Source organism: Mixophyes fleayi, chromosome 3 (genome assembly GCF_038048845.1).
Source record: "Mixophyes fleayi isolate aMixFle1 chromosome 3, aMixFle1.hap1, whole genome shotgun sequence".
NCBI lineage: Eukaryota > Metazoa > Chordata > Amphibia > Anura > Limnodynastidae > Mixophyes > Mixophyes fleayi.
The window spans coordinates 315,081,176-315,225,354 of NC_134404.1; the positions used below are offsets into that span (position 1 = coordinate 315,081,176).

The 144,179-nt window shown below is 39.3% G+C and overlaps 2 protein-coding genes across 5 annotated transcripts; one reads left to right on the forward strand and one right to left on the reverse strand.

The window, feature by feature from the left end:
* Positions 1-659: 659 nt before the first annotated feature.
* On the reverse strand, positions 660-15,867 carry CHAC2 (ChaC glutathione specific gamma-glutamylcyclotransferase 2). Its single transcript, XM_075204058.1, has 3 exons — positions 15,569-15,867; positions 7,598-7,633; positions 660-3,097 (listed from the first exon to the last, which is right to left on the reverse strand). The coding sequence occupies exons 1-3, from the start codon at positions 15,785-15,787 to the stop codon at positions 2,714-2,716; spliced, it is 639 nt and encodes a 212-aa protein (XP_075060159.1). The 5' UTR covers positions 15,788-15,867; the 3' UTR covers positions 660-2,713.
* Positions 15,868-15,873: 6 nt separating this feature from the next.
* Positions 15,874-98,129, forward strand: ASB3 (ankyrin repeat and SOCS box containing 3). Of its 4 annotated transcripts, none has more exons than XM_075204057.1 (10): positions 15,874-15,896; positions 23,005-23,206; positions 25,879-26,037; positions 49,683-49,795; positions 50,182-50,314; positions 67,238-67,415; positions 70,115-70,312; positions 74,591-74,836; positions 92,588-92,721; positions 97,718-98,129. In XM_075204057.1, exons 2-10 carry the CDS (start codon positions 23,011-23,013, stop codon positions 97,933-97,935), a joined length of 1,575 nt encoding a protein of 524 aa, XP_075060158.1. In that variant the 5' UTR covers positions 15,874-15,896; positions 23,005-23,010; the 3' UTR covers positions 97,936-98,129. The 4 variants fall into 4 exon arrangements, with proteins under 4 accessions (XP_075060158.1, XP_075060155.1, XP_075060157.1 ...); XM_075204054.1 differs by lacking the exon at positions 15,874-15,896 and adding an exon at positions 15,903-16,141; XM_075204056.1 differs by lacking the exon at positions 15,874-15,896 and adding an exon at positions 15,903-16,036.
* The last annotated feature ends 46,050 nt before the right edge of the window (positions 98,130-144,179 follow it).

Sequence of the window (144,179 nt, forward strand, 5' to 3'; positions counted from 1 at the left end):
TCTTATTTTAAAGCATTTTATGATTGATCTGAAAGCCAAATTAAACGTGCTTTGACACTAGTGCGCTTATATTTTTGTAAGGAGATAGACCTATACCCACTTAATTTCTGACAAGTGTTCTTTTTAATTATGGGTACAAAAGTGTAAATGCTTGGTAAAATACAATAACGTTCTATGGAAACACTCAATAAAGTACATAGTGAATTATGCTGCAGGGAAGCTTGAGACCCCTCAATGAACACACTTTCAATGCTCTCTTAAGTGTAAGGTCAAATTAAACGGTTTTCAACAGACATTTCAATTTGGTAATTTATTTATCACTTGGATATGAATTCTACATTGAAAACCTGAATGGACATCTTTATATTTCTGGGTAGGTATTAGGACAATACACCTGGATTATTAACCTGAGCAGGATTGGTAAAACAGATTAGCTTCTCTGACCAGCCTGTGTGTGTGTAGGAAGAGTCAGAGGCAAGTAACAGCTTGTAACATCAAAAATGTGGACAGACCAACTCCCAACCATTATTTTCCAGCATGGCTGCAAAATGCAGAAAATCACCACACAAAACCCTCAGAAGCAAAATATATTCGCCACAAATATACTCCTTATTTTCAAAATAAATATCTGAGCAGAGAATCAAGGACAAATAAAGCTGTCCATTAAATAACAAATTTTATTAATCATTTTAGTATAACGGACATTAGAGAACAAATATTGTTGCAGTTGTTGAATTGCAGAGGTATTAATGCGAGAATGTGCTCTTTTCCCACAGGAGATTTTGTAAACACCTTGGGCTAGATTTACTAAGCTGCAGGTTTGTAAAAGTGGGGATGTTGCCTATAGCAACCAATCAGATTCTAGCTTTCATTTATTTAATACTTTCTACAAAATGACAGCTAGAATCGGATTGGTTGCTATAGGCAACATCCCCACTTTTTCAAACCCGCAGTTTAGTAAATCTAGCCCCTTGTTGTCAGTATTGCGACTCCTAAATTCCCTCATGAGGAATGCAGTTTGGTAATTTACTGACAAACAAAAATAAGTTTTTATCAACAGACAATGAAAGTGATTTGAAACTTAGTCCCAAGCATAGGTTCTGAGGTAAAATGTTACCACACAGTCATTGGAATTGTGCAAGTTGAAAGTAAAAGTTATTAATGACTTGAGAGAAACATGGAAGAGACTTAAGACTTTTTTTCATATAAAAAAAAAAACCTTTTAGATAAAAGCAATACACCTCAATAGCATTATCAGACTGGAGGAGGTATACATTGGGAAGGGAACTTGTTTTACCAACAAAGCACAATCATTTCCAAACATCTCATGTTCTGTATAAACATGGAGCCTTCAAAATATACTTGTGGGTGTTGTAAAGTGTATTTTGATAGGATAAATTCCTGTCATTTTCATTTACAGAGGGAAACAAATTTTGATTCAACAGGATTTTTGGAGTTCCCAGACGAAAGCTAGCTACTTTATTGCCTAATTTGGCCTATTTAGACCAAATATGGGTGAAATCGTCGCTTCTGGTGGGCCTCCATTGACCGCACAGGATGGTAAGGATTGAAATAAGTGCAGATTTCAATTACTCAAAGCCAAAAAATGCAGTTGGTCAGCGATTGCCATGTCTGTACAGTCATTGGTAGTCTGTACTAATGAGGTCCAATAGGATCTATCCAATTTGGCCTATGATCTAAATTAATTGGATCATTATAAGGCATGTCTTAGATAATGTAGATTTCACATGACCGCCTGTGTGTTGTCACTATCCAACTGTACTAACAAACCGCAGCCCTTATTCCATCGGACCATGGAACACCCTGATCAGATCTTGTGAGTGACAGGATAGGCCTGTGTACAGCTAGCTTAAGTCAACACTGAGATCTCATGTTCCTGGCATTGTAACAAACATTTCACTTTTTCTTTTAAAATGTCCTTAATTTCTCTAAACCTTAACGACAGCCACCATTTCTTGTTTTAAAATTGGTGCTGGAAGGCCTGAATGCCAGAAACATTAAACAAGGCTTTCAGCAAACCAGGGGAAATAGACAAGTGGAGAAGGTTAAACATCATTATGAAATATGCAAACCAGAACATTTCAAAGATAGTCAAAAGTTTATCCCATAGCACACAGTTATGTATGCTTTGTAATGACCAAGTGTGGTGGTTTATTTAACCAGTGAAGTCACTTTGATTAGTATGAAATGCTCTCAATTTATACTACAATTCAGTTTATATTTATATTGTTCAAGTAATTGTTTCCTAGAGTAGCAGGATTTGTGCAAAATATGACCATTCCTTGACGAAATCAATTTATACTTGCTGAAGAAGCAAACAATGTACCTAAAATATACTCCACCCTTTAATATGTGGCCTCTATAAATACTGTTGGGCATATTCAACCACGATGCACGACCGCACAGGTCCAGGTACCGCAACATCGTGGATTTATGGGGTGCGCACAGAAATCCGCGATATTGCGCTACCGTTATGACGCTTTATACGCGCATCCGCGACGCGTAATTGAATATACCCCTGTGTTTTAGAACCTTTGAAGTTGTAAAACCACAGAGAAAGCGCTAAACATTTGCAGATAAATTAAAATATTTCAATAACTCCCTAGCAAAGCATAAATAAGTTAGACATATTGTGCATATATCAGCATTTCTAAGGGTGCAAATTTATAGCAATAACACCTAGCCCTTGAAATTATATACAATTTATATTTTGGTATCTCTCTAAACGTTCCCTCACTAACTTTTCTAAAGAAAAAAGATGCTCGTCTGCATCTTCTGGTACGAGGTTCCTGAGGGAATTGGCAAGTTCAAACAGGTATTCTGTATTCTTTCCGCTGGGTCCAACGGCATTAAATATCTGTTCAGCGATGTCTTCTAGGGGAGCAGGGCCGAGGTAGTTGGGATTATCACATGTTCCGATATACAGGAGCACGTTGAATGGTTTAATTGAAGGATCTTTAGGGTAAAAGACAACGGCTGTAGTTCGGTAGCCCCCTTTCTCTCGAAAATCAAGGTATGCTTTTACTTCCTCTTCTTTCCCCTCTGGCAATCTGTAGGCAACACCCCATACGCAGCCCTGTTAAGAAGTAAACAGACCATTACATTTTGACACATGCACAAAATACTTGCCTAACTTGTGGTGGAGTAGTCAGTCAACTTTCTTGTGGCACAGTGGTTGGCATTGTGTTCTTGCAGTAAAAGCCCCGTGTTGGGTGCCTACTGAGCGTGCTATCTACATGGCAGCTTTATGTAAACACTGCGTGACTCAATTTTACCTGATGGTACGAAGACCGTGGCTTACAAATAAATTAGCTCCAGGGTGTGCGCTCATGTATGCCTGTGGTAGGAAAATTATATTGTAGGAGCCACTGGATCAGCTATGGATATGTCTGAATAAATGTATTTAAATTACTCAGCACTGTGGAACAGGTTGATGCCATATAAATAAGGGAAGATGTTGATAAAGGCCATAACATCCTTCATTTCTCTGGTTAGAATATCTGTGTAGCTCCCAATGAGAGGATGCAAAATAAAATATAGGTACAGGACAGCTAGACTCAAGTAAAGAAAAAAATATATACACACATGATCCCTTGCAAGATTGTGATGGATGGAGGGGTAGGTGTAAACTTGATTTCTTGCTAATTAATTGCCATTTAAGCTCTATGCTGTACAAAGTATAGATGTCAATAATATACTTCCTACTTTGTTGTGACAACACTGATTCTTCAAAAGAACGTAAATTTCAATTCTAAACACACATCTGTATAAAGCATTTATGTAAACTAATGACTTGTCTAGACGATATGTTTCTTGCATCGTATCCCAAAAAGATACTAATTTATATGCCTGCATATTTCATTTCTGTCTGACTAGACAGGACATGTGGGATGACATGGAAATCACTACCTAGGTGTTATACATACAAATCAATTAAACTCTTCATAGATGTCGTGAAGAAATATCTTGAGACGGATGTGTAGATAGTATATTTTATTAAGCATGTATGGTATAGATTTATTAGTATAAACATAGGTTAGCATTGTTATAACATTGCTTAAGTTAGTAGTGAGCATTGGACATTAAGGTTTAATTAAGGCAGGTATAGGTTAGATAAGTTAGCTTACAGTATAGTTTTTATAAGGGTTAGGGGAATGAGCTTGTTAACGTTGGATTTATAATACAATCTATTGTGTGCAACCCAATTTGAGATGTCAAATTATTATATATATATATATATATATCTCTATCTAATGACCGATTGTATTTTCTGTTGAATTTATGTATAACACTCTGAATACTTTATGTATCCTTTCCAAGTGTATTTTGTTAACTGATCTGAGTCTGACCTAGGCAAGTGTCAGTGGTCTTGTGTAAATAGCCAGACCAGGGAGAAATAGGATCATGGGGGAGTTTGAAGCCCAAAGTTGTAAACTACTTAAGCAGAAGACTAGAGGTGAGAATTCCAGGTCCTGTAAAAATGCTAGGTCTCAGGACATCCTTGATTTACTTCGAAGCCCTGTGGCATATTAGACATCGATCTAACTTTGGTGAAAACTGAAATACCTAAGGTGGGGGTGAAGAGCCTGTAAGAAGGGTTTAAAATATTCTGCCTTAGACAATAATTTTGTCTATTTCATGAGGGGGTCTATCAAGACTGAAATGTCCCATACTTTTCTTTGTGTTCCCTCGCGCACAGCAAGACTACCTCGTAAGTAGTACTCGGATTTTATTTCCTGAAACTTATATGCAACCTACCTATCCTATGTCTGTTTAGTATCTATTTGTAAATAAGCCTTGGAAATATTTTTCAGATTAAACATATTTAATCTAGTGTATGTCTCCGTGATTCTTTATGAACTTACGACGCCCAGGGAGGCTCATGCTACATATGTATGCGATTTAAGTGTGAACCATTAATAAATGGTTCTGGTGAATGTAAGGACACCATAAGAAATCCTTTGTTGTGGCAGAAAAGGTGTATTCATTGTTAATTAACTAAGGTAACACCAGTCACAGACAACTGTTCAGATTGCTGTATCTGAGCAAGGCTGGGCGTTTTGTTTTTGTCTTTTTTCTCGATAGATATAAAGAGAACTTACGATCTAATGGAAAAAGGGTACCAGAGAGAAGATGAGCGACTGTGGCTCAGAGAGTAGATTGGTACAGTTTTAAGGGTGTACCAGCTTCAGTAGTACAAGTGGGATTAGTAAAGTGAAAGCGTTTGATCATCTGAGAGTTGTATCAGGCATGGTGGGAATCCATAGGTTGGTAGCGGCTTGGGAGAAGTCTGTTGGTGGGAGTCTGTGCTGAATACCAGTGACTAAGTGAGATGCAGGTCAGAGGTAGCTCTAAGAGGACATGAGGGAGAGTGTTTTCAGATATATGAAGGGGCGGAGTTGCTGAAGCTCGAGTAATCTAAATTAGATTCTGGAGGACACGGGAGACAGTGGAGGGATTTGCAGAGTGGTGCAGTACATGTGGAGCAGTGCAGAGGAAAATCACTGAAGAATCTAATACAGATTGAAGTTGATTGCTTCAGAAAAATGCTTTTTCATTTGCAGTTCTAGACCCCATGAGGGTTATGTCACAATTTCAACTTCTTTCTTAATCTATTTAGGATTTTGGCAATAGGAATCAATAAAATTTCATTTAATGGGCATATTATAGGGTAAAGGTAGAAATAGGAAAAAAAAACCAAAAAAAAAAAAACCAGCTTTGTATAATTTGTTTCTCTAATACAAGTTAGAGAAAACAGATATTTAATACAAAAACAAATTTTAAAGCTAGTTCTCACGAATACAAACAGATATGTTTAAAAGTATGAATGAATTATAGAGTACAAAATATATCCTCCCCCCTCTCCTAACAGGTTTAGGTTGGTTTTAAGAAGGTAAAACATATGAGTTTGCAAAGATTCTTAGTTTGAATGGAGTTGGACAACAAATGCTGAAAAGTCAGCACCATTTGGAGAACTTTGTGACATTTCACACTTTCACACCCAATGAGTGACTAGGTCTTGTTTTGCCGGTCAGGTAATTCAGCAAACTTGAGTTTGATTTTGTTTTTTATATTTTCTTACTATACATTTTTAACAGGATTCAATTCTTAATTGGTTTCTTAACCTAAAGAATGGCTGGCACTATACCCCAAGAACTGCATAGTGAAGCAGTATGTCACACAGCTGCAGCATTCTGGAGATAGAGCCCTGGTACGCTGAATACAGCAGTGCTCACCAATTTGCATTTACTTTTTGGTTCCTTTCCCTGTTCCGGGACACTTGGACATGCACCAGCAGGTACAATTGATCTCAGTCTGCTCTGATGTCACACCTCACAGGTTTAGCAGACCAGGAACAGGTAAAAGAGAAACAGTTATGGCCACATTTTAAATATAAATAAAGGTCCCTATTTACAAGTAGAGTCAATTTTTTATTGTACAAAGCATATAATACGACCTATAATCTCTCCTCGTCTATAGAATAGCTCTAGCAGACATCATTGGAATTCCTTTGACGATCCAGAAGCACTCCGGAGTGGTACAAATAGCATTCAGTTATGAATACTCTCTATACACATTGCTGAACCATGAAACGCTTCCTGGTCCAGTTCCTGTACTTGAGCACTATTACAACTCAATCCCCCTATCAGCTTTATGACATTTAAAAGAAGAAACATCAACTGTGAATTTGGCCACGTTTCTAAATGTAATTTTACATGCAAGTTTTGCTGAATAAAAATGAGAAAAATAAATTTAGGTATTATTAGTGGCGCTATATAAATAGCTGATGATGAAGTCTGACCATACAGCTGTAAGGCGCTGGAGGCCACCACTGCATTAATCTGGTTAGTGCCTTCCTACATGTGGTGACTACATAATGTGTTTTACGCTTGCTATGGCAGAATATGTTTTATAGGCTTGTACTAATTTCTTCATTTGTATTTTAACTATTTCAAAACAAAATAGGTTATTTGAACTAATAAATATAAGCGGAATGAGTGATTATGTATGTAGCATCACTGCAAAGCAAAAACAAAAATAGCATAATACAAAATGAAAGGAAGGTGCTGCCCAACCCAACTCTGACAATTGAGGCTTAATATCTGAATAAACAAATACACAGACAAACACACTGGACATGGGAGTGGGATAATGGTGTGATAAGGACAACTTTAATGAACTGTAAAGCACACAGAAAGTGACAGAACAATCAGTGAAAACAACAATTAACCAGCCCTGCATGCGTTTACCAACTACTAGGCAGATTGTGACAGCATTCCATTCCATCTGCTATTAGCAGCCGTCATTGGGAGACATATAGTTTCATGACTGAAATTGCACTAGTTCAGTAAATGTGCCTGTACAACAGCCTGCATCAATACAACAAAAGGTCCCTGTTATTCAGTTTAGAACAGCGACTGTAAAGAAGCTGTACAGACATCACATACACCAGGTTTGTATGGAGCAGTAAAAAAAAAAAAAAAAAAAAAAAAAAAAAAATCACTTTTATTCTCTAAACTGTACAAGACAAATGTCAGACCTAATCAGATTGGTTGCACATGAGCATAATATTTACCTCTGGATCTTCCACAAGTGTAACAACTCTTCCGGGCTGTAGGAGAGGGGAAAGAAAATGAGAAAAAATAAAAGTGACAGTTAGTTGAGTATATCAGACCACCAACAGTATGATAAATGTGCACTGGGTATCTACACACAATGGAGGGAGACATTGTGTAGGGTGAACATTATACAGCCATGGGAATATAGACCTGGAACCATTGAAATATATATGGGATAATGAAATCCCTAGTGTAAATTATAAGGATATTATAAACGCACGGAGGAGTTATTTGACCAAATAAAAGCACATGGCTGTAGTCAGAGTACTTGTATACAAGTCTCAGTAATTAAGGAGACTTCTAATCATCATCATCACCATTTATTTATATAGCGCCACTGATTCCGCAGCGCTGTACAGAGAACTCATTCACATCAGTCCCTGCCCCATTGGAGCTTACAGTCTAAATTCCCTAACATACACACACACAGATATAGAGAGACACACAGAGACACACACACACAGACACACACACACACACACTAGGGTCAATTTTAATAGGAGCCAATTAACCTACCAGTATGTTTTTGGAGTGTGGGAGGAAACCGGAGCACCCGGAGGAAACCCACGCAAACACGGGGAGAACATACAAACTCCACACAGATAAAGCCATGGTCGGGAATTGAACTCATGACCCCAGTGCTGTGAGGCAGAAGTGCTAACCACTTAGCCACCATGCTGTCCTTCTAAGATTCGTAATAATTTATAGTAGGACGTGCATTATCACTTATAACACACAAGTTTATCTAATGAAAACTGAAAGGACATCATCATACCCTAACTTTTTATACAGATATTTACAGGAGTTTATACATCTAAACCTCACTTGTGTATTATTTACACTGTCTTTAAAACAGCCATCAGGGGTGTTTCTTTCACTCCTTTTACCAGGCTCTCAAATGACGCCATTTCAATCGTAAATAGTAAAAAATATTGGATAAAGAATAGTGGATTTATGTGTACATGCTGCTGCTGCTGCTTTCTTCCATATAGCATTGTGCAAAGAAAACTTGGTATGACCAACAATTTATTAATGTTATTACCAACCTTATGCAATACCCCAAGTGTGCTTTGTTTTTTTTAAAAGAAAAACAACAAAAACCAACTACAAAGCCCACAAATACACATTGTTTGAAGTGTTTATATGCACTTTGAAAGATTATTTAATTTAATGTGCTCTTATAGTGCATTTTAAAAGAATGAAAATGTAACAAGAACACAGTACTTGCGTTCAGCCGCATCCTGCTAACTGTAGGGTAACAGTGGTATACTGTAATGTATATGTGTGGATGAAGCTTATGTGAATGAATATATATAATTTTTTCAAACAAGTCTTTTTATTGATTTTCTTTTTCAAACTTAAACAAAACATACAATTTTTTTTTAAACAGAATATGTGTAAACATAGCCACATTAACAATGACTAAGCAAAATTATTTAAACGTAAATATGTTATGATTGTATAAAGGTAAAGGCAAGGGGAAAAAAAAACCACCACAAAACCCCAGCGTCAGAAAAAAAATAAAATAACTAAAAACACAAACATACTGCGACACTCATTAAGAGATTAACATTTGACACACGTGTTGCTGGTAGTTTCTGTGAGCTATTGTCTGTGCATAGCATTTCTATCACTGATGCTCAGTCAGTTCAGGGTAAACATCTGTAAAACACATTTGGTATTTTTGCTGGAGAGTTTGAGGGTCTAAAACTGAATTGCAAAACCACTGAAAGATGTGAAACTACTGCTTGGAAATAGTAAAATAAAGCTTTGGCAAGAAAAGAAAAAGTATCAGGTTGAAGCACAGACCCTGTTGAGGCCAATAGTGACTTCTGCTCAGTTTACATTCACACTGCACTAAGGTAATATAACCACCATGCTCCAACCATATATGACATTTAACAGAGAAGTGTGTATACTGTATGTATATATAAAAAAGGCAGCCATTTTGTAGGAAGAACCAACATTTAAATGAATGTATCCAATCAAATCACTGGGAACTAGAGCGTTGAATATTGATTCAGCCTACAAGATGGCTACCTCCAGTTGGTGTAGGCGTCTGATGCCATTTCAAAAGAGATTTTAAAAAAGGTTATATATGGAAAACCAAACATAAATGCGTTTTAGAATCATAAAAGCAGCGAGATCTGTAGGGCAGTGGAATTGTATGTTCTCTCATGGAAGGAACTGGACAGGTTGGGGCATTCTATGATAAATGTGGGCTATATAATTCAACAATGAAATTCCACATCAAACGTAAGGGGTAGAGAATGTGCATTTTGGGATGTGTTCCCCATACAACAGGCTCAAACAGAACCTTTTCAGGCACAAAACTAGATTTTTATACATGCTCGGTGATGGCAAACAAATGGATCATTGCTTTCAATAGGATGGTAATCTCTGTCAGCTAATACTGTAATACATGTATGCATATAAATGCACTTTTCTGTTTAAACTGTACAAATGTGACACATAATAGACAGTCCTGCTGTCTACCTAACGGTCAGAAGACTTCAATAAGCAGAATTATAGGATCAACAATAAAGTGTTTAATTAGTTAAGGGATGGTCAAACACTGATAGTAGGCAGAACTTTAAAGTGACCTCTTTATTTTGGCTGACATGCAGGTTCCATATGACGGACTGGAAACAGTTTCTAATTGTCATCATCATCATCAATTTATATAGCGCCACTGATTCCGCAGCGCTGTACAGAGAACTCATTCACATCTGTCCGTGCCCCATTGGAGCTTACAGTCTAAATTCCCTAATATAGACACACACATACAGACAGACTTAGTTTCTTTATCATTAGTGAGTTTAGTTTTTACTAGTAAGAGATACCTGGTTGCTAACTGGGGTTTTATTTAGTGGGGTGATGAATCATTGGCACAATGCATAGAAACCCTATTAGAAGTCAGACCGTAAGCCATCTGCCAGAGATCCAGCCACACTGGTTATTACACAACGCAGGCAGCCCCAATGTGTTTCTACCTGTGTGCGTGGGCTGGGATAGTGAGCATATAATGCTTGCTTGCGAGTAGATGAAGACTAATATCAATATTCACCCCCCCCCCCACCAGATCCACATATGCCAGCACTGTCTGTAGTGCCAGGGGAGGTTCTAAACTAAAAGCGGTATTACTCTCCCTGTCTCTCTATGGTATATAATTAGGATGGGCAAACTTTTGGGGCTAGATTTACTAAGATGCGGGTTTGAAAAAGTGGGGATGTTGCCTATAGCAACCAATCAGATTCTAGCTTACATTTATTTAGAACATTCTACAAAATGATAGCTAGAATCTGATTGGTTGCTATAGGCAACATCCCCACTTTTTCAAACCCACAGCTTAGTAAATCTAGCCCTTGGACTCTGATCTACTCTAAAAACCGAAAATATTTTGTGCTCTGCCGATCTAACGTAAGAAACATGGTCTGGTTACATATAATGCTGTAGCAGCAGTGTTGGCGTAACTTTTGCATAGTAGAAGGAACACTTTGTTACCAAATTATTTGCTTAAAAATATATAAATACAATTTTCAATTAACATTCCAGTTTCCTACTTTACTGCCAGTTGGGATCAAAAGGGTCCCTTTAATAGTTAATCTAAATAGTTCCAAGGTTCCCTTGGTGCAGGTGACAATGGGAAAAAGAAAGCATCAATAGTGTGTACTGTTTTAACAAGGGCTAATACCAAACAATAGGGAGGGTACAAGTGCGTTGATGGACAAGTCAGAGGAGGACAGAAGAGCGTGGGTGTGCAAATCAGAGGAATGCACTGGTTAAAAGCTCACGTTTCTGCACGACCAGTGTAGTACAGTTCACCAGTGGCAGACTGCCACCCAAATTTAGATACCAATAACTGGTGCATTGTGAGCTCCAAAAAGAGGTGCCGCTATTCTGTCTGAAGAGCTCAAAAGGGCAGCTCAACTTGGTAATTGCTGGGCAACACCTCACAACTCGGGTGCAAGCCAATATGGGGGTAAATGTATCAAGCTGAGAGTTTTCCGGTGGGTTTGAAAAGTGGAGATGTTGCCTATAGCAACCAATCAGATTCTAGCTTTCATTTTGTAGACTGTACTAAATAAATGATAGCTAGAATCTGATTGGGTTTTCAAGCCCGCCGGAAAACTCTCAGCTCGATACATTTACCCCCTGGTGTTTAGTATATGTTGCAGTTGGCAGGAGGTGCGGGCTTATAGCCCTGTAGTGTCAGCAACCAGGGGCCTGGGGATGCAGAGGGGTGTTTTAGATGAAGTGGGAGCCTATGTATTGTTACGAGAGCATTTACTTGAAGAGACTTCCCCATGCATGATGATCCAGAAGCTGCACAGCCAGTAAAGCCTCCATGCTCAGAGGGAAGGTTCAGGTCCGGGGAAGCTGCTCATCGGATAGTCCTTGTGTCAACATGCAGCACCACTTCCCTTCGCTAGTTGTTACCCACCGGGAGGAAGACTTAGAAGATGTATGGAGGCAGCAAGAACCCATGAGCTGTTCTAGTATGGACGTGCAGTGCCTCACTGCCAATACAGTTATTGCGGGGGAGAGAAGGCCATGCCCTGCGCATCTCTGGCAGACAGCAGCTGGGACACAAATTAGGCATGAAACGCTCCAGAGGGAGGGAGCCAATTCTGCCATGAATGAGATTAGCTCACCGATACAGGAGGATAAGACTTACTCCGCAGGCAGAACATAGGCTCTACATGTCTGCTACAAATGAACAGGGTGAACGGGGGAAGTGCATGACATCACTTTCATTGCACATTTTCATCTCAGCAAATTATTTTTACCCCCTCATTATATTATTAGCTTGCGACACCAGCTAACGTTTTCATTATAAACCAGGGGGTATATAAAAAGAGAATAGCACACAGTTAAACGGATTTTTACACGGCTGCACAAAAGTATAAAGAGTGTGCTATAGCCTACCTACATAAATCATGACAAAGTTGTTGTATGCATTGTAAGTGTATGATTCCTTAGTAAGCTTAGAAATGAGTGACAGAGGAAACACATACTCCTAACACTTTAACCACATTGGGAGAGCCATTAATTGGTTTCATTATAACCAAGGGCTGGTTATATATGGGAACCCTAATGGTGAGGTCACTATGGTTTCTGGATGCACATATCTAAAGATATCACAGTACTTCAGCAATTTAATGACTAGAAACCAATTCAAACAACTATTTGCCATTGCAGTAGAGCCATGCTGGACAAGTCTGAGCAGCCAGGCAGCTTATCTGCCCAAAGAATGGTGCTATAGCCCAAATTTTGATTGAGATCAATGTATGTAACTATTCCTTGGCTCCTTAAAGAATACCACATTTATTTAAACCTGTTGGTAATTAAATATGCCACATTATGTAGAGCAAATAGCCCTCTCCTAACTCTTGGCGATGGAGGACTAAAGTCCATTCAGTGGGTTCCTTTTTCATGTAGTCAGCGACCATCAAAACCACATTCTGCTTACTTTTATTATAGTGCTCTAATAAAGGTACCGAAAAGCATCAATGATCTCTATCACAAGATGCTGCATCCTTGACATGTATACCACTTGTAGAAATGCTTGTGGCTACAGTTCCTGCACTTGTCACGACAGGACCAGTGATCAGTTGTTCCGCACACATAAGTGGCCGAACTGAACACAGATATGTATGGTTGGCTCTTGGGCTGAGCAGATGGATCTCTTTCTGTGTCACTGTTATTGTGGTTGGAAATGTCAACACACAGGTCAATAATGGTAGTATTCCAAATTGTATTTACCAATTTATTCCAATCACACTATATTGGGGATCGTTTGGAGGACACACGCCCTGTCTATATTGTGGCCTGACCTTCAATCTCAATAGCTTGGCACCTTCCCCTGTGCTGCAAACAATAGGTACTTGGTAATCTTATTAATTCACAAAGTGCATTATCTACAGCAGCCTTATTATTGCTACATAACTTGCACACAGTAAAAATAAAACAAAAAACATTAAAGTTAAAAAGTAACTGTTGAGAAACTGGTAACAGACATTACCCTATAAATTACTTCCATGCACAGTCAATCTCAGAGACTTCTAGCATTTGATTACAGTTAAGCGTAGCAAGTTTTTATTTCTTTGGGCAGGTGTTGCCTTTAATAAAATTGGTGGTTTAAATCCAGTCGGCAAAAATGATGAAAATCTGCGATTTTACAAAACAGACGTATGATACATTTACCACTTCATCTCTACACATGCTATAGAGATCTTTAAAATGTCAATGTATTTTGTAAGGTCACCATTACTTTGCCAACTACTTGAGAAAAGGCTGCATCTAGTTTAGGTAATCTTACATAGTGTAAGGTACCACTGTAAGACATGGTTTGAGCCCCCTCTCAACAAACAGAAAGAAAGTGCACCTGTCAAGTACTGTAATCAATTTATAGGATATCTGCACCTAATGTGCGGAAATGTTTAATCTGACAACATTTTGAGGATTTATTACTATTTGCATTATACTTGATGGTTCATATACATGAGCCATCAACAAGGCATTAGTTGAGTGACCTTCTAGTGACAAAATAGTGCCCCATCCTTAATGCACCATTCTAGACATTGGTAACCTCATTGCTACATTGCATACAGCCGTACTTGGGGGTGCAACATGCTACCAAGTGACTTTATGATGAAGTATACATTTTTTCTTCACTTTATGTAGGGCTGGACAATACACAGGTAGCCTATGCACCTACAAAAAATACTGCTAGTGCTTAACTTTTGGGAGTCAATGGAAATCAATTGATACACATATACCATGGCTTCTTAGCGGACCAATTAACCTTTAATGGAGCTATTAAATATAGCACCATGAACAGCAAAACAAAGCAGGTTCCCCATGACACCACATTAAGTCCACTGATAGGTATGACTGACTGGCCTCTGAATTCTACATTTATATTTTGTGTGCCCTAACTAATGAACAACTTACATTTCATGAGGTTTAATCTACACTAACATTTTTTTACTTGTTCAGTTCTGTGAAATTAATTGCACGAGTCACATTACATAATCCGTAATAAATGGATTCCTAGGTAGATGGTCTCATCGATTAAAGGTTATGTGATATGGCTCATTACATTAGGCACAATTTGCCAAATAATCAAAAACACGCAAGTGTGCATAATATAAAAAAGGAGTGCCTTCCATAGACCAGTGAGGGCAGCATGACTCCCGGCTCCTTCCTGCTGTCAGATTTGTTTGTTATAGCTTGCAACACTTGTTTAAAATGGCTGCAGATGTTATTACAGATAGGCGTCTCTTTCTTTGATTAAACACATTTTATAATTTAAACAAGCATTTTATACCTGTTTTATTTGTTTGTTTTTAATATCACAAAGAAGTCTATTGAACCAACCAGATTAAATATTTTATTAACACAACATGGTAAAATTAAATCTCTGTCATGGTACACCCCCATAGCCCAAAATACAAAATCTGAGGATCACTCAATCTATAAAAAAAAAAAAAAAAAGATAAAACAAATTACTGGTTGCTCATAAATCTTCCATATTGGTGTTTTCTTCAGACTTACTGTACTACCCAAACTGGAAAGACCTGCTTAATTCACTAGTGTGACATTTGCTGTATATTTAAATGAAGTGTACTATCAATTCTGACTTTAGGAACAAACACTATATTGTAAAATGTTGAAGGTTCTATGTTAGGAACTCTCTGGTCACACAATTTAGGGAGCCCCTTAGCTATCTTACTCAATGATCTCCAAACTGACAGAGCAGAGATCTTAAACACATTAGGAATATGGAGCCAGGAAGCCTATGAGACAGCAGAGAGCAGACATGATGGTCAATGTGACAATGTCCCTTTTGACCCTGCTGACTAGGGAAGCAGTGACAGTCCCCAGTGACTATACAGACATAACACACAGCATATGGCTCTCACCTTGCCCGGGACCCCCCGGTGGTCAGTACTACCTTGCCAGAACCTCCTGCTGTAGCACGTTATGTATCCCACCAGCTTCTCCTCGTAGGGGAAGTCCACCTTCCAGATCAGGGAGCCATAGCCAAACACCCACATGATCCCAGGAGCCAGGACAGCTGCACGTTTGTTTGCCGGCCACAAGGGGCCGCAGTGGGCAGGCGCTCCCAGGTCACCTGTCATAAATCCCCGCCTTAAACCTCTAATGACAACCGCAAAGCATGGTGGGAAACGAAGTACAACGTCACTGTTGCGCTCCCCACGACTATATTTGAACGAACTTTATTCAGCTGTGACAAATGTCCGCATGAGAGCTGCGTTTGAAACGGTTGTCAAGGGGCGTGTCATACGTAACGGGTCGTTAAACCGGTGAAGGAACCCCGGCATGGCAGACAGACCAGGGAGAGCAGTTTTAGTGGGGTTTTGATATTGGTGAGCGGGTGGGCGTGGTCTGTAGTCAGACGTCACGTGACGCAAGGTGCTGCGAAGCAGCGCGGGAGTGTGGATGAGCCGGTTCTGCTGGACAGCGGCACACAGGTGACGTCATAGCTGCAGGTCTCTATAGATGTCTGCCTGCTGGGTAGTGCTGGGGGGGGTCCGACACTGGAAAGAGTTTCCTTGTAATAAGATACATGCAAATTCATTCCAGTGCACAGAGTACTGCAAAGGAAGGCATTGGCATGATATTTATAGGGTGTCCTGGTTTTTAAATGGTAGACTGGCAAAGCTACTCCATAGGACTTTGTCACACTATTGTCTTTTTTTAACCTACAGGACATGCTGTTGACATATACTGGTGCAAGTGGTGTACTGTACTGCTTGAAATTTGCACACCTGGCTAGGGGTACATTTTTGCTAAATATCTTGTTTGGTTCCATTTTGCACATATAGATTTACCAGTTTACTTTGACAGATCGTTCACAGATGTGCTATAAGCACAACCTTAAGCTGGGTACACACTACAGACTTTCCCACCAACTTTTTATGCAGAGCGATTTTACATGTGATCGATGTTCCGACCGCTCGGTCCAAGGACTGCATACACACTAGCCTTGTTTAGGACGATAAAGGGAGCGGATGTCCCTTTAGCGACTTTTTACAGGCATGTTGTCGTAAGCAATGACTGTAATTTCGTACTCACTGTTGTGGATCGGTCAGAAGATTATACACACTACACAACGGAAACGAGATTGGAATGAAAATATTAAACGGTACGACCAACCAAATGAGGCGACAATCATCCATTTGGGCAGACTTTTGACCATTGTGTCAATGTACACACTGACCCGACTTTTGAACGAGCGGTTGTATGTCGGCTGATTGAGCCGATTATTGGACGAAAACCGTGTAGTGTGTACCCAGCTTAAGGTACAGAATTTGCTGAAGGTGGATGTAAAGTAGATATTTCTTGTTAAAAGTATATCTGTTTTCTTAGGAAGATCTAGGATACTGATGAATAAGCTGATATATTTCAAGGTCTACACATACTGCCCTTCAACCACTTATCACTAAATACCCCTTACATTTTGTTACAAAATGCACCCACTCAGTAGGACTAGTAGTAATCATTCAAAGATAATCTAGTAACCTAACTAATTAAATCATTCATTTTATTAATGGCAGCCTAAACATTGTTTACCTTTAGTCCAGAGCCTGCAGAGGAAGGATGGAGACAACCTGCTTCAGAACACACTGCACTCCTGCCTCAGATTACATGTCCTGTGTTGTAGAGCATTCATATGATGCTTAAGCCATGTGCTCCTGATCAGTCTTATTCTGTTTTAAGGGAACAAGCTGTGGGTTGCAGGTTAGAGCTCGATGGGCCGTCTTTCGCCCATCGTTGTTCTAGGGCAGGGGTAGGCAACCTGCGGCTCTCCAGGTGTTGTGAAACTACAAATCCCAGTATGCCCTGCCACCTATCTGCTGGTTATCTACTGGCAAAGCATGCTGGGACTTGTAGTTTCACAACACCTGGAGAGCCGCAGGTTGCCTACTCCTGTTCTAGGGCAATGCAGGGTAACTGATGAGCAGTTTAACTGTGCTTTCTTCAGTGTTGGGGTCATATCACACTGCAGTACTGTTAAAAAGTGAAACACTCCATTTGGCAACTTAAGCCTCTTTAAGCCAGTGCTCTGATATAGGTCAAAAAGCTAAAACTGCAGTCCTTATAACTGTTATCATCATTGCCCCTAAGTAAGAATCAAGCAATACATACAGTGCATTTCTGCTCAGCTGTCAATCTCCTGTGTTAGAGAAGCATCCTAACCTGCAGCCTGTTGCTGAGGGGTAAATGAGAATGGTGGATACAGATCAGTAATACACTGCCTTTGCCCTATTTACTTGTCCAATAGTGATGTTACCTTGCTCTTGAACTTTCATCATCATCATCATCATCATTTATTTATATAGCGCCAACATATTCTGTAGCGCTTTACAATTGGGAACAAACATAGTAAACTAATAAACAAACTGGGTAAAACAGACAAAGAGGTGAGAAGGCCCTGCTCGCAAGCTTACAATCTATGGGAACTTTAGAGTCATTTACTAAAACGCTATACAATGCAATAACTGTAGCAGGTTTGGATATGTCCTGGGATCTCTGATGATCCTCTCCAAATCTTATGATAAAGCTGTAAACATCTATGTTTACATATTGGATTAATTAGTGTAGTTGAGTAGTGGGACTAATTTATAGCTCCCATCTTTCCAGGACAATCCCCTTTTTCTCATACACAATTTTTAACTTACTATTCTTATTCCCCCTTATCCAGACTCCTGATAAACCACAATTATATTTTCCTATAACTATTTTATTTACTTTAAAATAAAGTAAGAGGTGGTTTTATGCCTTGTACTTATACTAATACAATCTATTTAGCTGGTAGTGCTCGTTATTGCATACAAAATAACCTGTTCTGCATTATATTATTTTAGATCTTGATGTTAAAATCTTATTACACTGCAGTGGAAACCGCATAATTTGACTCTAGTTTGACTTATGCTTAATGTAAAAAGCAGATCAATCTATACAAACTTTAAATATATAATTGCATTGATTATGATTTCCTGGTCAAAGAAAGTATTAAATCCACAAATAATAAATTAAAAAATACAATGTTGAACAAATCACCTGTCAGACGCTACCCTTATTCTGTGGCACGTTCCTGGCATTGTGCACTAAATTGTATGCTGGTTATGGCTCCATAATATTTCTGCATTAGACATTGGCTAACTTATTTTAACAATGTGAGGATGTTAATTGGCTTATGTTCAAATCTACTCTTTTTGTCTGGGTAATACCAGGATGTGCACAAAATTTTTTTTTTATGGAAATGTAAATTATCAGAATTTTTTCTCTGCCTAACCACAGGAAACTCCACCTTCTCTGGAGAAGTCCGTGCCCAATCCCACCTATAATTCCTCCATAGCAGTTTTGCCAATTAGAGCAAAGTAAATGACTTCTTGACAGACTTGCTTTGCAGAAATATACTGCTTCATTAGCTTTTTTTTATCTACTGCAGATCTAATCTGGATACTGTTTTAAAGATATTAGAGAAACGACAGCTGTCTTAGTGGGGTGGGTAGGTGACACTTTATACAGAGTTACAATATAGTCATAAAGGCTTTTTAATCATATTTATTTCTGGTGCCGGTCATTCATTTGCTATTTTAAATGGTTGGTCCTAGGTGTTGAAAGGGAACCTTTCATTCTGGCTGCCAAAACTGTTTCGAATGCTACATATAACATTCAATATAGTTACATTGGGGAGGGCACCTAAACACTGCTATAATCTGATCGGGGAAGGTGATATTAGAAATAAGAGAATGATCAGAAACCTAATGCATGAGATTGTCCCTCATTTGTGATACAGTCTAGTAGAAGGGCATTGACTCATGCTCTTGCTTAATTAAGGAACGTGATAGCCTACAAAAGGCAGCAAGGCTGCTTACCAGCAGATATCTGTGAAACTTGGTAGCAAATAATTTAGATAAACCTATCATACTTTGAGATGCACAGAAACACTTATGCTCCGAACATTTGAAATATAATTACCCCACTGCCCGCCCCCCCCCCCCTCCCACACACATTGTGATTACTAACAAGCGCCATCCAATATCTCTCTTCTCTTCTCCTTTGCAGAAATTTGTCTTTTCATTCAATAACTGACATGTATAGTTGCACCCACCATGGGATGTGTCATATGGAGACTCTGCTGTGTACGTGAAATAGAAACGTATTGAATGTTATCACATCCATTAAATGAATAGACAGCATTAAGGGAAAGGAGGAGCAGGGAGATCTGTTTATTTAATAGATGTGCCACAGTAGCATACCGCTGCACCCATATATAACGTGCCTTATACAAGGATCAGCAGCACATTGGTCACTCAATTGGATAGTACCATATTGGGCAGCCTAATGGTTACCACTTCTGCATCACAGCACTGTGGTCATGAGTTCAATTCCCCCAGCTGTGAGGAGTTTGTATGTTCTCCCCGCTTTTGCATGGGTTTCCTCCGGGTGCTCCGGTTTCCCTTCACAATCCCAAAAAAAAACCATACTAGTAGGTTAATTGGCTGCTATCAAATTGACCCTAGTCTGTCTATCTCTGTCTATCTATGTATGTGTGTATGTTAGGGAATTTAGATTGTAAGCTCCAATGGGGCAGGGACTGATGTGAGTGAGTTCTCTGTACAGTGCTGCGGAATTAGTGCAGCTATATAAATAGCTATCGGTGATGATATCTGTCAAATCAGGTAGGCAGGGAGTGTGAGGGATGCAAGTTTAAGCCATGGGCCCCCACTTGACAATAATTTCCCCTGTGCTGTGGCAACCTTTTTCATATTTTGAAGGCAGGGAATTCCATATGTATTAAGATTAAATTTAACAGTCTTATCAATTAAAAAGATACTCTCTTGATATGACATTAGCATCACACTGGACACATCAACATTTACTTATGCTTGCCTAATCTGTGAATTATCTTTATATCATTTTATGACACTGAATTGGTCACTTATACCTGATTATTTAAGGAGCTTTGGACTGCTTACTCTTTTTATTCATATTGAGCTTTGTATTATTCTTTGCTTAATTTATTCTTGAAGACAGTTTCGCTCTGCAAAAGTCAAATCAATACATTTCCAGCTCTCAATTGTCAGTAAGAGCGTGTCTAAAGATAAATGATTGTAAACAGGTTGAGGTACAGTAGGCAAGCAGGACAGAGGTGACTTGGATAGTTGGACTTGAATGGATGGGTGGACCAGAGGTGGGAAATTGGTTCTTTTTAGGAAGGTAGGAAGTGTTGGTTGTGAGTACAGATGGCTGCGATGGAGTAGGGTGAGTGTTGAGACTAAGAAAAAGCTGTGATTGGTGTAGGCGAAGCTCGAGGGAGGAGCATGTATAATGCCCAATTTGTGTCCATGATGGTCCTTTCCTTGGAATGCAATTTTGCTTAATGGTATGATCTAACGAACAAAACACAACCATACAAATAACTAAGTAATTAAAGGGGGGATTTGGCAACCCTGGTATTGTTGTGATCCATAAGGGACTGGATCAGGTTTTGATGTGTGGCTTGTAACGCAAATATTCACAAAAATGTCCTTTTGCCCCATCCTGTGAGATTGTTGTAAATTACAGATACATGGCAGCCAAATGTCACTCTCCGTCCAGATAATTAAGTTTGTGCATATGGCTGGGGGCTCTGTCTGTATCTTGAAGCTGGTAGGTAAATGTAGTCTGGTGATGACAACATCCATTCTGGTGGCATTGTAGAAAAGTAGACTTGCCCTCTTTAATGTTGCTCAATGGTCAATTGGTAGGTCACCTTCTAGATTATGACATGCTGGACATTAACTTGTTGGTTGTTTCTCCTATCTTCTCGGTTATCCAGCAATACCCATGACTGAAGGGCAACAGTATAAAAGGGATCTGTTGTATTTGGGAGTCTGTGCTAACATGAGGACCAGACTGCAACATTGATGAAGAGGGGAGTGTTCATCACAGGATTCTGCAGAATATGAATTGACCTCCTCTTTCAATGGTTCGATGGAAGAAAGACTTCCACATTAGAGTGTTGCAGTGGCTGTTTAGACCTTAGTCACTTTATGTCATGTTATTGCATCTCTGCCATAGGAGAGCCATATGCTAGTTAATAACATTTTCCTTTATTTTTATTAGAGCTAAACCTGTATAGAGCACTGGCATCCAAGAATGGATGACATGCCTTTGAGAGACTAGCGTCCAAACTGAGATGTAGAGGGAGTGGGGGACGTGGTTCCCGCTACCGGTGATGGCCTGCTGTTTCTGATGTTGAACTGCACAGAGCAAATAGGTGGTAAAACAGGATGGAAGTTTTTTTATGGACTTGGCCGTTGCGTCGTAATTGGGGCCGGTAGCTCCTCAGATGCTATATTTGCCCGGCAACCCCTTCACCCGGGTGCCAGATTGTGTGTGAATCCTTAGCACCAGTGTCTCGCCGTGGTATGTGTTTACGGATTCACAGTGTACCAAAACCTTGGCTATACTCTGACTGCGGCCTTTGCTCTCTCCTTGTATTCACCTGTACAGACATCTGGGGATTAACTCCTGCTTTGCTTAATCACTTATTTGACTTTCATGCTAACTATGGCTTCTGATATTATCCTGATCCTCCAGTGTACCAGACCCTTGATTGTGACCTTGACTACGAATTACATTAATCCCTGTCTGTACATATTAATCAGTCTGTCCTATGTATAGAGGGAGATTCAATTAGCCGCAAGGTGTTTCCGGAACGTTCGCGAGACAGCTCACGGTGAAGATTTTATGGTACTAGTGCTGTACCCTGTATAATGAGCACTCGTATTGGTGGAGTCTTCCAGCCTCTACGGTGAGATTAGTGATTGAGCGCTGTGCACTGTTTTCTCTGTATCTGTGGTCTAAGGGAGTTGGATTGTCCCTCATCAGCTGCTCTCACTGAGTATTAGTCGGTTTGTGCATGAGCGCTTCTAGAACCCTTTGATATATACATGACTGTATACTGAAATGGCCAAACAAACTCCGTAATTAGAAGGGGTGTCCACATACTTTAGTTATATAGCACTATATAAATAAATGATGGTGAAATATATATTGTAGTTCGTGTGTGTTTTACATTGTATATATGACGTTCATTGCCCTAAAGTGACTGTTTTTCCCACTGATGTGATCATGTATTTCTCAGTTGGCAATAGACAAACCACGTCCCTCCATACAAATAAGATGCCTGTTTCCTCAAGTAAGCAGAAACTGACAGCTGTTATCCTCTTGTTCCTTCCTATTCTACCTATTACAGGTTACTTTTAAGAGCTAATAAAAGTTTACTGGCTCTTCTTCTTTAACATTTTTGGCTATTGAATTTCTGTCTTGTGTACAGGTAGAAATGGATTTCTCAGAGGCGTATACTGATAGATGCTCTTCTGTCGGACATGCATCTCGGAGTGGTGATATAAAATCCTTGAGGAAACTAATTAAAAAAGGATGCAGTGTGGATGTGGCCGATAACAGAGGATGGATGCCAATTCACGAAGCAGCGTTTTCTAACTCGGCTCAATGTTTACAGCTGTTAATTAGTTCAGGTATAGGAATTATTAAAGGCCTATTGATATGTTTTGTTACATGCACTTCTAAGAGTTTTTATACTGTTCCCTTTGTGAGCGCCGTTTAATTAAACATTATTTTCTTGAATAGACATAATCACATCTTGAGCTTGTTTTGCTGTTTTGAAACATCAAATACAAATGTGTCTATGTTGCTGTGTGCTAAATGCATCAAGGCACTTTTATAATTGCCTCTTTCATTAATTTCCCTGACGCTACAGTGACAGGGGCTTTATTGTCTTATTCCCTCCCCTAAATTCTCTGTATTTAGTAGGGTCATGGCATGCAGTGTTGCCAGGACCCCTGACCATCACCTGCCAGGCTCCTCTGCTCTCCATAGTAGACCAGATCAGAGACTTTCAATAAGGACCGCTCAGTCGGCTCTCACCTGCTACTTGGAAAGTTGGCCAGCGCTAAAGTTGAGCCACAGAGATGTTGAGGCCCTGCTAAATAAAGCAAATGGAAGGGTTCAACAAGATCCTTTCTTAAGTTGGGAAACTTTAAATTATATAGAAGACCATGGGGTAAATGTATCAAGCTGAGAGTTTTCCGGCAGGTTTGAAAAGTGGAGATGTTGCATATAGCAACCAATCAGATTCTAGCTCTCGTTTTGCAGAATGTATTAAATAAATGATAGCTGCAATCTGATTGGTTTTTGAAACCCGCCAGAAAACTCTCAGCTTGATACATTTACCCCCATGTATGTAATATGAGCTACAAGGCTGTTATCTATTATTTTTCCAATAGCGTCAGCATCTATTTGTTAGTTAATTAAAATCTTTTCTTAAATTCAACATGTAATGGTGCTGGGAAAAGTTGTATTCAGCAGTGTGCTCATATAATCTTCACAAGCTAGTATGATTTACTTTGTATTGTGTAATTGAAGAAGTTTAGGGATATAAACTGAACAATACACTGTATTAAGGTGCAAACTCACAATAAAGTGTGAAGCTTATAATGTGTGACGCAGATAAATTAATAGGAAGTGTGGAAAGCAGGATCTTTAGATGTTGGTGTGACACAGCTGATATTGCAAGATTAAAGAGATATATTTGTCCGCAGTGAATGAGCCCAAAATTCACCCAGGAAACAAGTTTGAATTAGATGTCCTACTGATTTATTTATCTGATTTAAGACAGATTGAGTAAAGTGGGAATTGTATATGGTATGGTAATTACTGATTATTCTGATGCCACACACCAATTAAAGAAAAAACTAATGTAATAGATGCACACACTAATTAAAACCTTTTTTTTTTAAATTAATAAGACTGGGAAATACTGTTATTAGAAGTGTGTTGATGTAACCATTAGAAGATGGCATGGTACACCTCACATTGTGGAATCTACTACTTATACATGCCTGTAATGAATAAACCCTGAATCATATGCCATACTAGGTCATCTTTCTGGTACAACAAGCATGCAATTAGAAGTAGTATTCTCGGTTCCAGAAATCTATGAATAAAAACTGGACTCACTTCAAGATAATTTTCTTACACATTTTGAAGATAAAATAAGGGAATTCTCACTTTCTTTTACATGTTTTTTTTTTAATGATATATTTCTTTCTACTTCTTTCTTTATGCACAAAACTAATTAAAAGTTTGATATAGAAAAATGTGAGTCTTGAGAGATATAGCATGCTGATATTTTAACAAATAATAACAAAACATAAATATTGAATTAGCAGTATGCTAGAATCAGGTTCGCACCACTTGGACCATGCCAACAGATTCCCATCCCTCTGTTTTTTCAAAAATACTCAGCAAACTATGTGGGCATTAGTATAGCTATTGTATATTTTGATTTTATTAAAATTATTTCCATAGATTGCTCCTTCTTTTATACATCTCCCATCACACCGACACCTTTGCCTTCCACCACATGTTGTCTCATAGCCTATATTAAAAAGACAAAAGATTTTTTTTCTCCCATTAAACCAGAGGTGTAAGTCATACAGCACATGGGCCGAGGTTAGCTTCCCATAACAAGATTACTGGCCTGCTGGACCACATCGAAAGTACTCATGGTTTGGTGCACTGTGGGCAAACCTTCCGTCCCCTGTTCCTGGCATTCCCTCTATATAGAGTCTTATAATAAAAACATTATACTACACACATTTCTACATTTACCATTAGGCAAAATCAAAGGTAAAATTAAAATAGGGTGAGAGTGCCTTTAACATAGCAATACATAGACATCACGTGACTGCTTCTATCCGAGAGATGCAGGATAAGCGTCTGGAGAAGTGAGATTTCCAGACATCTCCACATGCTGGAGGAGAGTGCGAGGAAGATAAATCCTGAGCAGTTAATCATTGTGATATTGTCACATCAAGTCTTTCTTAGTTATTGCTATTATCTCAAAGCACACTCTGCTGCACTGTTAGACTGCAATTATAGTTTCCAATGCACTTCAGCTGTCTCTCTGGGGATCAGCAAACATTTCATTGTCTTTTCTTGAGATTGGCCAACTCAGTGCGTTTTTGTTGTTATCTCCATACTTAAAGATAAATTCTTCAATCCTTAACTTATGAAATTGTTAGTAGCCGCTAGTGTTGGAAAATAGCACTTCTTTCTGTTTGAGTTCACTGCACGTTTATTTTTTATACCTTACTGCAATAATATTTTTTTTTTTCCATTCTAACAGCAAAGTCCAGGTCATACATAAGGTCAAAAACATTTGAAGGTGAATCTGCTCTGCATCTTGCTGCTAAATGTGGCAGCGTGCGGTGTTCACAGCTGCTTCTGCAAGCCGGCGCCAATCCCAACGAGGTCACCAATGACCTAACAACGCCGCTTTTCTTAGGTAAGGAATTTAGAACATATAGGATTTATAAATTGTAATTGTTTACTTTAGTCTTTTGTAAAAAAAATAAATCAGTATACCAGAACGAGAAAATGTACAGTGTTCGGTCAATAAGGGGTTAAATGCACATCTAGAACAGCATGAGCAAGTAATTTATTAGTAGGACCTCACCCCCCTTTTTTTTTATTTTAAATAGACAATCAGGACATCCGGTGACAGGGAAGAGTTCATAAATCCACTCCTTGTTTAACTGGGTGCCAAATGCATATAGAATTAACAAGCTCTGGGACATTTATCAAACCCAGTGCGCAGAAAACTGTACTTTTGCCAATAGCAACCAATCCGATTTTATAGCCTTATTTGTAGTTAAGTTTAGAAAATGACGGCAACACATTGGATTGGAAGTTTTGGGTAATAAGTTACCCTGTACAATAGTTTTCATAAATATCTCCCACTGTGCCCAGAATGGATGAAAGCATACACTAGATTAGACTGATTGTGTCATGTCCCACTACTGGCCATGCCACATTGATGTTGTATCCTGCCCTCTGTCATACCTACCCCTTGCCAGTACACCACACTCCCTAAATAATTCCTTATGAGGATTATCACACATGAAAAAGATTGATTAAATGGCTCTCTGTGGACATTAGAAGTTAAGGATACAAATGTGTGTCCACTAATCTGAGTTATTTGCAAGCAGACTAGGTAACCTTTAAATAATTATATTAATTAGAAACGTATAAAACAAAATTTAGAAAATTGTTAGTGTCGAGGAAACTTGTCAGTTTTTCGGCAGATATATTTCTTACATTTTTGAACTGCGTATGTGAAACGAAACAACAAAACGCTGGTTCAGAGCTCATTTGCTGGCAGCGGGTGTGTGTTGTATGCAGATGCATTGACTTGGCTTCAGAAATGGACTGTATATGATTTATTCTCTCTTCGGGCAGCTTCCTTCCTACATCACAGCTCCTCTGTCTTACGAGTGCTCATGGGGAAGAGGAACAGAATGATAGAAGCTGCCTGGAAGTGAGAAGAGATCAGATTCTCAGAATTAGTTCATGCATTAAGATTCTAAAAACCTTGAAAAACCAGCAATCCCAGCTACAAGTTACAAGAGGAATAAATTGAGACTATGCTGGGAAAACTGACATGTGAGCCCTAAGCTATTGATATAATTATGAATGTGTGATAAGCACACAGTGTTTATAAACACATTATATTATTCGGCACAAAATAAGTCATTTATGTGTTGTTTTTGTCTTCTTTTTGCTTTCTTAAACATGCGTCTTCCTCCATGGAAAACATGTCCTAGTCTCTCAGCCCTAAATCAGCATTTTCACAATTTATCCACAGTCACTGCAAAAAACATTGACAATAAAAACAGGGCCCGTGGGCAGTATATTGTTATTTTTTAAATTTTTTGGTTGGAGAAATCCTTTAACTAACTGACCCACTGCTGTTTTGAAATTAAATAATTTTTTCCATGTTGAAAATCTGTGAGATCCATATTTCTATGTGTTATCCCCACTGCACCATACTTTAGATTTACTTAGTTGCTGTATCTGAACGCCTCCATCTGACTCTGCAGGAACCAGACTCCACAGAGACCTCAGAACATTATGATTTGTTAAACTGATTAAAGATTACTGTGTTTACATATTCTATTCTAGATTAATAAACCTATTTAGTCATTGTAATATTGTTTTGACTTCTGAACCAAATTGCACAATGCTGTTTTGGAAGTGTGAATGATTTATATTAAAAGAAACCCCCCAAAAAAAAAACCGCCAACCCAGAGTTAATTTATTTTTCCTGTTGTAATGCACCTAGCGTCATCTCCTATAATGTAATTTGTAAGTGTGAAGTTCTGCTGATCTCTTAGAGTATATCTTTTATTAAAAATGGGATTCTTTTGTTTGCCGTTTCAAATAATCTGCAGGAGCTCTCCTTGGGCCTTAAACATGTTCAAATCCGAAACCGCCCTTAAGTTTAAAGATTGCAGCAATATTCCACACCACAAACAGCCAAGATGTACAACGGCTGCAGTTGTTGATCCAAATTGCAGTCTTGGTATAAAAGTGTGTTCAGATTTAATCGATGATCTGGTAAACTAAGCAGTACTTTTAAAAGAGTGTGACCTTTTACGGGTTTATAGAGTGTTGCTCACGAAACACAAATCTTCATTATTGATTATTTCCACCATGTTCTACTTTCTCTCTGTGACTGCACTGAGGCTGGCACAGATATATATTTAATGTACAGGCTATAATGTTAGTAATGTCTGTGACTTGGTCTTTCTATTACTGCACGATTTGTACCAATAACCTAAAAGTCTCCAGTTGTAAATATGCTGTTAAGACTAATGCACTTTATATTATATTCATGGGACAAAGAGCGTCCGGCATATGGCATTATTATTGCTGTTATTGTTATTATGTATATATTTTTTTTACTTTTCCCTGCTTGTCCTTTGAGAAGTATAATCATATTTCAAGTATTATTATTATGTTTTCTTTATAAGAAGCCACATGGGTTCCGCGGCACCGTTAGAACAGGCAACAAAATAACATAAGTACAAAAGTGATACAATTCTTTAAATACAAACAAATGTCCACAATTGCGTAATTCCAGCCTGCAAAATGATTTAATTAGGTAAGGAAAACACCAGTAATGACACACTGTTACTAGTGGAGGTAAATAAATGTTTTACTTGGCTTGGAGCATGCGCTAGGTTCTTCCACCAAAGCGGTAAGTCAGACAGTCTCAGAGGAGCCCCCATCCCAGTATTATGATACTACTTAACCAGAGAACACTGTATGTCCGGCACTCTGGAGTGTAGGCCTAGGAGAAACGCTGAGGGATACAGAACTCTCTTGTTTTTATATATACCACAGTTTAGAATCCGCCCCCCCAATCTTGGGCATTTGAATACCAATTAAAGTCCTTCCTTAATAAGGCCTCAATACAATAATAAGAAAACATGGGGGCATTTTACATCTGTGTCTTTTTGCCATTACATATAGTTTGTGAAAGGGATAGGTAATAATTGACCAAACCATAGTCTCAGGGATGGAATAGACATACATATGAGGATCCGGGCTTAGACATTTCAGGCAGGCCATCAAAAATAAAACCCTTTTGCCATCAAAATAAAATGAGGGGAGTATCAGAAAATATAGAAAAATAATATAAGCTGGGAAAGTGGGAGACTTGTGTCTGGACTCTCTGAATAGGACAAAGCCTGCCAGTCCAGGTTGGTCCAACTGGTTTGAGATGTTTTAATCTGTTGAAATGTTTTATACTTAATGTCCACATTTAGCAAGGAAATTGGTTGATAGCATGATGCCAGAAGTTCTTCCCAGCCCCAGCTGGTGCGATATGTAGCTGTGTTATAATAATGCCAGCTCTGCCTCTTTGTCTGGGTGGGGTCTTACCACACCCACCTGATGGGATGTGTAGCTTGGATATGCCGTTCAGTGCTTTAGTAGTCCCTTTAATCAAGGTTCCTGTACAGGTCTAATCTGGATGTATTAGACGAAGATTCAGATGTAGATATAAATGTAATTGAAGCTGACCTCTCCTTTTTGTCTTTCTTTCTCATTTGCGATTTTTTTTTTTTTATTTGTGATCCTGCACAGCTTTTGTTTGTTTTTCCACCAAAATAAGTGACCAAATCTTGATTGTGTCCTGATAAATACCCATTTGTGGCATTTTGATCAGATAAGGCAAAACAGCTAGTGTAACAAATCCTATATATCACACAGCGAGAATCAAACTAACCAAAAAAATATGGTCAATTATATTATTTAACGCTGCAGAAAAATATCTATAGATTTCCTTTAAAGGAGACCTGTCATTTCCTATTTTAATAAATTTGCTACATAAATTAATATTTTATTGAAATAGATTGCAATGACCCTAGAATTTTGCAGCTCCCCTTCTGGGGGTCCATGAATGTTCTGGAGTGTGGGGATCTTATGGAGAGAATCGCTTCTTAACACAGCTTGGGGAGTGGGGGAGCAGTGGCTGCAAATAAATGATCTAGGATGATGTTTATAACCCCCCTTTAAGCTCTGTGTTGCGGTGGGCAGCAGAGGAGGTTTGAGTTCAGTATTTTCTATTAGATTATAGAGAGTTTGCTTCTTTGATGCATAAAGTGTCTACTGTGCAGTTAGTATACCTCCACTGTTTATCTGTTCACAGCTTAATGGTAATTTACATTTGTCTCGGTGGGTGATGTGTCCTTTGAGGAGTCGCTGCCTTCACAAATTAAGCCACGCACTACATTCTGTGTTATAATTAAAAGGTTTCATCTCTTGGATTTTGCCAGGTGTTTGTCGCATACTGAAGAGCATTGTTCTTGTTAAATGAGCATATAGTGAACACCTATTATTAGAGATACATTACCTTAACATTTGTGTCATTAATGGAATTACATTTTCTAAAGGTGTCTTAGCTAAGCAAGGTTGCTAAGTGACTACCCACGGTATGTAATTGAAATATCGTCTCCCTTCCAAATTGTTGGGGGCAATCCAGAATTCTAAAACTTTCACAAACTTTATTTCCACCCTTTGTTATTCTCTTGCAACTGTTACGCGTTGGATATTGGTTTGAGCTGCTGCATTTTTCCAGTGAAAGGTAAATTATAATACATATTATATAATACCGTCAGTTGAAGGTTTATTATCTTAGGGGGAGGTGTAATGCTCTTTATAAGTCAGGTCTGAGAAAGAAAAAGCTCTAGGTGAGTGTAAAACACGCAGGAGAGACTGCGCACACAGATCTAGAGTCCAGGGTATGTTGAAGCAAGTGGCTCTCTTACACTTGTACAGTAGCGAAATATACATGGCTCAAAGCTTTGCAGTCAGCATTAGGTAGAAAACCAGAGTCAAGTTCAAGAAAAAATTTATATCCCTTCACTTGGCTTGAAAAGGACAAAAACAGACAGCCCTAAAGCGAGATAAAGTTTTTTGCAATTTCCTCTGGTTTACTGCCTAATGCTGAGTGCGCAGCTTTATTGCGCATACCGTTCAGCTACAACATTAAAACCACCTGCACAATATTGTGTAGGTCCCCCTTGTACCACCAAAACCGCTCTGACCTATCGAGGCATAGATTCAAGACCTCTGAAGGTGTCCCGTGGTACCTGGCACCAAGACGTTAGCACTAGATCAGGGGTCGGCAACCCCCGGCACGCGTGCCAGACGTGGCACGCTGACCACTTTTGTCTGGCACGCCGACGCTGAAGCTGCTTCAGTAAAGCAGCCGATGATGGCCGAAACGGAGCTTCTGCGCATGCGCAGAAGCTCCGTTTCGGCCATCACCGGCTGCTTAACTGAAGCTGTTTCATTAACGAAGTATGCCACAGTGAAGCTGCTTCATTCAGCAAAGCAGCCAGTAATGGCCGAAACGGCTGCTTTACTGAAGCAGCTCCCACCCAGGTTTCAGGAGAAAGACGAGTCTACAAAGGTAAGTAAGAGCAGCAAAGTGAGGGGCACATATACTTGCCATACTTTGTATTTCTGAGGGCAACTGTGGCATATTATATATTTCTGGTGGCAACTGTGGCATATTATATATTTCTGGTGGCAACTGTGGCATATTATATATTTCTGGTGGCAACTGTGGCATATTATATATTTCTGGTGGCAACTGTGGCATATTATATATTTCTGGTGGCAACTGTGGCATATTATGTATTTGTGGGGGCAACTGTGGCATATTATGTATTTGTGGGGGCACCTGTGGCATACTATGAGTTTGTGGGGGCAACTGTGGCATATTATATATTTCTGGTGGCAACTGTGGCATATTATATATTTCTGGTGGCAACTGTGGCATACTATATATTTCTGGGGGCAACTGTGGCATATTATGTATTTGTGGGGGCAACTGTGGCATACTATGTATTTGTGGGGGCACCTGTGGCATACTATGAGTTTCTGGGGGCAACTGTGGCAAAGTATGAATTGTGGGCACAACTATGAGGCATAAGATGAATTGGGGACACAATTATGAGGCATGATGTGAACTGGGGCACTACTGTGCGGCATAACGTTTTTTTGCTGGTCCCTTACTGTTAATATGATATTAGCCTCATAAAATGAGACATATATATATATATGGGAGGGGAGGGTGCGGCTACAAATTGCCCGGGCCTGCTTGGTGGCCCGAGTCCCCACTGGAGACCTATCTTTGAAAATAATTTTAAAGGTCATGTAACTGCAGTGGTCACATGGTACTCGGCGGGCTGCTGGATATCTTCCCATGCTGTGCAGTTGAGAATAAGGTAAGAAGAAGGTGTGCTGGAGAGGGGGCATTTGTGACTAAAGGTGTTGGAGAGGGGCATGTGTGACTAAAAGTGCTGGGCAGAGGGGGGGCAAGTGTGATTAAAGCATGTGGGCAGAGGGGACATATGTGAGCAAAGCTGCTGAGCAAAGGGGCATGTGTGAGTAATGCATTTTTCTGTAAGAGGGTGGCCTGGTGCTTTTCACCTGCTAGACATGCCCCCAATGATGTACTGTCACACCCCCAATTGTACGACCACTTGGTAAAAATAAAAATGTTGCGCCACCGCAGAGCGGCGGCACAGCATTTTTTTTTTTACCATACTTGACTATAAGGGGACACACATGAAGTTGCTGTACTGGGGCCATGAATTTCTCTAGGCAGCCATGTATGTATGTATGTATGTATGTATGTATGTATATATATATATATATATATATAATATATATATATATATATATATATATATATTTCACACCCAACTGGCACACCTGGGCTTCACTAGATTTTAGCCGGCACTCTGATAGAAAAAGGTTGCCAACCCCTGCACTAGATCCTTTAAGTCCTGTAAGTTGTGAGGTGGGGCCTCCATGGCTCAGGCTTGTTTTTCCAGCACATCCCACAGATGCTCGATCAGATTGATATCTGGTGAATTTGAAGGCAGGGTCAACACCTTGAACCCTTTGTCATGTTCCTAAAACCATTTTTGAACAATTTTTGCAGTGTGGCGGGGCGCTTTATCCTGCTGAAAGGGCTACTGCTATCGGGGTATATCGTTGCCATGAAGGGTGTACTTGGTCTGCAAGCAATTTTTTTGTAGGTGGTACGTGTCAAAGTAACATTCACATGATTGCCAGGACCCAAGGTTTCCCAGCAGAACATTGCCCAGATCATCACACTCCCTCCGCTGGCTGCCTTTTTCGCATAGTGCATCCTGGTACCCTCTCTGCAAACACCTGTCCCATCATATGATGTAAAAGAAAACGTGATTCATCAGACCAGGTCACCTTCTTCCATTGCTCCATGGTCCAGTTCGGCAGCCACGTGCCCATTGTAGGCGCTTTTGGTGATAGACAGTGTTCAGCATATGGGCTCCCTGACCGGTCTGTGGCTACGCAGCCCCATATGCAGCAAGCTGTGATGCACTGTGTGTTCTGACACTCATAGCCAGCATTAACTTTTTGAGCAGATTTTGCTACAATAGCTCTTCTGTGGGATTGGACCAGACGGGCTAGACTTCGCTCTCTGAGCCTTGGGCGCCCATGACCCTATCGCCGGTTCACTGGTTGTCCTTCCTTGGACCACTTTTGGCAGATACTAACCCCTGTATACCATCAGTGACCGTGTCACTGGTTCACTGATTGTCCTTCCCTGGATCCTTATTTGTACATACTAACCACTGATTACCGGGAACACCCCACAAGGCCTGTTGTTTTGGAGATGCTCTGACCCAGTCGTCCAGCCATCACAATTTTGCCCTTGTCAAAGTTGCTCAGATCCTTACACATTTCTCCTGCTTCCAACACATAAACTTCAAGAACTGACTGCTAACTTGCTGCCTAATATATCCCCACCCCTTAACAGGTGTAACGAGATAATCAATGTTATTCACTGCAGTATACGTCCAATACATTTGGGCAGCACAGTGGCCTAGTGGTTAGCACTTCTGCCTCACAGCGCTGGGGTCATGAGTTCAATTCCCGACCATGGCCTTATCTGTGTGGTGTTTGTATGTTCTCCCTGTGTTTGCGTGGGTTTCCTCCGGGTGCTCCGGTTTCCTCCCACACTCCCAAAAAAAAAAACCATACTAGTAGGTTAATTGGCTGCTATAAAAAAAAAAAAAATTGACCCTAATCAGTGGCGCTATATAAATAAATGGTGATGACGATGATGTGCAATATAAAGGCACAAAAGAACGCACATAAAAAAACAAAAAAATATTCAATTAATGTCATCTGTTAATAGTATAGACATTAATGACAAAATATCAAAAGTTTTTCTTCTTTAAAATACATTTATTAGGATATTCTTAATGTCTACTGCACATAAAGTAAATGTTTACAGTAGCAGACATGTTGTGGCATGCATACACAGCTGTCAATCGGCATCTACACCAGACCTGTAGCTGGTGCAAGTGATATGACTGAAAGCATGTACCTTTGAGATGCCCAAAGCTTAAATCTGATGCCGCTGTCTGCATTTGAGTTTGGCACGCCCTTACTGTACATTCAGTATGTGCATATGCCCATTCCCCTCCCTGTGATCTATTATCCAGCGTGTGATTTTGTTTGTGCCCCGCCCCCGAAATCGTAAGCTGTCGTTCGTGTCCTTTGTGCTCGGAGATGAATTGGATGCTGCTGTGTTCTGTGGTGTATAGTCTGATTCTGGGCATGTACAGAGTAGCAGTAGTGCACATTATACGCAGCGTATGGCCATTTACGCTCTTTAATAAGTCAGGCCCTGAGTGTGTGTTATTCCTGAACCGCTAATGTATCTTTTATATAAAGATGTTTGTTTTACCCATGACCTTTTAAGTCTAGCACAAATGGGCATTGTATCGTGGTGGCTTTGTAGATGATCACTTTTCTCTCCTTGTCTGACACTAACATCAGGGTTTATTTTAGAATTCAGTTCCGTAGTCTGAATGGTTGTTGTTGAAGCTGATGAGGCATGCTGCAGCAGACATCTATTTTGATCCATCAACAAACAGGCAATGCCCTCAGTCAACATTTAAGGTTTTAACTGGCTGTTAGACTGGCAGAAGTGCCAGTGCCAGTCTTTCATGAAGAGCTGAGGGTCTGGAATGGGTTGCCTCCAGTCCTATTTGTTCGGTAATGGCAAGTTTATTGGAGAAAGATATTTTCTGTATGTGACCTGTGTAAAGCTCTTTCAAATTGCTGATCATACCTCATCATTAGGGAATAGGGCGTATATTTACTAAACTGCGGGTTCAAAAAAGTGGAGATGTTGCCCATAGCAGCCAATCAGATTTTTACTTAGTGCATTCTACATAATGGCAGGTAAAATCTGATTGGTTGCTATAGGCAACATCTCCACTCTTTCAAACCCACAGTTTAGTAAATATACCCCTTAGACAAAGTTTCCAAATCACTGCTATTACTAACTTTTCATGTGCAACTATGAGCATGTTCTATTTCTGTTTAAGAATATTTAACATTGCTTTAGTCCAACTCTTTTAAGGACGCAGAAATATGTTTTGATCCTCCGTCTGCGGGACTCCATTATATTGTGCTTTAAAATATATTGCAAGGTAGATAGGCATGCATTAGTATATGCTTTATTTGTATTTCTTAATTAACTACCTCAGTGTTTCGAGACTAAATCTAATGCAGTGATGTGCAATCTTCAAAAGTGGTGCACATGGTGCACATGCGGGCATACCCACATGCCTGTCAGACCTCCCCAACTTACTGTTACAGCCTGCTGCTTCTCTCTCTTCTACCCATAGAGTATGGAGAGATATCACATTGCACATCCTCCTCCATTAGACAGCGTGAGTTGTGACCTCCCTGTGATTTGCAGAGGAAGTCATGTGACGCAGAAGTCTGCTGCTCCCTGTTAGTCTTATTCTCTGCTTGGTAACCATGTCTGATCAGGAACAGCCAACTGGGGGGAGGAGTCACAGATGAAGGCTCGCCGGGCCATTGGCTGCCCGTTGCTTTCCACTAATCTTATGTATCTGACACAGCAGCATTGTTGCAATCACTAAAAACAACTTCTAGACTGATCCTCAGCTGCATCCTCATCTGATCTGTGCTAAAAGTCATGAAAAATGTACTTAAAGGTATGTGTGTATTGAGCAACTGTTTTAATTGGGGCAGCACGGTGGCTTAGTGGTTAGCACTTCTGCATCACAGCGCTGGGGTCATGAGTTCAATTCCTGACCATTGCCTTATCTGTGTGGAGTTTGTATGTTCTCCCCGTGTTTGTGTGTGTTTTCTCTGGGTGCTCCGGTTTCCTCCCACACTCCAAAAACATACTGGTAGGTTAATTGGCTGCTATCAAAATTGACCCTAGTCTGTGTGTGTGTGTCTGTCTGTGTGTGTATGTTAGGGAATTTAGACAGTAAGCTCCAATGGGGCAGGGACTGATGTGAATGTGTTCTCTGTACAGCGCTGCGGAATCAGTGGCGCTATATAAATAAATGATGATGATGAATGCACGTTTACAGGTTGAATTCTATTGTACTATTCTTTCCAAACTTTAGTTTTTCCTTAACCTCATTTTTATTAAAAGCTCCATCTTTTTTGATTTTGCATTGGCATTCTTGTATGAATTAGGATAGGAGTTAGTGTAATTTTAAACGTGTGAGAGACATGTGATGAGTGCTGGACTAATTAAGAGAGGAAAGTGACCCCTTATGATATGCATTGCTGATGTTATTACCTTACACTAAAGTATATTCACCACTAGGTGTCACTGTAACCCAGTCCCTGAGCCACTCAGGAAAAAAATAAAGTCTCACCATTTTATAATCAAATGATCCGCAACTGAGCGCTTCAAAAGGAAGAATAATAAATGAATTGCTGGGGAAATGTAAATAGAGCCTAATTTCATTTCATTTTTGTATTCATCATGTTCACATTTGCTAATGGATTTCTGCATTTTGACATTTCTTTCTGCCTCAGATTTCTTATTTCCTGTTGTGTATATGAAAGTATAAGTCCCCTATTAACACTGTCTGCAGTCTATCCCTGCTTATTCATGTAACCACCATAGACTGGCAAAAGGTTTGATATAAATTGTTATTGCATCTATGATTACTAATTATTGATATGGTTCATTTTGTTTCAAAACCACCAGGTGGCACTGTAATGAAGCGTCAAGTGCGTTTCAAAAATATTGATTATTCAATCATCAGTTAAAAATTCATAAACCAATAAGTTGGAGATATACTATAGCAAGGATTTAGTGTGTGCTTCTGTCTGTGTTCTGTAATGAGTAAATTAATTTTCAGCTTTTCTTTTCCCCTTATGAAATCCTCATTCTCTATTTTTAAATTGTATCTGAAATTGATTATGTGTGGAGCTGTTAACAATGTTATATCTCCCCCACTCTATTCTAGCAAAATTCATAATATCACCTTTCCCCAAATCTAAAATGATTCTGTCTAAGCAATTAGCAGAACAGAAAATGCATCTTAATATAACCCAGTATTAAACATTATAAAATTCCTGGTTATCTACAGATTATTTACACAGATATATATTTGATTCTGTAAACATTTGTGTTAATTAAGGAGCTGCAATGGCTTGTCCTAAGGGTGACGCTTGGAATGACATTTAGCATGTGCCTTAGTGCTTTGATTTAAAGCTTCTCACACAGACGAGGTGTTTTGCAGTGATCAAGAAGAAAAATGAGATACTGGTAATATTATGAGATGAACACAAGACACCACCTTATTGTTTAGCATTTGTTTCCTAAATGAATATTATTGTTACTATCAGAGGCAATAAATTGTCTCGTGTTTAGTTTTCAAATTTCTTGCAATTATGCAACCAGTGGCTCAGCAAATACAAGGGCCAAGTGTAGCAATTCAGTGCAGGCGGGCTAATACGTTTTTTTTGAAAAGTGCCCTATTGTGAAAATAGCAATGTTGTAAAAAAAATATATTAAATTGTTATTTTTGTCTCTGCTTCATGTGCAATCTTAAAGAAAATCTTTTAAAAATGATAAATAAAAGATGTATTTCTGTATATTGCATATCTTAATGTTACCCCAATCCTACTCAAAGGAGAGCAAGGGAGTCACAGTGTAATTAATGAAAATATGTTTTTGGGTTGTAGCAAAACAAACACATCTTGAAACCAAATTGTGCTTCGTTGTCAAAGTAAATGGTTTCACAGCTTAGTAAGGGGAAATTGTAGACAGGGACAGATTTTTTTTTTTTTTTTTTTTTAATTAGGAGCCAAGGGCAAATGTGTCAACAACTTTCAAAGGGAAATATTGCAAGCGGCTGCTTTTTTAGGCATGGTTTAAGCTACATTATGGATGAAGCTAAAATTTGGTGCAAGTAATAACGTAGCATATTGTACTTTTACATTAGGTTTTTTCTCAAAATATTACAAATTATGAAAGAAACATTATATATGTGTCACCAAGAGGACTGAACGAAAGGAATCATTTTATCAGAATAGGCTTTATACTTTATAGAGCCAGAAAATTCCCCATCTGAAAAGTCAATTCCTGGTCAATTCACCAAAGGTATTACAGTCAGTGCTACCCATAATAAATAGAGAACATTGTTGTCCAAAGTAGTCTGGTGAAAGGTTAATCTAATCAAATAATAGACCCTTAGATCAAGCTGCTCTGTCACAATTAGAAACAAGGATCAGTGCCACTCGCTTGAATATGCTGTAGTATTAAAATGTAGGTCTAGGCGCTAGGAGGGAACCTCAAACAAAGCCTTAACACTTCTAATGCATATATTTTATAGATCCAAATCCTTCTTGCATTTCCAGTTGTGCAGACTTTGGGCACTTTGGCAGTCTCTTCAGTAGCAGCCCCCCCACCTGCTTCCAGATAGTCTGTGCAGATGTATGCAGCCCGTGCTATACTTCTTCCTCAATCATCAGACACCTGGTAAAACAACCACTTTATCTGTGATTATAGATTAGTAGAGGACACATTTTCCATTGAGAAAATTGCCTTTCTTATTAATGTCTGTTTCTCTGCTTTATTCCTCTCATCCAGTCTCTCCAAATCCTGTCGCCTCCACCGTCAAAATATTACTAGAACACTCCCGTTTCTTACCCAAGATGCAAACAGAGCTCTTATGTTTTCTCTGGTTTCATGTCTTGACTACTGCGTCCTTCTCCTATCTGGCATTGCCCTGTCATGGGAAGAGTGATCTTACTTTTTCCGCACCAATCTGCAAATACCTTTACTGGCTCTGTGTGTCCTCCAGAATTCAATTCAAAGGAATATTCCTCACCTGTACAACCCTGAAAACCACCACCCACCACCCCTACATACATCTCATATCTAATCTCGAAATTCTCTCCCTCATGTCCTCTTAGATCTACCTCTGACTTCCGTCTCACCTAGACTCTGATAACCACCTCCCTCCCACCAACAAGACTGCTTCCATGCCGCTACCATCTTATGGAATTCCCTGCCGCACCAAATTAGACACTTGACAGCCTTCAAACGTTTAAACATTCTCTGAAAATCCATCTCTTTATTAGAGCCTGTATTACTCACATTGTTACACCCTCACAACTGTCCCAAACTCCATGCTGAGCCACACTCGTTTCAGTTGTTCAAATAGTTAAAAACTGCTATAACCTCCTCCCCTTTCTCTTCTGTGAGGTTTCTTGGTCTTTACCTGAAGTTTCACCATTTGGACTGTTCTATGGCAGGAAGCCTCTTGTATGTTTTGAATATGTGCAATCTCCTAGATTTGGTTCTGTTGACAAACAGGAGTTTGCACCACACATAATAACTGTTTTATGACCATGACATATGCTCTTGTGTTTTATCCCCATAGATCAAGTCCTTAATTCTCTTACCACACAGGATAGCAAACCGTTTGTTAAATGGCAAGGGCCTTTTGAGGTGCTACGTAGTGTGAATGAAGTAGACTATGGGTGATGATTATGGGTCCCACTCTGCCTTTGCACTGAAAGGATTAATATCCTAAATATTTGTCTTTCACAGGCTAGAGCAACTATGAGTATACGTCCGATGTAAAACTGCTACAAAACTTTCTATGTAGAAAATGTAGTCTTGTCTAATGCAGTAAAAAATATATAAGTAAACAGTTAATTTGAAGAGGCAGAGCAACAAGCAATAATTGTAAACCATAGAGGGTGTTTTTGAAAGTTCTCAGAGATGAGATATACTATATGTGGAAGCAGAATGGTAATTGGCAGTAGACTTTTGCTTCGAGGGTGAAGACAACAATTGAAGTTGCCCTCTGCATTCCTCCAATGTTGTTTTAATGTCTTCCTGTCTCATTTAAAACACACAATTTATAGGTCTCCAAATGGCACTAATTTGATGTGAAATAACGTAATTGAAGCCAAGTGATTACAAAGCAGCTGTCACTGAGGGAGTTTGCCTCTCCCTATATTGTAACCAATTAGGAAACAAAAAACCCCACAAGAAAAGATAGCATTGTGTTCAGAATATCACCTTAAGTCTCTTACCATTAGACACAATTACCATAAGAAGATGGTGAAATACACACACTCTTGGAATTGGTTTGAATATTATAAAAAAATTATTATAAATAAAGTAACAAAATATATTTTAAAACAATGATGGCCTGATTCATTAAGGAAAGTTAAGTAAAAAATTGAGTAAGTAGGCTCCTGGACAAAACCATATTACAATGAAGGGGTGCAAATTAGTATTCTATTTTGCACATAAGTTAAATACTGGCTGTTTTTTCATGTAGCACACAAATACTTGATAGTTTATTTGTACACTGAAATTTAAAGTTGATATTTGTGTGCTACATGAAAAACAGACAGTATTTAACTTATGTGAGAAATAGAATACTAATTTGCACCCCTTGCATTGTAATATGGTTTTGTCCAGGAGCCTACTTACTCAATTTTTTTACTTATCTTTCCTTAATGAATCAGGCCCATTGTTTTTAAATATATTTTGTTACTTTATTTATAATAATTTTTTTATAATATTCAAACCAATTCCAAAAGTGTGTTTATTTCACCATCTTCTTATGGTAATTGTGTTTAATGGTAAGAGACTTAAGGTGATATTCTGAACACAATTCTATCTTTTCTTGTGTTTTTTTTTTATTCCTAATTTGCACCCCTTGCACTGTTGCACTGTACCATGTTACAGTGCACCCCTTGCACTGTAACATGGTATTGTCCAGGAGACTACTTTAATTTTTTTACTAAACTTTCCTTAATGAATCAGGCCCAATATTCTTCAGTTTCAGCAGGATAGAAAACCAATTTATATGGTGATCCACTACTTCATTAACACCACAAAACCACAACTACATTATCTGCTTTGTAAAATGCCACACTCCATTTAGGATCTGTTTTAGCCCCATGTAAAAAGATATGAACATTGTGTGTCTTTCTTAATGATGAGAAACTCCCTTTAGTGGCCAGCGTTGCAGTATGTGTGTAGTTTCTCTTAACAGGTATACTGTGCTGATTATGCGTACAACACAGTATAATCTAATCATATACTAATAGATATGTATTCCTATCTACACCTTCCATATATTGTCACCAGACTGAGCAATGGTATACATATTAATTTATTGGTAAAATATGCTTGTGTGTTACCAAACAAATCACTCAACCCACTATGGGTATGTTCATTGTGGGCTTTATAACCAAGCCTGTGCTCCACCCTCTCTGTTGGTTACTGGTTATGCTCCGATATCTGGGTTGAATAGATGAATCTAGCGGCGCTATTAATACCACTTTAATGTATGGAGAGGGTAATAATAGCAACCAATCAGATTCTAGATTTCATTTAGTACATTCTACAAAATAACAGCTAAAATCTGATTGGTTGCTATAGGCAACATCTCCAGTTTTTCAAACCTGCAGTTTAGTAAATATACCCCCAGGACTTTTACAAAAAGTATTGGGTGGAAATACAAGAAAAGGAATGACCTGGGGATAGAACAGATGGATTTGATATATACCTATCAAATAGGACATATTGAGCAGGAGAGATAGTTATAGTACCTCAACATTAAAAGGTGAGAGATGAATTATGACACACAACAACATGTGGTTGTTTAGTAAGCAAAAGAACAGGAAAGGTTTTGTGTCGCATTGTTTTAGGTGGGGGTCAGGTTATGGCTTTACAATCATGAAATTGATACTAACAAGAAATAACAACAGACACAACGGTATAATTAATAGTTTTGTTTACCTAACTTCGATTAGATGTTGGCATATAGGTAAGGAATCTGAATCCATGCAGGAAATCCCAGTCTTTAAGATAAAAGGCTCAGTAATGCATGTCACTTTAAAGTCCACTGGAAAGGTTTACCAGGAATTTCTACACAATCTGCTTGTATGGACATAGAAATCATACATTAGATGGCAGCATTACCATATCTAAGCATACAATATGTGGTTATTATGTATGTAGATGGCAGTAGCACTACATCTAACTTACATTACCACATTTATTTTACTGAAGGTCAGAACCTTAAACACGTTCTCCTTCAAAATATCCCAATTATCCAGTTTTAATTGTATCCTGGCTTGGTATGTAAGGTCTTGGTAAGGTCTTATGGTTGTTTTGTGTAAGCTTTTTCATAAAAAATCATGTGTACAGACTAAATTTGTAAAAGAGGGAAATGAAAGTAGAGTAGTAAGCGGCTGGGCTTGGTATATCAGTGGTATATCCGTATCATAGTCCATGTAGAACACAATGGTAATAAATATAGGTCTGAGTGGAGAACAGCTATTAAAATGAACCAGAGCTATGGTATTGTACTGTGATTGATGATGATTGCTGACTGAACAAGTGAACTCCTAGCTTTTAGAAGCCATTGAGAGGTCATGATATATATGTAATTATTTTTCTTGTTTATTTGTAAATTAGTTTTTCAAATTCCTTTTAGTACCTGTTTTACACAGTCTTGGGTTTCTTGATGGAAGTTTATTAATAGTATGCATATGTGTAATAACCACAAATGCATTGCTTGCATCTATCAGTCTATTTATTTTACAAACATGACAGGTTTACAGAGTACTTAGAGGGATGTACAACAGGAGGATGTTTTCATATCTGCAGGCTAATTAAAGAGCTTTCCTGTACAAGTGAGTGATGTCAGTGGACATGACTACAGCGTGGGCATGATAAACCTCATAAGAAGGATGAAATGTAAAATCAATGTAAATTAATGTAAATAAAATTGAATGCTGGCAATGGGAATCTTTGCATTCCCTTGTTTGCATTCGCTTAAGGAGGAATAGATAGAAAGAAGAGCGTTGGCAATGTAAATACACAGGAGTGATGGCAGTACAGTGTATAGGAGCCAGATAATTTAGAGAGAAAATGGCTATCTACAAGAGTCATCATTAGCTATTTATATAGCGCCACTTATTCAGCAGCGCTGTACAGAGAGCTCACTCACATCAGTCCCTGCCTCATTGGAGCTTACAGTCTAATTTTCCTAACACACATACACAGAACGAGAGAGACAAAGGTCAATTTAAATTACCAGTATGTTTTTGGAGTGTGGGTGGAAACCGGAGCACCCGGAGGAAACCCACACAAACACGGGGAGAACATACAAATTCCACACTGATAAGGCCATGGTCTGGAATAAAACTCATGACCCCAGTGCTGTGAGGCAGAAGTGCTAACCACTAAGCCACCAGGCTCCCCCAAGAGTCTGTATGTTAGACACACAAGGAACAACGTGGAAGGTAAGATTGACTTGGATTTAGGTATGGCTCATGACATTGAAGTTGTATATATATTCTAATTTGTAGATTCTCACTGGTCTGTTGAATGTAACCATTATACATTGTTTCCCAGTGTGGAAGTTGGAGCTGCTGTGGAAAGCCAAGGAAACACCAGGGCTTGTCTTAGCTTAGCCTGCTAGGACAGGAAGGCTATGTGATCCCTGTACCCCCTGCACTTTAAGGGGTACACCCATTTGACCCTCTTGGTAGGAAAAACAAACAGAAAAGAGCTCCCTTGCTCCTACACCAGCCAAAATGACAGTCACCCCCTCTGCATGACAAGGATTGGCACGGTTGTCACTCAGTTGCGCAAAATTGTTTGTGAATGGCTGACACCGCATACACAAAGAATACTGTCCTCTCTCCAATTTTTATCTTCCAATTCTCCACTTACTCCCACTTAAAGAATGTATACACAGATGTGCTTTACTTTTGTGCGCTAGATCATCAAGGGAGAGAAAAATCATCCTCTGGCTCTTATAATCTTATCAGTCCTCGAGCAAACTACACATATTTCATATCATAAACATTAGTAGTCAAGATCTGTTATGAACTATGAACTGCATTGTTGTTTGTTTTATTTTTTATTATTGTATTTAGGCCAACTTTTCATATATAGGATAAACAAATATAGAGCTCACGTCTTGTACAACTATCTTACAGCACATGAAAAGTGATTCGTTATGTTTGTGTTTAATCTCTACAGTACCAGTCACAACAGTAACCGTTGCTTTGAGACATGTGCCTCTCATCTATCACTGTGCATTTGTAGTCTGTATACCAGTGACTGGTATTGGAAAACAATGCATGCTGGACTGTGTAATTTCCATCATGCAGATTATCAGAGATTTTCAATTTAAATAGATGAAAGTACTAAGAACATAGGAAAGAACCTGAAATACCACATTTACTGCCAGGGGAAATATTAGAAAAAGGATTTAAGAGTCACTAGTAAACCCATTAGGCTGTCTTGAGTTTATTTTTTTCAGTTGCTTAGACATTTTAATATTTAAGATATTTTGGCTTTAATGCTTCTTAAATCCAAATATAAAAGTTGTGCATGTTACAGTTCTGATGGAGTTCTGTTAACTTTTCCTGGTTGCTTAATTTTAGGAAATGAAATGCAATCGACTATATAAAAATGAATGCAATCAGCCAAATGCCAGTGAAATGAAGAGCATTGTTTGGTAAATTGCTAGAAATAATGCATCTGGCAAAGCTATTGCAATGCTGCTTCATGCAAAATGTTATTAATTGTCATAATGTAAACTAGGAATCTTCATCTATCCCTCCAAAATTGGGATGGAAATGAAAATACATTGCTCTTTATGCTGTCAATCAATAATTTAAAGAGATTTTAGGATTTTGTTGAGCATTTTGTGATTCTGAAATATCATTGATATGATTTTAATGTATGTAAAACATTTATTTTATTATTTAAAGTTTACCAGTTATTTGCAAAGAACTGCAGACATTTCTGTCGCTATATATAAATTGATAATGAATTGCACATAGTGGATTATTTCAGATTATCAAACTTGTTGCTTTTTATGCTTTTCTCAAATGTGTATACTTTGATTCAGGAAACTTACAATATGTTCCTTCTTTATTTAACAAACTGGGTAAAGAGATACACCAAATAGCCAAGGTAAGTCAAATACATCGAAATCCAGAGTAGGTTTTTTTCTTCCCCATTTTAATAAAAAAAAAAACATAAGATGTAACTGGGGAAGAATCAGAAAAGAAGAAAAAAGGGGAAATGGGAGGACAATCAGACAACCAAATAAATAGGGAAACTGCGATGACCCAGAGGTGCCATATGACTGTTAAAAATTACATGGTAATATAGTGTTAGGGGTAAGAGGGCGGGGGATCGGTATGTGGGCAGCACGGTGGCTTAGTGGTTAGCACTTCTGCCTCACAGCACTGGGGTTATGAGTTCAATTCCCGACCATGGCCTTATCTCTGTGGAGTTTGTATGTGCTCCCCGTGTTTGTGTGGGTTTCCTCCTGGTGCTCCGGTTTCCTCCCACACCCCAAAAACATACTGGTAGGTTAATTGGCTGCTATTGAATTGCCCTTGGGATACAGATTCCATTTCATTGTTTCCAAGATAAGCACTTTACCACTCCCAGTCTTCTCTAGGACTTCAGATATTGTATTACTGATATATTCTACAGTACGTCTGTACTCTCCAGCTTCTATGCGTCTGTAAACATGGTCTGAGGTTACCACAAAGTTTGTGACCCCTTCTACCCTCAAATTTGTCTGTCCATCTATAAGTAGTGCAACGCACAATACTTTGTTGGTTTTAATTGGACAGATTGCTTTAAAGGTCAATATTCTGATTCTAAAAGAAACTTGCTCATAGATTATCTGCTGGGCAATTCGTATAATGGTCTTAGTATTTAAAAGAAAAGCTTCCTGCAGTATGTATTGGCAGTTATTGACAATGTCGTCCAGAAGAATATATTGCTTTAGCAAAACCTTGGACGTTTTTTTCTTCCTGATCTTCAGGAGTCATCCTGTCTACAAATGAAGATGTAGTGTTTTCTATACAGTTGGTTACATTGTGTCGTAACTAGAGCATTTTAATTGGGCAGTTCTTTGTGTTTCTGGTGTTCTAGAAGAAGCAACAGGACTTCTGGATCTAGATATAAATTGAAAATGATTTGCCCTTTCATCATCATGATTTATATTAGGTCTTCCTAATAGCATTTTGAAAATGTATAGTTTATTTGACAGCATCTGTAAATTACATGTTTTTTTCCCCTCATAACTGAGGAAGGGCTTCAGTATTTAGAACATGATTGCATTTCTGAAGGTAAATAAAGGAAAATATTCATTGGCTATCTTGCATATGTAAACACGAAGATACAATATGCAATGCAGTGAGGGGTAACATGAAAAAGGTGGAGGATCGCACAGAGGAATAAGGGGGAGAGCACAGAGCATGCTCACCTCTAGGTATGCCAAGTGACCTCCCTGCACTGTGCAGAGGAGGTCATGTGACGTGGAACTCGACTGTCCCCATTCTGATAAGATCGGGAGCATACAGCTGGGGGAGAAGGTGCAGATTAAGACTCTGGGCCACTAGCGGCCCACCGCTGCTGTAATGGATACAGGCAAGGATCTTCCTCTCAGTTAGTTGTGAATAACTTCATTTCACCTTACTGCTATGTTTGGATCATTTTCCACAAAGTATTAGATTTACAGAAATTAAGTTATGAATTATATATAGTTAATTATACTGAATTAAAAGGAAATCTATTGCCTATTAAATATACAAGCTTCTTTTGTGCTGCTTCTGCAACTTTACAATCTCAAGTTTACTGGACTCGGGCAGATGTGATCTCTCTCCTGAGGGTTTTGAACAAGCAGGGCAGTAAGTGCCTTGTTTGTAATCTCTACGGGAACTAATGGCTGCCAGACAAAACATAACAATAGAGCAAGTACTTGAATATGGAAGATACAAAATACTTCTTTCTCTTCTGTAAAAGTGGCAGTGCCCCCTGGTGACAGAGTGGCTTTTACTCCTTAAGAGTTGTGCTGTACTACCCATCATCTGTGTACACAAATGTAATCATTGTCTGAACCAATATTGTAGATAGTCTTGCTTTTTTTCCCCCCAAACTCCCAGGTTTTATTCACATCTGTAGTAATGACCAGACTTTCTCCGCTGAGCTTTGGGGGTGGTCTTGTTTCAGCACTGTTAAGTTTTCTGTAGCCCTGTCTAAGGCTATATTTTATATGTTGACAAAGTCTGGAGTCTTTTCATTTACTTTGGTATCATTGAAAATAAATTTACTGTTGGATATTGATTTGAGATTGACTGTGTCTTGTTTGGTCAGAATATATTTATTGGGCCGTTCAAAAGATCTTGTAACATCTCATAAAAATGGCTTGCAAATAATATGTTCAATCTTGTTTATTTTCATTGTTAAGAAATGGTTAAACAATCTTGTATTATCATTATTTTACCAAATTTAATCATAGTGTTCAACATGTTATGAATCACAACCTTAATTCAACCAAAGCATGTGCTTGCCATCCAAATATCATCTAACATAGCCTACATGTATCTGATTAATTCTCTGTTTTGTCTGCTACTAAAGAAGATTTCCTCTCTAATTATCTTTAGAGGACTATAAATCTTGTCATGCACATTCCTATGGAACACATATTGTACCTCAGACCTCCATGGCATATTTGTAGCAAATAAAACTGTAAGCATTATTTAGGGACTGGTGTTATATATACCGTGCCATCACAGTGGGAGTGTTTTTTTTTAGCCGTTTTAGATTACTTTGCAGAGGTCGCCTTTACGGCATGCAATTCGTTCTAGCGTTACAAGGAGATTAATATTCTTCAAGTTTGGGATATTTGGGGTTAGTACTTACAAATCACAACAATTCCCTGCAATTGTAGTAATTAGAGGACAAATTTTACTTCTTTTTAGACCAGGGGTCCTCATATTTCCTTAAGTTATTGCTACTATCAACTAACCTGGCTTTTTATTTACCCAGTAAGTGTGCACACTGCAATTCTGTGTGCAGCAAATGGCCTTTCGCCTATGTATTTATGATGGCTGTATAGGTGTCCCTGTTATTATGCAGGTTTAAAGCCTGTTAATAGGTCATATTTTACCCTTTTTTAGATATTATTATATGTTTGCATCACTAACAACAAAAACAAAATAAAACAAAACAGTTTGACTTGGGATATTTCACATTCTGAGTAGATCAAATTTCACTAGCTTCTAAAAATGCAAGAGTGACAGGCATTGAGTTTCTGTTGTTCTATTGTTGACACCTATTCATTTTGTTTTCCATTTCAAAGTTTCCTGCAGAAGTATCTTTAAAACCTTAAAGGGATTTTCCACTTGAAATATAAACTGCACTAAATCCCTTCCTAATAATAGTACTTTGGGGTTCATCTCTGGGACTTTCAATGTCCTGGCACTTATATATAGCCAGGGTCTCTGTCCGTGCTGCTGGACTCTCCCTATAGCAGGAGAGAGAAAGTGTCTTTATTTGAAAGCTTAAGAGCAGTTGTCTTGGTCTTCACCTTCGAGCAATGCCGACGGTGAACGTAAGAGGTCCCAGTTATATATAAGAGCAAGATCCTGCTAAATACAGCAGATAGTGGGTACTCGAGGGAAGAGACCAAATTACCATTATTGTGAAGGGAAGGCATTAAGTAGAATTCACATTTAGAGTGAAATAAAAGGAATTCATTAGATTCCATTAAAGGAATCTTATCTGAAATACATATTGTACCCACGTAGTAACATTAAAAAATGTATATATTTCTACAATTATAGACTATATAAAAGTGACACTGTCTTCTGCAGCCAGTGGAGGCAGCCATATTTGTGGGATAAGAGTGGAGCCTAAAAATAGGACCTAGAGACAAAGGGGTATATTTACTAAACTGTGGGTTTGAAAAATTGGAGATGTTGCCTATAGCAACCAATCAGATTCTAGCTATCATTTGTAGAATGTACTAAATAAATGATAACTAGAATCTGATTGGTTGCTATAGGCAACATCTCCACTTTTTCAAACCCGCAGTTTAGTAAATATACCCCAAAATGTGCAAATTGCCTCATGCCTCAATAATAATGTTTCTAGCAAATTGTGCAGCCCACATAATGACCTCTTGTTTAAAACTGCTTTCAGCGTTGTTGGGTGTCAATTTCCCCTTTTATTTATTGTGCATATATTCCTTTCAAAACTATTTTTTCTTTTCTTTTGGCTCATATGGTAAAGTAAAAAATGTGGACGATTTTGGGTTTGTGAGAATTTCACTCCAGAATGCAAAATAAATGAAAAATGAAAGAGCTTTAATTTATATGTACCAAGATCTTATTACGTAATGCAGTCTTTCTTCTTTTTTTGTACTCCAGCTGTAGAAAATGGATGTGAGGATGTTGTCAGACTGCTGCTGAAATTTAAAGCAAATATTAATGGCCCACATTCTTGTTCAGGATGGAATCCCTTACATCAAGCTTCACTTATGGTAAGCTGCAGATCGCAGTGACTGGATGCATGTTAGCAGCTAATAGACAACATTCACAAACAACGTCTGTTGTAATATATAAATATAATAGCATGTATACTTTGCCAGTCCATTATACGTTTACTACGAAGCCATTCTCTGATAGGAAGGCTGCTGTGTCCTTCAATGGAATTATTGACAAGAAGTCTGTAGAAATAAATTTCCCGCAGATCATAACCTTATCTAAAATATTTTCCAACTGATAAACTGATATATGTGAATGGTATTTGTATAAACCAACTTGTGTTTTAGGTCTTAGGTGTTATGTTATCTTTATAATTTTCTACATGCAGTTGTGATTTTTTTTTATATGCTGCTATAAGTTTGAACTGGCCCTCTGTTCCCAGGAACGCACTGACCTCATACAATTGCTTCTCGAAAATGGCGTGGACCAGGAGTGTGAAGATGACTTTGGCATTACACCTTTATTTATTGCAGCACAGTATGGAAAGTATGAGAGTTTGAGCATGTTATCTCGCGGTGAGTATATTGTGTAAAAGGCTCTATGTGCATATTTTCATCTTTATATTGAACGCTTTAGGAGGAATCTGCAATGTTAGTACATTTTATTTTATAGAAGTGAAATAGGTTAATTACAAATTTAGAACAAAGGGTTGTGCTGAAGTATCAGTGGTTAGCTGTGAATGTGATACACATTTCCTTTGTATATGTTGTGTTTTTAGACCATTTAATTGTCTTTAAACTTACATTGCCCTCAACTTTGTGTTCACTTTATTTTTATGTGTAAACTTTATACATTAATGAGGACATAGTTGTCATTGGGTAGAAAACATTTTGTAGTATATTACAGAGATTATACTAAGTTATTGTTTGTTTGTTTTTTGAGCTGCAGGTGTTATCACTGTAGCTTTTCCCCCTGTAGTCTCAATGTGTGGTCACTAAACATAGGTGGTGTACTGTGCTCTCATTCATTGGCTTATTGTGTTACTGTTGCTTAGTTAAATTGAGCTAGACCTACTGCTGGTCTCACATGTTGATCTGTGAGTAATTTGCCATACACACAGATGGTCATATTGTACAGACCATATCAGATGTTCCAGTAGGGTTTGAATGCAATTGGCTGCACATGCAGCTGTACTATTTTAGTGTAGACACATTACCTCATGCACGTGCCCATGAGAGTCAAGAGAGCCAGTGTGTGGCCTAAATGTTGCTTATTTAGGCCACACACTGGAGAATGTATAATACAATTGACCAATTAAAATGTATTGTATGTTTGTAGCTTACATGCAATAATGAATCACGATGCATCAAGGACAGACGTGACTGCTGGGGAAGGCACTTGCAGGGACACAGTTGAGCTGCTCACACAACAGTTCCATGGTCATAAAATACAACAATTCTATGGCCATAAAATAGAGGGAAAGATGTTTTGCATTTTCATTATAGTTTCCCCTTAAATATCATCTTTGGTTTAGGAACCATTTTCCATTTTATCCACTGTATATCTCCCCAACCCATAACCACCCGAACAACTCATTTAGTTTCAATTGTTCACTTACATTATTTTTAATTCAATATAAAGAACTAAGAGAATATCACTTCTTGACTAGGTTATCAAACATGTAATCCCAATGTCACTTTTTTTCTTGTGTTCTACTCCTGAGCTGCTCGTGTAAGTGACTTCTGCCCTGGCCACACTACTTGGCTTTTTAGTGAATACATCTTAATAGTAGAACTCAAATCGGCATGTTAATTTTAATAACATCCATAGATAAAAACAATACAAATGATTAAAATATACACTGGTGTTGAATAATAATCATTAATTTGTGAAGGGAGATTGCATCACATAACAAGTCAAATGACGCAACCACTCTGACAGCATCACATAATCGCAAGAATTTAATACTAATAAAGATGTCATACAATAGAGTGTATGGAGTTTATCCGAAAGCTTGGAGGGCCATATGTTGAACATCACTGGCATTTATGAGAGAGCAGCATCAATTTACTGGTAGCTAATGGCAATAACAAGGCAATAAGTATCCCCAGTGATGTCACTAGTTCCTAGCAAGTGAACTTAAAGGGCGCACCCCTCCAAATGTGCCATGTGCCTCATGGATATCGCTGCTTTGTAGTGACCTGCAAAATGTATCACATTTCTGAGTGTTTTGCGGTGCACTTGTGCCATGGAGAAAACAACGGCTTACCTCAGCAGCATAAAAGAGCCTCATACCTGTTTGGCATTTTAAGCATGCTATACAATATAATCTTTATAACAGATTATAACAAATTCTTATGCATCAATGTGCTTAGTTTTATGTCGGTAGCAGGATATTGCAGTGACACAAGTGTCCCTATTTGAGAAGTTTCCTTAGCCCATCATAGCTATTTACCACACGCCCCCCAGTATGAATATTTCAGGCTCTGTCATGCATCATTAATGTACCTCTTCTTCCACACAAATGGCTTGCTTGTTTTCACAGCTGCTAGCTGCTTGCTGCCATTTATCTTTTATGGCTTTGATTAAATACATAGATCCACTGTAAGCATCATATTTAAAGTTTCTTTATTTTTGTTTTCATTTATTCCGAACCTTTGCACCACCACTATTGTTTGCCTGTACAGGTTGTCTTTTTGCTGTCTATTGCGTGTCATATTGTGCCATCATGCTAGGTTATAACTTACATTATCAGACAAGGCAAAGAAAGGGAAATGGCTATTTTATATGTAATGTTCACTTTATTTTTCTGTAAAAATCCAATTAATTATATGGACAGAGAGCCTTATTTTATATATATATTTTTAATTTATTAAATACTCAGTTTTTTTAAAGCCTGATATTGCTGTTAAAAGGTTCCCAGAACTTGATCTCAAACAAGTCTTTGCTGCCTTCAGAAAAGCCAGAACAATGGTCTGTGCCTGCCCCTTGATAGTTGCCTGCTTGAGCTGGCGGAGCAGAGAAGCTGCATTCAGTGGAGTAAAGCATAATGGGACAAGTATTTCTTTGAGTGAAGGCATCCTGCAGATCCCAGTGATGAAACCAGCTTCAAATGAATGTTCCTTAAGCTCAGATTTAAAAGACTCAAAATGTTTCTTCTTGATGCATAAACCTTCAACCCCAATCTTATCTTGCTAGGAAAACCTTGTGTAAGAAAAGATGTGCATCTCTTGAAGCAGCCGTCTGATGGCGGAATGAAAAGTTATTTGTTGCACAACTATATTACAAACAGTGTTATTATTGAAGAAGCCCTCCATGCCTCACCAGGAGCCTAGTGTCCTCCTCCAGTCTCCCTCATGGCTGACAATATCATTATTTGCCCCATTTCCCAAGCCCCCTGCCTTGGTGTCAACCTTGATGCAACCCTCAGCGTCACTCCACACATCCAGTCCCTTGCACTGTCTTGTCGCTTCATCCTTCAAAACATTGCCAGAACACTCCACTGTCTTGCTCAGGACGTTATTAAAACCTTTATTCATTCTCTCATTATCTCACGTTTTGACTACTGCAACCTCCTACTATCTGGCCTTCCTCTTATCTGTCTTTGCTCTCTATAATCTGTCCTAAATGTTACTGTGAGACTAATCTTCCACTCTCTCGCTCCACATCCGCTACACTACTCTGCTAATCCCTGGACACTGACTCCCTGTTTTCTACAGAATTAAATTCAAACTTTTCATCCTCTATCTCTGACCACAAGATAAATTCACTCTCACTCTGCAATCTGCCACTGACCTAAGCCTCTGGTCCTGTCTGGTAATCACCTCTTGTTCCTGCCTTTCCTATGCTAGACCCCAGTTATGAACTCCCTACTCTGCCAGACTTAAACCTTCAATCTTTTTAAGTGCTCTCTCAAGACCCACCTCTGCACTGTAGCCTATCCTATCCCCACCTCATACTACTCCTTCTTCATGATTTACCAGCTTCAGTCCCATGGTCACTCCTGTTCCAGTAGCTTCTATTGCTTCTGCATTGCCCTCACCCTTGTGAGCAAGGCTCTCTCTACCCTTTGCCTCATGTCCGCACCTCCTTTGTCAACCTAATCTCTATTTGTTTTCTCTTTATGTGCAAAGTAATTTTTTCATGCCTTGTAACTATGACTGGCCGACGCCATAGAGTTTTGTGGTGCGTTACACGTAAACGGTTGATGTTCTTACCAGCAGTTCCCAGCACTATGTATGGTTTCATGGGAAGCAGTGCCATTGTTCCAAGCATAACATCATGGTGTAGTCAAATGAAGCAGTAAACAAGGCTGTCAGCCATTGTTGTGTGTAACAGTTTATTTAACTTTATAGTGAGAATGATGGTAAGGATAGCAGTCAGCACATTACCTCTTGCGCTTTATCTGAGCTTTTGTCTTCCCCCACAGGGGAGAGGCATAACCAAACTACTAGAGGGGCTGTGGCAAGCCCACGAAGCACAGCTAGCACCATAGTGTAGTATATAAGAATGCAGTGTGTATATAAAGATTACACAGTCTTGGCCTGCCCCTTAGATTGGCCAGAACAGTCACCAAAAATCGGGATTGTCCCACTAGAATCAGAACAGTTGGCAGACTGTCCTGATCTCTCCTACCTGTTCTTGTCGCTTTCACCACCTGTGGCTGCTGATTTCTTTAATGCGGCTTGTCTGGATCCTGGAATGTTGGGGACCCTAATTGGAAAAAGAAATGGGCACATTTAGAAAATACCAACCAGCCCCAGGGTTAAATCAATAACAACTGTGATTAATAATTTGGCCTTCCACAAGCCCAAACATTAAAATAATAGTATTCCCATTTAATAAATAGATCTATATCTCTCCAGCCAAACCCAACATTAAAGTAATAGTTTTCCCATTTAATAAATAAACTTTCCCTCCCTCCAAACAGCCCCAGCAATAAATTAATAGTATTTACATTTAATAAATATACCTATTTCCCGCAATCATTACTTGCCATTAAATATATCATATTCACATTTAATAAATAGACCTCATTCTCCCCAAACTCACCCCCACATTTGAATTAATAGCCCCTAAACCACCCCATCTTAAATTAATAATCCCCACTATTAAATTAAATTGCTCTACCATCACCCAACAAACAAAAGAGCACCCATTGATTAGCCACCACCTACCACACACACATTACATTGCCACCTGTGCCATGACACACACACTACATTGCCACAAGCCCCATGTGCCATCACACACGCATTACTGTGCCCCTTCATCATCACCATGCTGTGCCCCCTTATGATCACCACACTGTGCCTCCTTATGATCACACTGCACCCTCCATGCTGCTTTTCCCCCTTCACCTGACCCCCTTCACACTGTGCATTGCTGCTCTCCCCTTCCTTCATCACTGTGTGCCTATCTGCCCCCCCTCTTCATCAAACCGTGCCTTCCCCCCTTCTTCATCACTATGGGCCTTTTGCCCCCCCCCCCCCGTCTTCATCACTATGTGCACTTTGGCCCTCCCATCTTCGTCACTATGTGCCTTTCTGCCCCCCCTTCTTCATCACTATGTGCCTTTCTGCCCCCCTTTCTTCATCACTATGTGCCTTTCTGCCCCCCCCCCTTTTCATCACTATGTGCCTTTCTGGTGTCCCCCCCCCCCCTTTTTCATCACTATGTGCCTTTCTGCCCCCCCCTTTTTCATCACTATGTGCCTTTCTGCCCCCCCCCTTTTTCATCACTATGTGCCTTTCTGTCCCCCCCTTTTTCATCACTGTGTGTCTTTCTGCCCCACCCCTCTTCATCACTCTGCCCCCCCTTCTTCATCACTGTGGGCCTTTCTGCCCTCCTTCATCACTATGTGCCTTTCTGTCCCCCTTCTTCATCATTCTGTGCCCCCCCCCACCCGATGATGTCACGCCCGACATTCAATGCGAACGGAACAGGAAGGAGGTAAGTATTTTTTATATTTATTTTTTAAAAGTACCTGCATCCCCACCAACAAAGGGGGCAGAGTTATCAGGCGTTGGGGCCTACCGGGGAATACCTCCCCGGCAGGCCAGTCTGACCCTGGGCACAAGGGATACCCAGGTGGGATTCTTTGCCTCTCTAGCTAACCTCTGCTCACAGGATAAAACTCATAACAATCAACACTCAGAACTCAGTAAAAAGTCTACAGGCAAAATTTCTCTTGTGTTCATTCTAACCAATGAGATCTCCTAATAAGCCAACAATTGTACATCTCTGGAAACATCCTTGGATGAAACAGAACACTGAGGGTGCTGACTCCCCTGTAAGATAACTTTGTAGAACTAACAGCCTTGTCTGCCATGCATTATTTTATAACCGGTAAATTACCTTTAAATGGAATATGTGCAATATATCACTTAAGTGTCCTCGTATAGCTATTTCAAATCTTTTATATTATGAAGTTATAGTTTTTGAACACAGCTTTTCTTTTTACCCTTATTTCTTTCAGCCAGGAAAGTCTTACAAGGCCCTGTTAATTACGTGGCACAATGTCCGTTTTCATGCAGATTAACTATTCCAATGACTCGTCTGGTGACCTGTTGATGATACCGAGCTGCTGAGGGTGTTTTGCTAGTCAGATGGTGTCTCCACCATGTAGTGTTATTTATGCATAAGATGTCTCCTGAGGTTTTGCAGCTACTATATACTTGTGACAGAGCAGCATTAATAACAGCACGGCTATGACTGCATGACTATGCTTGCGGCGGGAGCTAGGCTTTGTTAGTGTGTCTTCACATCGACTTCTGGGTCTCTGTCATGTCAGCCCTATATATCATTCATGGATAGATTTGTTACTTCAAAAGATTGAATTTCCAACAAAGATTTATATATTTTTTTGTCTGGATAAGAAAAAAAAAAAGAAATTGCTAACAATTCATTTTCTTTATGTATTTATAGACCCGTGTAGCATCTCAAACAATTATTTTACATTTTTATGTCTTGCAATGATCGCTTCAATTTTTAGCTTCATTTGCATTCCAGTAATCTAGAGCATTATAATCTACCCTATTTGTACTCATTTGCAGGAATTTAGTGCATTAATGTAGTGTTTGCAGTAAATAGAAGGCTCAAGGAACATTATGTGAGGGTTTAGAGTATCCATAATGCTAACAAAATTGACCATAGTCTGTGTGTCTGTGTGTTAGGGAATTTAGACTGTAAGCCCCAATGGGGCAGGGACTGATGTGAGTGAGGTCTCTGTACAGTGCTGCGGAATCAGTGGCGCTATATAAATTGATGATGATGATGATGCATAGACTTAGATGGCTGCTCTCACTCCGATTATGAGATGTTCCCGACTGCTGACTGAGAGAAGGCAGCACTTACATCCAATATAGAGGAGATGAAATTTGAATGTGTTTTTGCTGCATCAGGACATTCAGGCAATCGGAGGCCGAGACATCCATAGACCTGAAGCTGGATTCTCATCCACCTTTGCCAGTTAATGTCAGGCAATTACAGCCGCAGGTCACTCACTGCAAATAAATGCCAATGACCAGGAAAACCGTCTGCAAAGCAGCAATGTTTGGGTGGTAGGTCTTCCTGAATGTGCAGAGGCCCAAAATCTTTCTGGAGTCCACGCTGACTGAAAAAATTAACGGAGAGGCATTTTCCTCTAGAGCTTCACCTAAACAACACCCTCCAGGGCCTTCACTGCAAACTTAATCAAGATGTTAAAATATATGGACTTAATCCAGTAATTACAACGTCTTTTTACCCTGGCGTTTTGTTGATGCTTTAAAGGCATCAGTTCAAATTCCAGGCAGAAAAAAGAAAATTAAGGGTAGTCATGTTCCCTATAAAACTGGACTAATGAGGATGGTTGTCCTCTTTTTCCAATATCCGGAGGAGGGATTCTATTCGATTTAAGAGACATCTATTGTCCTACCAATGTGAAAATAGTGAATAAACTGGGATCCTAGAAATGTTGGCTTCTTGGACTGTAGAATAGGCCAGTGCACCAGGGTTTCTTTTCGCTATTAATGGTGAAGCGTGGGAGCAGGTGTTATATATTCTGTAAAATATGTAGTGCTCAATAGATGGAAATTTAACTACCATTACCTGAGGGTAGATTGATTAATTCGCTCCCTGTGCCACCAATTCTGCCACATGAGATTGCTGTGCAAGGTTTCCCTGTTATCAGTAAGTTGTGAGCGGACAATGTTATGTTTACCCTTTATTATGGTTGGTTCATGGGCTTGTATACAACTTGAAACTGTTTGCTCCTACGATATACAGTTGAGGAATATTCTTGATATTTTCATATTTCATCCTTTCCCTATCAGTGTGTGATGCGGCTCCTTTTCTCCTCTCTTCAAATTGCTCAGGACAGGTTTGATCAGTGTAGTCTTTTTACAATGCTATCGATCAATATATTGGATCTAATGTCTGCAAACATGAGTACATCCACCAGAAGCGTTGAGAAATTGGAAGTCCACTTTTACATGCCCTTTGGAGAAGATAGAAGACCTTACCATTCCATGTCTGCATGTAGTAGGCACTGGCACTGAAGTTCGGCCATAGCTTGCAAAAGATTTTGAGCGTTGTGAAATGCCGAGCAATGATGTAGAACTGCATAACAATAATGCACTCAACTTCAGGAAGATCTATGAGGTAAGATTGGAGGAGCTGATCTCATCAGCTGCCTTAAAAACTCAGCGATAGTCGAAATGGAACATGCCTGAGCTCTTACCTTTTACTGAAGAGCTGAAAAAGATGCACTTGTATCTGGATGAGAAATACCAGGCGTACCACAGTCATTTAATCACTGAGCCTTATCTGTCACCCTGGCACAGGTGATTTTAGTCAGTTGTAGTAGGGAAAAGGAAGGCCAAATACTGACACCAGCAAGGTAAAGTTCAATAGAACTTCTTGCAGAGAAGAATGTGGAGTGGCCGCGGAAATTGTTTACAGCTGCTTTGTCATTTCAGAGGCGCCAATTGCATGTTCCTCGTTGCTCAGGAATGTGGAGCTAAGAATCCCTAAACACTGACTTCCACGATGCTTCGAACGCATGTTGCTACTCTTTCAAAAGTTCATTCACATCCATTCAGCCACAAGAGCATTAGTGAGGTCAGGCTGTAAATATTTAGAAGCACTTGGGGATAAATATATATATGGAATATATATCTTTCAATATATTGCAGTTGGGCAAGTATGAATTTGCGGCGAAAAAAAGAGCACCTTTTTTATTCATTAGCAAGATCCATACACAACGTATGTTTGGACATTAAAGAATATTTTACTAATAAGTTTCTTTAACGCAGCGCTTATGAGAGTGATTTATAACACTGTCATGTGTATAATTTATTACCCCTGCATGCAAAATGTGGTTAAAATGTAACCATAAGGAAGCTAAATTGCTTTGAATATTGTCCATGCTGATGCCATGTTTGCCATTGCTGGGATAAGCTCCCATTTTTCAAAACCAGCTGGCCTGTGTAATTAACAATTGGGCATAACATGAAGGACACGCAGCCCTGTGCTTAAGCCAAACCTCTCGTTCTCTATAAACACTTTGGCAAGTTGTGCATGACTGAACATTCACAGTCTTATTCTGTTGACACAAGAAATTGCTATGTATTTTATCGATCAGCATTACTAAAACTGCCTGGCCGCCATCCAGGTGTACATCACCGTTATTCCAGGGCTGAAAGCAAACATAGATAAGACTAAATGCTCGAGAGAGAGAGAGACGAGGTGAGTCCAGAGATTAAGGGACTTATTTCCTAACGATTGTATTTGCATACAAAGTGATTATACAATTTACATCACCATATTTAGAATGCACATTTCTGATTCTGTAATATTTATGGTAATGTAGATCTGTGTCTTCTGGGGGGGAAAAGTCTGTGAAAGACACATAATATGATTTACACTTTCCAAAAATGGTCCTTTATTTAGTTTTATAAAGTTTATTAAGCTTTAAAAACAGTCTAAAAAGTGTCAACATCATATTTTATGATGGTCTAGGCCAGTGGTCCCCAAAGTGTGGGAGCCCCTGGGAGCCGTGGCGCTGTCACAGGGGTGCCATGGCCAGGGAAAAAAAAAATTACCAATCTGGCGGCACCCAGGACCCATCCTCCTACTCCCTCCTCGGGACCACTTAAAATCACAGAGCGGGGTCAACGACTGCTAAAGCGCAATGTGCGTAAAAAATCGCCAATGCTCTGCTGATTCCATAGCTGAAAGTTCCGAACTTCCACCGGTATTAATGTAAGCACTGTCGAAGTCGTATAATTGGATGAACGAAAGTATATTGGTTAATATTGTTTTGCTGTGCTATTGCGATGCGTACGCCACGTAACACAGATCCGTATGTCACCTAACACAGCGCGTGGTGCGATCGCACGGTAAAATACACACACACTCATTACAACATTTAGTTATCTATATAATTCATATTCATATTGGTTCCGTTACACTGTAATTTATGAGCAGATAGTATTTGGTTTATTATTAGTTTATATAATATGATTATATGTACATTTTAGTGTTATTAAAGGTTTAGGTTATAGGAAAGGTGTCATGCCTGATATCATATTGATCCCCTATTCATCAGCAGCTTTCCGGTGCAGTCGGCGAAGAGATCGCACATTGCATACTTTAGTTATTGATATTAGGGAATAAACCTTTGTATGATGCTGGCTATGAAAGGAGCAGACCCCCTGGAGAGACGACCCCCACTTTTGGATTCCTTAGATTGAATCAGCCTATGACCTGTTTACCCTGGACCCAACCCAACGTCTGGACCTATAGAAACAATCTACGTAATCTCTATTGTTCACTGTGTAACACTGTACTGTATATAATCATCGCTGCACTCCCCATGGCTCTCAGTCTTCACTGATCACAGTATTCTAACAGATATACTGTCCATCGGGTCCCGTGGTTAGCGCAGCGAGCGCATGCGATAGCATCGGTATGTATTTATCTTTTGGTATTGGCTGTACTGTACTGTATCATAATATAATAATGTATTGAATTGTGAACTATTTACATCTGCTAAAATAAATCACTTTGTGCTTTGGAAACACATACAATTGATTGGGCAATGCTTATTTGAAAATGATAAAATTACTTTAATAGCACAAAAACTGTGAGGACCTTACTGGAATGGGTTTCCATGGCCGAGCAGCTACATGCAAGCTTCACATCACCAAGACCAATGTCAAGCATCGGATGAAGTGGCGTAAAGCACATCGACGCTGGACTGTGGAGCAGTGGAAATGTGTTCTGTGGTGTAACGAATTACGCTTTTCTGTTTGGCAGTCAGATGGGCGAGTCTGGGTTTGGTGGATGCTGGGAGAACGTTGCCAGCCTGACTGTTTTATGCCAACTGTGAAGTTTGGTGGAGGAGGGATAATGTTATGGGGCTGTTTTTCAGGGTTTGGGCTAGGCCCCTTATCTCCAGTGAAGGGCAATCTTAATGTTTCAGCATACCAAGTAATTTTGATCAATGCTATGCTTATAACTTTTTTGCAAATTTTGGGGGAAGGCCCTAATCTATTCCAACATGACTGTGCCCCAGTGCACAAAGCAAGGACTACAAAGACATGGTCTGATGAGTTTTCTGTGGAAGGACTTGACTAGCCATGACTCCAACCCCACTGAACACCTTTGGGTTGAACTGGAATGGAGACTGCGAGCCATCGTCAAACATCAGTGCCTGACCTCATAAATGCTCTACAGAATGAATGGGCACAAATTCCCACAGAAACACTCAAACATTTTGTGGAAAGCCTTCCAAGAAGAGTGGAAGCTGTTATCGCTGTAAATGGTGGACCAAAGAATATGTATTTGAATACAATGTCATTACAGTCCCGTTGGTGTAATGGTCAAGTGTCTCAATACTTTTGTCCATAGAGTGTATGTGGGATGTTCTAGTGGTTTTTTTATTTACTTCATGATGAACTTAAAATGTAACTTCTTCTCCTGCAAGCAATTGGTTAGGAGGGAGACAGGTAGAGTGGTTATTCTCAATCTTTCATCACTGTGAGGTTGAAGCCGGAGCCCATGTTGTTAGCTTCCTAGTCACCTAGGTATTATAAGTTTTATATAATAGGCATGACAAATGAGATCACATTACAGACATAACCAACATGCTCTATTTTATCATTTTAATCTTTTTGTCCCAAATCAGACTGCCTTTGTTGTGCTGTGTTAGTGGTGGGCACAGTTGTAGTAGTTTTTGAGGAACGGGGGGGGGGGGGGGAAGGGGGTGTGATAATATCTATTTTATCAGAGATGAAGTGGTATGTTTAGTTGGGATTAGTTGGTCTTACAAAGATCCAGCTAATGCCAAGATTTAATAAAGATAGTTGGCCACACTATTATTATTATCATTTATTTGTTAGGCGCCACAAGGTTTCCGCGGCGCCATACACAGTACAAACAGTAGACCATACAGGGTGATATAGTACAGAGCAATAAACACAAAGTACCAATACTTCAGAAACTCCGGGCAGACGTGTGGGTAAAGACAGAGCAGAAGAACAGGTATGGAGACAGGAGGGGAGAGGGGCCCTGCTCATACGAGCTCACACCCTAAGGGAGGGTGAACAAACAGGCACAAAAGGGAGCCAAACTAATATATAGAATGGGTATATTAGATGTATTTTTTTGTTTGGCAAAGCCCACAGTCGCCAGATAAATTAACCTATGGATAAACATTACTAAGCTTCAAGAGCAGATAGATGAATGATTGCATATTAAATGATCATGGCACTCAATTAAACAATAAAGATACATTTTTCTTCTGTTTATTATGGAACATTTCAGAATTACCTTTCTCAATGTATTAATATTATTACTATATTTATTTATAGCACCTCTTTTGCAACACTGTACAAACCAGCCATGCAACAAGGGTAAACTTAACACAAGTAGCATAATAGCATAACATAAAAAGGGTAAAATTAAAAACAAGTACCATAATATAACAGGGTAAAACGTAACAATAGTAACATAACATGACATAGCATAACAAGAGTAACATGTATCACAAGTAGCATAAAAGAACAAGGGTAAAACATCACATAAATATCATTATGTAACATTAGTGACAAAGAAACAATGAGGGTGACGTAGCAATACAAAAGGCAATGCAGAATAGATGTAGCATAATTAAGTATGAACATAGCATTGTAGAGTACATAAAAGGGGCATAATTCAACAGAGCTGGATAACAGTATAAACAGCAAAAAAAGCACCTGAGAGATGTTGATAATTGTGTGCATGAAGGATGGAAAACAAGAAGGGATTTGGAGGGAGGAAACAAGGATAGCCCTGCTCATGACTGCTTACGTTCTAAAGGAATAGGCATATATAGTGTTTTATAGCGCATTAAGCTTTTTTTTCCTTTGACAGTAAAAATTATGAACATCAATGTTTAGTATCTAGTGTGTTTTCTTGTGGCATAATTAAGAAGAGTAATAAAAAATAATAGAAAACAATCTAAAACACAACAGCATCTAAAATATATAATATATTATTGCCAAATGAAGGTAAACATCATAAAACACTGCAGTAACAACAGATCAAAGGTCAAATAGATCTCTTTATTCCAGACTTTTCTTGCAAACATCTTTACTTTATTAACATTTCCATCAGTGAGGAAAGGCCAATCTATGGTTTCATTTTGCTCTATGAGAAAGTTTGTAAACCTGCACTCTGGGTGGTACTCCCCTTTGTCCCTAAACAAGCCTGAATTCTTGGTGGCATGGATCCAAGAAGGTGTTGGAAACATTTCTTAGAGATTCTGGTCCATGTTGACATGATAACATCAGTTGTTGCACATGTTGTGAATCTCCCATTCCATCACATCCCAATGGTGCTTTACTGGATTGAGATCTGGTGACTGTGGAGGCCATTGGAGTACACTGAACTCATTGTCATGTTCGAACCAGCTTGAGATGACGTGTGCTTTATGGGATGTTATCCTACTGAAAGTAGCCATTAGAAGATGGGTAGACACTGGCCATAAAGGGATGCAACAATACTCGGGTAGACTGTGCCATTTAAATGATGCTCAATTGCTATTAAGGGGTCTAATGTGCGGCAAGAAAACATTCCTCACACCATTGCACCACCAGAAGCCTGGTGGTGCAATGGTGTTTCCATGGATTTATGTTGTTTATGTCAAATTCTGACCCTACCATCTGCACGTACAGCAGAAATCGAGATTCGTCAGCGGAGGCAACATTTTCCCAGGCATCAGCTATGCAGTTTTAGTGAGCCTGTGTGTTCTGTAGCCTAAGTTACCTGTTCTTAACTGACTAGATTGAAACCCAGTGTGGTCTTCTGCTGCTGTAGCCCATCCACTTCAAGGTCTAACGTGCTGTGGTGTGTAGAAGATGTTGTTCTGCATACTACTCGTGTCACGCATGGTTATTTGATTCACTGTCATCTTCCTGTCAGCTTGATCTATACTGGCTATTCTCCTCTAACTTTTCTCAATTGCATCGACTATTGCAATTCCATACTTGCTGGTTTTCCCAAAATCGGAGTTGAACCCGTACAATCTATTTTGCACACAGCGGCTACATTGACTTTCCTTGCAAACCGTTCTTCCTCTGCTGAGCCACTCTGTCAGTCTACATTGGTTGCATGTTTTTCAACGCATCCAATATAAAATTCTTCTACTAACATACAAGGCCAACAACAAAATTGCACCGACATACATCTCCTCACTTGTCTCAAAATATCTCCCAACTCGACACTCTGTTCTACACAAGATCTGCATCTCTCTTCCACTCTCATCACATCCTCCCATTCTCAGTAACAGGACTTTTTTTGGGCTGCATCCACCCTCCCTCTGACCAACATAGTTGTGTGACTGATCACACAGCCCACTCAATACTTTATACCTTTACATTCTAGCTGGACCAATGTGCAGTTTGATGTAGCACGTGCCCTTGTGTTTCAAACTCCCATTGTCCCATAGATTGTAAGCTTGCAAGCAGAGCCTTCTTACCTCTCTGTATGTATTACCCAGTATTGTTTTATTCATGTTTGTTCCCAATTGTTAAGCGCTATGCAATTTGTTGACACTATATAAATAAATGTTGATAATGATGATGATTTTCGCCCAGAGAACTTCCACTCACTGGATTTGTTTTTTTTCCGCACCATCCTCTATTAATTTTAGAGACTCTTGAGTCAGACCACCCCGTCTGGCTCCAGCAATCATTCCAAGGTCAAAGATCACATTTCTACCCCAGTTTTGTGTGTGGTCTGAACAACAACTGAATCTCTTGAACATGTTTGTATGCTTTTATGCATTGAGTTGTAGCCACATGATTGGCTGATTACATATTTGATATGTTGTGTTTGTAGGTATGTAATACACAAGTGGTGTGACTATTTGTATAAACACTGAAAGATATCTGTCATTTTCAGACTTCACTAGTCACCAAATATAACTTCTTTTCCTCATTGTAGCTATTGTAGGACTTACCTAATCCATCTCAAAGAGTAGCACAGATAAAGATAAGGTACTGTAGTTAAGAGTGGCTCATACATTGTGTTTTCAATACAATACACACAGACCTTTCCTCTGACAAAAGTGTTATATGAAGGACTGACCGCTTTCCTTTCTCTTAATTGCCAAAATAAAATGCATAGTTAAACTGAAAAGGTAAATATGCCAAAATATGTTTTGTTACAAATGAAATACTAAATAAAGGTTAAATATCTTTGTCACAAACTACTATACTACTCCTGTATTATAAGGATTAATGCATCCCTATAATATGACATTAGAAGTCACCTCAAAGTACTCTGCCTATATAGAAGCACACGACCTTTGTGACTTCTAATACTCTTATAATTCACTGTAGGGGATACATGTTGTAATACATCTCTCCTTGCTGCTGAGATGAAGAGATTAAATGCTTTTTTATTGTGAACATTGTGTTGCAGCATTGCAAATAAGACTAACCCCCATTCTTCATTTTCATTTGCATACTTTGCAAATGGCATATTTATTATATAGATTGAAACTAGATGGAGCCTTTGAGCTGGTACATTCTTAGGGGGGGGGGGGGGGGGGTTCTGTGAGCAATTTATATATAAAAAAAATTGTTTCCATACTTTGGGGTAAATGTAACAATTTACAAGCATGACTGAGAATGTATATTCATTAAAACTCATCCAGTGAAATGATCCAGGAAAAGAAATTGGAGTATTCGCACAATATTTCTGGAATTCAGTTTTGCTTTGTGTCTGTAAACGTGCAATCCTTAGACAATAGACCAAATGTGTCTGACATATGTACTATAGGCCCTTACAGTGGCAAAATATGCAACATTTTCAGCGTGCCTTCCTTGATATTTCTGGAAGTGCATCACTTCACTTCATCACTTATCAAAGCTCCTAATATTTGAATGCAAGCAGCATAATGCAATCTCTGTAGGCCCGCATTAGCTTTTCCTGATGCAGACTTGCTGCTGAAAGTCCTTTCAATCATACTTGTAGTCATACCTCTCCACATATGCTGCGCTCGCTGGGTCTGCTTAGATCATCCATCATTTATCAGGAGATTAAAAAGAGCTGATTTCTTCACATTGAGATGCTGCTGTGCACAGACCGTATGTGCGGAATGCTGTCTGTGTTTGAATATTCCCAAACCCTTGTCTATGGTATAGCTGCAATGTTTAGATATATATTTGAGATATATTTGAAATATATATATATACATATATATATATACACATACATACAAAGAGGGAGAGAGATCTATTTATATTTAGATATGTAGATATATACAAATATAGATATGTAGATATATATATATATGTGTTTATAGATATATATATATATATATATATATATATATATGTGTTTATAGATATAATAAATATATCTATATATGTGTGTTTATAGATTATATATATATAGAGAGAGAGAGAGAGAGAGAGAGAGAGATAGATATTGTATAGATGGATATAGATGCAGAACTCATTTCACACTCCAATACTTGTGCTAAAGACACACCACCACACACTGCTTTATAGACTACATGCAGTACCAGTATATGGTGTATAAATGCCCATGGGACATTTTCCTCTATATTAAGTTTTCTGCAAACATAGACCATTACCCCTACAAGGAGCTTTTCAAACAGATTTTAAAGCATTTTTATAAATCCTGCAAATGTCTTTATTTTTTATCACCGCATACTGTAGACGTTTGGGATGTTGTAACCCTGTAAATGTTAGAAATATTAAAACAAATGTTCCCTGTTGGACGTAGGCGACGGCAGTACTTTTTTTTTTTTTTCCATGTGTACACGATCTTTTTGCTGTTTAGTGAATAAACTAAAGCAAATCTGCTTTAAATGAAAATAAAATTGATGTGGCCATATGCTAGCCGTGGCTGCTTCATTAAAACGGCAATATTTGCTCATCAAGCTAATTTTTCGAAAGATTTGCAAATGCTTTTCTATTAAAAGCTCTATAATGTGTCAGGTGCTGATGTCAACTGCCAAGCCAAGGACAAGGCAAGTCCATTATTCATCGCCGCTCAGGAAGGCCACGACAAATGTGCAGAGCTGTTACTGTCTAAGGGAGCCGATCCAAACCTTTACTGCAATGACGACGGCTGGCAGCTGCCAATACACGCAGCTGCACAAATGGGCCGCAGCAAGTAAGTTGCCTAATATTTGGGTTTAATTAAAGAGTTTAGTGATCACATAAGGTAATTAGAAATTGATTGTTTCCTGTAAAATTGTAATCTCTAGTACATTCCGACTAAATATTTTTTAATAGATCTGAATCATTCAGGGTGTAGTAACGGGCACGAGTTGTAAGATGCTAATAGGTATTTAATGATGGAAGGATTTTTAGTTTTCACTTTTGGCAAGGAGATCTACAAAATACATTTATGTAGTGCAGATGAGCTAGTAAAACTGGGAATATAAACACTTGATTAAATGAAGGTCTATCAACAGGATGCCACTTTTAATATTATGTGTAAACTGAAATAGATTGATGTTTGCTATTTATTTAATTTAGAAAATGATAACTTCATTTATTTTTTCGTTATAATGCATGGCTGTCATATAATGCTGCTGCCCACAGAGATCTCAGTTATAGACTGCTATAGCAACAGTCTCACATGCGGACTATAAAATACTATTCTATATAACACGAGTGGCCTCATCCAAGAGACAATATCTGAAATAGAAACAATCATCTTTTTCATTTAATTAAATAAAATGCAAAATGAATTACATTTACTTCTAAACAACATACTAAAATTAATTTTACTGGTTGTACTTAAATACCTCCTAACGGGCTGATTATTTATTCGCAGAATAAAGAGAGAGAGCATCACATTGTCACTATCTTGTAAATGAGGATGGTACACCGAAAAGTAGTATTAATATGTAAATGTGTGTGAGCCTGATAAATTTTGTTTGCAACATTTCGGCTAAATTTCGGCCCAGAATTCAAGAACGTTAGACAGCTGGTTCAGGTTTCCACTATAAAACGGAGACAAGTGTGACATCCGGTTGCCATAGTGAAAACCAGCTCCAGTCTATTCAGCGTGGGGCTGGTGCCTCTATGGGGTGCTAGGCAGCAAAACACAGAGGCTGCCAGCCAAGTGCTGGTGCTGTTCCTGACCCCTCTGGCTGAGGGGGCCTAGTTAATGAACAATTTTAGGGCACCTGTAGTGACTACTTTTGTGACCCAGTGGTCCCAGTATAATAGGCGTCCCTTAGACCACTGTCCATTATGCCAAAAAAAGTAAGAAAGAAACAGACACAATTTTGAAATAAACTAATTTTGAATAAGAGACACCAGGCTCCCCAAGCCTTCCGTGAGCACTTTACTTGACACTTTTTTTCTTTGATCTGACAGTCCAAATGGAATGTAAATTTAAAAGGGAAACAAAGCCGACTCAGTACAGTAGGGGCACCTACTCCCCTTCACCAGCCACCATGGAGAAATGCTTCCGATTAACTGGCCTTTGAAGGGGGGATTTTTATGGGAATTTTTCAGGTTGCTTGTTTGTTTGTCTTTTCCATGTGGACTATGTTGGATCAAGTAAGAAGAAAATAAAATGTTAATGTAATGTGGTGTAATAAGGTAGTTTGGGGTGTCTTGGAGTCTTTGGGGGAGTTTCACTTTCTGGAGATGTGCCGCACGGACATCACCGTGATGCCCGCCTGCGTACATTGCCAGCCATTCCTATAGAAATGTCCGCTCATTTTTCAGCGCACCTCTGTGGGGTGCAAGGAAAAATGAGCAAAGATTCCTGCGCGATGTGTCTCCATGGATGTTCTGGAGACGCATCGCACTGAGTTTAATCTTCTCTTTTTATTTGAATAAAGTTTATCTCAAAATGATGTCTTTGTTTTTATTTTATTTTTTTTAGGTTCAAGTTTGGGATCTCTGGCTTTTTTATACTGGGACCAATGGGGTGCTTATTATCCCAACCCCCACACTTTTTAGGGCAGGGTTGGTTGCGTCTTCAAATGTCAGACAAATAGGTTTGTGCGCTCTCCCACCCCCCATAGACACACCAGCCCTGCCGTTACCAGCCTAGGGCTGGTTATCACTATGTGCTCATGATCTACATGTTATATGAGTGGAAGCTAGCTCAGGTTGTCTAGGGTTGGGGCTGGGTGAAGATTTGGGATTGAGGGCCTGCCACTGACAGTGCATGGATTGGAAACGGTGGACATTGAAACTGGGATGCCGTGAAATGTCCATCCCTAATGTTATAGAATAGGGTAATGCCCTTGTCCTGTGCAAAATGTGACAATAAACTTAAACATTCTAGACCTTCATATTCCTTTATTTCGTGATTTTGCACCTTGCAGTTGCGCATCTGTGAAAAAAGAATACTTATATGTGCACTTAAATCAACGTAATAAAGAGCTTTGGACTCACAAAGGGACATAAAATATACAGTCCTGATAACCCCTCACTATTCTTAATAATACTGAGCAGTATTAGCGGACACACGTTGATAAGTTTATGTTAAGCTTTAGGGGGAAAATGTTAAAGGGGGAGATCCGAATGTGTTAGTAGGTTGGACTTTGAAATGATGGTTTTTCTCTGTTCATCATGCACATTTCACATGTATGAGCAAAGCTAGGCACAGAATGATTTTTTTTTTACATTATGTTCTGGAGGCAGCTCCAAGGACTGCAAAGTCGCCGCGCGTCATGTAATGTAGACTGACAAGCAGCGCGTGCACAAATAAATAGCGCAAACCTGCATTTTTTTTTTAGTTTGTGAATTATCTTTATTAAATAGAGTACATCAATAGAGTTTTGCTGTTGCCGATATCTACTATGGCTGGGTAATGCACATCTGTTGAATATGTATTTTCAGGATTCTGGATATACTTATGGCAGTCACAGATCGTGTATGTGACTCCGGGAAAGATAAAGTGAGTCCAGTGTATTCTGCAGTCTATGGAGGACAAATGGAGTGCTTGGAGAAATTACTGGCTGGAGGGTATAGCCCAGTAGCTCAGGAATGTCCACTCTTCGGATGTAAAACACCAATGTGTATGGCTATTGAAAAAGGGTATGACCATTCTACATTGTTTTAGTTTTCACTGGGTTGTGCCATATTTCTGTAAATTCTGTCACACATCTACTCACTGCTATTGTAGGAAGTATGCAGTATATGCTGCAATAAACTCTTTTGTCCACCCCCTCCCTTCCCCATTACCTACTTATGATTAGTAAGTTTTACCTTTTTGTATTTTTTTTCACTTTTAAAGAAAGCACAAGTCACTAGTAATAAACATTTCTGCACTCACATCTCCTAAATTAAATGGTGCTAACTCTTATACGAAAAGCAGACTTCCTGTAACCCTGAATGATTGGCTGGGAAAACCATTATTATTATTATTCATTTATAAATTACCAACATACATTGCATTTTAACAAATACATAATTTTAATGTTTATACAAAAACTGAGACAATAGGAAATAGAGAGCATCTCCATAAAGGAGAAAGGTTAGAAACAAGTGTTGGGGGACAGTGTGCAGTGCAAATGGGAGAAGTGATGGAAAACTTTCTTACAGATCCGTTAAGTGTAATAGGTTAGATTGTAAAGGTGCATGAAGAGATGAGTTGTGCAGGAGCATATGAAAGCTTGGAGACTGCAGTGTGTGGTGTTGTATAGATGCAGTGTGTGGTGTTGTATAGATGCAGTGTGTGGTGTTGTATAGGTCCAGCGTGGGAGGAATCCTGGAGACATGAATGAGGAGGTCCATGTGCAGAGCAGAGGTTCCCTTTGGGAGCATAACTGACAGGGAAGCTCTTCAGGATATTAACAAATACTAACAATATACAATTAGTGCATACTACAGGAGTTTTAACTGAACTGGAAACAAGAGAAGGAGGAATTAATGTGATGCCTTATAGAGCTTAAGCTTTAGGGGGAAAACAGAAAGAACATCAGACACACTCTGCACTCCCAGAGACACGGGATACAGTCATGAAATGTATGCCACATATAACTGAAGAATAGGTGTGGAAACTCATAGAAAACAGTCAGACGCTTGCTTTCATTTATAAACTGCTAAAAAATATACTATATTTGTATAGAAAAGGTGCTGTTACCTATACAAACTATTTACCTGTGAAACAGTTTCTATAAGTGTCCCCAACTCTGTGTTGATTTATACATATTATAGGTTACATCTGTGGTTAACAAAGGATAACTAGAAACTCAGACATAGTCTAGCTCTGTGCATACCTATGTTAGTAAGTTTTGTATCGGAGATATGTAGATGAGCACAGTTGTTTGATAATCATTTTCTGGAATGGAGTTTTTCCACATATGTGCTGTCATCAACTTTGTGACACTCTTCAATATTATCCTCACTCAGCTGCAAAGTTCTAGGACAATATGCACTTTTAACTGAAAGCAAGAATGTATTATTTTCAGTGAGCACCATCCGCAACACACTCGCTGGATCTAAAAAGTGATAAATGATCTACCTAAATATTCCTCTGGGAAGCTTGACTGTTGAGCTGACTTGTAAAACATAATTGCATTCAACTTCTACTCTTTCCAATAGCAGTTATCAACTCTCCCTGTCTTTGGATCCTGACATGATGCTATAATTGAATGAAACCAATGCTAAATTGACACCTTTTTTTTTTTATTTATTTTTAACCACTGCACCAGATTGTCGGTGGCTCAGCTCGAATTAGGAAGCTAGAATTTCAGACGTAAATTACCTAGTCACTTATTTTTCTTCCTTCTGTTTTTGAAGGTTTTCACTTTTTAATAGTGTGACAGCAACTTAATGTGCTTCTTTTGTACTCGCTGTTATAAATAGATACCGGGTCGGCAAATAGTCACGTTTGGAGGAAATAGAATTTTGATGAGAGTCTGGTGTTTGTTTTGTCTGTTTGTCAGTGTGTGCTTTATAATGTTTGTTTCATGATCCGTTAGTGTGGGCATTCTACTTCCAGTTATGTTAGCTGGGTGGAAAGTATGAAGGGATAGAGGTAAAAAAATGTTTAGATTAAATAAATCTACCCTACCTAAAAGAGCATACTTTCAGCAAGCACAGTAGAGAGGTTTCCCACCTCTAATGACAGCATTTGCATTATAGCTAACCTATTATACTTAATGTTTCCGTGGTCAGACTGTGGATGATTTTAAATTGCTTGAGGCAGGATCTCATCCAAGTCCTTGGTTGCACATGTGAACACGTACGCCTGGATAATAGCCAGCGTATTCTCTGGCAGGTCCCTTATAAATTATGCATGAGGTTTGCAATGAAGCACTGCTTAAGGTTTATTGTATAGCGTTTTACAGTGTATCAATTGGAGCATGTCTCCCAAAATCCCTGTACATCATTAGCTTGTTTTGTTTGGTCTACAGCAAATGACTTAATAAACATAGATAAGTACGAGTGTCCTCTCTTTTGTTGTTTGAATGCCTTGTTTTTATGCTTTGTCAGTGTGCTTGCCTGGAAAGAATACACAATGTTGTTGTTGCTGTTTAATTTTATGTTTTTGATTTTCAAATAGCTGTAAGGTGTTAAGTTACCACTTTTTCCTGTCCAGTATGTTGTTATATTATTTAGCAAAAATACTGTTCTTAATAACCAAAATTGTTGTTGTTCTTAGAATAGTTTTAAACTGGAGGAATCAAACCTAGTTTAGTTCTCATTTGTTCTACACTTGTCACTATGCATCATAGTTCTTGTTTGTTTTTTTGCCATTAGTTATGATTGCTGAATTCTATCGACTGCTAGTGGCCAGTTTTCTTAGTAGAGTTTTGTTATTTAGGGCAGAGCAGAGTGTGGATGGAATAACAATCACTGTAGTTAGACTCTGAGCTACAATTTATTGTGATGCTACGTGAGCTCTTTGACTCTGTATTTAACAGAAATTCATTGCAAGTGGCTAAATGTTAATGGCTTGTTGTGACTCTTAATAGAGTTTCTGAGCTGGATTTGGGTCAAGTCTGTGGCTAAGTCTTATTACTGGTTGTTTTGAAACTAAATCATTTCATTTTAGATGTTTCTCAGCAATAATCCCTAGGGGTATGTCTTGGTGCCTGAGGATGTTCTTCAACAACCTGGGGGACATGACAGATCTTTGGCGGGAGGACTGTAACTAGAAATTACTGTACCCCATAAACAAATTTGGCAGCCCATTCCAGATAAACCTCCAGATCACTGCTCATTTCCATTCCATCATTAAATTACACTATCGCAATACCCCAATGCACTAGCTCCATAATCCTAGAAATCTCATGAGAATTTATATTTCTAAATCAATAGTGCATTTAGTGATTTCTAGTTAATATCCCAGGGTTTCCATAAATAAAAATTTCATATTAATATACTGAAAGGTGGTCTCAGTGTTTCCGTATACAAAATCAATTCACTTCCACCATTCCTGCCACTCTTATTTAAAAGGATCTTTAAAGTTATAAAAAGAAAAAATACGCGTAATTATATGAAAGAGCACTAAGAAAACCTTGCCACGCAAACGTAATTCTCTATTCTAAGAGGATTCTTGCTATGCATCCTTCCTAAAAGATTGTCCTATACCACGACAAGCCGTAGACAAGGAATCTCCACTGTTATGCATAATGAGAACCAGACACCCATGATAGCTACTTGAGCAACTTCTTTTTTTGACCAGGCCCAAACCTCATAGGTATTGCACATCTCTTAACAAATCCACTAAGTAACCCACTATTATGTGTCAATCGCTATATGAACAAAAACTATAGTCACCTTAAACACAATTATACATGAAGATAAACTATTTAGTCATAGTTTGTCAGTTATGCACAAAAACAAATAACTTCTAGATCATATATACAGAACATGTAAATCTTTACATAATGTATTTATAATACTGATTGGATAACCTATGACAACACTAAACCACTCGCAACCACTCTGAATTAACTCTTTGGGCTAGATTTACTAAGCTGCAGGTTTGAAAAAGTGGGGATGTTGCCTATAGCAACCAATCAGGATCTAGCTTTCATTTATTTAGAACCTTCTACAAAATGACAGCTAGAATCTGATTGGTTGCTATAGGCAGCATCTCCACTTTTTCAAACCTGCAGTTTAGTAAATATACCCCATGCAGTCTGCATGGGTAGATGGTGATGCAGATCATGTTGAAATTTGAAACGTTAAGTTATTCCAAGCTTCTGACCTGCATAAGATTGGTCTGAATTGATATCCGCAGTCATTAAACATTTTGAGTCTTGGCAGCATTTATTAAATATAAATTCCAAATTAACCAGTAACATGTAAATAATTAAATAGAAGTTTTGTCAAATATTGAAATGTTCCTGTATGTTTCAGACACACAGAAATGGCACCACTTCTCCTCAAGTATGGATTCAAGCTATCAAGTTTATATTTACAGAACTGTTTGGAATACAACAATTTTCCTTTATTTCGTTACTTTCTAAACCAACACTGTCCATTACCCTCTGGAGACGAAATAGATGCATTTAAACAACAGTCATCTAAAAGCCATCACAAAGAATGGCTGCCTTACTTGCTGCTGGCCGGACTGGATCCCACACATTTGTTGGATGCTGCATGGTGAGAACTTTTATATTTTGTTTATTTTGTACACTGTTAGAATGTAGCCTTTGCATTTTCTTACCTTACCAGATGATATATAATACAGAACATATATTTAAAAAACAAGCAAAAAAAAACCTAAAGTGTGAGTAAGATTTATTGAATTTATCTTTCACTGTCTCCAGACTACATTACAACTGGAACAGAATAATACAGCACCATCCTTTTACATATATATTTGCCAACATTTTAAAATCATGTGGTACTGTTTAGGCAAACCTTTGTGCAGTACACTACCCCTTATGATAGGTCAACTGAACTTCATTATACTGTAACCTTTTCATTTCATATACTCTTCTACAGTAATTATGAACATATACACCAGTGATTCTTATGTATAAATAATTTGTGTATAAATGGTGAGCTCTGGTGTCATTGCCTAAAATCGGTGACTTCTGATGGCATTATTTCATTGTTCATTCGAGTATATTGTAAAACGTATTATCAGAAATAACACACCCTATTTTGTTAATTATTTTGGGTATTATAAAGCACACTGCATTTCCATGGCCTTTGGCCTCACTGTTTTATATGGTCATAGAACTCATTGGTTGACTTCTAATATCAATATCATGTGCAGTATGGAACTGTGGTCAAGTGCTTATAGGATTTGTGCAATGAGATTAGTGTCAAGTATCATGGCGTCTGTTCAGTGGCAGGGCCTAGTCTAATACTGTAGCACCAAGGTTTAAGGGACACCTAAAACACTGATTGAGTAACATAATGTAACTCAATCAGCGTCTTTATTTTCTCTGGGCTGCCCCTGCTCTTGGCTGACAATAGGTAGGAGATGCCAAGTGCCATTTGGGCTTACAGACAGTGCATTGGGACCTGAAAAGTATTATGGATTAAAACTGGGTATTGCACGGGTTGCTTTTACTAGTTAACACTTATGACATATTTTTTATTGTAGTGTTCAGGATATACAGTCCAGGTATAATTATAAAGAAAGAGGAAACGATGAGGGAGTAGGAGGATCAGGACTGTGTCCAGTTTGAGTATTATAGCCCCACAGTAGTAGTTTGTGATCACTATTCTCACAGTTCGTCTTTGGTGAAATTTGCTAATTTATTTCTTCAAAATAAGATCCAGCATTTGCGACCTCTTCCGAACACTTTGCTGTCTGGCTGATATGATTTTGCTCAAAAACTGTTTATTAAAGGCCTGTTTGTTTGGAGTAGATGAAATTATATTTACAAAAGCAGCTATCCTGGCAGCACTTTTTTTCCCCTGGAGATCATTATGAAATGTCATAAACAGATTAGCTGGTATATAGGACAGCGTGCTTGTATCCACTTCAACTCACTTATTTCTTGGTGCAGTTCAGTAGTGGACGGAAGGGTCGTTTGGGAAATTAAAAAAAAAACGGAGAACTTTTAGTAACTCAGATTTCCTGTACTATCTATTACTATGTACTACTACACTGAAAGGCAACCTGATGCACTCCAGCATGGTGCGGCCCTCTAACCTTGTGCCGCACATTACCTTTACTCTCAGTGATAAGTTAAAACAATACATTTAATCAAGGAAAGAGACCCCTATCTGTAATAACATATCAGCGGTTATTTTAAACAAGGTTTACAAGCTATAACAGACAGATCTGACAATAAAAGAGGAAGGCTCAGAGGGCAGCATGTTGTTTTAGGGTCACCTGTTGCCCACTACTACATTAATCTCTGCCTCCCCAACTCTGCTACATCATCTACTCTCACAGGGTCTCTGTCTGCTATGAAAATATAAAGTCAGAGTAAATTATATGTGTAAATGTAGGTGGCATGCTCTAAAGTTTTTGTTTATAATTATATTTGCACTTGTTAGGTAAAACATGACAGGCTTATGTCACTGGGCAGCACAGTGGCTTAGTGGTTAGCACTTCTGCCTCACGGCACTGGGGTCATGAGTTCGATTCTCGACCATGGCCTTATCTGTGTGGAGTTTGTATGTTCTCCCTGTGTTTGTGTGGGTATCCTCCGGGTGCTCCGTTTTCCTCCCACACTCCAAAAATATACTGGTAGGTTAATTGGCTGCTATAAAAATTAACCCTAGTTTCTCTCTCCCTCTCTCTCTCTTTGTGAATATTAGGGAATTTAGACTGTAAGCCCCAATGGGGCAGGGACTGATGTGAGTGAGTTCTCTGTACAGCGCTGCGGAATTAGTGGCGCTATATAAATAACTGATGATAACTGATGATGATGATGTTACATACAAAGGCTTAATATCACATTTATTGTTTTACATATTAACATTTAATCTCACTTTGATTGTAAATGACTGTAAACTATATTTACAACTGGAAAATGTAAAACAATCTTTCAGCATTTACTTTCATATTTCTTATATACTTTTGTAGAAGAGGAGTTTGCTGGTGGCTCTATGTATCACATTTTTGACAGAGGGAAGATCATTGCTTTTTCCTTCAAGGCTATATATACATGATCATTATTTCAGGTGACATTAATGCTATGTTCACCAATCAGGTGAAGGCATCTCGTGCTGGACAGACCATGAATGCTTCTCAATCGTAGTGTGTAAGCAGCCTTAAAATAATTTTTTTAACATCAATAGTTGAAAGGTGGAACTGAGCTGCTCGAAGGACATAAGCCCCTCATTAAAAATATGTTTGACACTGAGGGCACCGTAAGTATACCAGGAGGAGAGGTTGAGGTCAGGGATAAGCTTGGCCATCGCTTTCAGCGAAAGGTTGGAGGTTGGGAGAAAGAACTCCTTATTTGTGTGCGTGACACTGTCCCAAACTGCTTATGAGTCTCTATTGGGCTGGGATATAAGAGTCAGGAGGTTTCCAAGCTTTAGGAACCCATAAGTTCCTTAATAAGGAAAGAGGCGTTAAGGGCTCTCTCTAAGTCAACACAGGGTTTTTGGTGTGAAGGGAGAGACCAGTCCCTCAATTGTGACAAAAGGTAAGCCTCCTTGTATTTGGCCAAACCCAGTAGAGGAAGTCCCCCTAACTTTTCTACTTGATGGTCATGCGTGTATGTATGCACTATATATATATTCAGACATGATGATTTGGAGTTTGTCTAAGTAAATTTTAGGTAGAAAAGAAGGTAATTGTATACCCAAATAAGCCAATGCAACATTTTTCCGCTAGTATATAAGATTATTCTTGAGATGATTTTTTTTTTTCTCTTAGGAATATTGATCAGGTGACCGTCATAGTTTGTAGTATTCAGTTATAGAAGGAAGCCTTGCTATAGTGCTCCAACAATACGTGTAAGGATGTTCTCCGAATTTGTGAGTAAAAGTCAGGTTGTGTAGGGTGAACTGGAAGGCAATAGTATCAAAACATGGTCAATTTGACCAAGAACATAGCAATATCATGCCCAGAGAAAGGGCATGGATGTATGAGTGGAAGGCTCGAATGCAACTTAACGAGAAAACATCCTTGACGTGGTCAGGCGATATCCGAAGGAATCACATGTTGCAAACCCATGGGAAATATTATGTATCGGACACTGTAGTACAGGTATTTTAAAGAGCTAGCAGCAAAATTGGAAAAGTTGGTCCAGGCGTGGACTATATGAGTAATGTAATTGGTGACTGTATATAAGAATACCTTAAACAACCTCTGGTGGCTTGAATAGGGAACCCTTGAGGTGCAGAGGAATAAGGTTGTAAATTCACACACTGAACTAGTCAAATGAGAGGCAATGGATAAGAAATATAAAGATTCACAATAGTCCCTCCAATAGCACCAGGGATGTCCCCGGTTTCAATTGCCAAATCAGTAGTATCATTATGTTGGCTATCACAGTAGTTCTGATAGGGATAGTGCTCTACATATCCCCTCCATGTGGCCCACAGACGCTAAATCCTTGTGTGTGGAGGCAACCAGTTTAAACAGTACCTGAGCTAGTTTGGTAAGGTGCCTGTGTGGTAGACGTCTGGCTGAAAGAGTTGTATACACAGAGGTACCAGTGCTCCCTGCATATGTCTGGGTGTGAGGATCAGGCCACGACGTTTGTAGCCACTTGCCAGGGTCTCTGTGGTGTCTCCAGTTGGAGGAGCACGGTTATGTCACATCAGAGCGAAGAGAAGCATCAAAGTCCCGGTCGGATGCTGGACACAGATGTGAATGGAAGAGAGTCTTGTAGTGAGGTGAAGCCGAAGGGTTGTATGATAGAGACTGTGGCGAGGGTTGAAAAACGAGGGTGTTGAATTTGCACCTCTCCTAGACGAAAGCGTTCCCTAACGTCTCCTCTCTGCACAAGACGGGGTCCCGGACAAACAGGACCTCTCCACCAGCATAGTTGCAGAAATTAAAGCCCCGAGCTGAAGCAGATGACAGGTGATTTAAGAGAACTAGCAATAGAGCTCCGTGCAAGAGCAGGCGTCCATCTTGGCAGGTAAGCCACACCCCCGCGAGCCTTACATATTTAACAAATACATGATCCCTGCTTTAATTTAATTTAAATTATATGTTTGCAGCATTAAAAATGATTTGCCAGACAAATTACATACTATTGGGGATATTTCTTACAAAAAGTTTAATGCTATATATTTTTATTGAAAACATAATATTACTATACACTTCACCACTGTAATATTCTAAGCACTGCATTTTATAAATGCAGCTCAACATTCATAAAAACATGTTATCAACTAGCAGTAGACATGGCATTTACTTTTGATTGTGCTCATTATTTTCAAGCGTGACAAAATATACATACACAAAAATTAGAGAGTTTGAAGTTAGAAAGATTTACTTGGTGAAATAATTGCCTGTCACAATACAGTCTGCAAATTGGATATTCTGAAAAGCTTAAGACAGGCATTATATATATAAAATTCTTGCAAGTCAGCCAAAGTAGCTGAAAAAAAATCCCCAAACAAATTAAAAGTGTTTCAAATAGAATAAGAAAATGTTTACTAATTAAACTTGCTATTGTGTTGTAATTCAGCTGTGCTACAATATTGCTTTCTAAAGCCATCATTTCTGATTTATATGAAAGTGAAATATTTAGCGTTTACGATTTTCCCAAAGGTATAACTGAAGGACCTCAACTAAAACAGAAGTTTACAGAGTTAAAGAAACATTGTTAATTGCATAAAGCACACAGTACCTCCAACATTTCAAATGGACAAAGGGACACCTTTGTCATCATCATCACCATTTATTTATATAGCGCCACTAATTCCGCTGCGCTGTACAGAGAACTCGCTCACATCAGTCCCTGCCCCATTGGAGCTTACAGTCTAAATTCCCTAACATACACACACAGACAGAGAGAGAAATTAAGGTCAATTTTGATAGCAGCCAATTAACCTACTTGTATGTTTTTGCATTGTAGAACGAAACCGGAGCACCCGGAGGAAACTCACGCAAACACGGAGAGAACATACAAACTCCACACAGATAAGGCCATGTCCAAATTATCATAAACTTTACTTCACAGACATTAGGGTTCCCATGTGTCCAGGTTTTCCAAGGACTCTCCCCTTCTTTTCCTATATAAATCTTTAGTCATTTTTCTTAACTAGTCCGACATAATAATTTTCTATATTTGGCAAACAAAAAATGGCTGCCAGACATGATCAGTCTGCTCCACAGACACAGGCTCATAGCTCTCAGCTTGTCATGTGATGGCAGACAGAGCTCAGAGATGCGTTCCAAAGCCTTTGCTCACTAAATCATGTACCACGTGTCTGAAGTTGCCATGGCAGCCCAGAATCATAAATCATTAATTACAGCCTGAAAATAAGGGAAATGGTGAATGCCAACATTCTTCTTATAGCCTGATACAGTGATTTACAACAAAAAACACACCTGATGCATTTCATGAAATTGCTGCCTTAAGACTGTGGGGTAAATGTATGAAGCTCTTATTTCTACAAGTGGGCTTGTGAAGGCAAACTATACCATAGTATAGGACACAATAGCTTTGTTTCTTATCTCAGGGCCACAAAAATAAACTGTGTGGCTATATAAAGACATGGCTGAAAAGCAGAGAATGAATTATAAAGTAATCTGAACATGGAAATTATTTACAACTATTGATTGTTTCAGTGATCAATAAATCTCTGAAACTAAAAGAGAAATGCGTTGAGATTCCATTATATTTATGCAGCAGGTCAGTGAGGTCCTCATAATGATTCACTGCACAGGACACTATTGCTCGGCAGTGAAAATAAATTGAACTTAACTAGTTAAATTTAAGTTTAGTCTGGGACAGAGTTTGGGCTCTTTGGCTAGTAGCAAAGATAGAAAGGAATGAAGCATGGACAAAACTGACTTTCACCTGAGGTGATATAGGCTGGACTTGTACTGTTTGGTTTTTATCTATGATGACTAGTATCCTCCATATTTTATCAAAATCTTTTACTGAATGTGGGAGCCCTAAACAAGTCATTAAGAATTTAACAGTAAGTCGCCTGGATCCTTTTCCTCCCACTTTTCCTACTCTCATTCTCTCACCCTCTTTTTCTGTTCCCCTTGAAGTTAACAACTCAACTCAACATTCATCATCAGCAGCAGCTATTTATATAGCGCTACTAAATCCGTAGCGCTGTACAGAGAACTCACTCACATAAGTCCCTGCCCCATTGGAGCTTACAGTCTAAATTCCGTAATAGACACACACACACACACACACACACAGACAGACAGAGAGATATTAGGGTCAATTTGATAGCAGCCAATTAACCTACTAGTATATTTTTAGAATGTGGGAAAAAAAACTGGAGCACCCGGAGGAAACCCACGCAAACATGAGGAGAACATACAAACTCCACACAGATAAGGTCATGGACGGGAATTGAACTCATGACCCCAGTGCTGTGAGGAGAAGTGCTAACCACTCAGCCACCGGGCTGCCCACCTTCAGACTTGATTCTGATTGTTCTTCACATTTAATTTTTAATAAATGTTGTGCGCATGTCTTTTGAAAGTTAAGTTTTAATCCAATTAGATATTTGTTATTTCTTGATAAATTGATCACTTGTTCATTGACGTTTGTAATAAAAGAAGCTTACTAAAAACATAAGAAGGAGGACTGCATTGACAGATGAGCTCCTCGATATAGCTCATTAGTGCCCCTAGTGCAAACATCTATCAACACCACGTGTACTTAATATTTCTGGGTTGACCATGACCTTACACAAGAACCAGTGGGAGTTATTGAATGACTTGGTTTTTCTCTGGGTCTCAATCAAGTCCAATTGTTTTTTTAATCATTTTATGATAATTATTTGTGGGGCCATAAATGACACATTAGCCAGGCAGTTTGGCAACCAAATCTGCATGTCTTTATGAGAAAACGCATGGATTTGTGGGCTAAGATTGCTGCATCTGTTGTTTGCGTCGTCTCAGCTGAGTAAACCGATGGTGCAGATTAGACGTATTAGTGTGCTTAGTTTCGCACCCACATGCAAAACACCGTTTTGTTTTAATCCTCTGAGGTGGTGGAAATTGAGCCTTGTACAATACTCAGTGGGACCACTTTTGTTGAAAAAAACATTAGTAAGCGCACTTCAAACAATGTATAGAACAAAATGTCCCCATGTTTACTGACCCTCATGCTTAAGCTCTTCATGTTTCTCTCTTAAATTAAAGGGGTGCTAGTAGGAGCATAAATGGGTGCTGGTAATACCATTAACAGAGTTATTCAATCAGTCAATAGCTACAGGAGGAATTTCAGAGCACTGGAAAAAAGCCAACGTAGTCCCACTGCACAAAGTGGAAGCTACGAAGAGGCAAGCAACTACCGACCAGACCAAATTGATGGAAACACTCTTAAAAGAAAGAGTTGTAGAATATCTGAAATCCAGTAGCTTACAGGATCCCAAACAGCATGGATTACCTGGGGGGAGATCATGTCAAACAAATCTTAATGACTTTTTTGGCTGGGTGACTAAAGTAATAGATCAAGGGGGAGCCGTAGATGTAGCTTATCTATATTGTAGTAGATACGCTAAAATCTAGCTTATCTACTTTTTGACACTGTCCCACATTGCAGACTATTAAATAAATTTGAAAGCTTGGGATTGGATTCTAAGATGATTGAGTGGGTAAGATCTTGCTTGTAGGATAGAAAACAGAGAGTGATAGTAAATGAAGTGCATTCACAGGAGGGAAAGGTTACCAGTGGAGTACCCCAAGGATCTGTAGTTGGACCAGTGCTTTTTAATATCTTTATTGGTGACATTGCAAATGGTATTGAAGGGAAAGTATTTCTTTTTGCAGATTACACAAAGGTTTTGCACAGGGTAGACACACCAGAAGGTTTAGAACAAATGATTGATGATCTAGGTAGAATAGAGGAATGGTCAAGAGAGTGGCAACTAGAGTTTAATGCCACAAAATGCAAAATCATGCTCTTGGGTCTCAAAAACCCAAAGGCTAACTATAGTATTAACGGCACTATAATGGAAACTACTGAGGAGGAAAGGGATCCAGGATTCACTATTTCAGGTGACTTAAAGGCAGGTAAGCTATGTAACAAAGCAATGAGGAAGGCAAGTCAGATGCTTGATTGCAGAGAGAGAGGAATCGGCAGAAAGAAAGAAGTAATAATGCCACTGTATAGGTCATGGGTACGGCCTCATCTAGAATACAGTGTTCAGTTCTGGAGGCCAAATCTCCAGAAGGATATAAATATATTGGAGACTGTACAAAGAAGGACAACTGAAATAGTGCATGTCCTACAGCACAAAACTTACCCGGAAAGACTAAAAGAACTTAATATGTATAGTTTGGAACAGAGAAGGGAAAGGGGGGACATGATATAAACTTTCATATATATCATTGGTTTTAACAAGGTTCTTGAGGGAAACATTCTTCAACGGAGGAGAAATATTCAAACAGAAGGACATGTACTGAAACTGGAGGGAAGTATGTTCAGAGGAAATTTGAGAAAAAACTACTTCACAGAAAGGGTAGTGGATACATGGAGTAGCCTCATATCAAAGGCTAATACAATAGAGCAATTTCAACATGCTTGGGATAGACATAAGGATATCCTTACAGAGATTAAAGGATCAAATACAGTTTGAGGTTACCATGGGTTAATTTTATAATAGATGGACAGATTAAATGGGCCAGGCGGTTCTTATCTGCCATCAAATTCTATGTTTTGATGTGTAGGTAAACAAAGAAATCTCATAGGAGAAAAACTTAAAAGTTGAAATTAATGAAGGTTTTGATCCACTCTCCCTTAATTTACGGCAGACTCCCGAATTCCAGGAGAGCAGGCAATTCTGCATCCTGTCCACTTCATATTGAAGTGGGTGGGATTGGGGGTTTGATGGCACGATTTACTGTGAAATGTGTTATTTTGCCCCCCCTCCCCACTCAATGGAATGGCACGATTACCAAAATGAAGCAATCTGCGTCACCTGTCCCTCTCTGCACTGACAATTCATCCAGGAAGGCAGGAATGTAGAAATAAAAAGTTTTCACTTGTTCCAGCCTGCACAGCGGTTGCCACAAACCTGTGCAGGTTCAATTTTTGTGGGCAATTTCAAACAACAAAAATTGGGCATGTACTTTAGTGGAAAAATAGGCACACTGAGCAAATAATGGGGCCTTATTTTCCTTACAATTCATGTTGTATTTCAATTTCTTTATTTGAATTTGCAGCAGTAATCTTCAAAATGTTCCAATATGTCACACTCACACTGGGAAAGTATGAATCCTGGCCTGTCAGCCCAGATTACTACTACCACAAGCAGAGTGTGGAGACCAATGTGTCATCCCCTCTGCCCTCTGCAGAGGAGTTTGGGCTCCAACGCAGGTGACAGGCAGATCGCGGGCACTCTCCTCTGGTTCCTGGTAAAACAGAATGTGGCAGCGCTTATGAATGTGTATATACAAAAAAATATTTCTTAAACACAGAGACCAATATCTAAAATAAATATTGACATTTATTATCACGATAATGATAAAACAATTTAAAGGAACGTGACCACAAATCTATTCCCAAGGATTAGGTAATAGGTTTGACAAGTGGAGAATCTCTGATAAAGCTGGTAGTAAGTTGAAATGATAAGTTAAATCCAAATTATTTGAAGCTGCAGTAGTGTTGTTTTCTGATATAAATGCTCCAATAGATCATGTTTATTATTAGAAGAGGATCAACATATGTAAAGGAGCCTAGTGACAGCTAACTAAGCAAAGTCCCTCCAAATCAATTAGCCTTTTTGTGAAAGCAGTTCTTGGTCTAAAGGAAAACAATCCCACAGCTCATCGCAGAGCTGACTCCGGCTAACCATCTCTCCGTGATTCAGCGCTGGGTTCCAAGTAGGATCAGCAAAATTCTCCATGATTCAACACTTGATTCCAGGCAACCAGATCCAATACTCTATAGCTCTCAAGGAAACAGTGTTAATTTGAGTCCATATTTTTCCCAGCAGGGTTTAAAAGGTACTAAAATAATGACAATATGTGTATTTGGTTTTTGTGAAATTAATCAACATAGTAAAAAGAAAAAGTGTATTCAATAGACTGTTTATAAAAAAAATAGTAAAACTAATATATAAGAAATGGTCTGACATGTTATAGTTCAGGGGTCGACAACCTCCTGCATGTGTGGTAGACGTGGCACGCGGACCACATCTGTCTGGCACGCTGGTGGTGCAGCGGTCTCACTAAGCAGCCAATGATGGCTGAAATGGAGCCTCTGCGCATGCCATCATCGGCTGCTTTACTGAAGCAGCTCCAGGGTTTCTAGAGAGGAAGCTGCGTGTCTCCAAATGTAAGTAAGAGCGGCACTAAAAATGGAGGGGCACATCTATGTGGCACACTATGACTAGGGGGGACAACTATGTGGCATACTATGACTAGGGGGCACATCTATGCGGCATACTATGACTAGGGGGGACAACTATGTGGCATACTATGACTAGGGGGGACAACTATGTGGCATACTATGACTAGGGGGGACAACTATGTGGCATACTATGACTAGGGGGGACAACTATGTGGCATACTATGACTAGGGGGGACAACTATGTGGCATACTATGACTAGTGGGGACAACTATGTGGCATACTATGACTAGGGGGGAAAACTATGTGGCATACTATGACTAGGGGGGACTACTATGTGTTGCAAACTATAACTAGGGGGGACAACTATGTGGCATACTATGAATAGGGGGGACAACTATGTGACATACTATGAATATGGGGGACATCTATGTGGCATTCTATGAATATGGGGGACAACTATGTGGCATTCTATGAATATGGGGGATAACTATGGGGGATAACTATGTGGCATACTATGACTAAGGGGGACAACTATGTGGCATACTATGACTAAGGGGGACAACTATGGCTAACAGGGAGGCCAGACTGCTAACGGGGGGGGGGGGTCCTCACAGGGGAATGGGGGCCCCCTTAGCCCAGGGGCCTCCCATTCCGTTAATCCGGCCCTGACCACGGGGCACAACTATGTGGCTTTCTATGAATATCGGTGACAACCATGTGGCTTTCTATGAATATGGGGGACAACTATGTAGCATACTATGAATATGGGGGACAACTATGTGACATACTATGAATATGGGGGACATCTATGTGGCATTCTATGAATATGGGGGACAACTATGTGGAATTCTATGAATATCGGTGACAACTATGTGGCATTCTATGAATATCAGTGACAACTATGTGGCTTTCTATGAATATGGGTGACATCTATGTGGCATACTATGAATATGGAGGACAACTATGTGGCATACTGTGAATATGGGGGACAACTATGTGGCATACTATGAATATGGGGAACAACTTTGGGACATACAATGAATGGAAGGGACAACTTTGACATACTATGAATTGGGAGCACAACTATGTGGCATTATATGAATTGGGAGCACAACCATGTGGCATTATATGAATTGGGAGCACAACCATGTGGCATGATATGAATTGGGAGCACAACCATGTGGCATGATATGAATTGGGAGCACAACTATGTGGCATGATATGAATTGGGAGCACAACTATGTGGCATGATATGAATTGGGAGCACAACTATGTGGCATGATATGAATTGGGAGCACAACTATGTGGCATGATATGAACCGGGGCATAATGTTTATTTTCTGGTCCCATTACTGTTATGATATTGGCATCATAGAATGAGATGTATTTTTATGTGTATGTATGTATATGTATACATATATGTGTATGTATACGTATGTATGTATATATACATGCCCAACTGGCACACCTGGGCTTGACTAGATTTTAGCCGGCACACTGATAGAAAAACCTTGCCAACCCCTGTTCTAGATAAACCATGTATAAAAAAAAAAAAAGAAAATTTTTCCAGTGCTCTAAAGACAGGTCTGCAGACATAAACTCATAACATATCAAACAGGAAGTATAACGAGAATTGTTTTATTCATTCATTTTTGATAGACTGGTACATAGGGAAATGGGATACGCCCGAACTGGCTTGGTCAGTAATGGACTGGCTGTGAAGGTAAAAAATCAGCAAGCCAATGGTCAGGTCAATCCAAGGTCAGGGTCGGGGAACAATCTGGGAAAGTGGTACACATGATACCCACAAGACAATGTAACACACAGAACGCTGGAGCAGAGGAGACCCAATACTCTGGCACTATGATGTGCACAGAGTAGACTTTAAATAGTGTATGAGAATTGAGTTGGGCAGACAATGTGATGTCAGGGGTCCCATGACCACAGTTTCAGAAGAATACTGCTCTCCCACCACTAAGAGAGTGCTGACCTCTGGGTGCAGCCGGAAGATGAGAGCACCTGACCCAGTAATTGCGGGCTGGAATCTGGGGTTAGCTTGTGACACTGTGTGTGAGCCATTGTCTTCCAAATAGTGATAAATTATTTGTTTCTAGATCGACATGTGAAATTTGTACTGTTAGGTTCTTACTACACGTGGAGGAGACCAGGTTAATACTTTAATCTGAAAGCCCTAACCATAGAAGGCTCGGAAACTGTTTTTAACTTTTGTCCTTGACATTGGAGAGTTCTGCCCTTTTTTTTAACAGCTATCAAGAGAGTTTATCCTGAAGGTGAATGCTAAATTGTAAATACAAAAACCAAGAGCTGTACAGCAGGTGAACTAATCCTAAAATATACATAATCATGGAGAGGTATAAGGTTTTACATAATAACAGGGAGCCAGTAGGAAGCACGCTGCAAGAACACTTTAAATGCTCAGGATTATATGGATTATATACTTAAAAATACAAAGTGCACCATGCAACTCCCTGAAATAAAATGTTTGTTGATCAAAATAACGGAGTAAATTTTCAGTTGCTTTATGGTTTCGCTTCCCTAGGGGTTTAATTTCAATTTTCTTTTCATTTTTTTTCTTTCCATTGTACTTGTGTGAGCTGCTGCAGTTCTTTCAGCGATTTCTCCATGACCACAGATTAATATTTTTTATTGGACAAGTACTGAAAGTCATTAGAGCTCAGTGATACACATACATTGCATTTAGTGCAAATATACCGGACAAATGAACTTATTATTAGACCTGGAATTTATTGGGAGGTGGGAGCCGTGTTATATATAGTTGAATAATCTTCAGAAACGATAAATAATTAACAGCCCGGCATCATCTGGAGCAATATTTCCCCAGAGTCTATGATGTCACTTTCTTGTGGAATCCTGGTGTATATCTCAGCCCCCTGCACTCTGGGTTCTCTCGGGCAAAGAAAACAAATAATATTCAGTTTAAGAGAGTGTGGAATGTTACAGTACTTTGCACAATTTAGAGAGATTTGTTTTTGTAAAAGATACAGAGGATTAAATGCAGTTGTTTAATAGATTGCATATGTAATAAAGTATATGTAATAAAAAGTTTATTACATTCATATTACCTAATCCAAATAGGATTGGGGCTAATACATTTTCTTAACTATTGAAACAATGTATCAGGGAGGATTCTGGTGGACACTTTATTTCTCCTAAAGCCAGATACCTAACACTACCATGTCCAGAACCACCCCCCAATGACATCTACATATCACTGCATTCCTCCGCTAAACAGACCCCAGTAACGCTGCCCCCACCCCTGGACGTTTCCCTGTGACTTCCAGGACCAACCCTTCAGATTCAGAAATGTATTTATTTTTCAATAGATACCTTAACCCCTAGGTTCCCAAACTGTGCGCCGCGGCTCCCAGGGGTGCCACGACGTTGTCACAGGGGTGCCGTGGCCAGGAAGAAGAAGAAAAAAAAACAAAAAAGAAAACTTACCAACCCGGCGGCGCCCGGGACCCAGCAACCTCCTCCCTCCTCGCTTCTCACTGAATGCCGGGCATGACGTCATCACGTCCGACATATTCAGTGAGAAGCGGCAGGAGAGAGGATGCTGGGTCCCGGGCGCCGCCGGATTGGTAAGTTTTTCTTTTTTTCTCTTTTTCTTTTTCTCCCTGTACACGACGGGATACAGAGGGGGTACAGCGTGGATGCAGAGGGGGCAGAGCGAGGGGGCACAACGCGGATGTAGAGGGGCAGAGCAGGGCACAGCGCGGATGCAGAGGGGCCAGAGCGTGGATGCAGAGGGGCACAGAGTGTGTGATTGCAGGGGGGCACAGAGTGTGTGGATGCAGAGGGGGCACAGAGTGTGTGGATGCAGAGGGGGCACAGAGTGTGTGGATGCAGAGGGGGCACAGAGTGTGTGGATGCAGAGGGGGCACAGAGTGTGTGGATGCAGAGGGGGCACAGAGTGTGTGGATGCAGGGGGGGGCACAGAGTGTGTGGATGCAGGGGGGGGCACAGAGTGTGTGGATGCAGGGGGGGCACAGAGTGTGTGGATGCAGGGGGGGCACAGAGTGTGTGGATGCAGAGGGAGCACCGAGTGTGTGGATGCAGAGGGAGCACCGAGTGTGTGGATGCAGAGGGAGCACCGAGTGTGTGGATGCAGAGGGAGCACCGAGTGTGTGGATGCAGAGGGAGCACCGAGTGTGTGGATGCAGAGGGAGCACCGAGTGTGTGGATGCAGAGGGAGCACCGAGTGTGTGGATGCAGAGGGAGCACCGAGTGTGTGGATGCAGAGGGAGCACAGAGTGTGTGGATGCAGAGGGGGCACAGAGTGTGTGGATGCAGGGGGGGGGCACAGAGTGTGTGGATGCAGGGGGGGGCACAGAGTGTGTGGATGCAGGGGGGGCACAGAGTGTGTGGATGCAGAGGGAGCACCGAGTGTGTGGATGCAGAGGGAGCACCGAGTGTGTGGATGCAGGGGGGGCACAGAGTGTGTGGATGCAGAGGGAGCACAGAGTGTGTGGATGCAGAGGGAGCACCGAGTGTGTGGATGCAGAGGGAGCACCGAGTGTGTGGATGCAGAGGGAGCACCGAGTGTGTGGATGCAGAGGGAGCACCGAGTGTGTGGATGCAGAGGGGGCACAGTGTGTGTGGATGCAGGGGGAGCACAGAGTGTGTGGATGCAGGGGGAGCACAGAGTGTGTGGATGCAGGGGGGGCACAGAGTGTGTGGATGCAGGGGGGGCACAGAGTGTGTGGATGCAAAGGGGGCACAGAGTGTGTGGATGCAGAGGGAGCACAGAGTGTGTGGATGCAGAGGGAGCACAGAGTGTGTGGATGCAGAGGGAGCACAGAGTGTGTGGATGCAGAGGGAGCACAGAGTGTGTGGATGCAGGGGGGGCACAGAGTGTGTGGATGCAGAGGGAGCACAGAGTGTGTGGATGCAGAGGGAGCACAGAGTGTGTGGATGCAGAGGGAGCACAGAGTGTGTGGATGCAGAGGGAGCACAGAGTGTGTGGATGCAGGGGGGGCACAGAGTGTGTGGATGCAGAGGGGCACAGAGTGTGTGGATGCAGAGGGAGCACAGAGTGTGTGGATGCAGAGGGAGCACAGAGTGTGTGGATGCAGAGGGGGCACAGTGTGTGGATGCAGGGGGCACAGTGTGTGTTAGCAGTAAATTATTCTTTGACATAAATATAATTGAAAAAATATATATATAAACATATTCTTTTCCCTTGGATTTATGTGTATTATTTTTGCATACAACTAAATAAGTATCTCTGTCCTGACCTAAATACTTATTACCTTTTTTTGACTATTTATAAAACGGGACTGCTCGATAATTATTTTAAAGGGGTGCCTTGAAAAAATTATGGAGACTCTAAGGGTGCCGCGAACTGCAAAAGTTTGGGAACCACTGTCTTAACCCCTTCATGACCGGTGGTATTTTATGCCACACTGACCAGACCCTCATTCAGTAGATATGCTGGTTTCACTGGAAATAGCCGACTTATTATTTTGGGGACCGATAGGGCTTTTATATTGTATCGTAGGCAAGTAATTTTTATTTTATTTTTTATTTACTAAGGATAATGGTTAAATCATGTTTTTCTTCACATAGTTATTTTCACACAACAAACAATATGTACCTGCAGGTTTAAGGGACTTGTGCATACTTTACAAAGCCCCCTATGACGTTAGAATTAAATGAATGTGCAAAGCTCGTAGACTTCTACATCAAAAGACTTAGCCAATATTGTGGTAAAGGTTCACCAAATACGAATAGTGAGTTTGTGAATTGGCGGACACCTATACATAAATATTTTTTTTTTTTACTAACGTGCCCCTCCACTCCAGTTCAGTGGGTGGGTCTCTAACCTTCACAAAGGCCACACATAACTCTTCTTTTCAGTAATAAATGAAACCATCATCATCACCATTAATTTATATAGCGCCACTAATTCCGCAGCGCTGTAAAGAGAACTCATTCACATCAGTCCCTGCCCCATTGGGGTTTACAGTCTAAATTTCCTAACACACACACACACACACAGAGACACAGACTCGAGTTAATTTGTTAGCAGCCAATTAACCTACCAGTATGTTTTTAGAGTGTGGGAGGAAACCGGAGCACCCGGAGGAAACCAGAGCAAACACGGGGAGAACATACAAACTCCACACAGATAAGGCCATGGTTGGGAATTGAACTCATGACCCCAGTGCTGTAAGGCAGAAGTGCTAATTACTTCACCACTGTGCTGAATTTAATCCAAGAAAGAGATGCCTATCTGTAATAACATCTCAGCAGGACATTTTAGAAAAGTGTTAAAGGTTATACCAAACAAATCTGAAAATAAAGCAGTGTGCAATCAAGCAAACAAAGAGCTGGGGGCAACAGGTGAAGGCTTTGAGGGCCATATGCGGTCCTAGAACTGTCTGTTGCTTATCACTGCCCTATTTGGAGCCCTGCCAGAGGGGGTTTGTGAGCGGGAGCAGCACAAGAGAAATTGAGACTTGTGATTGGTTCTCTGACTCGCACATACTGGGTTCAGGGCTGTAAACGGAAAGAGGTGTCCAGGGAAAAATGACAGTATGAACCAATAAAATCCTTTATGTAGCTTTGGTGCAGCTTCAATCTTTTTCTAAGATAAACTGACAAACATCTATTTTTGTTTTTTTTAAACAAATATTCTGTTTCACTATGCGAGTTTACAATAAAAGTACTAATTGGAAAAATATATAAATATACACGCAATAGTTTAAAAGTTTTGTAAGACACTAAGTGCAATTTGAATCCAAACATGCACAGAAGGCAGGCCATTCTCAAACAGCAAACTACGCCCATGTGCTTTTCTGGCCATTTAAAATTAAATATGCGCTACTTTTAAACAGAAATAGGGCATACTTTCCCAGACACTTGAGAAAAGCATAGCTGTGCAAGTGTATGTATCCACCGTGTATTTTATTACAGCTTGTTTTCATTTGTGTTGTGCAGGATCCGTTCTGTAAATGATGACATTCTTAATTTGACTCTGGAGTTCAGTAATTGGAAGAGGCTCTCTGCAGATGTGGAGATGATCCTGTCCACCCACGCAGAACATTTCACCTGGATTCCAAAGAAGCATTTCAGTAAGCAAACAACTGTCAGATACATTCTCTATACCTCAGTTTACAGTGATTAGAGGGGGAAACAGCTCTTCAGGGCATGTACTGAAGGCTGCAGCAGCACAGGGCGAAATTAGATGTGTGAACTGTAAAAATAGAAACTTTCATTTTCTCCATATAAAAATAATATTTCACTGCATAGATGAGTACAGAGGGAATGTTTCAAGTGTGCTGCTCTGCCAGATTAAGAGAACTTGGGCCATGGGTTGTAATCAGTACGTGGGTCCATATGCTGATCCGTGAGCCTACTATACATAGCTGGATGTTATTTAATTTTCATATTGTACATTCAATATTACACAGTGCTGTGCAAACATTGGCGAATCACATTTTTCCTGCCGGATCGATCTTACAATTCCTTTTTTGGTGCCTGAACAAAAGGGTGACAGTGACCTCACTCAACACTACATAGATGATATCTCACTTGTGTATCTCACACTGTGAAAGACATCAGGGTATATTTACTAAACTGCAGATTTGAAAGAGTGGAGATGTTGCCTATAGCAACCAATCACATTCTAGTTATCATTTATTTAGTACATTCTACAAAATGACAGCTAGAATCTGATTGGTTGCTATAGGCAACATCTCCACTTCTTCAAACCCACAATTTAGTAAATATACTCCATCCTCTTTATCGCTCTGTCATCAAAAATAATGAGCCCGATTTAGAGTTTGACCCAAGTCTTTCTGTGTGTTACGTAAACTTTGTGACAGCGCTGGTGCACAAACTAAATGTGATTCATTGTGAACCAGTGTCAACACTAAGACACAAGGGGCTTCCAGGTTCCTAGTGACTTGTTAATGCTGTATCACCAGAAATATTGATTCAGCACACAAAACGGTCGCCTGCTTTGTGTGCAGATGACTGGTGCCCTTTAAGATGGAAACTTCTGATAACAACCTAGAAAGTTTCAAAACTCTTCAGGTTAAAAATAGGATAGACAGAAATTGTTGTTTTGGTTTTTGTATTTTTTTTTATTATTATTATTTATTTTTTTACTGTCCGGCTCTGACAGACTTTATAAATGATGATTTTCAATGTTTCCTGTCAGTACATAAAGTTAGTGAGGAGTTGTAGCTTGTTTAACAAGCTTGGCAATCATAAACCCTTCCCTGCTCTCGGAACACACTGTAACTGCTGGATTTAACACTATCTAATGCCAGCAAAAGTCTAATCCAAACTTTATAAATGTATTCAGATAGTAATTCTGAAAAAAAAAAATGATAATCCTTATGTAAAATATCTATTCAAGAGGTGATCGCTGCAACAAAAGGCTTTGAAATTCTTTTGATGTGTAGCCAGGCAGCAGTGTCATGCAAGGATAAAGGTGACTATGGAGAGTCACACTACTGCCTTCTCAGCCACAAACGTTAAAGATAATTGAAAGTAGCAGGATACAGGATTCGCCATCCATGGTGTTTACAACGTTAATAGATGTAGTTAAATCCCGAATTGCCAAATTGTATAAATTGAACTAAATAAAACCACTGCCGATATTTAAAGTTATGTATGACTGCTTTATATCTGGTATCTTTTATTTCTCCGAAGGTTCTTCACACTCAGGTGACATTAGATGTACTGTGCTGGAGCCTGTGTGATATATTTATCAAGCGGCGGTTCCGACAAACCGCTGGTTCTCTGCAGCTTGCTGTCATTTTTTTAAACCGGCAATTTTATTAAAGACAGAACGCCATGGGCTTTGTCTTTAATAAAATTGCCGTTTTAAAAAAAAAATGACGGCAAACCGATGCTTGATAAAAAGTTAAGCGGGGATTTGTAGCTGCAAGATTGAGCCTATGGGTCTTTTATGTCTATTTGTGGGGAATAAATCCCTTTAAGAAAATGTAGGATCCATATTTAAATCACAAATTTGTGTGTAGGAGTGTGCAATAGATTTAAATTAGAAAATATCTTTTAAGAGAGTTAATTTGTAAATGTAAATAGTAATAGTAAAGCTCTTTCTCATATCATGCAAAAAATGTGTGTGTGTGTCTCTCTCTCTCTCTATATATATATATATATATATATATATATATATATATATATCTACTATATAAATGCCTAGTGGCGTGTGTGAAAAAAAACAAAAACAAGCTGCAGCGCCACCTGCTGGGCAGAGTTATACACTGACCTATATAGTTCTTGAAAGAGAAGTGACAGTTGGTAGTGATTGGTGGTTGCCGGGGGTGACAGTGGGGAGTTTGTAACATCCTTAAGTAGCTTGATGAAGGATGTGGCGATGAAGATGAAGGATGAGGTGATGGAGAAAAATGATGAGGTGGTGACATGTGGACAAAACCACGTTAAAAAACGGCGCTTGCGTCGGGAAGTAACGCTCTTCCCCTGAGGAGGCCTGGGCTAGGCCCAAATGCATGACAAGAACCTTTTTAACACCTTAAGTAGCTTGATTTGACTAGAATGCATGAGTATCATGCACGGGTATACTTGTATGTGTATATATATATATATATATATATATATATATGTATTGTCATGCATTTGGGCCATATCACACTCCTCTCACTCTGTCACCCCCGGCGACCACCAACCACTCCCCACTTCCACCCCCGGCAACCACCAACCACTCCCAACTGTCACTTCTCCTTCAAGAAATATATATATATTTTTTTTTAAATCTTTATAAACACTTTTAACAATTAACAAATTAAATTAACAAATTAAAAACATCTTAGTATACCAAATTTCAGCCCTTTCTGAATTTTTTTCCCACACACACTAAGAATTTAGTAGGTCAGTGTATAACTCCGCCCAGCAGGTGGCGCTGCAGCTTGGTTTTATTTTTTCCACACACAGACAGACTAACACACGCCACTAAGCATTTATATTATAGATACATATATATATATATATATATATATATATATATATATCTATGTGTGTGTGTGTGTATATATAATATGTGTGTGTATATATGTTATTAAAGTAATTCTATCGTTTTCCAATAAGCATTGTATAAGCGATTTGTGTTTCCAAAGCACAAAAGGATTTATTTAGCAGATGCAAAAGTTAGCAGTTTAATACATAATTATAATACAGTACAGCCAATACCAAAGATATATACATACCGCTGCGCTCCGCTGGTACCAGCTTACAGTACTTCACTCCAGAATACTGTGGTCAGAGAATGACTGAAGCCAGTGCCAGCAAAACTGTATTATATACACTCAGTGTTACAGAGAAAACAATGCAGATGATGTGTCTTGCTTCTATTGGTCCAGGCTTCAGGAAGATCTAGTGTACTGCAGGTCATAGGCCAGTTCAAACCAAAATATCCAAAGGTGGGGGGTCATCTCTCCAGGGGATGTGCTCCGACTTTCCCTCCAAGAATCCAGTTTCAACTAGTCTATTTGCATTTTACAGTCTGTATGACTTTAAACATTTATTCCCTAACATCGCTAACTAGAGTATGCAATGTGCGATCTCTTCAGTGAATGAACCGGACAACTGCTGATGAATAGGGGATTAAAATGATACTAAACATGAAATAATTCCTGCATCCTGAACCTTAAATATCACTAAAGTGTACATATAACCTTAAAATATATATAACTATAACTTAAATACCATCTGCTCATAAATCACTGGGGAATGGAACCATTATAATATGAAATATATAAATAACTAAATGTGAGAGTGCGAGTGCATGCGTATTTTACCGTGTGATCGCGCCATGCCACGTGTGATCGCAATCGCACGGTAAAACAATACTAACCAACATACTGTCGTTCATCCAATTATACGACTTCAACAATGTGTGTGTGTATGTATATGTGTGTGTGTATGTGTATATATATATATATATATATATATATATATATATATATATATATATATATATATATATAATGTGTGTGTGTGTGTATATATATATATATATATATATATATATATATATATATATGCCTTTGGGCATAAACCTCTCACACTGGTAGCATTGCACAGACAACACCCCCTCTTGTCCTCCAGCATTGCTAGAGTCGCCCAGCTGCCCCTATCCCTTAGCACAAAACCGTGGCCCACCACTAGGCTCCCTTACTTTGGCCCACCACTAGGCTTGCACCCCCTTTAAGCAGGGGCAGCAGTAAGAGATGAGCAGCAGAGGAAAGTTTAGTGTAGATAAGACGGGAAGTGGAGAGCAGAACAGGCAGGGATTATGAGTAGATAAAGTTAGAGCAGACTGGGTTGGAGGAGGTTTAAGGAGCAGGGAATGGATAGATCTTGGTAGAAGGAAGGTATTACCTGGCAGTGTTTATTGTTATCATAACGGCTTATGTGAAAAGCACAGAAGGAAGCAACAACAATAAAGCACTGATTCAGTAGAAGTAGAAGCAGAGCATATACAAACCATTAAATATAAGTTTTCCGAAGGTGGAAAAACTCCTTCAACATTAGATTTATAATTGTAACTTCCGATTGTTTAAAAAAATTGTAAATAATTACCTTGTACATGTATTCAAAACCATGCATTAAAATATATATACTACTACAAATACAGTTTTAGAATTAAATCTTTAGAATACTAGGTTTTATGTCAGTTGTCATTATGTCTAATGCAACTCAAAGTTTTAAAAAGGTCAAATAATATTTTGTTCCTATTTGTTATAAGCAAGGGTTTGAACCGACCTCTGGTTGGTAGGTACGTTTCTCAATTCTCGCCACAAATATTAATGTGGGTTCTTGGTTTTAGAATTTCTTTGTGTAAGTAAGAAAGTCAATTAAATCTTAAAACTTAAATGTGAACGTTTTGTTAGCATAACGCACAATCTGTTCATATTACGAAAAGCCATCCGTGTGGTGAGCAAGTCCACTAGGCACAAACGAGGAACTGTGCGCACAGGGTGGAATGTGTCTGTTGAGTGAACAAAGTTAACTAGTACAATGCAATAACCAAGCTTATCCCAACATTAAAGTGCAATTATTTTTTCATCCATACAGCCTCCATTCCATCGCTGATGCATCTTTGTCGGCTTAAAATACGCTCCCTTTTGAAAACTGAACATTTACGGTCTAGCAACTACATATCTCAACTACCCCTTCCTGCCTGTCTTCAAGAATATCTGCAGTATTCTGAGCTGTTACATCTCTATGGTATTGACAGAAATGATCATTCTTGTGAGGATAAACTGGAAAATATCTCTCAAGCAAGTCAATGATTGAAATCCGTATATCACTGTGACTGGACATTTATACACGGCTGTAGGCTGAATTTCAATATTGAAAACTGCTTGTAAATATACATTTTTTTAAAGAAGCCAGATGTGTCTGTAATAAATGTATACTGGTATGTACAACCGTGCTGCAGGAAACGGGAAGTGTTGATCTAAATAAAGATCATTGTTGTTTGTAATATGATTTGTTCTGTCTTGTGCTTTCTAGAACCTTTGTATTTTTTATTTAGCACATAGGTTTTATTAAAGTTTGCAATAACCTTTGCAAGCGATCAGACTTAAATATTGTGTATTTATTTATTCAGAGATATTTGATTATTGTGTTAGAGATGTTTTGGGGACCAAAGACATATGTTGTTTTAAGCAATATTTCAATATGGAAAATGGACTGAGCATCACAGCTTGATTTATTTAGGTTGTAATGTAACTGTCATTCAAGATGGGCAATAATGCTGCCTGTGCCCGACTAAGGATGGAGAATATATCTCCAGCAAAGGGAACGTTGTCACAAATAATTGCTGTCTTAAGCAGCACAGGAGTGAAACTTGTTTCTTTCTATTTAATAGGTTGGGCATAATTTAAAGGAAATGTTCACTTTGGTTGCAAATATAACCACCCCACCCCCTTTCCATCCTCTATGTATAATTGTAAACTGCTAGGATGTATCTAGCAGACAGAGTATACTAAAGCCAATGGCTTTGCTTTCTGTTAAAACATTGAATATACAGTGAGAAAATCATATGGAAAAAGTCAATCATCCAAATGTGTGGAAAGCTGATCCAAGTAAATCTCCGGACACTTCAACAAACAGTAGTCTCCATATTTCTGCAATACGTATACTCTTTATCCAAATGTTCATGATATACAGAGAAGAAAGAGAAAACACATATAGAGTAATACCTACTAACAAAACATAAATACAATCCTTAATGGTGAAAAACACTGAGTGGGAAGATAGATTAGAAAATCCTCACCCAAGTGAAATAATTACATCGCTTCCTGTTGTAATTATACGAACAAGAGAGAGAAATGTAAATGGCTTTGAATAGTAACACTCTTGTCTTCAGGATATATTCCTCTGCACTCGTTCGTTTTATCAGTCCTCTTTTCTTTTAACTGGAACCACTTTAATATGGACAAATTCTGGATAATGTATGCAAAGTGAACGAAAAAGCAAAATTGAGAGTATTACCCTTTAAATTATTTAATATACATTTTAAAATGTATCACAGAGACTTAAAATTATTCCAAAAATAAATGCAGGTACTTGTAAAGGATAAAAAATAGGTCAGGGTGCTGAGTAATGGGACAACGCCTTGACAAAGACTTATTTAAAGTTGAACCACTTTGGTGGCCAGGTGGGGGTGTGCAGACTTTTCTTATTCATGGTTGCTACAACCATCTAAGCCAGGGATTGGCCATTGAATAAAGCCTCCTTTCTTCAATGGATGGGACCTATACCCACAAAGTGTTGTGTTGAAACTCTAACGATCGTAGCTTTCAACATAGAGGTTGCTAGAAAAGCTATAGCTTTAGCTTTTATAGGCCCAGCAAAAGTATAAATCAAAGTAATAGCCTGGCTGTGGGTTGGCCATAGTTAAGTTGCAGAATATGGCATTTTCTATTTAGAAGACGTGGGAGCAATTTCAGATAAGAGTAGCTGGTGACTGCAGAGGAACTGGTAGATGTAACTGTTACGTAATATTTAGGCTCAGTATAAAATAGCTCATCTAATAGATATATTTATACCTATACTTTTTTGTATAATGGACCATTTTGAGACTTTGTGTGAAGTTACCATTGACTATTTTTGGGGATCTCATGTTTGAGCGCCTTTAAATAGTTAAGCATGTTCTGTTTAGGAACAAAAGACTTTTCAGTGGAAAGTGAGATTGTGCCAGTTTCCTGTTGTTGGAATGATGAATGCGTCATCTGCTGATCGCGTATTGATAGAAAACGGCTGCATAACTGCATTGTTCCATCTATTTTGTTTCTGTTTATGGAATCTCTCAAAAGAGCAAACTTGATTGACAGGCACTTGTGATTTTTAACGCTCCTAACAGAACAAAAGAATCAAAGCTCAAAAATAAGCTGAAAGTTTTCTGTTCAAGTTGCTTTACTTTATCGAAGAAAGTAGTATCCTCATCACTATACTTCTGTGTTCAGGATCCCTCCTGCAGGACCACATGCAAGGAAAAAATAAGTGTATGGACAGAAGGTTAGCAAAACAAATCATATGTTTTTATACTTACATGGGAATAGAATATCTTAAGGCCTATTGTGCTTTCACTGCCAGCAAAACTCCCTGTACTGTAGACAGGTTACTCTTCACTATATGACTGGAAAATAGCCTAAAGAGCTGGAACAACTGACCATGTTGTTGCCCTAAACAGCTTTCTCGCTAGTTACACATACTGAAGGTAACTAAATCTGGGTACACACTACAGGTTTTTTGTCCAATAATCTCCTCAACTAGCTGACATACGACCGCTCGTTCGAAAGTCGGGTCAGTGTGTGTAGTGACACGATGGTCGAAAGTCTTCCCAAATGGTCGATTGTCACCTCACTTAGTTGGTCGTACCGTTCAATATTTTTGTTCCAATCACCTTTCCATTGTATAGTGTGTATAAATTTACAATTGATCCATGATAATCCTACGATACTTCCTCGAGGACTGGGGCAGGGACTGATGTGAGTGAGCTCTCTGTACAGCGCTGCGGAATTAGTGGTGCTATATAAATAAATGGTGGTGATAATAAAAATAATAATAACAAAGGCAACTGTATCAACGTGTAGTTAACAATATAGATCTTAACTCCCTAATTCACAAAATAAAAGCTGATCTTTTCGGGGGTTGTGGTGCTTCCACCTAGTTGTCAGTTGCCAGAAATTATTTGGAATGTAAAACTACTCAGTTTGCTGTAAACACTTGGCTGTTAGTTTGTTTTAAAATCTTTGTGAGGCAGTCAAACTCCTTTTATTCTTGGGCCAAGAAAGGAAAGTGACGGAAGAAGCTGATGGATGGTGACCGGTATTTAGAACATTGCTGGTAAACTTCTTATTTCACCTATTGTGTTCCTGTGAGAAGAATCATTAAACATTCTTTATTAGTGATTCCTGAGGACAGATTCAAAGAACAATGACCTAGAGAAATCTTGTGTTCTGGCATATATGCTAATATACAATTGGAGAATAGGCAATTAGTATAAGTAAAGACTTCTACTGACACCTGTCAGTATATGACCTACTGTGAGCTTAGTTGTTTTATATGTAGAGAGGGTTGATCATCGGTATCCCCCTATATTTGGCCACACACAGGACGATTCTGGCCCTGGGCCCGAGCAGTCTCATATCAGCTGGTAGCTGTTGGTGCAGTCAGAAGATGTCCGCACATGTGCTTATAATGATGGGCATTTTACAAATATACTGACATGCTTACCGTTGGGCTCATTTTGGGATTTTCCAGTGCAATATTAGGGAATTGCTCTATATGGTGTTTAATATGGTATCATGTGTGACTGGCTTTAGTCTACTGATTCTAGGTCAAGTCTATCCTTGACTTAAGCCCAGTTGTATCCTAGTTCTTCCTCTACTCTAAAATTTATTTGATCAGACAGGAAAATTAACATCACCCTATTGAACAATAACATTTATTTGGACAGCCTCCTCCAATTCATAGCCTGCCACCGATAGTGAATACACTTTAAAAGAGATTTTCTTGTAAATGTGTACACATGTTTTATATTGGTCATTGTAGTAACAAGTGTACTGTTGGATACACCATTTAGCTGTCTCAAAGTTTCATGTCTTTGTCAGAATTTAGCTTAATTAGCATCTTATACAAATGATCACGGTTTCCAGCTATTTCAGAGTAAGAGAGGCTGATTGTGATGTCCTTTAATTAGGCTTAAACTGAAGATAGCTGAGGAAAATCTTCCCCACAATCACATCTTTATTTACGTTATTTCTAAAGATTGTGCATATTATGAGTGATCAAATGGCTGTACTCAACTAAAATCATTATCCTATAATTCCAACCTGTTAAATGGATACTGACTTAATCTCTGTCCAAATCCAGCTTCATCCCTTAAGGAACACTCTTGCGGAGTTTATATTCAACAGCTACAATAGCTCTTTGCTATATGGAGTCCCAGCATTAATAGCTCTTTCACTGTTGAGGAACTACATTTTTTAACAACATCCTGATGGTTGTATTTCCATTCTTAAACTCAATACATAGTCCTTCAACACCTAGAGAGTCTTAAACTACCTTAGAACATGATTTTAAATTCAGTGCTAACCAGCTTTGCTAAGAAATACTCTTTATATGGTGTGCTCGAGTTAATGATGACATTGACCTGCCTTACTTATTATCCCATAAGCATGTAGTAAGAACAAGTATCCCTTGGCGCTCCACTAGTCTATATAATGTATAATATACGACTGACATATAAATCAAGTATTTATTCATAAAACTTCTTACAGAAACAGTCTTCCCGCTCGAACACTTAAACATATCATGATATGTATGTACAACAATGAACATTCAATATGCAGTCTGTTAGAGGAATAGATTTCATATTTGATGAACTGACTAATACTACCTACTAACAATAGAATCGGTGATCCTCAACATCGCTTTAAAAAGGAGAGAAAAGTCACCCTACAGCACATGCGCAATAATAGGGAGTTCCGAAACCTTCCGATAAGCCTGGTCACCTGCACTCTGCGCCCCTATAGGCAGCACCACAAGTTTACACTATTATTGGTTGTTCAATAGCAGGACAGTGCTGGGATTTTTGTCCCTCTATCCCATAAGCATAATTGCTATATAATGGGATCTCATGTCATGGGGTAAATGTATGAACGTGCGGGTTCTTCAACACTCGCGTGTTCGGCGATTAAATTTCAAGCGGCGCTGCATTGTAAAGAGAAGTTTCCCTTTACAATGCAGCGCCGCTTGAAATTTAATCGCCGAACACGCGGTTGTTGAAGAACCCGCACGTTCATACATTTACCCCCATGTCTTTATGCTACCACCATAGTACACAATTCAAAATATTCACTACAGCAAGTGGAACTATAGAGTGGGTGACACTGGGCCGGTGCCAGCATGTGTGGTCCACCCCTGCAAGAAATAAATTTGCTCCCTTCTCTCTTATAAATTATTTGTTCATTCAATGATGCTTTTTCTTTTAATGCAAATTATATGATAAATGTTAATGAGGAGAGTAATACAAATAAATACATTAAAGAGAAAACATGAATTGTTATATGAATAATATGAATGAAGTTTATGTATTCTTTAAAATTTAATTTTTTTGTCAAATTAGTTTGGTTGTGCCCCCACCTTCATCACAGTGATCCCTGCTTCATAACACCATGTCCCTTTGACATCACACTGGGCACCCTTATCACTATGTGTTTCTTTGACATAACACTGGGCACCCTTATCACTATGTGTTTCTTTGACATCACACTGGGCACTCTTATTATTATGTGCCCCTTTGACATCACACTGGGCACCCTTATCACTGTGTGCCCCTTTGACATCACATTGGGCACCCTTATCACTGTGTGCCCCTTTGACATCACACTGGGCACCCTTATCACTATGTGCCCCTTTGACATCACACTGGGCACCCTTATCATTATGTGTTTCTTTGACATCACACTGGGCACTCTTATTATTATGTGTTTCTTTGACATCACACTGGGCACTCTTATTATTATGTGCCCCTTTGACATCACATTGGGCACCCTTATCACTGTGTGCCCCTTTGACATCACACTGGGCACCCTTATCACTATGTGCCCCTTTGACATCACATTGGGCACCCTTATCATTATGTGTTTCTTTGACATCACACTGGGCACTCTTATTATTATGTGCCCCTTTGACATCACATTGGGCACCCTTATCACTGTGTGCCCCTTTGACATCACACTGGGCACCCTTATCACTATGTGCCCCTTTGACATCACACTGGGCACCCTTATCACTATGTGTTTCTTTGACATCACACTGGGCACCCTTATCATTATGTGCCCCTTTGACATCACACTGGGCACTCTTATTATTATGTGCCCCTTTGACATCACACTGGGCACTCTTATTATTATGTGCCCCTTTGACATCACACTGGGCACCCTTATCACTGTGTGCCCCTTTGACATCACACTGGGCACCCTTATCACTGTGGGCCCCTTTGACATCACATTGGGCACCCTTATCATTATGTGCCCCTTTGACATCACACTGGGCACCCTTATCACTGTGGGCCCCTTTGACATCACATTGGGCACCCTTATCACTGTGTGCCCCTTTGACATCACATTGGGCACCCTTATCACTGTGTGCCCCTTTGACATCACACTGGGCACCCTTATCACTATGTGCCCCTTTGACATCACATTGGGCACCCTTATCATTATGTGTTTCTTTGACATCACACTGGGCACTCTTATTATTATGTGCCCCTTTGACATCACATTGGGCACCCTTATCACTGTGTGCCCCTTTGACATCACACTGGGCACCCTTATCACTATGTGCCCCTTTGACATCACACTGGGCACCCTTATCACTATGTGTTTCTTTGACATCACACTGGGCACCCTTATCATTATGTGCCCCTTTGACATCACACTGGGCACTCTTATTATTATGTGCCCCTTTGACATCACACTGGGCACTCTTATTATTATGTGCCCCTTTGACATCACACTGGGCACCCTTATCACTGTGTGCCCCTTTGACATCACACTGGGCACCCTTATCACTGTGGGCCCCTTTGACATCACATTGGGCACCCTTATCATTATGTGCCCTTTTGACATCACACTGGGCACTCTTATCACTATGTGCCCCTTCGGCATCACACTGTGCCCCTTTATGATCACACTGTGCCCTCCATGCTGCTTTTGCTCCCCTCCATCTGGTTCCCATTTATAACACTGTGCTCTCCATGCTGCTTTTGCTCCACTTCAAATGCTTGCCCTTTATAACACAGTGCCATGGTGCCTCCCTTCCTTTACCTACTTTTCTATCGCCGTCTTCTCTTCTGTCTTCTCTCTTGCTTGTGAGTTAGCTTTTTTTATGGGCCAGCGGACAAACAGAGGATGACAGGCGAGGGAAGCGCCTCTCAGGCTGCCCCTCACTCGCCCCCACATTGTCTATCCCTCTTACAGTGTTCCACCAGCCCTGGGGTGACATATAATTGCGAGGGGGAAGGTGTTGTCCATGGCAACCAATCAAACTCTAATTGTAATTATTATTAGTGCAGTTTAGGAAATGTTAACACCTGATTGGTTGCTATGAGCAACATCACATTTTTGTTTTGGACCAATTTTCATAAATGTCCCTGAATGTATTCAAATATTCTGTACTGTGCCCATTCCTTTTTAATTACAACTTTCCTTGTGTTTACTAATACTCCAAAGCATTTAATTTTTGTAAAATATGGATATTTTAGTAACATGACTGTTAAAAAGTAAAAAAAACTCCCAAGAAGCCACATTATGACTTGCAAAGCAACTTCCAAATAGCAACTTCAGCTATAATCTTATAGTTTTGTGAAATAACGATGCGTTTCGCATATTCTTAGCTCACTACATTATGGGATCTAGTTTAACATGATCATCTAACTGGTGTTGGAATACAGTGCCCCAGCCAGCAGTATAGTCAGGTAACCATTTACTACAGTCATTTTCATTTACACCCTCCCTATACAATTGTAAACCTTACCTGTACACATTTTAAACTAAACACTTGTTTTCCCAATATCTGGCGCTATGCGTTCATCACTGGTAAACCTGTTGAATGAAAACAAAACTTTAAACAATAGTGAAACTCAGCAACAATTTTGCATCTCTCAAAGTTTTATCTTTAAAAAAAAAAATCTGATATTCAGGTTCACATTTTTTTGTCCTACTGCTGTGTCACTAACATACAGCTCAGTGCCTTGTAACAAGCAACAGAAACAGGTGTTAATTGAGGTTGGGAATATGAGAGACATGAATAGCATCTGTTTATACCCCTCTGACTGGTTAATACTTATCATAACATTTAATTCACTGGTTTAGTACATGGATGACAGAGTCTATTATGAGTCATTAGAGGTGTTTATCACCACCTCACTTGCAGCAGGATGGTTTTGGTAGAAAGACAGTCCATCTGGTAACCAAAGATAACACACGGTAGTAAAACATAATTGCCAAGGTTAATATGCAAGAGTTGAAATAACGTTAACGAGGATTTTTTAGAGTCACAAGACCGTCTGCTTTTCTGAAATCACTACCGGTGAAGATTGAAATAGTTTTCTTTAGTTTGCTAATCTTAAGCACAATTCTTTACTTTTAATGATTATCTCCAAGACTTACTCTTATTCGAACTTTGATTGTTCTCTAAATAAGATTGAATGAACGTGGCAGATTTTCAGCACTGTTGATAGAGCCAGCCAAATAATTACCACAGCACCAACCAGCAATAATATACAGGTTTATATAGGACAAAGCAAACGGTGCAGACCTAGTAATAAATGTAACAACACAACAGAACATGAGCCATAAGTAAATAAAGTAGGCTTCTACAATTCTAAAGCATTAAGTCAAAATCATAGACCCAAAAAAGACTTCTTTCTGATTTCCCTTAGAGCAACCACACTTGGGATAGCTATTGATCCTTATAACTATACTGTGCTATTTTATTTGTGCAGTCTTCAGTTCCTAATCTGCAAAAGCCCTAAAGATAATTTGCATCTCAAACTAAAATTTAGGATTACACAAGAGCAGTTTTACAATAAGCTTCGTCTCCCAGGAAATACAAGATCAGAAGAGAGCTTTACTAAACAAGACAAGTCATACATATTTTAATTTTTAAAGACCTAAAAACAATTCACAATATAAAAAGTATACCACAATTAAAGGCTGGTGTGTTTCATCTGAATGCTTCAAAATAAATTAATGTGTGTTATTAATATTCAGTAAGAATGATATTTTGAAATCCTCTGCGACTAGTCTAGCAGGTATAAATGAATGACATTTTTGGTATGACTAATTGATGTGTAAATGATTAATTCTGCTCTTCGTCAGTCAATAGCCAGTAAATGTATTATGTCCCAGCTGTGAACTTAGTGAAAGGTATATTGTGATGTATTCATACCTGGCTACAGGATTTAGAGCATGTATTGATTCTTTATGGTAGGTCTCTGATCTGAGATAGGGTAAGGGCTGAGGACCGTGTGGATGAACCTTAGCTTTCTATGTGCAGATTGCCTAGCACAGAGAAAGAAAACTGGGAGCTTGGTTCACTCAAGTTTACCATCTGGGGTTAAAGTGGTCACTGGTCTATGTGCCCCCCTTACTAAGGGTTTCATCAGTGCCTGCCCCTTTCTCACTATTTGCCATTACATAAGTTAAGTGAGTGTGCATTTTATTTTGGTGGATCTATTGGCCATAAGTCCACTTATGGCCATTCATAAGAAATAAGGTTTTACATTCATTTGAGGGGTTAATCAATTTGCATACATTTTTTGGTGGTTACATTCATTGGCTTCAGTTCTTACTTTAATTTCGCCAGATTTTGATTAGTCTAAATCTTTTCAGTTTCTCATCTTGGTATTTGCTGTTGAACTCTTACGAATTGTCTAGATTGCTTAACCATCCCGGCTCCAACGTTGCATATCCTCACTGCAGCCCCGACACTTGCGGGTATCGACAGTCATGTGACCCACCAGTCACGGCGGTTCTTTCAAACAGGCTTCTCTATGTAAGGTTAATTTTGACACTCCCGTGGTGTCTGAGCAACCTATATGTTACATGTCTGACTTCCCTGTGTGTTTGGTTCTCCAGTCTCAGTCTCCATTCCCTGTGTACCTGCCTGATCTCACGTGTACCAGACCTCTGCCTTCCTCTGACCACGCTATTGTTACCTGCACCTATCTTTCTGCCATCTTGTGTACTGAATCCTGCCTCTGCCTCCTCCATTGTACCTTTGGTGCCAGCCTGTGTACTGAACCTCTGCTTGCCTTTAAACCACGATTTTGTCTCCTGAATTGTACTACTTTTGCCTCTAAGTGTACCGAATCAACTAGTCTGACCTCGTACCGGACACTCCTCCTTGGGCCTATCTGCCATCTGTCCTAAGAAATAGATTTTTAAGGTGACATGAATGTATTTGAAATGAAAGTAATTGACAAGAAAAATCTTACGTAACTGATTCCCCCTTAAAATTCCATAGGGGGGCATTTACAAAGAGGAAGACTTGTTGCAATTGTGGCTACTTACAGAGGTCAGAGCACAAACAGATGCCCACCCACATTGAGCATGATCATGGTCTATCAGGTATGTTGTCCACAGATTGTAGCAGTTTTAAAGAATGAACTTTCTTTCCCAATCACTCGTCTGACTTGTGGGCTTCCTTTATTTCAAATAATTTAAGGGAATACCTAATATATTACATATAAATTTGGATAAGCGCTCAATTTAGTAATTGCAATCACTCTGGCATGGGCAGCATGTAGAGAGACTCCCCCAAGACCTCAATAATACATATAATTCCAAATACTACAGCGCTCTAATGCCAGGATGTACTATAACACACATCAATCCACAACTAATAATGCTTTTTTGTATATGACCATAGTGAACAATTATATAGTATTGGCTAGATCAGCATAATAATATGTTGACATAGGATCCTTGATTTAACTTCTCACAATCATTTATTGATATATTAGTTTACTTGACCCTAACTTCATTAAAATGTCTTGAAAAGTAGTTATTTCCACCACTTTTGAGGTGGTAAAATTTATCATGACTTAATAGTTCTGTAGAATTGTAAAATTATAACAATTTACATATCTCACGATTCCTGATCTTGTGACTGGTTAGGCTCATCATTCTTAACCTGCCTATGTTCCAACTACTGCTACCCCAAGACTACAACATTTTCATTTACTGCACATAAGTCTTAGCACCTTATGGCTTGCTAATAATGGAGATCATGTGGCAAATGTAGGGCCGTGGCACTACAATTAGTGTAATGTACTGTTCACACTTAAAACATAAGCTTATTTGCAAATAAAATAAGAATAATTCTGTTTGCAGTATCACAAATCCATGCTGTTAAATTTCATTTGATTGCTAGACATAAAAAGAAACACAAATGAACCTAAATAATACCTACCGTAAACTTAATGTTTATTTATAGGACTCAAATCTTCTTTTGTCTCGTAAGATTTCCTTTTGCTCTACAGTAAGGATTTGGTTAATTTATTATGAGTTGTGTTCAGTTCAATGATTGCTAACACTGCGGTTAATCTTTCTTTTCTTTTTACGGGAACAGCACTAAACCCTGAACAAGTATGTGACGTTCACACTGTAGCTACCTTAAGGATTAAATATCACTGGCTAGAAAACAAGAGATTAAGATTCATTTTCATTTGGAAAACAAAAGCCTCTCCTGAGGAATCACAGATGGAGACTAGTTCAAACAAATTTGAAGTGCTTTATCACAGGTGTGATAGGACTTCAAAGGAAATCATAGCTAAAACGCAAGTGGCTCCTCTCTTTGTAGCAAACAGTATTGTTACCTAAGACCAGTAAAAGTAATATATAGACTCCGGTAAAATCTATTCTTATACACAAGTGAATATATGTGAAATATATTTGGGGAGTAGTGAACTCATCACTTTCATCTAGAGTGTAGTGATGTCATTCCCGCAAAATATACTATATATTTGGGGAGTATTGATGTCACTTGTTTTCAATGGCTTATATTGAAAGTGTTATAGGGTGGAATGTATAACTTAGCAATGGTAAAACATTCTAGAATATGAGGTTTACTTCAAACAAGCAACTTGCTTTTTTTTATTGAAACTTGTGTATTCTAAGCAGGGCCGGTGCTAGGGTCCACGGCGCCCTAGGCATTTTTAAAAAATCTCCGCCCCCCCCCCACCGCAAAAATCTCCACCCTCCTCCCTCCTCTCCTTACCTTGTCTCACCACCGCCACCTCTCTGCTCCGTCTCCTCCCCTCCACTCACTGACACTAGTAAGTGGAGGGGAGGAGAGGGAGCAGAGAGGCGGCGGTGGTGACAAAATAGCCTCTTCCCCCCCTCCCCGTCCATCTGAATGCTGTGCGGCGGCCGTGACAGGTATGGTCAGTGGTCGCCGCACAGTTTTAAAGTATTTTAGAATACTGTGGCGCCCTCCAGAGCCCGGCGCCCTAGGCAAGTGCCTAACCTTGCCTAATGGGAGCGCCGGGCCTGATTCTAAGGAATATTGTACTCTCTTACTGTAAAAAAAAATAAAAACATTAGAATCAGCTGCAGAGATTTGTGTCCTGTACACAATCGACATAAGCAATACAGAGCGCTTTTTCTGACCAACCAGAACAAAGCCGCTCTGCATTAGTTAGAGTTAGAGACTCAGAGCCTGTCACTAGCTGTGTGGCTCTTCGCAGAGCAAGTCCTCATTGTTCCAGATGGTTTTTCTGTTCCCAAAAATGGATTACAACGTGCCTTCATGTGTTTAGCACTGGACTGTTTTCTCCTAAGGGTGACCACGCTGTGAGTTTCCCAGCCTGTGAAAACCTAGTGCTGGTAGTGGGTTTTTCAGGGGACCTCATGGCGTTAGGCCCCCGAAATTGTTACTATCGGCCTAGGATATGAGCGCTAGTGTTGGTAGCACCTTTGGAGGAGGGGAGGCACTCTGCTTTTTTAACATTTGTTTATTTACTTTAACCATTTGCAAGGTTGGTGTTGATGGTCATCATCAGCACACATGTTGCACCAGGGGTTGAGCCCCTGCAACAGATACGCCTTCTGACAGACATCTCTGCAGATATCTCAAGTTCTACATAGGCAGCAAGTATGTGAACATGCCTTTACTCTACTTGGCCTATGCTGAAACCACCGTTCTCTACCCTATTACACCTTTCTAAGTGTACAGAGTACTAAGTGTTAGATGCGTTTGAGAGTGCACAGGGACTTCTACATTTATTTGCATGCAGAGAAGGGAAATAACTATAACTGCCTTGCATCCAACTCTACATGAGCACCCCAGTCATGTGAAATTCACACTTATGTGAAGTAAGGCAGGCCGGACCGTAGGTTCTTGGGAACCTAGGAACACCGTTGGTTATAGGAACTGTCAGACTGTCTGTATAGGCACTGGTATGTCACAGTGCCTTGACACAGCATCCAACTAATTATTATAGCAATTGAAAAAATCTAAAGGTGGCCCTTTAGGGGAGTCCGGGGCTGCATGGGAGGCCCACAAAATGTGGCTGGTTGGCCAACATTATCATAAGTGTTAGGCTAACGACTATTAGATAAGCTTTTAGAACCAGGCTAATAGAGGTCTTCACCTTTAGCAGCCTCCTTTCCCATAGAACTGAACTTGTTTGGAGGTACTAGGATGCCCCCAGGACTTAACTCTAAGGTAGTAAAAGCTTATCAGGATAACCATAGCACAGGATGGAGGGTAACCGGAATACAGAAAGCAGATACAGGCCAAATGTCGTGGGTCAGCAGCAAGCAGGGTAACCAGAAGACAGGCTAAAGGTCGGGCAGGATGCAGAGGGGGGTAATCCAATAAACAGGCCGAGGTCAGGGGAAATCACCATTCAAGCAGGGTCAAGGTCAAAGCCAAAGGTCACAACAGGAATCGGATCAGAAGCAGAGTATCTACAGGATAACAGAGGACAGAGCTGGTCAGCAATTGTGCAGTACATGGACGATATAAGCAGCAGGGAGGCTAAACCCTTAAATACTTAAAGTGACCAATCAGGCGCCAGGCTCCAACAAGACCCTAATGAACCCCAGATTCTGCCTAATAAAAAACTCTTATACGCAGTGATATACATCTGCTGCTAGTGCTCCAGAATTGTAACACTTACCTGAGGAGGAGTGCCTATTTGTGTACTATTCTGGGGAGAGAGTTAAGTGTAGTATGTTGAAGATCATCTCTTGGTACAGCGTGGAACTCCAAAAAATACTTTGAATTGCAGAGATGGTCAACTGCAATCTTATGGTAACCATGTGACCAACTCTGACAACACAGTTGTCCTATCTATATTAATTCTTACTATGTTATAAAACAACCTAGTTAATTATATTGCTGACATTTTTGAAAAGTCCTTGTTACCAATAAGATGTTTATAGGAACTTGTCTATAGGTATATTTTAGTATTAGTATTATAGTCACCTGGCATATTTCCACCCTTTTCTCAGCTGCTTTACATTCTTTTCTAATATCTCATCTGCCACTAACCCCCCCTCATCCTGTGTCCCAGGTACCATAGTGTGCTCCTCCTTTACCTGGTGATGTGCACCCTCAAGTAACTCCTCAGTGTTTCTATCATGAAATAATAGGAGTGTCAGCATCTTCTCATTGGTTAAATTAAGTCCTCAGACTTTATTGAGGTTATGCTTCTCCCAAACCTTGGACCCCAGTAAGCCATTGGAATTGCCCATATACTGTATATATAATCCACTCCTGACCTATAATGGAGAGTAAGGATGTGATGAGGCATTAGTATACTACTGTAAATATTACACAGAACATTCTGAAGAAGAGCTGTTTCTGATTGGAGAGAAGTCTAAGGTTAGATACATTGTAGGTAGAATTGTCCCAAATCTGGCAATCTAGTAGGTTGGTCAAACGAATGGATGGTACGAGATTCCATATCTTCTATTGGCTGATGGCAACGCACACATGCTGATCAGCAGGGCTGATGCTTTTGTCTGATCAAATATGATTTTATCAAAATTTATTTATTCAAGACAATTATTTTGGAAGCCACATGTGCCATTGTTTTTGGCTAGCTTAAGTTCTATGCATAACAATAAGGTTTTTGGAATCTCAGAGGGATTTTAAACAGAAATTGGAAGCCAGTTCGGGGCATCTATGATAAAGTGATGCTAATGGCCCCGTTTTGGTTAACTGTAGACATTAAAAAATGTAACTAAATTAAGAGCCTGAAAAAGTATATATTGAGCAATATGTAATGTTTTGTAACATTAAAGAGATCCCATATAAAACTTGTGGGTCCAATACTATCATCACATAAAGATGTATCAAGTTCATTCTGTGTGGAAAAAGGAAATAACAAAACAAAGGAATTATATTCTTTAAAGTATTAGTGATATGGGCCATATTTTTGTAGTTGTCACTCACTTATCGCTCAAATAAAATGCCATTAGAGAATTAGAGAAAGATCGACACAGGAGATAGATTAGAATGATTCAGTTTTAAGTCTATCACACGGAAATCATCATTAAAGCGAAATCAATTTGAATTTTTTTTTAACTATAAAAATGCATCTGCGTTCAAATTACTAATACTATATATTGAGAATTGGATCTTGGTCTGAATGTGATGACCTAATGAAGCAGCAATTGGTACAGTGATCAGCATTATTGTAGTATGTTATATCTCAAGTACAACACACATTTAATAAATAATATTTAGTTTACTTATCCTAAATAATATTCATATGTGATATTTGTTTGCACATTTTTATTATTTCTTCTTCTCACATATTGTTTGTTTATATTTATATGACATGAAACAATTATACTGTATAGTTAGAGTTTTCATATAAATGCAATTGTATTTTTACTTCATATCAGCAGTAATTACATTAAGGGTCATTAACAAACGTGCAAAACTGCAGTGAAAATGGCATTTTCTGATATTATGCACCTATTTTTGCACAAACGCACCCATTTATAGCGGAGAAGCACCAAGCCAAGATAGTGGCATCTGTGGATTTGCAAATGTTTGCAACCTTTTTTATAAGCTCGTCAGATTGGGGTGTTGCTATCTAAGTGCAGGTGCTTCATTTTACTCCCGCATGCAAAATTGAGATCTTGTCCTGAAGGGCGAGATATTGAAATGAGATCAAAGGTTGGAAAGAGTTTAAAGGTGGGGTTGACTATTTTGACAATGATTGCAGAGCTCTTTTGCCCCCACAAAAGGTCTTTTTTTCTTCTTCATGTCCCTGAATGGTTGGGGAAAGTAGACCTCAGCCTGTACTTTTAGTGGGATGCATTTTTTGTGCCTAACAAGCAAACTTTATACAGAGAAGTGCATTTCTGCCCTTCAGTCAATGTAATAAAATGATTTAAACACACAAAGGTAACACATGTGATAAAGACAGTCCTAACATCTACTCACTCTTGTGACTTACCTTTTTGTTTAGGGATTCAGGGGCAAACGCAGGATTTGTAGAGGGGGGTTTCCACACCACACCACCAGCATGCATGGGGGCATGGCTATAATATTAGACAGTGCTTGGCTGCTCTCCAACTCTTCCTATCCCTATAATATTCATGGGCAATGCTGCGTGCACTACTGTTAGGTGCACACAGGTCTTCCTTTTCAAGCAGAGCCGTATGAATCGGAGGTAGGGTCCAGCCACCTCAATTATACAGTGCCCCAGGCTCGAAGGGGGTTTCTGGGCACTAGGAACCTCCGCCCCCCCTCTGTTTGCCTATGGGATTCTCGCCAGATTTGCATTCATGGCTGCAGCATAGAATGTGGTATGAGTGGGTGCCAAGCGACATAGGAGCTTCGTCATTAATGGAGGACAGGCCATTGTGTAGATCCTGAGAAAGGATTAATTAAAAACATAAATTAGGCTAAACACAGGCATTTCATTTTAATTTAATAGGAGGAAGGCAGAAGGCAGAAAAAGACACATGGAGGGGCATAACACAGTGTGTTATAAACCATTTGACATATTTCATCATCATTGTTTTGTCTTAAAATATTACCTTATGTTGTCTTAGCAGCTGTCCATCAAGCCTATTCAAGGCACATTTGGGTGTGGATCACAAGCCAGCCCTAGCTAGATGTAAACCCCTATACCTGGGAGGTGAGTGCATCTGATTTTAACTGCATTTTTTTTTTTAAATTCTTTATTTTGGTTGGTCATATAAGCAAATACAGGGAATAAGAGTGTTATTATTGAACAGACGTACAAAAACAGTCAGAACAGTTGAATCAACATGTACGTAGAAGCTTATAATGAGACAACCATTTTTACAATTTTATATGCGGTATCAAATTGTATATAACTGTAGTGAAAGTGTGAAATGTGGGAGTGGGGGGAAGGGAATCAGAAAGGAAGGGGGGGGGGGGGAAGACCACAAAGCAGGTATATGAAAGAGCTCAGGGGGTGGAGAGTGTGTAGACGACTCAAGAAGATAAGGGGGCAAAGCGTATAAGGGAGCTGGACTTACCCCACATGGGTCCTTATCACGGGGCTAATTGTTAGGGGGACGCGAGCTTTCCACAAACTGCCAAGGAGCCCAAACCTGGTTAAAAACATGGCCTCTATCATGGAGGTAATAGGTAATCTGTTCCATGGCTGCGACATGCCAGATTTGTTTTTTGAGGGCTGTTAGAGAGGGGGGGGACGTTTTTTTCCAGTTTAGCGCGATAAGGGATTTAGCCGCTGTCAGTATATGTGAGGCTAGTTTTTTGGAAAATTTGTCAAGTTCTGGAGGAGGATAGCATAGTAGAAATACCCAGGGGTCCTTTGCAACGGGAGCCTCAAATAGAGAGTTTAGAATGCCACAAACCACATCCCAGAAGGAGGAGATAGTTGGGCAGGTCCACCATATATGGAGCATAGTTCCCCTGTGGCCACAACCCCTCCAACAGTAAGGTGAAGAAGAGGGAAACATGCTGTGGAGTCGAGTAGGGGTATAATACCAACGGTAATAGATTTTATAAGAGGTTTCTTTAAGTTTGGTGGATATGGAGCTTTTGGCTATCTCCAGTCTCATGTCGTCCCATGCCTCATCGTCCGGAGGGGGGCCTAGATCCCTTTCCCAATCAGCCTCATGTGCCCTCGGAGTAGGAAGGACAGCAGCAATAAATATACCATAAAGTTGGGATATCAAGCCTCTGTCCCTAGGGTGATTTTTACAAAGATCTTCAAAGGGGGTTAAATCTCGCAAAACATAGGTAGGTGGGAGGGATCGCAAAAAATGACTAATTTGGAAAAACTCAAACGGACTAAGTATGCGGGATGGGTTTAACTGCATTTTAATGGTGTATATAGGTCAGTGTAGGACCTGCATATAATGAGATGCTCTTGACGCTGGGATGCAGGCTTAAATATTTTGATCAAAATATGAACTAATACATTATGTTTTAATTTTGCTAAATACACACTGATATGCAGTGTTAAGGATAAGCCCTGACAGCAACTGTCTTTTTGTTTTACATATTTAATCATGTCAAAGGTAGCATCATATCAGCATTATATATTCTATAAATTGCTTTAATTAACATTACATTATAAATTATGTGTATGCTGCATATGAGGCAGTGTTAGCGTTGTCAACTTGCTGGCCACTTAAATGCTGACTAATTGCCCCAAATCATCTGTAACACAGCCACTGTACCCCTGTGGGCAGGGACATAACTAAACATTTTTGGGCCTCAGAGCTAAATGCTGTAAGGGCCCATATACCGACCATGTGGGGAAAATACACATATAGGCACAGGTCTTTGACATGGATGGAGGACTCTGAGTCGCTGGTCCTATTGCAGCTGCACCTCCTGCACTATGGTACTTTAACAAAAACACAAAGGAGGGTTCATCCTTTTAAAATAGACACTAATTTTTAGCACTGTATCTAATTAAATGATTTTTATTTACTTTTTATATTTTTATTTGCACACCATAAATTATGACACGTTCAAGTAAGATATGAATGAAAAGCTGAACTAAGAAAAATAACTATATTTATGCTATGTGTATAAAGAGAATAGCCTTACAGTAATGTAGCTTAATCTGATGCATATCAGAATCTTGCAAAATGACCTGGCTATATGCTAAGTACAATGTTTCCCTAGCACCATGCCAGTGACAAGGTTAAACAACCATCACACTAACGGAACCTATCCCTAATCCATCCCTTCCTATGCACTGACTGATAGTGTATGTATGGCAGAGCTAGGAGTTGGACAAATGTGCAGGACAGTAGGACCCATCGCCTTGGAATCGTACTTCATAGTCACATTACATTTGAAAAATGCGTTCAGTGCTGCATTCATTGCAAAGCTAAATTGTTTAAAGAGGGTTGATGTCCCCTTTCATGTTGTATGGCTTAAAAATCACCCATTTATCTTCCATTTCCTGTTTTAAGCTCTGTCAGGTTTATTAAGTGCTGAATGCTTTATGGTCCTCTCTTCATTTATTTCCCAGGAGTGTGAGCCATGTTCCTGACCTATATATCATTATAACATATTACTTCTGGGATACAGGTAGCACTTAAGCTGCAGGACACTACAGAATTATGAGGATCTTATACACAGATATGATTTTATAGCACACCATGGGGGACGTTTATGAAAACGTCAACTGCACAGCAAAAAGATGATGTAAGCAGAAATTTGCTTCCAGATTCCATACTGCTTGAGCCAGAAAATACTTCACCAGATGCTGACTTGTATTTCTTTTACCAAAGGAATATCACTGGGGCAGCTGAACCATACTCCGCTGCCACGGTAACACTGGCCTGGAGCTATAAAGGTTAATGTACCGCTTTGCCAGGTCAGTCTTTGCAGATGTGAGCATGTGTTACTTGGCTGGCTGGTGCATGCTCTGCAGAACTGAAAGCCCGGATTTTAAAACCTTCATTCACAGAATAAAGCAGTTTTCTTAATGAGTTTAATCTGTTACTGCCGTCCAGAGATACCAATAATACCACGTTCACATTGCCGACCGGGCAATATCCCAGGTATATGAACCTGGGATATTGCTGGATGACAGAGCCTCCCACCCCGGCAAATTCCTTGGTCTACCGAGTTTACACTGAATCTGAATCTGCCTGGGTCTCCCTGGCAACATCACAAGAGGAGCTTTGATTGGCTCCTGATGTTGTTGTTTTTTTGTTTTGTTTTTCTCACCTGTCAATAGCTTTCAGGGAGACCCGGGTCTCACCATTCAGACTGGCATCTACCCGGGAATAACCCTTCAAAAGACCCAGGTTCAATTCCTTGCTCATCCAATCCGGATAGATGCAGGGGATCCCGTTCATTCTCAGCCTCGACCCATGTTGCCGGGGCGAGCCCCGGCAATAACCCGGGTTTTTGAGGAAGTGTGAATGGGGTATCACAGAACAGGAACTGTAGCAGTACAAGTCATAATTGCCAAAAGGTGCTAAACAGGATTCCCCATGCAAAGGCCTGGGGAAGCCATCCTCAGCCAAAGTCGGTGAGTCATACCACCAGTAAGGTTTATCATAGGTGATAGCAGTGTTATCACAGGTGGTGATCCTTTCATAGATAGAACGAAGTGGAAAAGCCCTATTGCGGGTAAAGTAGGTGTATTTGTGCTTTAAACCCTTTAATGGCTGGAGGCAATTTGTACCTTAACATCTAGACCAATTTTCATTAATTAGTGATTTGTCAAGTGCACCATGAATAAGCTCTTTATTTAACCATATGAAATGCATATTATGTTTTTCAGGACTGATAAGGCCGGTAGCTGTGTGATTTAAAGGGAAACATAAGACAATAATCAGCCAAAGATTACTTTCATATATGCAACCCAATTGATTTACTCAAATAGAAATATATATAATTTATAGAGGTAATGTAGTTATAAGACCAAAGACAGGGTACAATTTTATGTTTAATTTTTTTCTTTGTAGGTTTTTTTTGTTTGCATATTTACTTTTTAATTTTTTTAACCATAGGATGCTTTGCAGAAGTCGCAGAAGAGCACTGGAGCCAATAGTCACTATCAAGAAAGACACAATAAATTATACTTAATAGAAATCCACACAGAAACAGCTCTGCCTTGATGTAAAGCAAGTGATTGATTAAATGGATCCTGATCCCAACACATTACAAATGAAGGAGTCTACCTACCAAAATATATGTTTCATTAAACAATCCGCATGGGAAGCAAATGAAATGTTACAAATAAACACAAAATAAGCTTTCATTTTGGAGTGCGGACTCCTTCTTTCACATTGAGGGCTAGATTTACTAAGCTGCGGGTTTAAAAAGTGGGGATGTTGCCTATAGCAACCAATCAGATTCTAGCTGTCATTTTGTAGAAAGTACTAAATAAATGAAAGCTAGAATCTGATTGGTTGCTATAGGCAACATCCTCACTTTGTCAAACCCTCAGCTTAGTAAATCTAGCCCTGAGTCTCCATTTACAGAGATTCCAGAACCTGCTTACTGTATAGCTGGTGTTCACATTTCTGATAGTAAAATTTAACCCCAAAGCTTCCATTTCCACTCAGTGTACAGGGATGATGGAGCACTCGAGCCATATGGAATTTCCATAATGTGAGCTGGGGTTAGTCACTTAGTAAAGAAGAAAACATACTTGCTTTTAACAAAGGCAGCTTCTCACTTTTCTTAACCCTAATAACCGTACATGTGTACTCATGCAATGTCTCAGAATTTATAATATATAATAGATAAGTAATTTAGTAAACTAATTTCTATGTTCAATCCCAAAATGAAATATTGTGTCAGTCATGAACTCTAAAACATGCAAATCCAGAATAGAACTAATTAAAATTCTCCCCATGAAATCGAGTGTTAATTTGTTTTATTGAAGAGAAAGGTACCAATTTAATATAGGACACAAGCCTAATTAATTTGTTGTTTATTACAATACCATTAGTCATGATGAAGTAATGAGGCATTAATGTTGATGCAGTATGTGCTTTCAAAGGAATTTCATGGTATGTAAGCAACTAATTAATGCACGTGTAAATTGCCACTTGTTGCGATGAACAATTATTTTTCTTGCTTTTCAATTGCACTGCTTATTAAGTAATCAACTTTGGCTGTCCACTTAAAAATATATACATAGTGTATATACTGTATATGGCAGATTACAATGTGCACTACATATTCATGATGATCTTCTAAAGCGATAATAAGTGATAATTATTACACACTTTCATCCACAGATACGGTGTCCACTTTAGGACATACGTCATCCATGTTTATTAAACTAAGTCTCTAATTCCTGACACTAATCTCCTTCAGCTATAAGCTCAAATTGTGTGTTCTTTCTGTGCTCTTCAACTGCGCTGTTACCCACCACTCTTCAGTCTGCTTTGCAAGAATTGGTACCTGCTTGTGATTCTAATGGTAAATCAAATTTTAAATAATTTACCGGGACACATTACAGCTGAACAGATGCTTTGAAGTATGTTACACCCAGTACTGTCTAAATAGACTTAAGTGCTACAATCTCTATCATTATATATTAGTGTTATCGACACCAGTAGGTCAGCCACTATAGCCAGGCTGGTCATGGTCTTCGGCATTGGTACTCAGCAGGCAGAAAAATCCCTTGGTATTATTATTATTATTATTAATTTTTATTTATAGGGCGCCACTAGGTGTCCGTGGCGCCGTAGAGGGACAAACAGAATTACAATACAAGGTGAGACAGCACAGTACAGTAAACAATAATCACAGTAACTCAATGAGCTCAACGCTAGGGTAGGGGGAGGGGAGAGACCGCATACGACGGAGCTCAGGAGGGACGGCACGGGTGACAGGGAAACTCCCAGAGGGAGAGGAGGGAGCGAGAGGGGACGGGGGGACGGGGGGGGAAGAGGGTCCTCGAGGAGCAGGGCTGATAGCTGGAGAGCAGAGTTGAAAGTGGTGGAGACAGGAGGAGAGATGACCCTGCTCAAAGGAGCGTACAATCTAAGGGGCGGGGTAGACAGACAGAGAGACACAGGGGAGGGAGGGAGAGAAGGAGGAACGGAGGATAACTATGAGGGAAGGGGAGTGAGGGGGAAGAGGCAGAAGAAAAGGTAGGAAGTTAAGTGGGAGACTGAAAGGCTTTAAGAAAAAGGTGGGTTTTTAAAGCCCGTTTGAAACTGGACAGATTAGGGCAAGTTCTGATGGAGGGAAGGAGCTTGTTCCAGTGGAGGGGGGCAGCGCGGGCGAAGTCTTGGATACGCGCATGGGAGGAGGTGATAAGGGGGGAAGAGAGGCGACGGTCATTGGCAGATCGGAGGGGACGGAATGGAGCATGAATAGAGAGGAGGGTGGAGATGTAGGGTGCAGTGGAGTTAGTGAGGGCCTTGTATGCAAGAGTGAGGAGCTTGAAGAGGATTCTGTAGGGGAAGGGGAGCCAGTGAAGGGATTGGTAGAGGGGGGAGACAGACGAAGAGCGGCGAGAAAGGAAGATGAGCCTAGCGGCTGCATTAAGTACAGAACGAAGGGGAGTGAGATGAGATTGGGGGAGGCCAGTGAGGAGGAGGTTACAGTAGTCAAAGCGGGAGATAATCAGAGAGTGAATAAGACATTTGGTGGCATCTTGGGAGAGGAAGGGCCAGATGCAAGCGATGTTACGCAGCTGGAAGCGGCAGGATTTAGCAAGAGAGAGAATGTGGGGGCCAAAGGAGAGAGAGGAGTCGAGGATGACACCGAGGCAGCGAAGTTGGGGGACAGGGCAGATAGAGGTGTTGTCGACAGTGATAGAGAGGTCGGAAGGGGGCGAGGTGTGAGGCGGAGGAAAGACTATGAGTTCAGTTTTGGCGAGGTTAAGTTTGAGGAATCAAGAGGACATCCAGGAGGAGATCTGAGGGTCCCAAGGTACCTCCTCACTATTGGCTGCTGGTTAAACTACATTTCCCAGCAGCAGATGAGATGAGCCTACTGTGTTTACTCATTACTGGTATTTCTATATCTCATGTATCTATTCTGTTTCCAAACAGGGACCCAACATTCCAGGATCCAGACAAGCACAACTGAGCTTAGGACACGAGCAGCAGTAAGTATTGAAAGCAGGAAGAACAGGTAGGAGAGAGCAGGACAGTCTGCCAACTGTCCTGATTCTGGTGGGGCAGTCCCGAGTTTGGGGACTGACCCACTCAGTCAGGACTTTCTTTGACTACAGGGACAGTTGGGAGGTATGTCCCACTTCACAATGCTCTGCTCATGAAGGGGGAGCTGCATGCACTGAACAGTAGTGCACACAGCATTTCTCGTGTATTTAAAGGGGGAATGGAAGAGTTGGAGAGCTACCTAGCACTGTCTTAAATTATAGCCACACCCCCATGCATGCTAGTCACACGCACTAGTGGTGTGCCATGGAAACCCGCCTCCTCAAACCCTGCATTTGCCCCTGACATTTGTGCCAGTAGAACTGTAAGTTGCTTGACAGAGGCCAAACACCTTGAAGCCAATTATCCTACTAGTTTGTTTTGGACTGTGGGAGGAAACTAAAGCACCCAGAGGGAACCCTCACAAAACTTGGGGAGAAGATACAAACTCCACACAGAGCCCTAGTTGGAATCAAACTCATGACCCGAGCACTGTAAAGCAGCGATTCTATTCACTGTGCCATCATATTTAGGTAGCAAAATATATAAGTAAATATAATTTGAGTGTGGGAGTGATATTGCCAAATTATTCTAATAATTACATAGAGAGTGATTCCTGATTGTCATTTTACTATTATTGTACGATCATTGTATTGTTTGTCAAACACTAATTTAGCTAACAATGTAGAACAGCTATGTTAATATTTTATACTATTATTCATTTTTAATTTGCAAATCACACTAAACTATTCTGTTGTCTGCACCATCAACCCTAACAACTTTTTAACTTACTGCAATCAGCAGTAAGTCAATTAGAACTAAGAGATCTCTCCTGTATGCAGCCTTTGTAAGACCCTCACTAAGCAAAGTTGGATTTGCATTTCTTTGCTAGTCCTTTACCATGTCCTGTTTGCCTATTTATTGACATCTGCTTCATCCCTCACATTTCTACCTTCTACAACCCATCAACTTCAGCTTTTGTCCCTCATAACTAAGTGGTTTGGCAAGTGGTGGTGTGTGACTAATAGCTACTCCAGCCAAATAGTTCGATCCTGGGAGCAACCAACACCAAGTTGACCCCTAGGGGGTGAGTAACACATCCAGAACCTACTGTTAGCATTATCGTGAGGGTGGTGGCACCGGAACACCAATTGCAAGTGGAACTCCAAGCAACATATAACACCGCTGGGACATTCCTGTCCAGGAGTTGCACTTTAATGCTTACCTACAGACATCATGACCAATTGTTTGACAGAGCAAGGATTAAATGACCACAAAGCATCCTAGAAATAGCTTGACAATGTAATTGACAAAACTGTGAAAAAACGCTGCCACAGCGAAAGAAATAAGCCGTGGCTCATGCAGAGAAACATGGTTGTGAGTGGGGTATAGTCATGAGCTGCACTGGCCGGTCCCTGCGTCTCTCACTCTCCGAGTGCTGGCTTGCAAAGTAGTCTTTTCATCCTGTTTTAACTTGGAGATGGTTTATGAGGTTGATGTCAGAAGTAGTTGCTTTATAGGAGCAGTGCCTAGCAAATTGGCATCCTGTGGCCATTATACACCACTTGCTGGTTCATTTCCATGCTGTATGTTTATTGGCATTCTTAGGGGAAGATTCAATTGGCCGCCATATTCTCAGGAACTTTATTACTTATACGGTAAAAAGTAACGCTTACTTTTGCTCGTACCTCAGTGGGGTCAAGCAAAGGTAAGCATTACTTTCACTAAATAAAATCATTGCGTAGTGTCTCGCGGCCGTTCCGGGACAGTACGCTGCGATTTTTGTACTAATTGAATCTGCCTCTTTAAGTGTTTTTAATTCTGTGCCATATCATCATCATCATCATCATTTATTTATATAGCGCCACTAATTCCGCAGCGCTGTACAGAGAACTCATTCACATCAGTCCCTGCCCCATTGGAGCTTACAGTCTAAATTCCCTAATATACTCTCACACTCACACAGACACAGACAGACAAAGAGGAAGATAGACAGACAGGGAGACAGACAGACAGAGACTAGAGTCAATTTTTGATAGCAGCCAATTAACCTAGCAGTATGTTTTTGGAGTGTGGGAGGAAACCGGAGCACCTGGAGGAAACCCACGCAAACACAGGGAGAACATACAAACTCCACACAGATAAGGCCATGGTCAGGAATCAAACTCATGACCTCAGTGCTGTGAGGCAGAAGTGCTAACCACTAGACCACTGTGCTTTTATACATTGAGGTTTGTGTCACAACAAGACCTGGCCATATGTGACATGTGGATTTGAAAGCATTAATTAAGACAAAACCACATGGTTTGCCTAAAACTGGCTAGAAATCCACTAAACTCTTAAACGCAGAATCCTGCAACCACTAAGGTTTAGTTCAAAAGGTAATAGGCTTAAAAAGTCTTCAGTTATTTCCTGACTTTTCAGAAAATGCAAATCAGAAGCTAACTTTATCCTAGAGTAAGCCAAATAAATCCATGTAATAATATAGCGTTAGAATAACCAAGCCTACTTGACATGTGAATTCTTTATGAGGACAAAGACCAAACATTATTAAATGGAATTTAATATGACAAAAACTCACAATAGTCATTGAAAATAAATATTGATAAAAAATGACATACAGTAATATAAGTGCAATACATTTTTTTAAATAAAACACAGATGCAGAAGAACTGTTTGCTGGTATGCTAATCTGTTTTTCAACCTATTTATTTACATATTGTGCAAGAACAGTTCTATTATGGATTCCTAAAAAATCCATAACTTCCTTCTGGAACAGAGCAGAGATATAACAGTACTGTCACTAAACATGGTTACGTTCTACACATGCACGTAGGAAACATGATTAGGTTATATTGATTGGTTGGAGAGATTTTTTCCCCCTGTAAATCCCTTATGGGGCCTGTTTATGTCATTAACATTTGTTATCCAGGTACTTTCAGAGGTTAAAAATTGATACAGGGATCTTCACAAACATGTACAAATACCTAAATATTACATGATAAATTCTCATTCCTTTAAGGAATATATAATGAACTTGGATTGACTGAGATATTTTAGTCAAGCTGTTGAGGTCCTTGGGACTCTTAATTATGTAATAATAATGGTTATTTCTTTGGTGATAAGTCATCTATGAGTAAATAACCAAGGTAAGGTGACAGATATCAGGTCTCTGTTTGTCTGTTTTCTTCATTACAACACATTAACCACTGATTTTCTTACGCACAGTGATTTGCTGGAAACCATTATGACTAAGTCAATTCAGATATTAGGATAGGTCATAACATCATCAATATATTATTTCCATAATTATCCTTATTAGGCCATAACCATGACAGTCTGCACTATGAAAGTTTGCTTAATTTCCGGCTAGTAGATGTATATTTGAATAATTATAGATCTTTCGTCTTCAGGGAACACTGTGTATTAAGGTAACACGTGGCTAAGTGGTTAGTACTTCTGCCTCACAGCACTGGGGTCATGAGTTAATTGACTGCTATCAAAATTGACCCCAGTCTCTCTTGCTCTCTCTGTCTGTCTGTGTATATTACGGAATTTAGACTGTAAGCTCCAATGGGGCAGGGACTGATCTGAATGAGTTCTCTGTACAGCGCTGCGGAATCAGTGGCGCTATATAAATAAATGGTGGTGATGATGATGATGATTTATTTAGTCACTACAAATACATCACCTTTTACAACAGATGAGTGAAATTATTTTAACCATTTCACCATTTAATAAATATTCATAGATATAGAGCTTTTCCTACCCAACCATTTCAGGTCTACAATAAAATAACTTTCTGGTAAATTTACAGGGAACACTGTCACCCCAAATATCAAATCTGACAATGTAACTGTCAACATCAATAAATAGCTATTATAAGCCTCCACAGACACTTTGCTGCTGCAATCCTAGCTTTTCGCATTGTTATGCATAGTCTACCAACTGTAGACTACGTTATTTTACTAGAACTCAAATTATTATTATTATTATTATCCTTTATTTGTTAGGCGCCACAAGGCTTCCACATCGCCGCACATAGTACAAACAGTAGACTATACAGGGTATAACAGTACAGAACAATAAACAAAAAGTACCAATACTTCAGAAACTCCAGGCAGGCTGATGCAATGAACATGGAGCAGAAGAACAGGTAAGGAGACAGGAGGGGAGGGGGCCCTGCTCATGCGAGCTTACATCCTAAGGGAGGGTTAAACAGACCAGACACAAGAGGAGCCAGTTGAGGCAATGGGAGAGAGGGGAGAATGAGTGGAAGAGATGGGGGTTAAGTGGATGGTTGGTAGGCTTTGAGAAAGAGGTGAGTTTTGAGTGCACGTTTGAAGGAGCACAGATTATGAGAGAGGCGGAAGGAATGAGGGAGGTCATTCCAGTGAAGGGGGGCTGCACGGGAAAAGTCCTGGATTCTGGAATGGGAAGAGGTGATCAGAGTGGAGGAGAGGCGGCGGTCATTGGCCGAGCGCACGGAGCGGGCGGGAATGTGAATGGAGAGGGGGTTATGTATTCTTATTTATTTTGTCTAGTGTGTGCTTGCATCTATTGTCTCTTTGTATGAATAGAAATGTGTTGAAACTTGATACTTGACATTTGGAAAGCAGGTCCACCTTGTAAATTAACATTCTTAGTGGTATTCGCCTGGATAAAGAATTTGATTGATAATTTAAAATAAATAAATAAATAGTGGACATCTGCTGTAACTTGTGTTTGGACATCTGACGAGTTGTATGTAGTTGTCTATTCTGTTTGTAGTTGGTAAGTATAACCCACCATGCCATTCTGGTAATTATTGAGAAACCATCCTTGATGTCATGATGTAATCATGTTTTGTTAAAGTAAATGAGAAAAGCAAATTCTAATACACTAAAGAACAAACAATTTAGTCTTCAGAGAAGCAGTGGCATTCCTTTTTCCCTTTGTTTACTGAATACAGCAACACAATGTTATATTCATTTATTAAATTAAAAATCAGCCACCCTTGTAGTATTCACAATACACATAATTAAAATCTGTACATTTTGGCTGCATTTGGATTTCTCATTATTATAACCTTTTTACATCATTTTAAAGCAGAAACAGAGCACCTGACCACTGGTGTGGTTTTGTATGTACTTTAATTGCTGTTGTACACTGAAGTGTTTCCTTATTAGCGGACGCCCGCTGAGCCGGCGTGACTATCTCTGTACATAAATAATTGTTTTCTGTAAAATTAGTCGTTTTATGAAAAAATAATTACTAGCAGCGAAGGTTTTATTTTATATTATTGTTCATTTGAAGTAGAGGAGAAAAATAGCAGATTTAGTTAATTTAGTTTAAAATTATGTGCAGCTGCGTAATATTATTTTTATGCTATTTGGTTAAAATAATTGTGATACAAAATAATAGTAATGAAACTACCATTGAAATGAGAATATTGATTAAAGTACGCTACATTTGCCAGGTTCCAATATCACAATAATCTGTGTACATTTTTTTTTATTGAAACTTTTTATATTTAATGAGTTATCCAGAAAGATTATAGAAACTACAGTGCAATAAATGTTAGTGCTGAAAAATACAAGTGTTATAAAGTTGTAATGTATATTATTCCAACAGCATTGAGTCATTATGATCCATTTTTTTAACAGTGGCATTTGCAGGTTTTAAAAGAAAAATGTCAGTGAGATGCATTAACTTATGATGATTGCTGGTTGTGTGATTATAGCTGGTTAATGCAAAGAAATATGTTCTGAGAAAACAGGAGATTGTAGGGGTTGGTACAGGAATTCATTTTAAAGGGTTGCAAAAGTTTTGGTGCCTGGTGCTTTAATATAGGTATTAAGCACCAGGGATTCAGATGGTCATATTAATCAGTCCTAGTAATCAGTGATAACTGTTGGCTACAGGAAAAATCAAACTTTTTTCATTCATGCACAATTGCAGGAGAATACGTTATACATCAAATTAAAAATTTCTGGATTTTTTTGGTGAAAATTGTGAACCACAATTGCATGATAAAAGTGTCGGTGTTTGGTACGGCTAACTGTGTATGCACCATAACCTGAATATGTGTAAATACAACACGTCTAAGTTGAGTTCATAACACAATAAATGTCCCTAAAAGGGGAAGTTCATTTTTGAATGCCCCCCCTCATAATGTCTTGTTTTCATTCATGTAGCAGTTTAGTGTGGGGCGGCTCCTGTGGGAACTCTATAATCTTCAGGAGCCACACTCATTTATGGCAAACCAGATGCTGCTGTTTACAGATCAGGAACACTCCATTTATCAATTTCCTTCTCAGTCAGCCAAGATAAAAAGAGAAAGTGAGCGCAGCACCATAAAGGATACCTAGACCAGACAAAGCATTTAATTCCTCATTCTGTCCTGGCGGGTTGAATTTGCATAATTTCATGGAGTTCTCCTCCTGTGAACACTTCAGTGGCTACTTTATCATAAACAGTGTGATCTGGCTTCAGGTGATGATAGTGGTCCCAAGTGTGTGTGTATGTGTGTGTGTGTGTGTGTGTGTGTATGTGTGTGTCACCATGGTGGTGGTAGGGAGGGTTGGGGGGGGGGGTGCAAAGAAGAAAATTGTAAGCACTCTTTTTCCTGATTGTTTTTTACTGTCAACTCCCAATTTTACTGTTGTTGGTTTTCACCCATAGAATAATTTCACTAGCTCTATGTCTTTTACTTTGCGTTATCATTCATTTGCCGATGAATAATGTAATCTTGTATACTGACAACATATAAACAATGAAAGTCATGATCTCCCCCTCAGAGAATTCATAATAATGATGCCCCCGCAGCCTATCCCTCCCCCAAGTCAAAATCCCCCCCATAGAGAACGGTGGTAATCGTTTTCATGATTACCAAAATGCCAACAACCAGCATGCCTACAAAGAAAGATTGATTTGAAAAAAAAACCAACGCCAATATAATCAGAATTACCCAAAAAACGAAGGTGCACAGTTCCGATGCCTGGATGAGGCTGACAGCAAGTAATTGCGAGGACAAAGCTCTCGGCATTTCACTTGGACATGACTGAACAGTGCGAGCTAGATACATGTTCATTTAAAGCGGCAATGTGCAGACCCCGCACTGCCTGGCAGCTAACAGCTTCTGATTTGCTGTTAGCTGCCGTCTGTCTAGATGATTGGGGAATGCTGAATTGAACTGGTGAGTGAGAGGCTGACTTGTTGCCATCCACTTGAGACCAGGAGCGGACCCGATATGTGAGTTAGATAGTAGGTTTGGGAAGGAAAAATCGCATGAAAAAAAATGAAAACATAAATCTTTCTGTGTGCCAACGCTGCGACCCACCCCAGGACCCAGCACCACAGACTGCAGCCTGATCAGCCTATTGGTTGATCAGGCCCTGCTTGTGACCACTGGGTAGCCATTGTGCCATGAAATGATTATTTGTATGTTGACTTATAAAAGCCTGTGTAGTTTTATGTAGTTCAGTTTGCTGTCATGTTGACTTGTGAGGTCTGTACACGCACAATAAAGAATCTTAATGAGACTTCATCTTTGTTCCTGAATTATTCTATCACATTTCATGGAGATCCCACTGATATAGATCCGTTGAACACACAAAGAAGGAAGGGGCATCCGGAACATGGATGCATGGACCAAAGTGGCTAAATGCAAGAAGATACGATTCACTGCTTCTTACTCTGCTCCATGTATCCTTGTTCTCGACAATCTGCCTTTGCTTGTCACCACTGATCTATGCTCTATGAAGTCTAGTTAAAGATTGAAAGTATTCTTTCTGTTGAATATTTTATGTACTATTGATTGTGAGATTTTAATTAGGCAGGGACATTTTCTGTGCCATATTGACAGAAACTGTGCCTTTCGGTGAGTGGTTCAGAGTGTGATTGGATGGTCCTTGATCAGGTGATGGACTGACAGATAGAGTTAACCTGTTTTTGATCAGATAGTGTCAGGGACATTTTCCCCAAAAGTTGAAAACACATAGAACACACCAGGGAGTAAATGTATCAAGCTGAGATTTTTCCGGCGGGTTTGAAAAGCCAATCAGATTCTAGCTACCATTTATTTAGTACATTCTACAAAATGATAGCTAGAATCTGATTGGTTGCTATAGGCAACATCTCCACTTTTCAAACCCGCCAGAAAACTCTCAGCTTGATACATTTACCCCCAGAGCGGAACTAGAGAGCTGTGCCACTGGAACACATTGTAAAGCCGATATAGCAGCGTGTGTAATATGTGTGCATGGCGTGTGGTTTAAAGATCCTAAAAAGATGGGAGGTAATTTTGTCTTAAATAGGAGAGAAATGCTATTACCATTGTGTGGGGAAATAATGACACTATAAAGATAAAACTGCTGTAAAGAAGTGACAGCACTGTGGGACAAGGCACATTTTTGTTGGATTATAATTCCTCAAGGCAGTCCAACGAGTGGGATGTATAAAAGATATGGTGATGGGTTAGTCAAGTTTCTAAAGAGATGGCATGGAAAATATCCTGAGAAATTGACAGTAGCCTAAAATTGCTCTATTATGTGGCTGTGCATGAGATTGATCAAGCTGCAAGTTTCCAGTGGGTTTGAAAAGTGGAGATGTTGCCCATAGCAACCAATCAGATTCTAGCTATAATTTTGTAGAATGTACTAAATAAATGATAACTAGATTCTGATTGGTTGCTATAGGCACCATCTCTACTTTTCAAACCTGCCAGAAACTCGCAGCTTGATAAACTTACGCCTTGGTCTGTGAATTGGTATGTCCTTTTGATCTATGTTAAAGATGGTTTTAACATAAGTTCTGAATAGATTTGGTTCTTAAGACATGATATAACTAACAATTAGAAAGGTTATTTTCTTTTGATTATATTAAACCTTGACAGATCAAAAGTAAATATAAAGGGAAGTTTTTCTTTGAGGAAGTGACAGTTTCTGTGTGTGCTGCTCAGCAAGTATTACATATGATATAAATGGAGTGAAATTCCTAAAAAATGGAATAAGAGCCTCAATCACTTCCAAGATCTTTCCCTCTCATGGGATCATTTAAAATGATGACTTGATATGTTTGTGTGAAATGGTCAAAAAGAAAAATGACAGAGAAAAACTGAAATGTTTTATGCTATGTTTAGAAAAATGTAAAATTTCATGTGCTGATTCCTCACTAAAGCCACTACCTTATGTGGAACAAATGAATTTCACTGCGTCATCTTACTTGGTTCCAGTGCTGGCAACCGCACCTTTATATTCGATTTTAATGGAACTACCCAGAATTACACAAGATGAATATAAAGAAATAACCACTTTAGAAACAGCAATGCAAAGTCAAATGAATGATAGACAACAAAATATAATAAGTGTTAAAGATACTGATATTCCGAGTCCTAGTGACAAGACTAAATTTCATCCCCTGCAAGGTCAAATACCGTATGGGGGAGTCCCAGGACGATAACTAAAATCTGTCCAGCAACCAGAAAGCTATAAGTCTGTTAGACAAAGATGGCAATGAATGGAAAGGTTACACTAGTTGACTTTAGGAAGATCATAGTCTGTTTCCTCCCCCATATGTAGTACAAACAAAAGCTATGGGAGAGGACTAAAGACCTTATTGATTGTATTGTATTTTATGATTGTCATGAAGTTTTTTTTCCCTTATGGACAGGGCCGCCATCAGGGGGATACAGGGGGTACCCTTGTACCGGGCCCGGGCTCTCCATGGGGCCCGGTGGCACACACATACCAGGGGGCCCGTAACAGAGCCGTAACTGTACCTCAGCACTTAACTTACTTACATAATATATATATATATATGTGTGTGTGTGTGTGTAAAAGTGACTATATATATTTACACATATAATCACTTTTTTTTACATTATATATATATATATATATAGATATATATCTATATATATATATATATATATATATATATATTAGGGCCCCCCTTTAACTTACCTTTCAATCACCTAAGTCCGACCCCCTTCACGGAAGAGGGGACCAGGGAGGGAGCCAGATCGTGACCACAAAAGGTAATTTTATATTTCATTTTTTTTTTCTACAGGATTTTTTTTCCATTGCCTTGGGCCCCCTTTCCCCCTGGGCCCCCGGGCACCTGCCCATCGTGCCCAGTTGGAAAGATGGCCCTGGTTCATTGGGAGGGGGGGCGTCATTGGGGGGCCCTGCCTGCTTCATTGTACTGGGCCCCACGATTTCTGATGGCGGCCCTGCTTATGGGTACTTTTAAATCAGATATCTCACAGCACTTCAGTGCTCCCAATTCAGTCATATGCTGGAAGTGTGCCCTTCTCTTCCTTCCTGTGTCATGAATGATGGTTTCAGTGTGTTAGAGGGAAGGAAAGGGGGTCTGTGGGGGATTGACATTGCAGAATTTCTCCAAATATTGCGCACTGTGAAAGATCAAGGAACAGGAGGGAAACATTCTTCAAAGGAAGAATGAAACTTAAACTGCAGGTAAGTGGGTTCAAAGGAAATTTGAGGAAAAAATACTTCACAGTAGTGGATAAGTGGAACAGCCTCCCATCAGAGGTGGTTGAGGCTAATATAGTAAAGCAATTTAAACATGCTTGGAATAGTCATAAGGATATCCTTACAAAGATTAAAGGACCAAATAGGGTTTGAGGTTATCATAGGTTAATAAAAAAAATGGGAAGACTAGATGGGCCAAGCGGACCTTATCTGCCATCAAATTCTATGTTTCTATTTTTCTATATTTTTAAGAAAAAAAAAATATTTTGTTGTGGAAGTTGTTGTATGTGGAATTTTGTGTTTTTATGAGAATTGTTTGAATATGTATGGCTGAGAATGCTTTTGTATGTGTGAGTATACTTTAATTATTCATGAGTAATTAAAATGTCTCCAGAGTATTAACAAGCAGAGCTTACATTACATCTGATCAGTATTTAATTATTTAAAGCATGCTGAGACTTGTAGTTGCACCGCTGTAGGCTGTCAGTTATCAGTCTATTTTTGTTTCTCTTCCAATATATTTATGCAAATACCACCTGATATTATATATTTTTCTTTTGCTGACTTGCGTTCTATTTTTTATCTCCGTTCCCATAGATACCAAATCTTATTTGTCTTTATTTACAGAGGTATGCCGTATACTTGGACCATGGAGTCCAAGGATTCATGGATAGTTCAACCATTTTTAGTAAAAATCGTACTTACAATCTTGCTTCCTTTTCTCCCAAAGGTGCTTCATTCTAATTTAATATGTGGTTTGTCTTCTCCTTTGTTCATCTGAGTTTGAAACTTCTCCTTCAGATTTTCAAGAACTGCCCACATACCTTGCACACACTGGTTACAAGCTCTCTAAAGACATAAACATATCATAATCCGCATCATTTATTTATATAGTGCCAGCAAATTCCGTAGCGCTTTACAATTGGGAACAAACATTAATAAAACAATACTGAGTAATACATACAGACAGAGAGGTAAGAGAACCCTGCTTGCAAGCTTACAATCTATGGGACAATGAGAGTTTGAAACACAAGGACATGTGCTACATCATATTGCACATTGGACCAGCTAGAATGCAAAGGTAAAAGTAATGATTGGGCTGTGTGATCAGTCACACAGCAGTGTTGGTCAGAGGGTTGTTGTCTTGTGTTAACTGTGTAGAGGGTGGTAATAGGGTAACCTATGGAGATTAAGATGCTGGTTGAGGAATATCATAACCTTGTCTGAAGAGCTGGGTTTTCAGATAACGCTTGAAGGTTTGAAGACTAAAGGAAAGTTTTATTGTGCGAGAGAGGGAATTCCACAAAGTGGATGCAGCACGAAAAAAGTCCTGTAACCGAGAATGGGAGGATGTGATGAGAGTGGAAGAGAGACGCAGATCTTGTGCAGAACGGAAGTGTCGAGTTGGGAGATATTTTGAGACAAGCGAGGAGATGTATGTCGGTGCAATTTTGTTGACGGCATTGTATGTTTGTAGAAGAATTTTATATTGGATTCATTGAAAAACAGGCAACCAATGTAGTGACTGACAGAGTGGCTCAGCAGAGGAAGAACGGTTTGCAAGGCGTGCAAGATAGATTGTAGGGTTAAAGTCTGATTTTGGGAAGAGCAGTAAAGAGGGAATTGCAATAGTCGATGCGGGAGATGATGAGTGCATGAATTAAGGTTTTTGCAGTGTCTTGTGTAAGATATGTACGTATTCTGGAAATCTTGTTTAGATGTATGTAACATGATTTAGTTATAGAGTCAATGTGAGGAATAAAAGATAGTTGTGAGTCAAGGATTACACCTAGGCAGCGAGCTTGCGGGGTGGGATTTATGGTCATGTTATCAACAGAAATAGAAATATCAGGCAGGTGACTTCTGTTTTTGGGTGGGAATATTGTTAATTCAGTTTTTGAAAATTTGAGTTTCAGTTGGCGAGAAGTTATCTAAGATGAAATGGCAGAAAGACAGTCAGTAACGCGAGACAACACAGATGGTGAAAGATCATGAGAGGATAGATAGATTTGTGTATCATCTGCATAGAGATGGTACTGAAATCCAAAGGAGCTTATTAGTTTTCCAAGAGAAGTGGTGTAGATAGAGAATAGCAGAGGACCTAGCACTGAGCCTTGTGGTACTCCAACTGATAAAGGAAGTGGAGCAGAGGTGGATCCAGAGAAAGTAACACTGAAAGAGCGATTAGATAGGTAGGATAAGAACCAGAATAGGACAGTGCCTTCAAGACCTAGGGATTATAGCATTTGTAAGAACATATCACAATATCTCAAATAATCAAATGGGTGCTGGTGTTAATACTCCCCAACAATATTGTACTTGTACATTGTAATGTTTTGAATCCAGCTTCTCTCATGCAAGTTTATGAAACTGATAAGTTCCAATAAGTGAGGTGTCAGAAATGAGGCCCCTCGCATGCAAAATTCATCTTCATAACTGTTTATCATGTGTTGTTGAACAAACTTTACCAAGGCTTGATTTCAGTAAAGTTCCACTTCAAAATCTAGATTTGACTTGTTATGTTGATGGTAGTTGTCACAAGCTGACAGAAAAAGGTACAATCGTGCTATGCAGAAATTAATGACATTAAAACTGTATATTCCTTCCTGTTGCTGCCATCTCATCAGCACAATCGGCTGAACTCAAAGCTCTGACAAAGAGAACAAAAGTGTCAATATACACACACGCACTCTAGATTAGATTTTCTCTACATGACCCCACATGTCAAAAATATATATATATGTATATATGGGGAAAGTGAGGTGGAACAGGACCTTAAGGCCACCCATGATGGGGCGGAGGAATACCAACCACATGAAAAACCATCTGGGGATAGTGGTCATAGATCAATCTCTCAGCAATTACTTCGCAAAATGTATGAAAGCAATGTATCATTAGACCAAAACATGGATCACATAAGAAACATACTTACCATGATCCATACCACCTTTGTGGGATTGACCGATGCCATTGTTCATTATATTGGCCATTCACTTGTTTACTCTCCTGCCCTTGTGGTACCTCTTTACCCTCCATCCCCAGTGGGATCTGTTTACCCTACAATGATAAAAATGAATATCCTGGTGAAAATATTTTGACTGCAAAAATTCATTCCCAATTAAAACCTTAACAGTAACCTAGAAAGTCAAGTTTACATGGTTCCTATTCTAGGTGTATATAGAGAGTGAGTCTACTTTTTGGCCAATGTAAGTGTAACGATTACAAATGACATTGATTATTACTCTAACTAGTTAATCAATAATAACAGCAATGGCAATTTATCTATTTTATAGAGCAGCAGTCTTCATTACATTAGTTGAAAATTGTCATAACAGCAAAAAGAAAAATATAATTGCCTTTAACCACTCCATGACTGAATGTACTTTATGCCTTCTCAACCAGATACATTTAATGGAATTTATTGGTTACACTTCTTTTTCTATTAATTATTATATATTCGTTTCTTTATATATTGTTTGTCGGACATAAAGGAATTAGTTTTAGGAGCATATTGGACATGGTTTTATTGGTATTTTTCATTTTACATAGCGGGCATAGAAAAACTGTAGAAAAAAACCATAAAATACTTTACTATGGCTCTACCCTCTGTAATTTTTATTTTAAGTATTTATTGAAGAATTGTAAGGTAACAATACATAAGTGAAGATGAAAGAGTGGCAATATAGGATTACCTTTTTTATAGATGGGGGTGAGGGGGGATAATGTGAGCATGATAGAAGTAAATTAGTCCTATAATATAAATTTGTAAGAATTTACTGTACAAAATATACTGCAATATGCCATTGGATTGGTAGGTTAGTGGAAAAGTAAAGAATAGGTGGCGATCATTTAGAGAGAGGGGAGAAGAGAGAAAAGGGAAAACAGAATGAGCATCCCAATGTCCGAGGAGAGTCTTTACAAATAACTATGTCCAAAAAATGCAGAGAAAATATTTATTGTATCGGACAAAGCCACCAGATTTTGTTAATGATCTCAGTCATAGAAAGTATATTGCATTTCCAGGAGTCAGCAAAGCAACACTTTACTACTAAGGTGATATGTTGGACAATGACAAAATCCGCTTTAGTTTTATTTTATAAACTGTTTTATTACGTCAAACAGAGAGCAATATGCAGACATACAACAAAGCATGTATCAACATGAGCTAGGATCATGCAGTAATAAGCATTAAGGATAAAGTGGTGTTGTTCATGTAGTAGCAATAGATTTGCTATGGAGGTGCGTGCTCTACACTTCTCGTCGTAGACGGGCAAATGTCTTTATGCTACCAAACCCTGAGGAAGCCCACTGGCAATAGCTACCAATCCCTGAGGAAGCCCACCGGCAGTAACCACGGGCGAAACGCGTTGGTTACATTGTCCTTTACTATCATCATCATTCAACATTCACCACCATCTCATCAAAGCTTTGAATTATTTGAACTCTCTAGCATGCTAGAATATTTTTTATTGTACGGCAGCATAAAGACATTTGCCCGTCTACGACGAGAAGCGTAGAGCACGCACCTCCATAGCACCCACAGGCTGCAGGACTGCTGACAAGTATCCACCAACAGTTCAGAGGAAACAGACGCTCCCGCATACCAGGAGGGACCATCGCTTCAGACTGGACTTCCATGCCAACATCTGCCATGTAAGTCATTTGGACTTCCAATACGCACTTATACTTTTTCTGATCATCGGATATTTCTTTGGACATTAGTATCAATTCCTTCATCTGCATTAACACGTTACCCCACTACACTACAACGTGAATTTACAGCATTCTTAGCGGGTTGAACTTTCTGTCATAACTCTGACATTTATTCGCATATCTATTGTAACCATTTATGTGCACATATTGTGTGCTTCATTTGCACTGTTTTTTGCATATTTTGCATATAATGGCGCTATTATGTTCCGGCCGGAACATGTTGTTTACTTGTGTTTAATACAATAGATTATTTTAATTCACATTATTTAGCGCCAAGAATCTGTGTGTATATATATATATATATATATATATATATATATATATATATATATGGCAGCACTAGGGTTAATAGTACTCGAGCGGGGGGACCCCACGCTTTTTTTTTTTTTTTTTACTTTTATCTTTTTATAAACTTTTGATAGCTACGGGGACCTGCGGCTGTATAGACAGAACAGTGTAACAGTGATGTGTTTACTAATCACGCAGCTAGGGTGCAGCGTGTTGTATCTGGCGATTTTCCAAAGTTTGCTTAATTGCAGCTTCATACACTTGAGACTTGTATAGCTAAAGTGGAAAATAGTCGGGACTTTGATCCCTATCGATTTGGGAAATAGGAATTTTGACAGAAACACATCTCTGGCGATTTTACATGAAATCTCAGGTTCCTACATCTACGAGTTTCAACTCTCCCGAGAAAATCGCTGGATATCAAAATCGCACCTTGATGCATTTAGCCCTTGATCTTGGTGCACCAGAAAGGGTTTCTATTTAAGTCTATTTATCAGCATCTTTGTGAAAAGTTTCAGGTCAACATTCAATAATGATAGACAGTAGCTGCCACATGAGTTGGGGTCCATTCCAAGTGTAGGGATCATCACTATCTCTGCCCTGGTGGTGGCCGGATTAAACTTGGATCCTTGTAAAATAGAATTAAAAAGCTCCAACAACATGGACAAATGTTCCTCTTGTACATTTCTAATCTCCTTTATTGCTTGCAAAATTTCCTGCACTGCAACATCTTTCTTTAGTAAATGCCATTGGGCCATGGAGGACTGAGGCACAGAGCATGGTGACAATAGGTATTGTTTAATTTGTAATTTTAGGTCTCTCTCTGCCATTATTTGGGACTTCATATTGTAAAGTGCAGTGTAAAATTCACAGACTCTTCTATTGATTCTGCAAATGTTCTACTGAAGTGCAAACATAACTGAACATTAAATGGAAAATATTAGCTATATGTCCTGCATTAGGCAAATTACACACAATACCACAGTCCTGATTGAGTGTTGTGGAGACGGGATTATTTTTTATAAATTTATAAAGCTCTAAAATCTTAGCTTTTCGGAGCTTGACCCAGATGGTTAGCACCATCTGAAGATGGCGTTAGCTATTCAATCCTATGGGGAGAGCATTGCAGTAGAGGGATCTTTGGATCCCACTCCGGCAGCCTTCCTACTATCTCCTGCGTTAATTAACGTAAATGACCTCTGCGCAGGTGCCACCCTAAGTCGTGCATGCACAATAAATGGTCCAGGAGAGAAATGGGAGTTGTCTTTCGAAAAAAAGTCATTGTCTGTATAGCCTCTTATCGGATGCACTGTCATCATCATCATTTATTTATATAGCGCCACTAATTCCGCAGCGCTGTACAGAGAACTCACTCACATCAGTCCCTGCCCCATTTGGGCTTAGAGTCTAAATTCCCTAATACACACACAGACACAGACTAGGGTCAATTTGGTAGCAGCCAATTAACCTACCAGCATGTTTTTGGAGTGTGGGAGGAAACCGAAACACCCGGAGGAAACCGACATGAATTTAATAGTAAATTGCCCCGTTGATACATCTGTCATCTCTGTGATGACATATGATAATTAACGGGACAAAAGTGCAATTTCTAGTAAATAGGCCCCATATTCAGGAAGCATTCTGATAATACCTTGCCTTTACTGTCAATGCTACTACAAGTTTTCTTGCTTACACTAGAAAATATTTATACAAACTATATTTTTGCTTTCTAAGACTTTACAATTATAAGGACATTTATGTCTAACGTGATTACACTCACAACAAAATAATCCCTTAAAAAAAAAGCACACATTTCTAAATGATTGAAGGTTAATTTACATTAGAGCTCAAGAACAGCCTAAAAACGTTACATCTCTCAATTTTTTATCTTCACATTTTTCTTAATTGCCTGAGCTGAAATGACCCGTACACTCACATCCACCATCATGAAAGATTATAAAGCATTGATAAGCTACCAAAGCTTCTTGCAGACAAACATTTGGACTGTAAATCATTTTTAACACTCCTGGTTCATCATAAAAGTCATACAGCTGTGTCTATGAAAGCCTGTAACTGATGGGATAAGGTAAATGTATAGTTTTACAGGATTGTGTTTAAGATGTGGAACGCAGCACTAAACGCTACCTGCTCAATGAGGACTAAGTAGCTACTAAAATTAATGGACTGTTATTTACCCTTAACCCCAGCATTGTTCATGGATATTGTGATTAATAGTTTGCTAGCTTTTTCGTAAATCATAAGAAAGTTCATAACGTTGTCCTTGAATATAGTTATATTGTGATTAACAGCTCTGGCATGACTTTTGATCTTCCTTAGAAATATATCACCTGTATTTGCTCTAATATATGTTATTGTAATACAAATATAATATATTATTATTGATAAACTTTTGTTTAGCCTGGGGAAAAAAATAGAAGATTTATTATTGAGATAATAACATGCAATGTAAAAACTATTTTTTGCCATAACATGCATTAGTCGGTCCCTACAGGGGAGTGTGGGAAACTTTTGGGCTGCAATGGAGAATGGCCAAACCTTATGCATATGGGTTGTCTGATGTGGGTGTGGTTTTACACAATGAACAATAAAAAAATTAAACAATATTTGTTTAAATAATACTCTGAGCAGGTTTAATGCAGAGCACATTGTAGTGAACAATTTTCAATGCAAAGAGCAATGTGGTGACATGTATATACGCAGAAGAGAATTCTAGTGTCTCACTTGCAATACAGTTATTCTAGTGACAAATTAAATTGCAATTAGCATTTGAATAACTAATATACAATACAGTGAGCATTCTAGTGATCAATGCACAATTAAGAGAGCCTTCCACTGACAGAAAAACAATACCGAGAGCATTCTAGTGAGCAATATACAATATAGAGAGCATTCTAGTGAGCAATATACAATATAGAGAGCATTCTATTGATCAACATTTAGAACAGAAATCAGTCTGGTGACAAATTAATAATCCTGGCAAACAAGTAATCCTAATAAGCAATAAAAAGAGCATTCAAATGATCAATATACAAAACACTTGATTCATTAAGGAAAGTAAAGCAAAAAAATGAGTTTCTTTGCATCTTGGCAAAACCATGTTGCATTGGAAGGGGAGGTACATTTAAAATGTGGGGACAGATTTATAGTTGGGGTAGGGCATGTCCAAGAACAACTTTAAATTTCAGTGTAAGCATAAAGCTATCAAGTATTTGTGTGCAACTTGAAAAACAGCCTTTAGTTAACTTATGTGCAAAATAATTAACACATTTGAACTCATGACCCCAGCGTTGTGAGGCAGAAGTGCTAATCACTTAGCCACCGTGCTGCCCATATGTGACAAGGGGAGAGCGCTGATAGTATATAAGCATCATAGGCACACCCACTCTCCCTTTGTCACACATAACCCTCCAATATTCTTCCTTTGTCATATAAAAGGGGAAGGGGTCCAAGCACTACTATTGTACACAGGACCACTAAATATCATAAAATAGTGCCCCTGCTTACCTTAATTAACTATATATACGGTGGCTAAGTGGCTAGCACTTCTGACTCACAGCGTTGGGCTCATGAATTCAATTCTCGACCATGGCCTTATCTGTGTGGAGTTTGTATGCTCTCTCTGTGTTTGCGTGGGTTTCCTCCGGGTGCTCCGGTTTCCTCCCACGCTCCAAAAACATACTAGTAGGTTAGTTGGCTGCTATCAAAATTGACCCTAGTCTCTCTCTCTCTGTCTGTCTGTCTGTGTATGTTAGAGAATTTAGACTGCAAGCTCCAATGGGGCAGGGACTGATGTGAATGAGTTCTCTGTACAGCGCTGCAGAATCAGTGGCGCTATATAAATAAATGATAATGATGATGATGATGTCTGAGTTTACCATGAATTGCAGGTTCCTGCTCATAATAAAAGGATACTATGCCCTTTTGTTGCACCATCTCATGTAGCCACTTTCACTTTCTACAATCATTTGATTCTTTTCAAAGGATGACATACATTTGCTATTTGTAGATCTTTCTCTAATTAGTAGGATGAATAATTCTACATTAATTACCAATAATGATTTACCATGTGTTTCTGAAAATACTACGTGTCATGCATGATTTGTTTCCATCCATGTATTATTCATATTCCTTTTTAGACGTATCTTTCAGTTTTCTACATAACCGGTCATGAAGTTGCTGTTGCTAACCTACTTTTCCTAAAATAATATGCGTTCCCTGTTTTCCAGTTATTTATATAACTGATTAGTTAAAATGCTGAATGCAAGCTTTTTACTCTCCCTCTTGTTATATCCTGGGAACACGTATGATTAGTAGTGATTAAAATGGCAACATTTAACATAATATAAACATATTCACCTACATAAAATATGATTAGATGTAGAAGTCACATTGTATATTTGTGAGCGTGTTACAAAGTTTATGAAGATGAAGGGAAGAGGGGGACCCACACACACACAAACTGTCCTGAACTATCTGTCATAGTTTACACAAGTATTCATAACTCATCCAGAAAAAGATGGATGAGCAAACATCTTAATTAGAGATCACAAGGTAAGAGGAGGTCAAACAGGAGGTCACATAAAGGAACATGAAATCATGGTACGATAATAATAATAATGGTACAACAAAGCATAATAATTGGATACACTATATAATAAAAAATATATAGAAAATGGACTCACAGGTGGAAATCCTGATGCAGCACTGCAGGCTACGGTTCCTATCCAGTGATCGAAGAACACAAGAGGGATAACTTTTGTGTTCTTGGATTCAGGAACTGGATAGAGGGCTGGCGGCAGGTTGGTAGCGTTATCAGGTCCAGACACAGGCTCAGAGGCAGGTGGCAGGCAGATAGCATAGTCAGTCCAAGGCAAAAGGTCAGCAACTGTATATAGATAGAAGGAGCAGGATACAGGACTAGTAAGATAACGTATAACCTACTCTAATAGCTTGGAAATGCACAGGTGTATTCATTACATGAGGATGAGGTTTAACTGTAGCATTGCTGGAATGGAAGATGTTCAACATAAAGGAGCTTGTTTAAGTAAGATACTGCACCAATAACTCTACAGGACCCCCAAACTGAACCCCATCACCTTGGGAAGTGGTCAAAGAACCCATTATATGGGGAAGAATCTCTGGAAGATCTTTTAATTTATCTGCATGATATTTTCACTATAGCCCTCAAACTTACAAAGTCTGCCTAACTTTACGAACATTAGTAGGAGCAGACATGGGCTTGGAATGCATCCTGTATACATAGAACAAAGGAGAGGAGCCAGTGAAGACATAAGAAGATTTGTTACTTGCGAATTTGGCCCATGGCAGGAATTTTCCCTAATCTTAATGAGTCTTAGACATAACATCTAAAGTATTGTCCCTGTTTTAATCACCATTATATTGTGGCCGGTACACCAATGAAAAGAAAAAACCAGTGCCAGAACTATTATAATAAATCTTTCTAGAACCTGTAAATAAATTGAAAGCCTCTATCTGAAATGATGTCAGGCTGCCATGGAGCTTATCAAAATGGTGAACAAAAAAATGAGGCTAAAGTCTTTGCTGTTGGCAACCAAAGGAGGAGCATGAAATGTGCCAGCTTATTGAATTGATCTACAACCAGCTAGGCCAGGGTTTCCCAAACCCAGTCCTCAGGGCTCCCCAACAGTGCAGGTTTTCCATATCTCCTTGCTGGAGCACAGGTGTATTCATTACTGACTGACACATTGTAACAGATCCACAGGTGGTCCTAATTATGTCACATGTGATCTGGAAAACCTGCACTGTTGGGGATCCCTGAGGACTGGGTTTGGGAAACCCTGAGCTAGGCTGTGGTGTAGCCTTTAGATGGAGTCAGATCCACAATAGATATCAATAGTTGAGAGAGTTGTCCACAAGGGAGGATTCTAGAACCTTTATTCTGAGCACAAATCTCAAAAGTAAGGAGGGTGGGCCACCATACAAACATGGATAAAAGACCAGGGGGTATATTTACTATGCACCGGTTCCTGGCGTTTTGCAGGCATTTTCTTCAAATAGCAATTTTATTAACAACAAAACCTTATGGGCTTTGTCTTTAATAAAATTGCCATTTTAAAAAAAATGCCTTCAAAGCGCTGGAAATCGGCGCTTTGAATGTACTGTATTTAAGGTACAGGTGCAGTATTTTACAGGAAATTGTAAAAGTTTTATTTAACAAAAGGGGCAGTTCTAAAGTGGTGGAAAACCTAGGCACACTTCAAGATTGTGGAGGTATCTCTCCCATGAGAGCAATTTAGCACAGCTTAACGTTAACTAATTTTGAAAATAATATTGTTTTGAGTTACATGCATATATATATCACAGGAAATAAAATGGAAAAATATGATACAGGCAAAAGTAGATTTAAAAAAATGAGTAACACAACAGCATACAGTATAACATTTCCTTTATGTAAGATGGAAACTAGAGAGCATTATAGTAACACTAAAATCAATAACGCTAATCACAGTTTACAGTAAGTTAATGAGTGTTTGGAGGTAAGCAAATGTTTGCTACATTGCATAGCAATTACTAAGACACTAGAACTACAATCAACACTGTTGTTATCATTCTCTATATAAAAACAAAAACCAAGTGATGCAGTCAGACAATAGAATAATGCAAAATGTCTAGGATGCTAAAATATTTAGTACTTTACAAAATAACAAACATATTAGTCATAAAAGTAACAGATGCCCCTAAAATTATTCCAAAACACAAGACAAAAAGCAGCTAAAGGTCTTTTGTTAAGTGCAAATGGTCATATACGTCGATGTAAATCACATTTGTGAAAATCAAGGAGTACAGCAGGTCAAAATATATATTTGTGCTGCGGAGCGGCCGTTTTGTGTTTGTGAATAACCACCAGTG

Excerpts from the sequence above, each read along its gene's own strand:
- CHAC2 (XM_075204058.1), bottom strand. The coding sequence starts at position 15,787 with ATGACAGGTGACCTGGGAGCGCCTGCCCACTGCGGCCCCTTGTGGCCG. Across the intron at positions 7,634-15,568 it reads ACCGGGGGGTCCCGGGCAAG|CCCGGAAGAGTTGTTACACT; the intron begins GTGAGAGCCATA and ends CCTCTCCTACAG. Across the intron at positions 3,098-7,597 it reads CACTTGTGGAAGATCCAGAG|GGCTGCGTATGGGGTGTTGC; the intron begins GTAAATATTATG and ends ACTTCTTAACAG.
- ASB3 (XM_075204057.1), top strand. The coding sequence starts at position 23,011 with ATGGATTTCTCAGAGGCGTATACTGATAGATGCTCTTCTGTCGGACAT. Across the intron at positions 50,315-67,237 it reads TTTGAGCATGTTATCTCGCG|GTGCTGATGTCAACTGCCAA; the intron begins GTGAGTATATTG and ends ATAATGTGTCAG. Across the intron at positions 70,313-74,590 it reads TGTATGGCTATTGAAAAAGG|ACACACAGAAATGGCACCAC; the intron begins GTATGACCATTC and ends TGTATGTTTCAG.